Consider the following 121,896-nt stretch of genomic DNA (forward strand, 5'->3'; position numbering starts at 1 on the left):
TTGAAAATCATATAAGGGTGCCATGTAAATACTAGACTTTTAGTCCAGAAATTTGAAATCTCTAGGAACTCATTCACACAAATGTGAATTGAACATATCTGAAAGAAAAATATGCAGTTCTGTCAACTATAAAATAGCAACTTGTATTTATAGAACAGTTATTATAAAAGGATAGATTTGCCTTGGAAGTGTTATGGCGCAAAGTTTGAAAAGTAAAGTTGAGACAGATTACATAAACTTGGCTTGTATTGCCTTGCATTTAAAAAATCAAGTGATCTCAAAATTCCAATTCATTTTCATTGCAAACACTTTTAAGTAAAACTACTTCCTCTACTGAGGGAAATCAGACACACAGCCTTAATCTTAAAATTCTAGCTGGCCCACTTGTTGAAATCAGGAAGCACTTTTTCCACATAGGTAGTGAAAATATGAAGCTTTCTTCCCCCTAACCTGAAAGATTATGAATTCTGAGCCAGTTTAAAGTTTCAAAATCAGGTTAGTGATTTTTAAAAATTAGATAAGAGTGCCAAGGGAAATGGAGCAAAGACAGGTAAATGGTGTCCAAGTAAAAATCAGACAAGATCTAATTGAATGGGGAATAAAGAAAAATAGGAGCCCGAGGCACATAGGTGCTTATAGTTTATTAGCAATGGTGTAATTCAAAAAGCTTGTAGAAAAGTAGTCGTTGGGTACAATAGCAATAGTTACAGAAAGTGTCGGTTCTGAGTGTACAATTTTGAAAAGTGAATTAACTTGAAAAGTGAATTTTCTTGTTTTTAAAAAATATATATATATTAATTAAGGGGCAATTGAGAGTGGCCAGTCCACCTACCCTGCACATCTTTTGGGTTGTGAGGGTGACACCCACGCAAACACGGGGAGAATGTGCAAACTCCACACGGACAGTGACTCGGGGCAAGGAAAAAAGTGCATTTTCAAGAGGTTGCGGATAGAAATTGATGCGGCAGGCCAAGAGGAAGGCGGTGGAAGTAGGACACGAGTATTGCAATCCATCTTTTGGTAAAGAAGTTACAAGTAGACTTGGTACATAATCTGTGTTTTATGTATTTAATGTGAATAATAGACAGCAATTCCTGTTGTATTGAAGAGCGAAGTACAGAACCAATTATATTTTCATTTTTGTTTTATAGGCCAATGCACAATTGATTCGAGAGGTTGATGTGGAAAAAGTAGCATCATTCAATAGTCCATATGTAAGTGCAATAAAAACTCTGTGGAATGATCCAGGAATTCAAGAGTGCTATGATCGAAGGCGAGAATATCAGTTGTCAGACTCTGCTAAATAGTAAGTACTAGACTTGTTCGGAACATCTTGGATAAAACCAGGACGCCTATGTCAACTTAAATCATTGAATGTGATCTGTGAATGTTTTCAATACGAAACAAAGCTGTGTGTGTACTTGTGCAAACTGCTATATTTGTAAATGCCTTAATTATGTTTTGTCATCTTGAAATGGCTAGATATTTTAGCTGGAGCATCCACCGGAACCACACGCTGTGAAATACAATGGGCGGGATTCTCCGTGGCTCGACATGTTCGGCAATCGGGCGGAGAATGTCAGACCGGTTTGACGCCGGTCCGCCATGTTCCGCCCCTCCAAACTGGCGGCATCATGATGGGCGCCGTTTCAACAGGGTTGGTGCGTCTTCGGCCGGCCCACCCACAATGCTCCGCCCCCGATGGGCCGAGTTCCACGTGTGGTCCCAACCATGTGGGAACCCGACATGATGGCTACGGACAGTGTCCAGTGCCGCCATACTCGGCCGGAATCCATGCTGCTGACCCCGGTGGGGCTTCTGCAAGGGTTGGGGGGACTGGTGGGGGGTGGCCGGGGGTGGGCTGTGGGGTCGCGGTTGGCGGGTTGAGGTCGCGCACGTCCGCCATGTTGTACAGTGCGACCAGTGCAGGCAATCAGTCATACGCATGCGTGGCCAGGGACCCAGCCATTCTCTGGCTATTCACTGATACCGGAATCATTGAGGGTTTCACGCCCATTCTTCAGTCGTAAAAGACCACACATGTTCCACTGGTGGCAGCACTTAGTCTCCCAAACGGAGAATCCAGCCCAATATCTTTTCAGATACACATCATTGAGCTGGTTCGGACTTGCTCTCACTGTTTCTGTGAATGGAAATAGCAATCGGATTCCATTAGTCTCCAAATTCAACTTGGGTGGAGTGGTGGGGATAACATCTGGCATCTAGTTTAACCTATTTTTGGGACCCGAGAGTGGACCTTAGGGGAGGCAGTAGCGTAGTGGTATCGTCGCTGAATTAGTAATCCAGAGACCCAGGGTGCTCTAGGTTCGCATCCCGCCATGGCAGATGGTGAAATTCGAAATCAAGAAAAATCTGGAATGAAATGACCAATGATGACCATGAAACCATTGTTGGTTCTTGCAAAAAACCCATCTGGTTCGTTCTTGTCCTTTAGGGAAGGAAATCTATCATCATTACTTGGTCTGGCCTACATGCGATTCCAGATCAACAGCATTGTGGTTGACTCTTAAACACCCTGAGGGTTGGGCAATAAACACTGGCGAAGAATTTCCTGAACTTGCCCATTTGAATTAGTGGTGTGCTATTCCCTCATTTATTTTTTTTAAGCCCCACATCACCACCACCCCAATTTCCTTAAGATAGGGGCTGGTTTAGCACAGTGGGCTAAACAGCTGGCTTGTAATGCAGAACAAGGCAGCAGCGCGGGTTCAATTCCCGTACCGGCCTCCCCGAACAGGCGCAGGAATGTGGCGACTAGGGCTTTTCACAGTAACTTAATTGAAGCCCACTTGTGACAATAAGCAATTATTAGAAGCTGGTTTCTTGCTTTAAGTACATTTGCAGTGGTGCCAATTGGCCATGATTCACGTTTGAGCTTTGACAGCGAGTGTGGTAGTTATTTGCCTATGTTATTACAACTGAGCTGCCTCTGGTCCCATTCAAAATAATCTGACAGGAATCACTCATTAGACTATCTGGAGCAGGAACTGGTTAATTTACAATCCCCAAAATAGGGAGCCGCTCCCTTGGCTCAGTTTTTTTCCAATTTCCTTAATCTCTGGGTGTAAGTTGCTAAATGTTGTGCCTATTCATGAAAAGGAATTATTCAGACCCTGCAAGTTAAAGAACTGTATTAATCACAAAGAGCAGTGAAGTTCACTTAAAAAGTAGAATCTGCTGCCTGGCTGTTACTTGGCTTCTTATCTAATTGGCTGGATTGTGATAGTCTCGTCTAAAAATGAAATGATTAGTTTGATGTCTTGAATAAGAAGCAGCATGTCTCTAATTGTGAATTCCTTGATGTCTTACAGTTTTAGGGCTTCATCAGAACACTGCTTAAATGGCAACTCGCTCCTTGTAAATTGGTGTGCGACTTTCCATGTGCAAGATCTGGAAGCATAGGATTGTTTGGACATTTTGCTAATATAATGAATTCACTGGATTGACATGACTCTCCCTGTGGTCATATGTTTCAGATCGCAGATTATTAAATTGGTGAAATTATCCGATAAGTTATAAACTGCAAGCTATATTTATTTGAAAAAAGGGAGGTAGGACCAGAAAATTTATGTAGAATATTTCGCTTGTTTATAGACATACCTTGGGTAAATAATAATGCAATATTTGGCCAATTCTTAAATTTGGGCTGTAACTGTAATATAAATTCCGTACATAAAGTTTCCATAATATGATCTGAAGTCCAATTCTAGATGGACTGAAATGTGATGGTACAAGAAGAACTGGAAAATTGGGAGAGGATTGTCATATTTCCACCGGAACTGACAGCCCCAATCCACAGTCCCCCAAAATCTGGCACAAATCTTTCATCTATTCCCAGAACAAAGCCCAAAGGAGAGAACCTTGGTATCTGAGTCCACTTATTTGACAGACCACTGTAACTTTGTCTTTACAGTCTGAATAGGCAACACTAAGTAAATTGGTCTCATGATCTTGAGAAATAATGCTTGTTAAGTCAATTTATCGAGACAGCAGTAATAGCTACCTTTTGAAAACCAGCCTGTGGTGCTCATCTCGGGGACCGACAGAACCAGGGTGCAGAAAGACGCAGCTGGGTGATTCTCTTTCTGTGCAGTAATCAAAATTAAAGTTCCCAACCATATCTCCTCAATATATACTAAAAAGATGTTGGCTTCATCATTTAAAATTTGACATTGAGAAAGCTGATTTCTTGCAGCATCTCTAATAATCTCTTGAACTGGATATTCAGACTCCTCTGAGAATGGAAGCATTGGATTAAGGTGAACAATGATCATTATTAGTATTATGTATGGAGTTTTCAGATAAATATTCTTTGTCCATCTTTCTTATCATAAGTCTATTTATTTCATTTCATAAGTTTCTGTAAGTTTTCATTCCCTGCCTGAAAACAAAACCACATCCTAAAGGTTAAGTGATAGAAACCAAATTGGTAAAATGAAACATATTGTCCAAAAGAAAGTATTGCCTGTCCACTTCTGCTCTGCTCCTTGCAGACCTTCAGCTTCTTGAGTAGAAATTGCATCTGATCATTCCCAATATGAATGAAGTGGACTGAAGAAATTAGAAGAGTGGATATCCTTAAGAAATACAGGAATAATTCAATCTGGCCAATTATAACCACGTCAGCCTATGCCTAGCCATCAGCAAAGTGATGGAAGGTGTCTACAAATGCTCTTAAATTACACTTATTTATCAAAGAATTGCTCACCGGCACTCTATTTGGATTTCACTAGTCACTTAGTTCCTGACCTCATTACAGCCTTGCTCCAAACATTGATAAAGGAGCTGAATCCCAAAGATGAAGTAAAGAGCATGTCCTTGATATCAAGGCACAAACTTGACTGCGTGTGACATAAAGGATCTCTGCATCCGCCCCATTAAAATTTAAGTCAATGGGACTCATGGGGAAACTCTCATACCTAGCACAAAGGAAGATCGTTGTTGTTTTTGGAGGTCAATCATCACAGCTTCCGAACATTGCTGCAGGAGTCCTTTAAGGCACTGCCGTAGCCCCATCTTTAGCTGCTTAATCAGTGACCTCTCCATCGTCAAGTCCCAAGTTAGGAATGCAGAAAGACCTGGACAGTATGGAAGCTGTTGACCGGGACCCTTGCTCCAGTCAGTTGATGGACGTCACTACTTTATCTTTAAATCAAATCACATCTTTAATCAGAAAATGTAAAAAACCTCAACACTTATGACTGCTATTGACTAATTCTCTTGCACTGTATAACACACGTGAATGCTTCTATTCCCCTCCTACGTCTACCACGATACATTTACAAGCATAGATTTTAACTGCTAATACTTACACAATGGACTCGTTGGGGTGTCACTACCAACTTACACTGGCCGGATGTAGAGAGGGATCAGACTTTGTCAAGCTCAGAGCTTGATGTCTTCTACGATGTTGCTCCTCGAGGTTCCACTGGTGAAATCTCTTTGTCTCGCCTTATACAAATCTCGCTGGTGCAGATCCCATTCTTCCAGTTATGTGCTCACAGAGCAGCACTAATCAATCATTGTCCTTTCTAGTCATGGATGTTCAAAGATTCGTGACTCACTCACCAGTTGTTTCTCTCCTCAGGAGCACAACACAGGGGTCTGTGCTCAAATTACTTTATTGCAGTATGCCTGACCTTGGGGCCAGTTGAACTTGTTTACTTTTTATGTCCTTCCCTCTTCCTGTCCACTTGATCATCGCATAGGATAAGTTTATTATCAGGGACATATGTTGCATTTCATCCTGCTAATTCATCATGGTTAGCCTTTCCCTTGGAAGACATTTATTGTCCAGTATTCTGCTAATCCTATGGCCAATCATAAAATCAAAGACATTTGTAGTAACTCGCATCGGTCACTTGCAGGTTGTGTAAATCACATACCCAACAGTCTAAAGTAATTAATTCTGCTGACCATATTCCTGAAGTTAGTTAGTCAAATTTCCCATCAGGCCAAAGTAGTTTTCTTTCTTTGCTTGACCAATTTATGCCAGGCAGTAAATGGCCAGCTACAAGACTTGGGTGTTAAGTGGCAAGATTATAAACATTAGAGTGACTACCATTACTGATCATCCCCAACAGAATCTCTAACCATTTCCCCATGACACTCAATGTCTTTACTTTTGTCATATCCCCTATCAACTCCTGGGGTCATCAGTGGCCAGAAAGTTAATAGGATTAACGACATAGATATTGTGGCTGCCCATTCTATCACAAGTGGCTCACATCCTGACTCCCAAAAGCCTTTTTCCCCCATCGGCAAGTCACAAATCAGGCATATGATGGAACACTCACAGGACCAATATTCAAGAAGCTTGACGACATCCAGAAGAAAGCAGCAACTTGATCAGCACCTCACCCACCACCTTAAACATTCACTCCTTCTGCACTACACCATGGCTGTAGTATATACCATTCACAAGATGCAGTGCAGCAATACACCAAGGCTTCTTTGAGCACACCTTCCAAACTTGAAATCTCTACTGCCTAGAAAGGCAAAAGTAGCAGAAGCATGGGGATACCACCAGATGCTTTTTTCCCTCCTAGATGCACACCATCCCAACTTGTAAATATATGTTCTGGCATTATCACTGGATCAACATCCCAGAAATCCCTTACTATCGGCACTTGTCGAGAACCTTTGCCCCACAGCAGCAGTTCAAGAAGGCAACTTGCCGCAAAGCAATTAAGGATGGGCAATAAATGATTGCCTTGGTAGTGCTGCCCACATTTCGCAAGTAATTTATTTAAATTTATTTAAAGTCTTATGTTCCAGCCTGTTATCTCGGTGGTCTTGACTTCTGTTCACCCTCCCTTTATTTGTCAACCTCATCATTGTTTCAAAGGGATATTCAGCTGTATTGGCACTACTGGGTACCTATACTTCTCCTCACCTTTTAAAAGGCTTTTAAAAAACCTATCTTTTTGACTTTGCATTTGGTCATCTTTCCTAATCTTAATGTTGATTGTCCAATTCTGCTATGCAAAATGCTATGCAATACTTGCATTTTATAGCCCCTTAAATTTTATAAGTTTGTGAGAAAGTTTAGACTTAGTGGTAAGTTTCTGTAAGTTCAGTATTTTACAAAGACTGCCATTCACCTTGTGTTTGAATAGTGTAGTCTCATTTAACCCACTACATAGAGAGGTTTGCTTTTAGATTACATATTTTAAAATATATAATTCCATACTGCATGCTGATCCGCATGACCAGCTCCATTCAACAATCTATTTTCTATAGTATTGAAGGCATCCAGTTGGGTTGTCTGTTGCTCCAAGCTCACAGATAGAATTAACCTGAATGAAAATTTCCCCTTTTTGGCAAGAATATATTAATTGCTAAAGTTGAATCTCAATATTCTGTGTGATGTATCAGTAGCGAGAGATCAGATTTGTTTTTCCACTTGTGGAGCAATGCCCTAGAATGTTCTCCTTGCTGAAATTCAGTCTGCTCAACGGATATTTAGTTTTTCATATTTATAATTGATCATCACAATTCTTGCACACATTAAAGTATGGTAAATTGACACGGACCAGTATTGTCTTTCCAAATCTTTCTGTGGTTCATTTCCGAAAATATCCAGATCAAATTTGTGCCGTACCTGTTTGAATTGCTTACCATGGGCTGCATTTAATAATTGTGAATTTTTTAATATCGAGAATAGTGCTGTTAATTTACATTTTGTTATCTTTTAACCCTTCTGTTTTGCACAATTTCATGATATCAAAGCATTTTGGATTATATAATTATGCACCGTCTGTTTATTTAACCCATTGGAATGTTCAATTCATGAAAAAGGGGTTTGATTTCATGATGCAAGAACAAGTCCCTTGTTGGCAACAAACATTAATGCAGTTGTCAAATGCCTTTAATCCATTTTAAGTTTAGTCTAAAATAAACCACATAACCTTAACAAATAACTTTAGCTATATGTAGTAGGTACTATAAGATAAATACAAAAGAAAGGTAGGAGAGTAATGATGGTGACTTGAGATCTAAAGGTATATTGCATGATGTGTTAAAGCTGTAGAAAAACAATTTATATATAGGTAGTGCCTCTTAGTCACTAGAACATCCATACCCCCCTTTATTGCAAAATATTAATATGGTTTGGAGCAAGGTTAAAAGAAAAAGCCTGTAAGCTGGTATGCAGGAATAGACTTTCTACAGAAATCGAGGAGGTCATATGATGTGTGGTTCTGTACTGTCATTTTGCCTTATTTTAGCGTTGAACTTAATTCTGCATTAGTTACAACAGGCTAGAGATGCATATTTTTGAAATTTATAATGGGTACTGAAGCAGAGGCCAAATCAGAATAAAGTTATTCAAATCATTCACTGACGGTGCTCTTCAGCTACTTTCCAGACAGGAAGTCTGATCCAAAACAGTTACGGTATAGACTTGTCCACAAACTGTGAATGGGAACTAGGTGTCAACATGGAGTACATTTTCATTCCTCCAAACCTTAAACATTTGTATTTTATGTGGTTATTGCAACTTTAAAGCAGCGCTTCAACCAATTAATCAAAAGAGTAAATACAATGTGAGAGTAAGTGCTCTGTGCCATATCCTTCATATACTGCTTTTCTAAGTTTTATTATGTTTTCTGATATAAAATGTCATATTATACCTTGTGTGCAGTATAGAGTGCACCTCGCCCAAAATCTTCAGTGCATTGATGTTTTGAAAATTTTTAATTAAATTGTTTCTGCAATTTTAGTGGAGACGAGGGAATTCCATTGTAGCCAATCCTTTCGACAGTACTGAAAATGCAACACATATTTCATTAACTTGCCGTCTACAGAATGATTTGGAGCAATTTCTTTAAGGATTGTCTGGTCGATCTGCTTAAACCAATTGAACATTGGTATTGGAGAAAACCAGATATTTTATAAACTGTCCATGGATACTTGGTGATTGCCTCGTTGCTGCATTGAATACTTTGCTACATCTAATCAAATTTTATTAAGTATTCACCACTTATTAAATATTTGGAAGCCCATTTGTTTTTGTAAAATGGACATTCTGGGAGCTGTCCATATCTTGTGTACAACCCTCATGTGATGTCATCTCATTATCTTTAAAAGGGCAGCCAAAACTGAACATTCTGCACTTGACTGTAATAGATTATAAATGAGTTTGAAACAAGTTGAATCAAATTTTAGTAATCATGAAATACATGTCAGATTCCCTTGTTTGCTTTTTTGTTAGTCCAGCTGGAAACTGCAATTTTGTGTATTTAAAGATACAGACTTGACTTTGGTCGCAAGCTAGAATTTAAATAGCAGTTAACAAAATAGCCTCCTTGTGCAAGGTATGACCCCCCCCCCCCCCCCACCCCAGATCGACATATGTAAATCCGGTGCAGGAAATGTGTAAGTCTAAAAATCCTGACTATTTACTTCTGACTTGAGCTGTATTTTTTGTGCTATTCAGATCCATTATTTTGCTGTCTACCTTGTCTCCTTTTAGATAATCCTACAGTAAAGGCTTGTAAAATAACATTTCCTCAGACTTCATTACATGCTGGAGTACGCACCCAATTGATTCATGCTTGCAGTAGAATGCTTATGTATTAATAAAAGTGGCAAAGTGCCATGGAATCTTGTTTTACATACCATTTAAACAGAATTTGTAAATTTTTAATTTAGTAAGGAGCACTTTAAAGGGACAGTTCTGAATTATTTCCTGCCATAAAGACACTTTAAAACGAGGTTAAGAATAGTCATGTGCAAACTTGAAACTTAATTTTTTTTCCCCAAAAATGAGAGAAGATCGCAATACAATTTTCTGTTGTCTTCAACAGCAGCTGTTAAGACCTGCAGCATCTTTTGGCAGGAGGACTGGGAAGGTTAATTGGTGCTCTCTTTGTACCAACCTATTGTTGCACAACACTGTGTTAATGGAAGTTGACATTGAAATAGGAGAAAACTGGACTAGAAAACCTGCTTGAAATCAGGAAATTCACATGCACAGTTAATGAAGCAGGAAAAAAATCCTAAAGGAAGATATCAGTACTGACTGAAGTACATGCAGACACTTGAAGTTTAGAGAGGAAAAGCAGCAAGGTATTTTAGAGTGCTATTTGCAGGATAGCAGTACTTTTGAATGGCCTCAAATGTAACTGCATTTGCATCGATTCTATTCCGTTCAGTTCAATTCAGTGGAAATTTAAAACCTACAAGGTTGTCAAGGTACTATTTTGTTTGCTGAGAAATTTAAGTTCTCATCTCTTGTAACCAGTTAATTCCACCGCCAAATATTGGATGAGAGAAAAGTGGTTCTGTGCATTTTATAGAATTTCCTGTACCCTGGTTGGCAAAGTGCAATTTCAGCAAATAATTTTCTGCAGTGTAACTTTCTGGATTACTTTTAGCATGAATGTCTTTCTGTCCTAAAAGGGAACCTCCTCCACCTTCCAAAGGAAAAGAGCAACAGATACATGGGAACATAAGTTCTCGTGTCTCAGACATGTACTGCCATTCTTTCATTGTCACTGAGTCAAAATCCTTCACTGCACAGACTGCAGTGGTTCAAGAAGGTGGCCCCCAGTGCCACTACCTTCATTCTGGATGTGTAATAAAGATTACTCTCACCAGTGACACCCATGCATGCTTGAATGCATTGGAGGAGACACAGATGATAAATTAGTTTACCAAATGGTAGGATAATTCACTTAATGAAGCTGATCACGCTAGAAAATAAACCAATTGCATGCTTGTTTTCTCTCATACGGCCTTGGAGACAACCTGAAAACATATAGTAACTGATCTGCTATTTGGCTGCTCTAAATGTTTATCAAAATAATTGTTATCATCCCTTTTTACTGTTGATTTTCCTCCACAAAATTTTGCTCAATATTAATTGTTGGTTTTGGCTAAAAGCTAATTTTCCATTGAGCGATTTTGTGTTACTGTTTCATTTTCTAGAAATATATTTGTTTTGTGGCTAAACAAAAGAAACATTTTAAAGTTATGCAGGATGAATACTTGGAAAAGTTTTTTTTTCATTGAACACCGTATTGTCAAGGTGACTCCACTATGATGGAGTATATGGATACATGTAAAAGAAAATGTGTAGATCAGTTGTCCTGAGAGAACACTGCTTGTATCATGGGACATATCTGCACAATTCACTGAGCAATGGAGGTCACAAGGAAATAGATTCCACCCCCACATCTCACAGAAAATAGAACAGCCCCTAAGGGTTATTCCAAATGTATATCGGGAAGTATATTCACAATTTTGTCATTTTGGCTTCACCAATGCTGTCATTGTTATATTCATGTATTTTTCTATTGTTTATAGCTATCTTAGTGATTTGGAGCGTATATCGGATCCTGCCTATCTGCCCACCCAGCAGGATGTCCTTAGAGTTCGAATCCCAACAACAGGAATCATTGAATACCCCTTCGACTTGCAAAGCATCATCTTCAGGTAGAAGGTGGTTTCTGAAAAATCAATAAATAACTGATTTTATATCTGTTGCACTGCATTTTTGTGCATGTTCATTCTGGAAACATGAGTTATCCCTGAAATTTAGTCTTAATACTTCATATTTCCAATTCAATCTCTTTTAAAAAAAATAAGAATAATAAAATATTGCTATGGAAGTTATTTGTCTTCATCTGGATTGTGTGTTTTTATTCTTCCCTTCTACTACTTTGGAGTAAAGCTGATTCACATGCTGCTTTATCTTTTGTTTAAAAAAGTTCAAAGTTAATTAAATGTCTAAAGAAAGGAAATTAAGCATAACGTAACAACAAAATTCATCTTTCTACTAGTTTGGAAATGCTGCTATGAGAAATTGGTTGCAGTATGAAGAAGTAGGGCAGAACTCCATAGAAAATTAGGTTGTTCAGTTTACAGTCGTGTTATTTTGGTCTCCCTCTACAAGGCATCATTTGTCAAACTGGTAGGCTGCCATGTGCTAAACACCAGGGACTAAATGAACTGTGCCCAGAAGCTTTTTTTTTTGATTATTGAAATTCTCTTATTCTTTGACCTTAAAACTCATGAAGTGCTAGTTTTCGTTTTCTCTTCTGTATTTCCAAACATTCTTTTCATGGCAAAGTAATGAACGTTTAATTTACCATCTTGCACAGGACTATTAGTAATGAAAACATGTGGCAGTGTTGTTACTTTGTAAACGTAGAAATATAATGATGCTTCACCCAATCGTAAATAGAACTTGAAATGTGTTTAAATTGCAGGGCCTGACCTTGTGCCAGGTTTTGTCTGAGAACATATAAGTTTCTGCCACTGCCCCATGTGTTATATAAATGAAGCACCAGCTCCTAAGAAGCTTCAAATAAATAGTAATGAATTCTCCTTTAATCTGCCTTTTTAATGTAACAATTTTTTTTTTTGAAATATATTTTATTAAAGTTTTTCGATCAAAAAGAATTTTCCATTTTTACAACTTTGTAACAAAATGTACATTGACCGTTATTTAAACAATATATTAACTAACAACAAGTGCAGAAAAAGAAATAGTAACATTGAAAAAAAATAAATATAATTATAAACAACTAGCATGGAAAAGAACAAAAAAAAACCAAGGACCCACATGTACCCTCCCCCCCCCCCCCCCCCCCCCCCGCCTACCCCTGGGTTGCTGCTGCTGTCTTTCCTGTTTTCCCTTATCGCTCTGCGAGATAGACAAGTAACGGTTGCCACCGCCTGGTGAACCCCTGAGCCGAACCTCTTATTGCGTACTTTATTCGCTCCAATTTTATAAACCCTGCCATGTCGTTTATCCAGGCCTCCACGCCTGGGGGTTTAGGTTCTTTCCACATAAGTAGGATCCTTCGCCGGGCTACTAGGGACGCAAAGGCCAAAACATCGGCCTCTCTCGCCTCCTGCACTCCCGGCTCTTCTGCAACCCCAAATATAGCCAACCCCCAGCTTGGTTCGACCCGGACCCCCACCACCTTTGAGATCACTCTTGCCACACCCACCCAGAACCCATGCAATACCGGACATGACCAAAACATGTGGGTGTGGTTCGCCGGGCTTCCCGCGCACCTCCCGCACCTATCCTCCACTCCAAAAAATCTACTCAGCCTTGCTCCCGTCATATGCGCCCTGTGTAGAACCTTGAATTGGATCAGGCTGAGCCTGGCACACGAGGACGAGGAATTTACCCTACTTAGGGCATCTGCCCACAGCCCCTCCTCAATCTCTTCCCCCAGCTCCTCCTCCCATTTACCCTTTAGCTCCTCTACCATCGTCTCCCCCTCGTCTCTCATTTCCCTGTATATATCGGACACTTTACCATCACCGACCCATGCCCCCGAGATCACTCTGTCCTGGATCCCCTGCGCCGAGAGCTGCGGAAATTCCCTCACCTGTTGCCTTGCAAATGCCCTCACTTGCATATATCGGAAGGCATTCCCAGGTGGGAACTCGTATTTTTCTACCAGTGCTCCCAGACTCGCGAACGTCCCGTCCAAGAACAAGTCCGTCAATTTCACAATTCCTGCTCGTTGCCAAGATTGGAATCCCCCATCTATCCTTCCCGGGATGAACCTGTGGTTGTTCCTTATCGGGGACCACACCGAGGCACCCGTCACCCCCCTATGTCGTCTCCACTGCCCCCAAATCTTCAAAGTCGCCACCACCACTGGGCTTGTGGTGTATTTTTTCGGGGAAAACGGTAACGGCGCCGTCGCCAGTGCTTTTAAACTTGTTCCCCTACAGGACGCCATCTCCAGCCTTTTCCACGCCACTCCTTCTTCCCTCATCCACTTACATATCATAGACATGTTGGCGGCCCAATAGTAATCACTCAGGCTCGGCAGTGCCAGTCCCCCTCTGTCGCTCCTACGCTGCAGGAACCCCCTCTTTACCCTTGGGGTCTTTCCAGCCCACACAAAGCTCATAATACTCCTATCCACTTTCTTGAAGAAGGCCTTTGTAATCAGTATGGGGAGGCACTGAAACACGAAAAGAAACCTCGGGAGGACCACCATTTTGACCGCCTGTACCCTACCCGCCAATGACAGGGGCACCATGTCCCACCTTTTAAAGTCCTCCTCCATGTGCTCTACCTGTCGTGTCAAGTTAAGTTTATGCAAGGTTCCCCAGTTCCTAGCCACCTGGATCCCTAGGTATCGAACGTCCCTTGCTACTCTCCTCAGCGGCAGATCGTCTATTCCCTGCCCTGTTCCCCGGGGTGCATCACAAATAGTTCACTCTTTCCCATGTTCAATTTGTATCCCGAGAACTCTCCAAACTCCCTGAGTGTCTGCATTATCTTAGGCATCCCCTCCACTGGGTCCGCCACATATAGCAGCAGATCATCCGCATATAATGACACCCGATGTTCCTCTCCTCCTCTAAGCACCCCTCTCCACTTCTTAGAGCCCCTCAGCGCTATGGCCAATGGCTCGATTGCCAACGCGAACAGTAACGGGGACAAGGGACACCCCTGTCTTGTGCCTTTATGTAATCGGAAATAGTCGGATCGTTGCCTGTTTGTAACCACGCTTGCCACCGGGGCCCCGTACAGGAGCTGAACCCATCTGATGAACCCCTCTCCAAATCCAAATCTCTTCAGTACCTCCCACAGGTAGTCCCACTCCACTCTATCGAATGCCTTCTCTGCATCCATCGCCACCACTATCTTCGCCTCCCCCTCCGGTGGGGGCATCATCATTACCCCCAGCAACCTTCGTATGTTGGCATTCAATTGCCTCCCTTTAACAAACCCTGTCTGGTCGCCATGTACCACCCCGGGACACAGTCCTCTATCCTAGTCGCCATCACCTTGGCCAGTAACTTGGCGTCTACATTTAGGAGGGAGGTGGGCCTGTATGACCCGCACTGCAGCGGGTCTTTGTCTCGTTTCAGGATCAACGATATCGTCGCCTCCGACATCGTCGGGGGTAGTGCCCCCCTTTCCTTAGCCTCATTGAAGGTTCTCGCCAGGAGTGGGGCCAGTAGGTCCACATATTTCCTGTAAAATTCCACCGGGAACCCATCTGGTACCGGGGCCTTTCCTGCCTGCGTGTTCCCGATTCCTTTTACCACCTCCTCCACCTCAATCTGCGCTCCCAGACCCGTCACCTCCTGCTCCTCAACCCTCGGGAACTCCAACTGGTCCAAGCAGTGCATCATTCCCTCTTTCCCCTCTGGGGGTTGGGACTTATACAGCCTCTCATAGAATGACTTAAACACCCTCTCCGCCCTCTGTTCCATCCTACCCTCCCCGTCCCTAATTCCTCCGATCTCTCTCGCCGCCCCCCCCTCTTCCTAAGTTGTTGGGCCAGCAGTCGGCTCGCCTTTTCCCCATACTCGTATTGTATTCCCTGTGCCTTCCTCCACTGCGTCTCCGCCTTACCCGTGGTCAGCAGGTCAAACTCCGTCTGTAGTCTCCGTCTTTCCCTGTACAACCCTTCACCCGGGGCCTCCGCATATTGCCTATCCACCCTCAGAATCTCCCCGATCAGTCTCTCCCTTTCTTTACCCTCTTCTTTCCCCTTGTGGGCTCTTATGGAAATCAGCTCCCCCCTAACCACCACTTTCAGCGCCTCCCATACTACTCCCATCTGGACCTCTCCATCATCGTTGACCTCTAGGTACCTTTCAATACATCCCCTCGCCGTTCCACATACCCCCTCATCTGCCAACAGTCCCATGTCTAATCTCCAATGTGGACGCTGCTCCTTCTCCTCTCCTAGATCCAGATCCACCCAGTGTGGGGTGTGATCTGAAACGGCTATCGCCGAATATTCCGTTCCTGCCACTTTCGGGATCAGAGCCTTTCCCAGGACAAAAAAGTCTATCCGTGAGTATACTTTATGGACGTGGTAGAAGAAGGAAAACTCCTTACTCTTCGGTCTAGCAAGTCTCCAGGGATCTACTCCTCCCATCTGCTCCATAAACCCCTTAAGCACCTTGGCCGCTGCCGACCTCCTCCCGGTCCTAGATCTGGACCGGTCCAGCCCTGGGTCCAGCACCGTGTTGAAGTCGTCACCCCCCCCCACCCATACCAAATTTCCCATCTCTAGGTCCGGGATGCGCCCCAACATATGCTTCATAAAACCCGCGTCATCCCAGTTCGGGGCATATACGTTCACCAGCACCACCGCCTCACCTTGCAATCTGCCACTCACTATCACGTACCTGCCCCCACTGTCCGCCACTATGGTCTTAGCCTCAAACAGTACCCGTTTCCCCACCAGTATTGCCACCCCTCTATTTTTCGCATCTAATCCTGAGTAGAAAACATGTCCGACCCATCCTTTCCTTAATCTGACCTGATCTGCCACTTTCAGTTGCGTCTCTTGAAGCAAAACCACATCCGCCTTCAGCCTCTTTCGGTGCGCAAGTACCCTTGCCCTCTTAATCGGCCCGTTCAACCCTCTCACGTTCCACGTGATCAACCGGGTTGGGGGGCCCTTTACCCCCCCCCCCCCCATCGTCGACTTAGCCATCCCCTTTTTTAAACCAGCTCCTCACCCGGGTCCCACGCACCCGTTTGTCCCCCAGACGGCGCCCTCCCGTCCCGACCATCCCGTCCCATATCAGCACCCCCTTACCCTCAGCAGCAACCCAGTTAATCCCCCCCCCCCCCCCCCCCGGGCTAGATTCCCTTCTAGCTTGATTGCTCAATGTAACAATTTTTAAAAATGATACCTTCATGGGATGTGGGCCAGCATTTATTGCCCATCCGTAAGTGCTTTTTTGTACCGCTATAGACCATGTGGCAGAGGTACACCCACTGTGCTGTTCGGAAGGTATTTTGTACCAGCGACATGAAGAATGGTGATATATTTCCAAGTCAGGATGGTGTGTGGCTTGGAGGGGAACTTGGAGGTGTTCCATTCATCTGCTGCCTTTGTCTGACAGAGGCCGCAGATTTGGAAAGTGCTGTCGAGTAGTCTTGGCGAGTTGCTGCAGTGCATCTTGTAAATGGTTTGTCATCAAACCTGCTGACAAAGGGGGTGCTGTTGTCGACTGGCGTACTGACCGTTACCTCGCAGAGGCTGAGCCCCGACTCTCAGATACTTTCTCCTACCTCCCCCTGGACCATGACCAGACCACTGAATATCAAGCCATTATCTCCAACACCGTTGGTGACCTCATTTCCTCCAGATGCCTTCCCCCTACTGCTTCCAACCTCAGCCTCCCAACCCCGGACAGCCCACTTTTACCTACTTCCCAAAATCCACAAAAAGGACTGTCCCGGCAGGCCCATTGTGTCAGCGTGCTCCTGCCCCACTGAACTTATTTCCTCTTATCTTGACTGGTTCGATCTCTCAACGACTTTTCCTTCAACTCATCCCATTTTTTCCAAATCAAAGGTGTAGCAATGGGTACCCGCATGGGGCCTAGCTACGCTTGTCTTTTTATCAGGTATGTGGACATTCCTTGTTCCAGGCCTACTCGGGTCCCCTCGCACAACTCCTTTACCAGAACATTTTTTAAAAAAAAATATTTTTATTCAAATGTTTCCAACAATTTTAATAACAAACAACCTCCCCCCCCCCGCCCCCCATAACAAAAGGAAGAAAGAACACAAACCCCTCAAAAATAGCCCCCTCCCCCCCCCCCCCCCCCCCAAATCCTCCCCCCGAAAGAGGCACCTTTACCAGAACATTGATGACTATTTTGGTGCTGCGGCGTGCTCTTGTCCGGACCTGGAAAAATTCATCAACTTCGCTTCCAGTTTCCACCCCTTCATCACTTTCACTTGGTCCATCTCAGACACTTCCCTTCCCTGCCTTGATCTTTCTGGCTAATATCCACGACAAGCCCACTGACTCCCACAGCTATCTGGACTAAAATTCTTCGCACCCTACACCCTGTAAGGACTCCATCCTTTTCTCTCAGCTCCTTCGCCTCCGTCGCATTTGTTCCGATGGTGCCACTTTCCAAAATGGTGCTTCAAAAATGTGTTCCTTCTGCCTCAACCGTGATTTCCCACCTACAGTTGTTGACAGGGCCCTCAATAGTGTGCTGTCCATCTCCCGCGACACTACCCTCACCCCCTCCCCTCCCTCCCACAACAAGGATAGAGTCCCCCTCGTTCTCACATTTCACCCCACCAGCCTCTGTATGCAAAGCATAATTCTCCATTTTGTTCTCTAGATTGCATGGTAGATCAAGAATTGCATTGTTCTTTTCGCAACTAAGTTTCAGTATTTTGTAGATCTGATTTTTATTTCTATGTGCAACCAATTGTTCTGATTCATCAATTCCTTTTTCTGTTCAAAGCATTATTCAGGATACTTAGCGACTTCTAATACTCAAAGTTAATGAAGTTTTAATTTAATATCAATCTTTGTTGAATTTGCTTAGTGTTTAGACATTTCAAATCCTCATTCAGGTGTTCTGCTTCGTGTGACTGACTCTCCACCAGTTCCCGATTTTCATTAGCAAACTAATTTTACATGTGAGAGCTGATTCTCTTTCCTTAGCAGAACCTTCCTGAGCAGAACCTAATTCGTCATGCAACCCATGATATTCTTGCATTCCTGGCACTAACTTTCCTTTGTCGTGAACTAGTTGTTTTTCAATTTCATCCTGCCTAACCTTAATAGCTTGGGAACAGCTACGATGCAATTGGGGAACAGTCAGGGTGAACAAAGTAAAGCCAGGTAGAATCTCTGACAACAGAGCAACCCCCCCCGGTGAACTCCATGCATTCCATACTTGTTTTGAGGAGGGAGCCAACAAACCGTTGTCAACTGCCCTAACAGCCTCCGACACACGCATACCTACCATCACAGCCTCAAGTCAGATCGGCCTACTTGAACCCACGGAAAGCAACCGGTCCTGACTGAGTCCCTGGTGGTACATTCCGATCCTGCAAAGACCAATTGGCGGGTGTCTTCGTGGACATCTTCAACTTCTCCCTATTCCGTTCCAAGGTTTCCACCGCTTCAAGAAGGCCACTATCATAGCGGTGCCAAAGAAAATCCAGGCAACCTGTCTCAACAGCTACCGTCCAGTGGCCTTGACATCTATCATTATGAAGTACTTCGAGAGGTTGGCCATGAGACAGATCAACTCCATACTTCCAGACTGCCGTGATCCACTGCAATTTGCATGCCGCCACAACCGGACCACAGCAGACGATATGTCCCTGGCCCTACATTCATCCTTGGAGCATCTAGACAACAAGGACTCCTACGTCAGACACAAAATCATTGACTACAGCCCTGCCTTCAACACCATAATCCCAGCCAAGATCTGGGAGACAGTGACGTAGTGGTATTGTCACTGGACCAGTAATCCAGAGACCCAGGGTATTGCTCTGGGGACCTGGGTTCGAATCCCGCCAGGGCAGTTGGTGGAATTTGAATTCCATATAAATTTGGAATTAAAAGATCAATGACGACCATGAAACCATTGTCAATTGTTGTAAAAACCCATCTGGTTCACTAATGTCCTTTAGGGAAGGAAACCTGCCATCCTTACCTGGTCTGGCCGACATGTGACTCCAGACCCACAACAATGTAATTCATTCTTTAGTGCCCTCAGGAATGGGAAATAAATGCTGGCCCAGCCAGCAACACCCACCTCCCATGAACAAATAAAACAAAATCCAAACTCCAAAACCTAGGACATGGCTCCTATCTCTGCAACTGGATCCTCGACTTCCTGACCCATAGATCATAATCAGTAAGGATAAACAACGACACCTCCTCCACGATAGCCCTCAATACTGGGGCCCCGCAAGGCTGCATACTTAGCACCCTACTATACACTCGACTGTGTGGCAAAATTTGGTTCTAACTCCACTTACAAGTTTGCTGTTGACACTACTGTAGTGGGTCGGATCTCAAACAACGATGAGTCCGAATACAGGAAGGCGATAGAGAACCTAGTGGCATGGTAGAATGAAAACAGTCTCTCCCTCAATGTCAGCAAAACTAAGGAGTAGGTCGTACACCGTCTGCATCAATGGTGCCGAGGTTGACCGCTTCAAATTCCTAGGTGTTCACATTTACCAACAATCTGTCCTGGTCCACCCATATCGACACTACGACCAATAAATTCCATCAGAGCCGATACTTCCTCAGGAAACTAAGGGAATTCAGCATGTCCACATTAACACCTACCAATTGGGGTGGCACGGTAGCACAGTGGTTAGCATTGTTGCTTCACTGCTCCAGGATCCCAGATTCGATTCCCGGCTTTGGTCACTGTCTGTGCAGAGTTTGCACATTCCCCCCATGTCTGCGTGGGTTTCCTTCGGGTGCTCCAGTTTCCTCCCACAGTCCAAAGATGCGCAGGTTAGATGGATTGGCCATTCTAAATTGCCCTTAGTGTCCAAAAATGTTAGGTGGGGTAACTGGGTTATGGGGATAGGGTGGAGGCGTGGGCTTGAGGGTGCTCTTTCCAAGTGCCGGTGCAGACCCGATGGGCTGAATAGCCTCCTTCTGCACTGTAAATTATAACAACAAGAACAATAACAATCGCTTATTGTCACAAGTAGGCTTCAATGAAGTTACTGTGAAAAGCCCCTAGTCGCCACATTCCGTCGCCTGTTTGGGGAGGCCGGTACGGGAAATTCTGAAGAAACAAAATTTATAAGATGCACCATAGCATCCTATCTGGCTGCATCTCGGCTTGGTATGGCAGCTGCTCTGCCCAAGACCATAAGAAACTACAGAGCGTCGTTAACACAGCCCAGTCCATCACGCGAACTCGCCTCCCATCCATTGACTCTGTTTACACTCCCGCTGCCTTGGGAAAGCGAGCAACATAATCAAGGACCCCTCCAAACAAGGTTATTCTCTCCTCCAACCTCTTATATTGGGCAGAAGATACATAAGTCTGGGAACACGCACTAACAGATTCAAAACCAGCTACTTCCCGCTGTTACCAGACTCCTGATTGGCCCTCTTATGGACTGAACTGATCTCTATTCTCTAATGTGATGTAACAGTTTGAGCCTGGCTCATCAAATCAAGGCACATCTTGTAACAAGAGACAAAAGAATACTGTGTACTTTGAAAATAGCTAGTGTAGCTATTGGGAGGAGCCAGGTCTGACTGAACAAAGTAATTGCTTCCAAAGCTCTAATCTTAGAAGAAGGTTTTCTGCTTGGTTCTAAAAAGGTTCCTCTCTTCAAGGATTCTGCCCCACGATAAGCAAGTAAAATGTAAGTGATATTTGAAATATATGGGTTGCTTAATGGGGATTAACAGGCAGGTTTCAGAAAGCAATTTGAGATGTTGTAATTGTTAACTCTATAGCTGTTTCTTTGTTGCTGATGTGCTTAATTCTGTGTTAAAATTCAAGTTTGTTTTAGTATAAAAGCTGTCTTCCTGTCTGTGTTGTCACTCCTGGGGTGCAATAACATATTGTCACAGCTTTACCAAATGCAAATAGTTGGATTCTAATCCGGGATCTTAACAAAAATTGGGGTTCTAGTCCAGACCTATAACATTTGTATTCTTGCACATTTTCAGTTGACTGAGCAATTTGTGAGGAATTATCACAATGAGGCCAATAGCAGATGTGAACCTATTAGTTAACTTTCCTGATTTTTCCAATAGTGCAAGAGAAAGGAAGGATTGATTCCATCCCAGTTACCATAATTCATAGCAAAAATTTGGGAAGATTTAGCAGTGTTGTTTGATTACCTTACTCTTGACTGACAGTTCCCCTGCCACCACCGCCCCAATTTTGTAAGGACCATCAATTTAAGAATTACTTTATTCCCCTTTCCTATCTATTTCAGCTTCCTGCATAAAGCAAACTGACCACGAGGATGGTCTTCTCTTGAGTCAGCTCATCCCATTTTGTTTATCCCTCTTTTGGTAAAGTGCACGGTCCTCCAGTTGGTATTTCCGTCGAGGTGGAAATTCATTGATTTTGGAGGAACTAATCTGCAGCTCTCCACTGTTTTGTGATAGTCACCACTTTCCTGTCACCCCATTCTGATAGCTGTAAGTAGGCAATCACATGAAACCAATGACGACTTGCATTTTATAATTTTAAAACAGTAAAATATCCCAAGGCACTTCACAGGAGCATAAACCGACAAAAAACTTTAACTGGTGTAAGAGTATCATTTAACTCTAGATGGTGTTTGTACCACAAAACCTACATAGCTTCAACTCAGGATTTTTGGAGCATGCATTAAACTACAGGAAAGGTGGTTTCTTGAGATTTTACACCGTACCAGGACCTACAAATTCAAAATGTGGTCACATTATATGCTTTTTGCAGCTATTCTGGACTGCATGGTGCTCTGCCACCGGATAACCTTTTGCCATTTTTTTTACATTGTTTATAATTCCTCTTGTTAATCTTTCAACTGCATTTGCATTGTATTTCCCGTACAGTAATCAGAAGAATTGAGAAACATTTTGACAGCTGTGGCTCTTACTGTAATGTGTTATATTTTAATCAATGTGTAAAACGTGCTGAAAGTAAATTACTGTTCCATTGCCAATTGTAAAATTAGCTAGGCTTTGTCCTTTTTGTTGCTGAGGATTTGAGCATATTCCATTCAAAAATGTAGTTTCGATATAATTCTGGTGTCAATCTAAATATATAGAAATAACAAAGTTTTAAAATTGCAAATTTTTGTCCCAGATGTGTCTGTCTTTTCCCTCTGTCCAAGCAAAATTGTCCTGATCACCCTGTTCCCCATATTCCCACATCCCCTTTTCCGTCATCTACCTATTTTGAATGTTGACATTTCTGCCTCAATCGCAAAGCCTGGAACTGAATGTCACAATGTAAAGAATGTCCTCTATCTGCATCACTAATATTTAATCTTCTATCTATGGGCCTTGTTTTTGAGTCCTCAACCGCTGGAAATAGTTTGCTTTTATATAGTCTGTCTCATCCTTTCTTCATTTTTCACACTTGTTTCATATCATCCTATCAATATTGTTCAAATAAAAAAAACATGTTTTTCAAGCCGGTCTTCATATTTCCACCCGTCTGCCATCACCTTAGTGCACTCTCTAAAGCCTCAATATATTTTTCCTGTTATGTGGAGTTCAATCCTGCACATGCTCCCCTAACTTTCTAAGCTTTAATAGAGGTATTTAATATTTTTTGTTGACGAAAAAAATGCAAACCAGGGTTTTAAACATTTTCCCCCCCACTTTGTCAAGTGGTTGCTCTTTCTGGGTATAATCGGCCATGGGAATATTGTGCAAAGCATAGAAAACAAATACTAATCAATCCCTATACGAGTGATATACATTGTTTTTGTATTTAATGTATCATAGGATGATAGTTGGTGACAATTTATTATTTTATGTGCTCCCAAATATTACTTCATTGTACTTTATTTTTTAGAATGGTGGACGTCGGAGGCCAGCGGTCAGAAAGAAGGAAATGGATACATTGCTTTGAAAACGTGACATCCATCATGTTTTTAGTAGCACTTAGCGAATACGACCAGGTTCTTGTAGAATCTGATAATGAGGTGTGTGGATTTTTAAAGTGTCAGTCTTCAAACTAATGTTGCATTTGAGACCAAAATACTTAAATGTCAAAACATCAAATGAGAAGTACTTTAGCAGATTGAAAATATTGTATGTTGGAATGCAGTGTGAAAAATAAATTGTGTGATACTAGTAAATTTTAGGACTTTCCTGTTTGAATATTTACATCTAAGGAAACTAATTTAATGATTAGAATCATAAATGTACTTTGAAACACTCATTATTAGAAACCTTTCTGAAAATGTTGTGTGAAATTAAGTTTGCAATACATGCCACATCATGGTCAGTTGAGTTTAAGATCAAAGTGCCAGAAACACTTGGTGCAGCTTTCAGCCGTTATTCTTACAACTGTCTTTCCAGAATCGAATGGAGGAGAGCAAAGCACTATTTAGGACGATAATCACATATCCCTGGTTTCAAAACTCCTCAGTCATTCTCTTCTTAAACAAGAAGGACCTCTTGGAAGAAAAGATTATGTACTCCCATTTGGTTGACTACTTTCCAGAGTTCGATGGTAAGTAGTGAATCCCTGGATGTCAAGTTTCTTTTGAGAGTTTGGGAAAGTTGGGGCCAAAAATAGCAATCTTGAACAGAGGGTGGAGTATTCCGAATTCGAAGCCTGCTTGTGAGATCATTGCACAATGGTAAGTGGGCGAAAGAAATATGTTGGATTTTGTGGTTAAATGGATAGCAAGAAATCGAAGGTACAGGAATATCAAAAAGGTGTTGAATATATGTTGCATTTCAGAACTGTTAGTTTTGTCTTCTCTTTTGAACCACTTGTTTCTACTGCAAGTTTTGCATAAATAATCAATTTTTTCAAGTTTGATTAAGTGGTTGGTTTTACACCATTCCTGCTTTTGTTTATCGGCAGTTTTTGTTCTATACAATCATGGCATAAATTGCTTAACATATGTTTGTACTTTTAATATTGGAGGCATATTAAATTTTTATAAAGCAATTGTGAGCAGTACTTGGACTTCACCAGGTTGTTGACTTGCATCGTGAGAGATGCCAGACTTGTCCCTGCTCTCCATCTGAAACATAGCTGGTTACTTCTTGCCTTTTGCTATGACACTCATGGAAGCTGCTTGTTATTGGCTCAGCTTGCTCTCTTCTATTAAGCTACTGGAAAAACATTGAATAAACCAGAAACTCACCTCTATGTATCCAGTTACCACCTTTCTCAAGTTTGTGACTGATCTATACTGCCTTAGTGTGAAGCTAGTGGTGGTGATTGGGAAATTACAAGTTTGTCATTGGATTTTGTTGGATCACGGGATAGAAATTGCACTAATTTGTACATTAAAGGCTGTCTTAAAAATCTGCACAGTGTTTTGCTGGTTAGCAGAATTAGCTTATTTGCTCCATATGTAGAATAATAAATCCCTATAATGGAGAAATTCTATTGAAATTCTGATCCTCTAGGTTATATTATATTCCTGAGATTACTGTCCAGTACCATAATCTTGAAAACCTCAGTGTAAGGGAGTGGTTGTTGTCTTTTGCCAGCAGTGTCACTTAAAAGTCTCTACCCTTGACATATGATAATTCTAAATTTTAGTCACTGCATATCATGCAGGTGATGATCACATCTGAATTTGATGGGTTTCGTATCGACGAACAGCGAGGAAGATTGCTCTTGACACTTCTAAAGCTACACATTAGGCAAAATCTCCCACAAAGCTTGTTCGTACATGCATGGCCTAGCAGATCCCAGCAGTGTGGCTGGTTTACAGGAGGATCAACTGCACATTAGAAAAATATATGGGAAAAGAACATTTCAGCTCAGCTTCCCATAATCTGAGCTGCAATATAATGACATATCAGTAATTTAGTTGTAGTGGCGTTGTTCAATGCAGAATCATAGATTTGCAGTGCAGAAGGAGGCAATTTGGCCCATTGGGTCTGCACTGACCCTTGGAAAGAGCACCCTATGCCTGCACCCTATCCCCAGTAACCTCACCTAACCTTTTTGGAAACTACAGCGGCAATTTAGCATGGCCAGTCCACCTAACCTGCACATCTTTGGACTGTGGGAGGAAACCGGAGCACCCGGAGGAAACCCACGCAGACAAGGGGAGAAAGTGCAAACTCCACTCAGACGGTCACCCGAGGCCGGAATTGAACGTGGGACCCTGGAGCTGTGAGGCGGCAATACTAGCCACTGTGTCGCCCCACATCATTATTAAGAAATTATTAATTGCTTCCTGGGTATTACAATGTTCAATATATAGTGTTTTAAAGCAAAGCAGCCTTCATGTCTTGCTTGTGAAGAAAAAAGAAAGCCAGTTGCTATTTTGTACATGTGTTTTCTAGGTCCTCAGAGAGATGCACAAGCTGCTCGGGAATTCATTCTGAAGATGTTTGTTGACCTGAACCCAGATAGTGACAAAATCATCTACTCTCACTTCACATGTGCCACAGACACCGAGAACATACGTTTCGTTTTTGCGGCTGTCAAAGATACAATTCTACAGCTGAACCTGAAGGAGTACAATTTGGTCTGACCGGACCAAAGAAAAGGAAAAAAGAAAATTTAAACCATAATGACCGCAATTGTTATGATCTGTGAAGTTTGCAAACTGTTAATTGTCATCCTGGATTCTTGTATGTGTATCCACAGAGTTGTAGCTTCTTTTAAAACAAAGATGGTTTTATTCAATGCAGAGTCAGGGAGGGGCAGGGGGGACACATTTTTAAGATGCATCTTTTTGGGTGCCAATCTACATTTCCATTTTTTTTTTTCAAATATCGCTTAATAACTAGCTGTATAACAGATAGTTGGCTTGAGCTGCAATCTCTTTAATGCTTGTTCAAATGAAGAATAGCAGGTGTTCTTCTACTTGCCAAATCAAAATGCAATGCCATTCCCGCTCGATGCTCTTTCAGTTACGCTGGCCTTCTGCTGTCTGATCACAGATAAGCCCTGTGCTGCACAGTGATGATGTTTCAGGACTCTGTCTGACAGAAACCAAGCCATCACTTGCATAATTGATGTACTGTTTCTGGTTTATTTGGGTTTTTTTTCTGATCAATGAGAAAGTATTGATACTGTGATTTATTTTTTGATTTAAAAAAAAATAAATTATTGATGTTATACATATAGTTTGCTACTTGCTGTATTTCAGCCATGGACTACAAAGATGGGAGCTCACTAAGCAATAGCAGGTTGAGCAAATATCAGGGGGAAACGGGGGGGGGGGGGGAATTTGCTCAAGTACTTAGAAACCTGAGAAGTGGAAATAATGATTACTTGGCAAACAAATGAAGCCAAATCTAGTATAAAGAAATAAGCGTATTTATCTAATTTATGGACCAGTATACTTTGGCTTGATTTCAGATCAGAATGTTTCTGTACGAGTTGGTTTACAGATACTCAGCTGTTGCCAAACTTTAATTTTTTTTTAACTGCTGTACACTACAATGGCAAGTTATGGCGTTTTTATTTAGGATGACTTGCTAAACTAAAGTATGTTGACAGTTTATGCTAATTTTATTCAGATGAGGGGTTTTAACCTTGAAAGTTTTTAATAGGATAGTTTTATGCAGTCAGGTACTTTTACAGATTTTTTAAAATATAGGTATGATATCAGGCCTGTTTGAAAAGAAAACCTCCGTCTGTGTTTCATAGGAATGCAGGTGCCAAGAAAGTTGCACTACACAGCTCTTAATTTGTGTGATTTCTCTCTACAAAGGTGAAAGGATGGCTTTTATAACTGCTGCACAGTGCCATAAATACCTTTATGTTAAAAAGTTTTAACCTCTCCAAATGAATATTGGGGCTACTTTGTATTGTTAAAAGTTGAAGGCTCCCACACTAGTGACTTGCATATTGTGGTAGAGCAGAAATGGCATGTGTTTTGGAAAAACTGGTATCTGTGCTTTTTCTGTTTCTTTTCATGTAATTGGAGATGTATATTTTCCTGCATTCAAATCACTGCTGCTGCCCACTCAGTATCCTCAGTAACTTTCCTGGATTATGCATTTTCATTGTAGCTGCTGACTTCACCAGCAGGAGTTGGCCTGTCATTTGCTCTAGATGTTTTTCCAACAAAAAGGCTCTATATCCAGAATTGTAATTGTTAATTTAATACTAAATGGATCTTCTCACACTAAAACAACGGGATTAGGTTAAACAGACTAGAATGAGTTAGAACAACAGTTATGAGATGCAGCATTTTACCTTTTATTATTTGACTCTAATCGAATGAATGCATTTTCAAGTGTCACTGTTCAAAATTATAACTTTAGCTAATTGATTTCTGTTGTATTTTATAATGATGGCTGATTCAGAACTAAGTAAACCTTAGTTTGATTGTAACAATATTTCAAATGTGGTTGAAGTTGTAATTTGGTCAGCTGTGAATTTGATATAATCATGTGTAATGGTGAGAATTGTACTTTGGTCCTAAAATGTTGTCGTGTCTGAACAATAATTTATTCGTAATTCATTGTACAAAGAGAGGACAGTAAATGCTAAAGATTTTGATTGGAAGATCTGTGTTAAAACAGGTGGCAGCAAGAAACTTTTTTTCAACCCAAACATCAACTCATTTTTATTTAAAAATGATTTATAGACTTTACTCTCAAAAATCTAGAAAACTCTGTGTGGCATTTATATTACAGAATATTATTTTTGGTGACTAATGTGACTTCACCTTCAGTTGTAGTTACTATGAATTCAATCCCCTTTCTGAAAATTGACTTTTAAAATTAGACGTTTGCCATATTAGTAAGTGTATATAAAATGTTAAATGGGGCACCATTTGAATTAACATACCCTGTTCGATCTTGTGCTCCTATCTGTGGCAAATCCTAAGCAATTCGAAAACTCCAAAGTTACATTTTGAGTTATTTTCAAGAGTTGTTGCATATGGGAGTAATAGCTGTCATATACATTTGACTTCATTTAAAATACCTTGAATGTCAGGTTAGGCTGATAATTGAAGGAGAATTATGATTGTATTTTCTAAGTTTTAATTTATTTCTGGTCTACTTAGGCTGTTGTTAAAACAGGCCAATATTCTGTACACTACAAACCATTACTAAACACTCCACTACCCTGCAAAATGTTTTTGTTTCTGGAAAAAACGAAATGCCATTATTTTAATAAACCAATGTAGTAATATGACCTGAGGTTTCCTTAACTCTTGAGTTTACATGAAAGGTCTTGGGAGTTTTGATGACTAGAATGTGTTAATGCTTACGTTTGCTCAGTTAGAGAAAAAGAACAATATTCTTTTCAAGAAAATTGATTGGGAGAAAGTAAAGAGGAAGTCTGTGTTGAATTCTGTGGCAGTGAAGTGAAGCAGAGTGCCTTACCTAATCCTAAACTGATTTATTTGCCAGTAATGTATGTGCTTAGTTTTATTCTATAGAGCTAGAACAAAGATTGTTAGTCAGCTATTCATTCTTCCTCTGTTCCCCTTGTAATTACCACTTGTAATTTTGACAATCCAAAAAATGATGAACTGCAAGATACCTGTGTATCTGTACAATTCAGCAGTGGAACCAAAATGTCATGAAATCTTCACAAAGGTAGAGAATGTGGGAATGTTACACTTCCTAGTAGAGGTTTGGGGAAAGCTAGGTTTGCTGGATAAAACTTTTGTTATCCTGGCTGAGTAATCTAAGTATCTAAAACTTGGTCATATAGTAGAATAAAAGCTTTACTTGAATGCGGTATGCAGCTAAATCTGCCATATAATAAAATATGCATGTCTTCAATTAGGAATATTGTGTCGAACTTTGCCCACACGTGACCTATATCTACTTTCTACGACTGATGTTTTTACAGAATTTAATACAGAAGGAGCCCGTTTGCCACATTGTGCCCTTTCCGGTAGTAGCAATCCTTTTCATTCATTCAGTAGGAATGATTTAATTCACTCAAAATGAATAACTTCTGTGCATAATGTATATTATATATTTTTCCTTTGCCTGAATGATATTGTACAAATTGGAATTTACAGTAAATAATGCTGCTTCAGATTACTTGGTGTTTGCAGTAGCATATTATGTTCTAAACTTTTCAACATCTAATTTTTCAGAAAGAATGTCATTTTTGCCTAATTAGGTATGAGTTTCAGAGAAAGTTAACAAAATTCTGGAACTGAACTTCTGGTGTGCGTACATTATCAAATGTAACACCATGTTTTGTTTTAATGTCAAAGGGGAGACGACATTATTCTTGATTGATCTCATTTTTAAATTACACTAAGCAATTTTCTACTGTGGGCTGTTGGCGATCTTTTAGCTGAAAGTGTGTGTCTAACACCTCTCCAAGTCCCTTAGAAAGGAAAAACTGACTTTTTTAAGCGTAGTTTGTTTACAGTAGTTGTGGATTTGATGGATAGTTGCAGAACATGTAGCTTTTGCACATGTTACCCACCTTTAGCCAGGATTATTCAGTTCAAGACAGCGGACGTTCAAGGCGGCATACGTTCTATCACAGTGGAAATTCAAACTGAACATTTTCAAATGTAAACGAAGCATTAATTTTCAATTCTAATATTTGACAAAAAAGTATAGCTTGTTTTAACCTAAAAGCCAGCCAGCCTGTGTAAATAATATTTTGATCCACTTTATACCCTTTGCCATCCAGCATTTCCAATGGAAAATTCCTTTCACTTTGGATTTTTAAAAATAATACACAAATTTTAAACTAACTGGGTGATCCATGTTTGGCCCTGGGTTCTGTGCAGATTTCAGTATGTTATGCAAATCTTGCGTGCATGATGTTGAGAACATGGACCCATAGTCAGAAAAGGTGACACAATGCATAGTGTTGGGATACCAATTTACACTCTTTGCACAATTTCCTTTGTGAATATGGGTCCCTGTGTGAGGAGAAATAATTTACCAAATTGTGGTGGTAGGTAGTTTTAACTTTTACCCAGATTTGCAAAAAAATGTACAAAATGTATGTAGTGTACGCTTGCATGATATAGGAAACTAAAAATGGGAAATGTCTCTTTTCTATTGTATTTAAAACAGGGGACCAAGCTTCTGTCAGGAATCCTATTTTAATTTTAGTCTTATACCTTGTGGAGGACTAGAAGGCTTCTTGAATTTAAAAAAATATATTGTTGGCATATTAGCAATTGCATTATAATAGTAATCTTCCTAGCTATCTGTTCTACAGTATTGAGAGCTGCCTAGGTATTTTTCCACATTGCTTTCACCATTATAAGCTTCTGCTTTTGCCAGTATTCTGAAAATATTTTGGGCAAGCAGATGAGAAATAGGGGATTGAGCGGGCATATTAAATTGAATATACCGTGGTTGATTACTTTTTGTACATTTGATAATTTAGATTATGCTGGAGGAAACACCTATATGTATAACAATGATGATGTCACAGGATTGGGGCTAGTTCTGTAACATGTGCAAACATTTATTACTACATTAAAATCAGCCATGTAAGTGTTTGTTTCTTGATTCAGAAATGCAGTTTATTGAACTCTAGATTTCTTGGGCTTTTCACACAAGGCAAACCTAAATAAAGGTGCAACGTAAACCCTATTTTACAGTTAATTATTTTGGTTAACATTTTTTTTTAAAAATCGTAATTCCTTTTATATTGTCTGCCTTGTTGCATCGTTAATGAGTTTGCCAAAAAATCATTTTTATAACTAAAATGCCATTTTTATAATTCATTTATTTAGCATTCTTAAAGCACGTAGTTAATCTTCCTCCGCTCCTCCTCTCTTTCCTTCTCTCTCTCTCTCTCTCTCTCTCCTCCTCCTCTGTCTCTCCCCCCACTCATCCAGCTTGGCAGTTCCAGCAGGAGCGGAGCGATGAATCCAGTGAACGTTAACCAATTTCAATGTTTAATTCAAGTGTGTGAAGTTGTGCTTACAAATTTTAAATAATAGATAAATGTTTCACTATGTGAACTTGATGGTAATATTTATGATGCAACATTTGTTCTGTAAAAAGGTATTTACAAATAAAGTGCCAAAGGGTCTTTTAGAAAAGGGGATCACTTCAGCTGAGCATTAGAATTTTAACAAGTACCTGGAATTTCTCATATTCCTATTGTGTGCTGTTATGGGGAGTTCCCAAAGGTCCAGCAATTCTCCCACCAGAAAGAGTAAAGACAACAAATAGTGAATCAGGTTGATTTCTTTGTAGCTCATGGTGACTCTCAATGTAAAGTTTTAGTGTAACCTTGGAAGTAATGTGAAGCGTAGGGTCTTGTATGGAGCAGAGAGGAATATAGGAGAGGAGATTAGAGTTCCTGGTACGGATGGGAGAGAGCATTCGCCCACAGTTTGTGCTTATTTACCAATTGTCATCTTTCCATTAAGTTTTTTTTCTCTCTATCCTTTCTTCCCAAGACCCCTCACTCTTCTTCTCTACATTCCTACATTCTGCCTCTTTCCAGCTAGGTTATTGGATTTAGTCTTTGTTTCTGTTTATTATTAGCTATTATTCAGAAGCCTAGCTGTCCTAACATTCATAAGGGACATTAAGAATGCTCTATTGATGTTGATGGATCGATATTGTTCTCATAGGGGCCTTGCTGTTCAATTGTGGATACGAGGATAGCCTGTCTACTAATTGTATTTTCTTGATATGTTGGAAACGGAACAGCATTAAATGTCAACGTGACAATATTCCACCAGGTATGAAGGCTATAAATAGTGGCACAGGCAGCTTAAATGTAGATGAGCAAGACAGGACTGAAAAGTCATAGAGAATGGATCTGTTTACTGAATGCCACTGTTATAGGCACAGCTTTTGAGGGAGCAAAAGTATGGATTATCTTAACGAACAATGTTGTATCTGTCTGCACATCTTTACACTACAAAGTTGAGAAGCTAACAGTTGCATATCATTTTGGTCAGTCATTGGGAAAGGGGTGGGTGCAAGAGAATATCTAATGAAACATCTGTTTTTATTGGAGAAAGTGGCATTTATAGCTACTGCAGAGCCACGGTATGATTGATTTATGTAAATTTTGCAGATTGCATTGCTCAATGGTGACAGCAGTAGGGCGACAGGAAGATTTAAACCTTGATTGCCAGCATGCTGCCAAATCGGCAGAAAAAGCTTATGGGGAATTGTTGCCATACAGATATTTGAGTGGGGAGGGACACTGTGGAAACAATCTTTGACTTTGCCTAACAGGGCAATTCATACAGAAGCATCCTTGCTATGATTACGGTACGAAAAGCTCCATGTGGAAAAATAAGCCTGTCAGCCCTGTGGGAATAATGCATTTTGAGTGGAAAAGTCATCTTAGACTTCAGTAAGGTTGCATATCGAATGAATATTATACCTCTGTAGATGTCCTGGCTTCATGCAAAGTAACTGTTCTGTCATGGGTCTGGATTGTTAACATTTTAGTGTTCATTTGGTGGAATATTCAAACTTCATATTTTGTTGTGTATTTCTATGCTTGTAACTTGAAGAAAATTGAAGCATGGCAGCCTTCGGCAGTGGTGTATTGAACTAAAATATGTATTACTGATCTTTCACAGATTTTTTTTAAGTAAACCAAATGTAAATTATGTAGAATAATGAATTAAAGTGTGCCAAGTCCCTTCTTTGTAGTGCCAGACTCTCTACAAGTGCCAATGTGGTGGAAATTTAGGCTGGACTTGTATATTAGGTCCTATTAAAAGGAAACTTTAAACTATTTAAGAGCTATAACTGCTGTTTTTAAATTGTGTCAATTTAATGCATGTATTGTTGTTTGGGGAGGGGCATCGTTTTTGAAACATAAAAAGAAATCTTGTACAATAATTACCCAAGAAGGGTCTTACTGGTGATTAATACAGTATTTTCCGGCCCTAATTTTGTAATAGTTTAATTTGACCTCTGTTGCTTGACCCTCATGGAAACATGGACTTGATTTTCATATCCTTATCCTGAAATTCTCTGTTTGAAATTGGAATAAATTTTGTTCCTATATGGCTTGCAATTTGTCATTATTTTAGTGAAAAATATAGTGTATAATCAGGAAACATGTCAGCACTTGCTGATGAAAAAGACAAAGATTTTCATTTATAACAGAGCTCATCATTTCTCATGATCTCAAAATGCTGTGAACTGTGGTGACTGTTTCTGTGGACGCAAAGGATGTGGGTACAAGGATTGATTTTTATTGAAATGTATTTCGTACGGTAGGATCAGCTTCAGATATTTATTTCTTCGTATTGCAATTAGCTATCTCACTGACAAATCTATCTTGTTATATTTGCCTCAGTTATTCAAAGAAGGTTGTAGACATAGATTATCATCAATGTCCCCACTGGTGAACCACCTTTTCAAGCTTTTGGCCTACTTTATCATTAGAATTCTTCACCTTAATGCTCAAAAATCATTCTGCCCTCCTCCAGGAGGAACTCCATCACAGCCTTAAACCTTAATAAAGGAGTTAGCCAGGCAGGGTAAATTTTTTAAAATTTAAAACATCCCTGCGGAGTAGTAGAAGTATTCATCAGATGGTCAAAGTTAATGACAGCAGCAATTTCCCAATTAAAACAAATGCTTTGTTTTAAAAGTGTCTTGGCTATCACAAGCAGTGCAGCTCAGATGTGCAATTCAATTGTATGCCCAACTGAGATTGATTCCCTTCAAGAAAGATTTTGTGTACCAAATCATACTTGTTCATATCGGGAAGTAAACAAGAGGCAAGAAGCCATCTTTAAAACTGAATGAATGAAAATCGCTTATTGTCACAAGTAGGCTTAAAATGAAGTTACTGTGAAAAGCCCCTAGTCGCCACATTCCAGCACCTTCCCGTACCAGCCTCCCCAAACAGGTGCCGGAATGTGGCGATATGAACAAGTATGATTTGGTACACAAAATCTTTCTTGAAGGGAATCAATCTCAGTTGGGCATACAATTGAATTGCACATCTGAGCTGTACTGCTTGTGATATCCAAGACACTTTTAAAACAAAGCATTTGTTTTAATTGGGAAATTGCTGCTGTCATTAACTTTGACCATCTGATGAATACTTCTACTACCCTGCAGGGCTGCTTTAAATTTTGTAAAAAATTTACCTCGCCTGGCTAACTCCTTTAATGAGGTTTAAGGCTGTGATGGGGTTCCTCCTGGAGGTCAACTTTCAGGTTGTGCTGCATTCTCAGGCACAGCATTTTACAAAATCCTCGACTTAAAAACAAGATTTTTTTTTAATCGTGAAATGTCAGTGGTGGATGCATTTGATCAATTGTTCATAACTTGAGGGTCATACAATGCAGCTTAACATGAAATTGCAGCAAAGATTAAATTGAAAGAGAATTGGGAATATGAATGGATTTTGAACTTTTGTACCTAGTCACTGGAGCAACAATCAACAAAACAAATACAACACACAGTATGGCTGGACAAAAGCCAAAAGAAAGTACAGGTCAGAAGGTCTGTCAGTACTCCGATCAAAATGGACCTTGAATGGAGAGTTTGCAGCATAACAATGCAAGCTGTGGAGGGTTTACAGTGTAGACAATAGGAGCCAGGCAAGGGATTGGGTGGTCAGTCAGCCAAGGGGGATAGGGTCCAGAAAGATGGAGGTGGGTCTCATGGACACTGAGCTCAGGAAGACAGGTGAAGGTAGAGAAATATATAAATTGAGGGCTAGGGAAGGGGGAAGTCTGGCATGTTTGGCTCGCTGGGCTTTGGGAAGTGGCAGAGATAGCTGATTGGATGTTCTCTTGGTGTCAGAAATCCATGTTTTCCTTGCACTTGGGAGGTGAGGGTGGAGGAGATGGGAGAAGGGTTTCAGAAAACAGCTTGCAGTAGCGAAAATAAGTCTGGTTACCTTTACATTCCGGGTTGATGCTGGAATAATAAGCAGTGCAGATGAGAACAGGACCCAATAGTAATTTATATAGTCCAATCATCACAACCCTGTTAGTCTCATGTGTTCTGATGAAAGGCAGCAGACCTGAAACATTGAGCAAGATTTTCCCACTGGCGGGATCCTCCAGTCCTGCTGATGGCTGAAGCTGGTTTAACACACTGGGCTAAATAGCTGGCTTTTAAAGCAGGCCAGCAGCATGGTTCAATTCCTGTACCAGCCTCCCCGAACAGGCGCCGGAATGTGGCGACTAGGGGCTTTTCACTAACTTCATTTGAAGCCTACTTGTGACAATAAGCGATTTTCATTCATTTCATGGTGACTCAACGGCGATAGAGGGTGCTAACAACAGGAAACCCCCGTTGACAGCAGTGGGACTGGATGATCCTGCCACCAGTCAATGGCAGGCCATTTTCACCGCTGCAGCACATGGGGGAGGTTCAAGTCCTGCCCATTAACTGCTTTTCTCACATTTGCTACCTGACATGCTCGGTATTTTCCAGCATTTTCTATTTTTATTCCTAACTTTTTATAAGTTTCAGGTTTTCCTAATTCAATTCAGCCAACAGTAAGACAATTAGAGGAGTGAGCACAGACTCAGTTGGCGAGCCTGGAGGTGAAGGTATTCAGGCCTGAGAGAGGTTGGGCAGAGCAGTAGAGCAATTGGTAGGTAACATGTCCTTAAGCGTAACCCTGATTTGGAAAACCTGGAGATGTAGAAGTGCAAAGTGATGCAAGTGCAACAGAAGAAGCTGATCGGTGAGTAGATTTTTGTTTTTGGTCACGATCAGGAACAAGCATTGAGCTGATTTCTGATAAAATTAGATAATGAATAGAAACATTCTCATTCTCGTACTGAAAATAATTATTCTTGATGAGGTCTGAAGGTGCTGGTAGTCCAGGATTTGAACCTGGGACTTTCAGGTTTGTATTGGCAAAGTGATACACTGAAGAATGTCTTTACCCATTTGGAAGGTTATATATCTATTAAACAATCTTGCATCTATGTGTACATTCTGTCCATTTCTTTTACATTATAAACATGGCTAATGTGGAACTTCAGTTCAGTGGGGCGATGAGAGAAGCTGGGGTTCTCCTTAGAGCAGAAAAAGTTAAATGTAGATCTAGATGGGGCAGCACGGTAGCATTGTGGATAGCACAATTGCTTCACAGCTCCAGGGTCCCAGGTTCGATTCCGGCTTGGGTTACTGTCTGTGCGGAGTCTGCACATCCTCGCCATGTGTGCATGGGTTTCCTCCGGGTGCTCCGGTTTCCTCCCACAGTCCAAAGATGTGCAGGTTAGGTGGATTGGCCATGATAAATTGCCCTTAGTGACCAAAATTGCCCTTAGTGTTGGGTGGGGTTATTGGGTTATGGGGATAGGGTGGAGGTGTTGACCTTGGGTAGGGTGCTCTTTCCAAGAGCCGGTGCAGACTCGATGGGCCGAATGGCCTCCTTCTGCACTGTAAATTCTATGATAATCTATGATAATGGCAGTGTTCAAAATCAGGAAGGATATTGATAAGAGAAATAAGGAAAAACTATTTCTCGTGGCAGAGAGGTTGGTAACAAGAGCACACAGACTTCATGCAATTAGCAAAAGAAGTAGAGGGTCGCAGATTTGTAGAACCAGCAAACAAATTATCTACAATGCTGCTGGCGGACATGGGATTTAAATATTGAAGCATGATTGCTGCTACCTGCCCTGACTTCTGAGATATGTACGACGGAAGCTCTCCACAAGCAATCTCTGTTTAATATTTTGAGATGATCATCTCTGTTTAGTTGTTTAAGCACTTCCAAAAATCAAGATTGAGAAAGCATCATCTGTTCCTGTCAGGGGTGCAGTTAAGGTTTTGATTTTTAGAAGAAGGATGATGAATGTAACAGAAATTGATGAGTGTTTGGTTTTAGATTTGAAGAAAATTGGAAGCTGACGGCTGAACTTTACTTGCCTCTGGCAGGCGTGTTTCCCACCTATTGGGGGGGGGGGGGGGGGGGGGGGCTGTAAAATAGGTGCCCTTCCCAGCCACCTGCGAGCTCTCCCCTATAATATGGAGTGGACCATGGATCAATGTGTGGGGTTACAGAGATAGGGCAGGGGAGTGCGTGGATCGAGATAGGGTGCACTTTCGGAGGATCGGTGCAGACTCAATGGGCTGAATGGCCACCTCCTGCACTGTAGAGATTCTGAGTGAGCACCAAAATTGGCAGCCTGTCCACTGTGTTTAAGTAATCACTGGTTAATTAACCTTGTTATTAAGCCAATTGATCCTGACAGTACACTGCAGATGCCATAACGCGTGCAGAATAGCAGCCAGACAGGCCTTCCTCCTCTACCCACTCCTCTCTTAAATCCCATCTGATCCTCCCTAACCAACCGAAACCCTCCCAGCCCAGGACTCCAGCCTTGCCTGTTCCAGGGATCCATGGGCCTTGACCGCCTCCTCCTCCTCTAGTCCCGACAGAGGCCACTGGCACATTCTTCGAGATACCACTCCGATTAGCCAGCAGCTCCAAAGGGTAGGAATTCCACCCCAGTGAAGGGCAAAAGCCCTTCTCAGCCCTTGTTAGTCAGCCCTGCAGTACTTTATGGCTGTCTGTTTATTGGCATGTCTGCTCCATGCCAATGTGGTTTCCGGGAGTGCTCTCCTTCAGTGCCTCCATGTTATTCCGCCAAAAGAATGTGTTCCCTAACAGATGTGGAACAGATTGCAGTTTGGGAAAACCTCTTCGAAAATGTGCCATGAGATTTAAAAATTTCAACTCTAGGAATGAGAAGTGCAGAGGGGATGTAGACCACTGAACACCTCACAAGATGTGGTGCCTGCCTCAGAAATTCGTTTTGGTCTCTTCGTATTTTCTTGCTCTTAACTGTTTTTCCCTTGGTGGTTCGTGCATCATGATATTGTAGATCACAGTAAAGCGACATTTACTGGCAAGACAAAAGCAAATACTGCGAATACTGGAAATCAGAAATAAAAGCTGAAATACGTTCTTGGAGAGTGACATTGGACTTTGATACCATTGTAAAGAGGGTGACCAACTTGATGGTTTAGATTAAGCCAAGAAAGCATGTAAAAGAGGCTACATAAATTATTGTGTTTAATGCATCATTAAGATAGCATAATTCTCATAAGATGTCGTATATTTTAACATAAAAATTTATCTTTATTGTAATTGCTTACTTCTTGAGCGTTTATGGCCTGCCAACTTAAAATTTCTACATTTCAGCCAAAATGTTTTCCCATCCTTGCTGTGTATAAAAGTCAACTAACCACTCCTATGTATTCCCTTGTCTGTCTGTATTGTGCCTTTGTCCCTTTGGAGATGCATTCACTGATCTTGATCACTTGTGTAAGATCATTGAACTTTTTGGTACACTATAATCAGGTTCTCAGGGCTTCTGGCATTGACGCCCTTGGTTACCTGCTCCCACTATCCTCGGAGCATGTGTCTGGCGAGCCTCCTGGCCCCATGCACGTACAGAACACAGCCTCCGGTACAACATGAATACCTTGGACCACATGCTCTTCACACACTGACATTCTTCAATATTTCCCATGTTCGTGTCACTGCACAACTGCCAGCACCTGCTCCAGCTAAAATGCACCTCCCTTTAAAAAGTGCAGATTAGCTTTAAGTTGTGCTAGTTATTCACTATGTTGATTAGCCAATCAACAAAATAGCTAGCACTGATTGGAGGCTGAAATCCCAAAGTTGGCATGCTGCCTGTATCGCAATTAATGGATATGGGTTAATTACACATCGTGATCCCCAGGGGCTATCAAATTTTGTCACCACATTAACATATGCTGGCCTGCAAATATAGTGCAATCCTGTGTTGCAAATTGAATATATTAGTTAACAGCCATGAATCGGTTGTTAACTGATGAGTCTGCAAAATGTGAGTTCAAGTCTCACTCCAGAAACTTGATCACAATCTCGGCTGACACTGAAGGAGCACTGCACCATCGAAGTGCCAATGCAGATGAGACATCTGCCATCTCAGGTAGACGCAAAAGATCCCATGGCACTAATCAAGGAAGTACTGAAGTTCACTCCAGTATGTTGGTCAATATAATAATAATAATTGCTTATTGTCACAAGTAGGCTTCAATGAAGTTACTGTGAAAAGCCCCTAGTCGCCACATTCCGACACCTGTTCGTGGAGGCTGGTACGGGAATTGAACCTGCGCTGCTGGTCTTGTTCTGCATTACAAGCCAGCTGTCTTAGTCCACTGTGCTAAACCAGCCCCTCTTATATATCTCTTAATCACAAAAACTAAACATAATCTGGTCATCCTCATTTTGCTGTTTGTGGGATCCCCTTGCTGTCTGAAAATTGGCTGCCGTGTTTCCTAGACTACAACAGTGACTACAAAAGTTATTAATTAGCTGCAAATCACTTATAAATGTCCTGAGGACATGAAAGGTGTGATATAAATGCAAGTCTTTAACCTTTATATAAACGGCTATTAAATCTTGCTGTATTTGCACTGAGTTTAAAATTTGCCATTTTACCTTCAGACCCAGTGTTTATTCCTGCCCAGAGTAGTATGAGTCATCTCTTTCTTTACTGTCAGCAGGTTTCGGTTGACCTCAATCCAATTCTTGTCATGGTTTCACAATTCAAAAACTTTCCTCACTTTCGTTGTCTGACAAACCTGAATTTTCTGATTGGTGATAACACGATAAATAAGAATTGATTGGATAATCTAAGTAATGAAGACTTCAAGAATATAGAGCAGAACTCTCCCGACATTAGCGGATGATAGTTTTACTCTGCATTGCCACTCTTCACCTGACCTTGGAAAATTTGATGCCGTCAGTACCCCAAACAGGTGCTTTCTGGCACCTCAAAGTTCCCACGGAATTATTAAAAATTTAGGCTGTTGGGAAAACTGTGGGGTCAGGGCAGCACGGTAGCACAGTGGGTAGCACTGCTGCTTCACCGCCAGGGTCCTGGGTTCGATTCCCAGCTTAGGTCACTGTTTGTGCGGAGTCTGCACATTCTCCCTGTGTCCGCGTGGGTTTCCTCCGGGTGCTCCGGTTTCCTCTCAAAAGACGTGTTGGTCGGTGAATTGGACATTCTAAATTCTCTCTCTGTGTACCCGAACAGGCGCAAGAGTGTGGCGACTAGGGGATTTTCACAGTAATTTCATTGCAGTGTTAATGTAAGCCTACTAGTGACAATAATAAAGATCACTATTATTGTGTAAATGTAATTTTTTACTTTCATGAATCAGTTTAAACTTAACGAATGCTGGACGAGCTGATGCTGCCATCTCTTGGTTGAATTTTAGCTCTGTTGCAGTTAAAAATAAAAGCATGTTTATGCATCTTCCTAGTGAGCTGAAGGTGTTACATGTAAGTAGGGTTGCCAAATCCACTTGGGAGTCATTCCTGGAGACTTGTGACATTCTAACCCCATCTGACCAGGCAATATATGATTTTGTGATGCCCGATCACCTCACATCTACAATCTCCCCTACGGTGAAAACTATTTTTCATTGCTGTCCCATAGCTATGCTCCCAAGTTTCATTCTCTTGCTGGCTTCACCTCTCATGGCACCTCTCCCACTCACCATGCTACTGGTCTCAGACTCAGACCACATGCCTACTCCATTCCTCAGTCATCCTCTCTCCGCCTCAAAGCCCAGTCCCCATGCCTTCAGACTTTCCCCTTCCCTACTCTGTCGGACCCTCATCCATCCCCCATTCCTCAATTTATCTCTCTTTCCCCCAAAAATCTACTTGGTCAACCACTATCCCTATTGTCCCATCCCATAACACCCATTTCCCAGTCTTTCTCCCCCTCTGAGCTCTTGGCACATCACCTATGGTAAAGTGAAAGAGAGAGGGACAAGAGTTCTGCCATAAGTTGATAGGGTGGGGTGGGTGAAAGGGAGGAAACTCTCTGCACCCAGCCCCCAACTCTGTAACTCCTTCCAGATTCTCAGCCCCCAAAAACTCTGCCCGCCTCCCAATTCTAACCTCTTTTGTATTTCCAATTTTAATCCTTGCATTATTGGTGGCCATGTTTTCAGCTCCCTAGGCTCTACACCTCTAACTCCCCCCCCCCCCCCCCCCCCCCTTTAAGACGCTCCTAAAAACCTATCTCCTTGACCAAGCTTTTGGTCACTTTCACTGATGCATCATGTGGCTCAGTCTCAAATTCATCCTGCATCCACCAGTTCTGCTTGCCAAAAACAGCCCACTGGGCACTCAATGGCATAACCATCACTGAATCCCCTACCATCAACATCCTGGGGGTTACCATTGACCAGAAACTGAATTGGACTAGCCATACATGGCTGCAAGAGCCGGTCAGAGGTGATGAATCCTGTGACAAGCAACTCGCCTCCCAAAACCTGTCCACCACCTAGGCACAAGTCACGAGTGTGATGGAATACTCTCCACTTGCCTGGATGAGTGTAGCTCCAGCAACACTCAGGAAGATCAACACCAGCCAGGACAAAGCAGCATGTTTGATTGGCAACCCTTCCACAAACATTCACTACCGACGCACAGTAGCAGCCATGTGGACCATTTTCAGGGTACACTGCAAGAACTCACCAAGGTTCCTGAGGCAGCACCATCCAAACCCACGACTGCGGTCATCTAGAAGGTCAAGGACAGCAGACACATAGGAACGCCACCACCTGGAAGTCACTCACCATCCTGACTTGAAAATATATCGCCATTCCTTCACTGTCACTGGGTCAAAATCCTGGAACTCCCTCCCTAACAGCACAATGGGTGTACCTACACCAAATGAACTGCAGTGGTTCAAGAAGGCAGCTCACCACTATCTTCTCGAGGACAAATAGGAATGGGCAACAAATGCTGGCCTAGCCAGCGAAGCCCACATCCCGTATATATAAAAAAACAAATTTTTTTAAACGCCCTCTTGCTCACATTCCGCAGTCCCTTGCACGAGAATGGACAACAATACAATTACAACATAATCACAGGGGAGTAACGTCCCAAGATTATTAAGAATTGCAGGATAAATTTCAGGAAAAAGACACCACCCATATTGCACAAGAAGTTAGAGAATGAACCAGGATCACGAGTACTCTTCAGGTCTCTCAAGGAATCCCAACGATTTAAGCATGAGGCATCATCACTTCCACCATGCCGGCTCTCCGATGCTCAGGCAGTCCTGTGCTAGTCCCTGGCCAGAGGGAATGATTTGACCCACTTGACCACCTCCAACCCCTCGCAACAAGTATTGAGAATAGGGCAATATAGGACTAGTGATCTGTGGGCCCAACTGATCCCTGGCTTCTTAAGATCGGATCCAGCTTCCAAATCAGGATTATTAAAATAGGGCAGACGATTTTCCAACTCAATCGGAAACTCACCTCCCAACTCTTGCCAGACACAGCCTTCGAAAACACTTTGCCCGCACCTACATCCTGAACCCATCAGGATAAACAACACCATGAAGTAGGATCTCAATGACACAAAGGAAAGTGTTTCAAGTGAGTCCCCTCTCCTGCGCCTCCACCGTTCTCCTAAAGGTGCCCTGCAATTCTTCAAAGTGAGATGTAAAGACCTGCACCACATAATCTAGATCTTCAACCAAACCAACATCTTTAATGGCAGCCATATTTCGGATGGACACAGCGCCGCCAAGGTGAGAGCCCGCTCGGCAGCTACTGCGCCACCACATGCTGGGGCCCACCCAAGACCACTCCACCCGTCAGAAACAAACAAGGATTTTTACCATTTATCTTGGCTCTTCTTCGCAAAACACCAATTAGGAACCGCCAGGGACATAGCACAAGCCACGTGGCCCAAGAGAAAGCAAATATGAAATGTGCACCAGGATGAAGTAACGGATCAAAAGATGAGCAAAGCCAGAGCTTGCAAAAACACAACCGCCCCTGCGCTCACATCACATGACCCTGAAGACAAATATTTGTCCCGCTGTGGTTATTACAAACTCCTCTCCGCCTCCAGCCAAGCATTAATTGCTGATGTGTATAATTTGGCATGCAGTCTTATCCTACACACATTACTGCAACATCATGGTCTTGACTAAGGTGGGTCAATGGAGTTAAGATATAGGTCGGCCATGATCTAAGTGAATGAGCGAATGGCTTCAAAGGGTTGAATGGTTGCCTCGTGTTTCTACATTCCTGCAGGGCAAGTTAGACAAACTACTATATCGACAATGTATTACGTATCTTGCATTATCTCACGCTTCCTCCAAGTGTCGTTCTTTCCTGATAATGCTCCATTATCCTAACTCATTTTGTGGGTATAAAAAAATCCTAATCTTCCATCTGGGTTTTTTTTAAACTAATTTGTCTACATGCCAATCCTCCTGCCAATAGAAACAGTTCCTCCATTCTCACTCCCGTCAAAGCTCCTCAATTTTGAACACTTCCATTAAATCTCCTATTAATCTTCCCTGCTTTCAGGAGAACGAATCCTGTCTCCACAAGTCCCTTTCCCCGGTACCATTCGAGTGTACCTTCTCTGAACTGTCTCAAAGGCCTTGACACTCTCCTTAATTTACAGTGCTCACAGTTGTATTATTCACATGTAAGATTGTTCACGGAACACTAGATGGCCACCTATTTGGGATAATTAGTTAGTCATAACTACACTTTGCTTGCATTGTTTTCGTCATTCCTTGGGAATATTCTGAAGGATCAGAAATAAATGCAACAAAAACAGAAAATACTGGACCATCTCAGCAGGTCTGAACGCATCTGTTGAGAGAAAATGGAACGAACATTTCAAATCTGGATGACTCTTTGTCAAATAAATGCAGCTTGTTTACCACAGCGATGGGACGTAAAAGACAGGAAATTTTGTTCTGGGTCCTAAATTTGACAGTGGATCTTGAGAATGGGGCTGAGGGAACATGGCAATGCAGAGTACTGGGAGGTTGAGACTGGAACGAGGGCAGGCCACAGATCACACTCACCCGAGAGTTGCAATTTTCTAGAGACTGAGACTGGGGCTATTTTACTCTATTTATTTTGGAAAGTTAATTTTGGGGTGGGGTCTGTCAGATTGGAGGCCCGTCTCGAGCACCTAATACTCTTGCTCACTGCCCATTTTTAAACGGATCAAGTATCCGCATACTCTGCCGCTGCTGGTTTTCGGTGGCAATGATGCCAATATAGCTGCCAGCATTGCACGCCAACTCATGTTTGAGCCTACAATGTATTATTATGGATGACTATTAAACCCAAGTCAGTTGTCACATTTGAGAGAGATATGCACCCATAAAGGAAAGTTAGAATTAATGTTGAAAGGAGGAATATGCAATAAGACTAGATAGGGAAAAGACAGCAAATACTTAACAACTCTGGCAGCATCTGTGGAGGGAAACCAGGGTTAACATTTCAGGATCCTGAATTATTAACTCTGCTTGTTGAATGTCACCATATAATTGAAATTCAATTGGTTTCCGATGGCAGTGAAAATTACGAGACCTTCATCTCAACAGTTCAGCAAATTACAGCTTTCCATTTATTTCTGGGCGTTTGTCATGTTACATGGTGCATGTTGTAACGAGATAATGGGCGTTGAGGTCAAGTCCAAGGCTGTATGACATGGGGCCCCAAAATGATTGGAGAGTGGGGAGATGGGAGCTCAGTTGAACCGTGATAGACAGCTGAAAATGGCTGCAATCTACAATAAAGAAAAGTCTGAACTCTCAGCAGCATAGAATGAGCTACAGCTAAATTTAAAAAAAACATTCATCAACCCACTGTGGCCAAGTTTAGGGGGGGGGGGGGAAACACCAATTGGCCCGTATGTGGCTGGTTTGAAGAGACATTTTATCTGATCAGGAATTAATCTTTAAATGACTGGCAACTTTGCTTTGGGTCATAAATTGGACAGTCAGCAGGTCACAAAGAATACAGGGCAAAAGAGTGGAGCAAAAATACGATAACTCAGTTGTGGTCTCGAGTCCTATCTGACAGATGCAATTTCCTCTGACCTGCATATGTGCCTCTACACCTTAAATATTTCTTCTGTTCGGAACGATCAGTGATTACCTGAGCGAATTCATGCATAATTTGTCTGTTAAGATTCCAGTTGATATACTGGACGAGAAGATTCCAGAATAGAACCCTGGCTCAAAAGGCCGTAACTTTTACTTTGTTCTTCTAAAACGTGGAGGAACAGGGTCACCGGCCTGCTAATTACTTGTAACAACAAGAAAAAATTATTGATTAAGCATGAAAAAAATTGGATTATGATACAATACTCCTTTATTTTCCCCTTAGTTTAACAATTACACACCGATTTTAGGATTAACATGGATTACAAGATACATTTTTAAGATAAAATAGCCTCATTAACACAAAGTCCTTTTTAAGCACCCCAGATGATTGTGATCAAATGCACTCTCCACTCTGAACCCTAGTGAATGGCTGTGGGTGTCTCCTCCGAATCCCCCAGATGATTGTCACAGGAGAATTTCCAAACTGTCCTTCCCAAAAAACATGCTTTAAAATCTCCTTTTGCTAAAGTGCTTTCCATCAGCGGTTTAATTCTGAAGCCAGACCAGGTTATCCAAGTGACATTTTTAAACAAATCTTCTGCTCCACTTTTAACAGTGAATCCAGTCCAGGTTTTACAAACCCCTTGAGGATTTCCTTGTCCTGACTTGTACAAGCTGTTCACAATTGCCTTTACGCTCGATTCCCAGACTAATAAAATGGCATTGAACATTTTATCTACCTCTGAAGTCTGTTGTCCCAGTTTAAATCGGGTTGCTGCAATTGTCTCTTTAACTAGAACTTTGTTTACTCTTCCCTGAATTCTTCTGAACAATACCTTGGTCTCTGTTCTCTTAACTTCAGTCATCTTAGATGCTCTTTCTATCCCAATTTTGCATATTTGCAAACCCCTTGTCTTGGCCAGCTTTTCCTGGCAGAATTGAGAGATGTTCACTCCCCGATGTCCTGTCTCCAACTGCAATACATCCAACAAATGTATTGTTTCAACAAGGCCTCCAGTTGCTAAACAACGACTGCTACTACTATTTAGTCTTCACACCATAACCCTCTCTAAGCATGAAAAAAAAATCACAGTTGGAATTGAAACCAACTCCCACACGTTTGACAAGCACAAATCTAATTATTGGTTTTAGCCTTCCAGGTATTGTACCATAAAATTAAAACACACTTAAAGCTATATCTTGGGCGCAATCTAGCGGACCCATTCACTGTGGGCGCAAATCCCACTTGCTCAGTGAGGGCATGAACCTGATTTTGATAAATTTAAAAATATTTCAATGTAATTCAAGCGTTTTACACCATAGCATCTGCCCACAACATATCCAAGTCCCTCCCAGCGGTGTGATGCCATGCCAGCATGAATCACTACTGGTTTTCAAAATTAAAAATTAGCCGTTACACCCATGCCGGGGTGCGGAGGTGCCTTGAGGCGCCAGGGGTTAAGGGACAAAGCTGGGTATTGCCCTCTGCCTGGGGGGTGCCAATGGGTTTCAGGCGGGAGGTTAACCCTCCATTGGGAAGGTGGGGGAGAGAAGAGATGACTGATGATCATGAGAGAAGGGTTTCCCTGATGTTGACATTGTGAGAATGGGGGTGTCCTGATCTCCAGGGTTCCTGGGTTTGCCGCCATGTTCAGGCCCCACCCTCCAACTGGTTATGTGATCCTCGCCAACCGGTGGCACAGTGGCTAGCACCGCTGCCTCAGCGCCAGGAACCCGAGTTCAAATCCGGCCTTGGTTAACTGCCCATGTCGAGTTTGTACGTTCTCCCCGTGTCTGCGTGGGTTTCCTCCAGGTGCTCCGGTTTCCTACCACAGTCCAAAGTGCTGGTTAGATGGATTGGCCGTGCTAAAATAAAACCTACCCCTTAGTGTCCAAAGATGTGCAGGTTAGTTGACGTTACAGGGATAGGGTGGGGAGTGGCCTGAGGTAGGATGCTCTTTCAGAGGGTCGGTGCAGACTCGATCGGCCAACTGGCTGCCTCCTGCACTGTGGGGATTCTAACAAATTGCACAGAGTGCTGTTTAATCGGGCGGGAAAAGGCTCTGTGAAGCTGATGCGCTGCACACTTTTCTTCGCTTCCGTGTGCAGTTTTGGGAAAATTCCGCTCCTTCGTTCTAATGTTTACCAATGCAAATATAATCCCTTAAAATTACCTTTGTTTTCCTAACAATGTCAGGTTCTCAGCAAGAATTTGCATTTCTGTAGCATTTTCCACATGCAAGAAGATGCCTCAAAGACACGGGGAAAGGAGGAGCACGAGGATAAGGATGGTTAAAGAGAAGAGTTTTGAGGATGCTTTTGATGGCAGAGAATGGGGTGGCAAGATGGTGTTCCACGGAGCGAAATGCTCACACTGCTACAGGGACAAATTTCCACTGAAGAAACAGTTAATGATGTTGTGACAGGCGTGTTTCTTGCATGCAGTGATGTAGGAGTAGAGAAAATTGTTGAGCTAAGTTAGGGTCAGACCATGATAGGATTTCAAGGTGAAAGAAGGAATTCTTTTTTTGTTACAGGTTTGCCAGTGGATCGTGTTGTGGACGGGGCTCCTTGGTGCAGGTGACGACACAGGCTGCAATGTTTTGGATGAAAACAAAATACTGTGGATGCTGGAAATCTGAAAAATAAACAGAAAATGCAGGGAAAACTCAGCAGATCTGGCAGCATCGGTGGAGAGCGAAACAGAGTTAATGTTTTGGATCAAAACGGTCCTCCTACAGACTAAAGAAAGGGAGAAATGTACAGAACTTTATAGTTGGAAAGGGGGCGGAGGGTGTGGGGCAGAATAGAAGACCAGGGATAGGTCAGGGCAAAGAGATATTGACAAACCTGTCGACATAAGACAAAGGGGCATGCTAAAAGGGATGAAGAGTGCTAATAGTGGCGAAAGGTCATATAGCAGAATGTTTTGGATGAGTTGTAGTTGGCAGTGAGCAAAACCAGCAGAAAAAGCACCAGATAAATTAATAACAATTATTATTGTCACAAGCAGGCTTACATTAGCACTGCAATGAAGTCACTGTGAAAATCCCCTGGTTGCCACACTCCGGCGCCTGTTCGGCTACACAGAGGGAGAATTCAGCATGTCTAATTCACCTAACAAGCATGTCTTTCGGGACTTGTGGGAGGAAACCCACTCAGACACTGGGAGAACGGTTTATTTTAAGTAATAAAGTTGAAGATGAGGGTTTCATTTGCAGAGGAAGGCAGCTGTACAGAAGTGAAAGAAAGCAACTTGAACGTGGAGGGCAAGGGTGGAGCTGAACTCACAGTTACGCAATAGTGACTGGCGCAACGGTGAAGTCAAGGCTGGTGGTTGTTTGAGAGAGATGTAGAAGATGCCTTCTGTTTTGGTCAGATTTAGTTGTTGGGGGCTTTGTCTGAATGAGATTTTAATATCAACCATACTTCAAATAAAATTCTCCCTTAAATGCAATATCTGAATTATACTGAAACATGCAGCAATGTCTGGTACATCCTGTCCCATACGATGCAATGTCACCAAGACATTCTGTCCTTTATGTTTAGTCTAAAGAACAAAACAAGGAAGTGTATTTAGGTTTCCAGGGTTGTAATTAAGTCTTGCCAAGACTTGGTTCTTGTTTGAACTTGTTTTGGGATTTACATTCCAAGGAGGCTGACTGGCAATTTAAATTAAGCAACTGTAAACAACTAATAAACAAGTATAACTCTTGAGGATAAGTTGGAGAGATTGGGTTTGTTTTCCTTGGAGAAGAAAACACTAAGAGGAGACTTGATAGAGGTATTCAAGATCCTGAGGAATATGGACAGGGTGACTAGTGAGAAACTTCCCTCTATTCCTTCTGGAGACAAATGTCCCATCATCATCTTGATACTTTCCACCATGTTGTGTGGCACTGTGCTAAATAGTATAGACTTCAAACAGATCGAGCAACTCCAAACTGGACACCCATTAGGTGCCGTAGGCCATCAGCAGCAGAATTGTACTCGACCACAATGAAACACCAGGCATACCTAAAAATGAGGTGTCAACCTGGTGAAGCTGCAGCACAGGACTACTTGCATGCCAAACAGCATAAGCAGCAAGTAATAGACAGTGCTAAGTGATTCTACAACCAACGGATCAGATCTAAGCTCTATTATCTTGCCACATCCAGCCGTGAATGGTTGTGGACAATTAAACAACTCTGGAGGAGGAGGAGACTCCGCAAATATCCCCACCCTCAATGATGGAGGAGCCAAGCATATCTGTGCAAAAGATGTGCTGAAGCATTCACAACAATCTTCAGCCAGAAGTGCCGAGTGGATGGTCCATCTCGGCCTCCTCCAGAGGTCCAGCAACACAGATGTCAGTCTTCGGCCAATTGATACATTCCATGTGATATCAAGAAATGGCTGAAGGCACTGGATACTGCAAAGGTTATGGGCTATGACAATATTCCAACAATAATGCTGAAGATTTGTGTTCCAGAACTTGCTGCACCCCTAGCCAAGCTAAAACACTCTCATCTACCTGGCAACGTGGAAAATCTCCCAGGTATGTCCTGCGCACAAGAAACAGGACAATTCCATCCCGGCCAATTACTGCCCCATCAGTCTACTCTCAATCATCAGTAAAGTGATGGAAGGGGTCATCAGCGCTATCAAGCGGCAGTTACTCATTAATAAACTGCTCATGGATGCTCAGTTTGGATTCCCCGAATTTGGTTCACTCCTCATGATACAAAGAAATGGCTGAAGGCATTGTATACAAACGATGTGGGCCCTGACAATATTCCGGAAATAGTCCTGAAGACTTGTGCCCCTGAATTTGCCACGCCCCTTGCCAAGCTGTTCCAGTATAGCTACAACACTGGCATCTACCCGGCACAGTGGCATAGTGGTTAGCACTGTTGCCTCACAGCGCCAGGCTACAACACTGGCATCTACCCGGCACAGTGGCATAGTGGTTAGCACTGTTGCCTCACAGCGCCAGGGAACCGGGTTTGAATCCGGCCTTGTCTGACTGTGTGGAGTTTTCACGTACTCCCAATGTTCTTTGTTAGTTTCCTTCGGGTCCTCCGATTTCCTCCCACAGTCCAAAGATATGCAGGTTAGGTGGTTTAGCCATGCTAAATTGACCTAACTTTCCAGGGATGTGTAGGGTAGGTTATGGGATTACCAGGGACAGGATGGGTGGACAGTGGAGTGGACCTCGGTTGAGCGCTCTTTAGGAGGGTCTTGCAGACTCAATGGGCCAAATGGCCACCTCCCGCACTGTAGGGATTCTATGAATGTAAAAAATTGACCCAGGTATGTCCTACACAAGAAACAAGATGAATCCCACCTTGCCAATTACCGCCCCATAAGTTTACTCTCGATCATCACCAAAGTGGAAGGGGTCATCAACAGTGCTATCAAGCGGCACTTACTCGGCAATAACCTGCTCGCGAACGCTCAGTTTTGATTTTCCAGGGTCATTCAGCTCTGGACTTCATTACAGCCTTGGTTCAAACATAGACGAAAGAGATGAATGCCAGAGATGAAGTGAGAGTGACTGCACTTGCTATCTTGATGTCAAGGAGCCCTATGAGTCAATGGGAATTGGAGGGGTGGAGGGGGGAAACTCTCCACTGTTTGGGGTCATACCTGGCACAAAGGAAGATGATTGGTGTGATTGGAGGTCAATCATTTCAGCTCCAGGGCATCACTGCAAAGTTCCTCTGGGTAGTGTCCTAGGCCTACCTGTCTTCAGCTCCTTGTTAGGAAAACAAAGGTATTTTTAAGGGATTTATATTTGTAGGAAATTCAAAATAAGATGCAGTATTTAAGTGGGGTTAATTGGATATTTCTCTGCCTGGAAGCTAAAAACTATAGTTAGATTCATGCTGGACAAAGGTTTGTATGTATGGGGGTTGGTTAAGTTCCAACTGTTTTTCAATTGTGGTCAGAAAAGGCTACATCAAGAAGAAGTAAACCAGCAGTGATTGCTTAGCAATTCTGACCTTATCAGGTAGAGAAGCTTTTAAGATTTAGTTTAGCTAATTTGTGGGCAGTTGGAGATGGGTAGTGAGAGAGAATGCAGCTCTGATATAAGCAGTGGGGTTAGAAAGCTACAGAGGGAACATCTATCCGCTTTGCTAGAAGAAAAGTCATACATGTGATTAATAATGGTTAAGAACACAAATGCTAGAAATCTAAAGTCTAGCTAGTTAAGGAAACTAGAGAAATGAAAAGAAGTATCCAAGGTGTCTGAGATTAAGTGAACAGAAACCAAAGTATTGTTCAGACGAATTCAAGGAAGAGTAAACAAAATGTTAGACTTAAAGAGACAATTGCAGGATGCAGATTTAAAGTGGGACAGCAGCCTTCAAAGGTAAATCAAATGCCTGATGCCATTTTAATACAGTCATGGAATTGAGAATGTGGTAGCACAGCAGAGTACGAGGAGTGGCGGTTGAGCGCAGGTTAAAGAGCGCAGAGCGGTGGTTGAGTGCGTCAAAACCCTTAAAGTGGCAGTCGAGCACTGGCAAGTTGATGCTTGGGGAGTCGAGCAGTAAGGTGGCATTCGTCCCCCCCCTCATGTATAGTTAACTTCATATAATCAATTTACTTAACTTTCACCCGTCGAGTGGTTAAGCCTCCCAGTTATTGCATTTGTGACGAGATAAATCAGGATTGCAGGACTGTTGCTGGGGAGTGACTGGCACGGACATAGTCCCCAAAACGTTAGGGTTTCGTCTGTATATGTTGCCAATTTCATTAGCCACAAAGAAATAGCAACGTTTTCCAATATGCTGAATCCAGTGCAGGCGGCAACTCCTGGAATCGACAGGGGGGAAGGGAGCAAGGGGGGGGGGGGGGGGGGGGTTGGTGGGAGAGAGCATCTGCCTCCGAAGTTTTTTAAAAAATTCTCTGCAGCAACAGCAAGTTCTTTTTGTTTTTAAATGCCCCATTTTGGGAAAATCAATCCTTTGACCCAGAAGGTGAACATTGGATTCAGTATATTGGAAAACGTTGCTGTTTCTTTGCGGCTAATGAAATTGACAACATATACAGATGAAACACCTAAGTTTAGGGGACTACGTCCGCGCTAGTGACTCACCAGCAACAGTCTGCTCAACCACCGATCGGCGCCACAAAAGGCTAAGGGCCTAGCCTCATGGGACAAGATTGGTTATGTCAGAGAAAGCTAAATTGGTCGGAGATGTTCAGTACAACTGGTGGCAGTTTGCAAGATGGTTTTTTAAAAAAAATACCCCGTGCTCTTTCAAAATGAATTAGGCAGAATCCGTGGCATCAAGCCTAAAATATAGATAAATTCGAATGCTATCGCATAATTTCACAGAGCGCGCCCAGTGCCATACGCCTTATATCAAAAGGTCAGGGCAGAACATGAATGTTTGGAAACATCAGGAGTCATGAGGCCAGTATAGTTTTCTGAATGGGCTGCCCGCATTGTATCTGTACTGAAATCAGACCAAGCAGTCCGTATTGACTGCAAATTGATTATCAATCAAGTGGCCAAGCTGGACAGGTATCGGATTCCAAAGATTGAGGTTCTTTATGTGAAGCTAGCGGGAGGTCTAATGTATACAAACTAGACTTGAACCATATGTATCAACAATTGGGCGAAGATTTGTTGCGATTAACGCCCACAGGGATTTGTTTCAGTACACCCGGTTACCCTTTGACGTGTCTTCAGCGTGTGCTATTTTCAGTGCACCATGGAAATTTTATTAAAAGAGCTAGCCAAAGTAGAGGTATACCTGGGTGATTGAGTCACAGGAGGATTCAAAGAGGTGGGGGTGCGACTTAAACGATAGAAGTGTACCTTTTGTGGTGATGTGCATTAATGTAAATACATGTAGGCTAGCTAGACACTAGAGAGAGCACCAAAGACATCACACACACACACACTCAACCAATAGATCAAGTAGATAGGACACGACCAATAGACATTCACGATACATAAGGAGGTGACACGACCACAGGGGGGCATTACACCAACCCATATATAAAGGACACACACACATGATCTGCCTCTTTCCAGTGGAGACAGTCAGTGAGTAGAAACACAGGGTTGATTCAATCCACCACGTGGATTGCAGCAACTGGTTAGTCAGTCTGGGTTGCTATAGTAGGATTAGCAGTAGTGTTGAACTCGAGTAATAGAAGTGTAAATAGTTTAATAAATGTGTTGAAGTTACCTCCATGTCTGAACCTTCCTTTGTCAAGTGCACCACAAGGAAGCCACTTATGTTACACCTACAACATAACAAATCACCTTTCATGCACACAATGAAGCATCAGCCCCTCAGAACGTGTTAGAACTGAAATCTATTTTTAAACGTCCAGTAAATATCAAGTCTCTCAACATTACTGGCACCGTTACATCTGCTTTGAAAGAAGCCACAAAAAGAAGCTTTTGAGAGAGTCAAACTTGCTTTACAATCTTCAGATTTGCTCGTCCATTCCGACCCAAAGGGAAAGATGCACCCAATGTGCGGTGCTTTGCCCTTTGGCATTGGGGGCAGCATTATTTCCAAGGATGGAAGACGGCTCAGAACGGTCTGTCGCTTTTGCATCACAAATCTTAACTGATGCTGAGAGAAAATACTCCCAAATTGAGAAAGAGGGCCGAGACATCATTTACGAGATTTTAAAATTCCACCAGTATGAGTACGGGCGTCTGTTCTTGTAAATAATTGTCTGTTCATAAATAGGGTAACAATTACCTTTAAGGGGGAGGGAGATGTGGTAGCGCGACACGGCACATGGAACGGGGGGTCCAAGACGGCAGAGTAGTGGTTGAGCGCTGCTCAGTCGACGGGCAGAGAGAGGGGGAGTAAGGTTACATTCATCATCCTCCCTGGTAATAGAGTTAAAGTCAAATCAACAATTGCATTAACTCCTGCCGTAAGCCTCGTGGTTGTTACAGAGGGTTAAAGCAATTGTGAGCAGTTTGCACAGCAGTCAAGACAGAGAAACCCAAAAGGGGTTGGTGTAAACTCCTGGACTGGATTTTCTGTTAAAGGTGCAGCAGAAGCTTTGTTTAAACGTGTCATTTGGAAAACCTGGTGTTGATTTTAGAATGCAAACTGATAAGGGAAACATTATCATGAGAGATTTTAAAGCCTGTTTTTGGAAGTTATTTTGGAAACTCATGTGATCATCGTCTGTAGGGGGAGGATTCTGCCGTGAAATCCACAGACACTAACTGGGGTCAGAGTGGATTGTGTGTATTTGTGGGCCTCTGTAGGGTGCTCTTTTACAGGATCAGTGCAGACTCGATGGGCCAAATGGCTTTCTTCTATGCACTGTAAGGATTCTATGAAAGGCTAGGAGCCCAGTGGCGAGTCACTCTCGCCCGACAAATTCTGTCCATCATCTACAAAGCACAATTCAGAAATGTAGAGCGCGATCGAAAGGCCATGTTCCACCTGAAAAGCAATCTGCTGCAGTGCAGCGTGGCTGATAGATGCCAAGACCCTGCTCCTGGGGTCTAGCCGACTCACAACGCCTTGAGATCTAACGCAATCTCCCAAGACGCTCTGTGAATGCCGCACATTGTGGGCGGAATCACCTTTTGGCACATCTGCATATTAGAGTGAGACAACTAGTCTCACTTTAATATGCAGTTTCCCAAGGTGTTGGGATCTATCCCCTTCGTCTCGCAGACCTCGGGTTTGGGCCGTTCAGTACTCTCTCTACAGAAGGGGACCAAACTGAACGGCATTCATGGGGGTCTCCCAGGGGATCAGAGGCCTCGAGGTGCTTGTCCTCTGAGCAGGGTGGTACCCTGGCACTTGTGCCATCCGGGCACACTGGCAGTGCCACTTGGGCATTAAGCTGGCACTGCTTGGGTTGCGGCTATGCGGAGCTAAGTTGCACATTTGGCAGCTTCCGCTAAAAACTGACTTTTGGACTCTGTTCAGGGCCCCCAACGGATTTTTTTGGCGTTTCCCGGTGTGGGAAGGAGATTGCAATAGTTCCCCGACAGTGTATGACTTGGACCAGGAGCGGGGCGACTAAAAAAGTGGTGGTGAACCCAAAGACGGTGCGAGGGAAGAAGAGCAAAATGGCGGTGTGCAGGGACCAGGCAGCGTAGATGCAGTGGGCGCGGGAGCAGCAGGAGGTTATCCAGCGCTGCTTCAGGGAGATTAAAACACACCTGCTGGAGCCGATGAAGGCTTCTATCGACAAGCTGCTGGAGACCCAGACGGCCCAGGGGGTGGCGATCCGCGAGGTCCGACAAAAGATCTCCGACAACGAGGACGAGATCTTGGGCCTTGCGGTAAAGGTGGAGGTGCTCCACAAGAAATGGCAGGAACGGTTCGAGGAGATGGAGAATCGGTCGAGGCGGAAGGATTTACGGATTCTGGGCCTCCCGGAGGGGCTGGAGGGGTCGGACGTGGGGGCCTATGTGGTCACCATGCTAAACTCACTGATGGGGCCCCTGGAGCTGGAAGGGGCCCATAGAGTGCTGGCGAGGAGGCCCAAGGCTAACGAGCCTCCGCGGGCGGTGCTGGTGAGGTTTCATCGGTTCGCTGATCGGGAGTGCGTGCTCAGGTGGGCCAAGAAAGAGAGGAACAGCAGGTGGGAGAAAGTGGAGGTTCGAATATACCAGGACTGGAGTGCGGAGGTGCTGTAGAAGAGGGCCGGGTACAATCGGGCAAAGGCGGTGCTGCATAGAAAGGGGATGAAGTTTGGCATGCTGCAGCCGGCGTGACTGTGGGTCACCTACAAGGACCGGCACCATTATTTTGAGTCTCCGGAGGAGGCGTGGGCCTTTGTCCAGGCCGAGAAGCTGGACACAAACAGGGTCGGGATGGGTGGTCGGGGATTGCTGTTGGGGTGTTACACTTTGAGGGGGGGTTCTTTGCTCTTATTTCTGTTTGGTTCGATGAGGGTGGTTAGGGTGGGTTGGACACTGTTTTGGTTGGGTATGTCGGCTGCGCTCTTGGAGGGGGGTAAGTAAATGGAGTAGGGATGGATGGCCGGTAGGGGGGATGGGGCCCCGCAGGGGAGGGTGAGGCCCGAGTCGGGGGTGAGGGGACTGGGCCTGTAAAAGGAGCTGCGTCAGAGGTGGCGGGGCCGGGCAGGTGGAAAGCGCGGGTTTTTTCCCGCGCTGAAGGCTGGAGGGGGAGGGGCGGGGCGGGAAGCGAGGGTTGTTTCCCGCGCTTGGGATGGAAGGGGGAGGCGGAGAGCCTGTGGTGGGTAATGGAGGAGGGTATGTCCCAAAATGGGAGGAGCCGAAGGAGAGGCACTAGTAGCCGGGGTCAGCAGGAGTCATCATACCTGCGGGAGTGCAATGGGGGAGTAAAGCAGCTAGGAGGGATCCTAGCTTGGGGGGGGGGGGACTGGGTTGCTGCTGCTATGGTCAAGGGGGAGCTGCAGCGAGTAGAGGGGGTTGGGACGGGGGTCTGCCGCCGTGGGGAACGGGCCGGGTGTGGGGTGCGGGCGCGTGGCTGGCCGAGGAGGGGTTATGGCTAGTTGGTGGGGTAGGGGGGCAGGTAGCCCCCTGATCCGGATGACAACCTGGTGTGTAAGGGGACTGAACAGGCCGGTCAAGCGGACCCGGGTGTTCGCGCACCTGAAGGGGCTGAAGGCGGATGTGGTCATGCTCCAAGGAGACACACCTGAAGGTGACAGGCCAGGTAAGATTGAGGAAAGGGTGGGTAGGTCAGGTGTTTCACTCTGGGCTGGATGCCAAAAATTGGGAGGTGGCAATCTTGGTGGGAAAGAGGGTGTCGTTCGAGGCGTCGAGCATTGTGACAGACAATGGCGGCAGGTATGTAATGGTAAGTGGTAAGCTGCAAGGGGAGAGGTGGGGCTGTTGACGGACGAGGAGGTGAGTGAGCGAGTCTGAGGAAGCATAGAGAGATACCTGGAGGCCAACGATAACGGGGAGGTCCGAGTGGGGATGGTATGGTAGGCGCTGAAGGCGGTCGTTTGGGGAGAGCTGATCTCCATTAGGGCCCACAAGGAAAGGAGAGAGCAGAGGGAGAGGCTGGTGGGGGAGATGGTGAGGGTAGACAGGAGGTATGCGGAGGTGCCGGAGGAGGAACTGTTGAGGAAGAGGTGTAGCCTCCAGGCCGAATTCGACCTGTTGACCGCCAGGAAGGCGGAGGTGCAGTGGAGGAAGGCCCAGGGGGCGATTTATGAGTATGGGGAAAAGGCAAGTCGGATGCTGGCGCATCAGCTTCGGAAGCGGGACGCAGCTAGGGAGATTGGGGGAGGTAAGGATAGGGGAGGGAGTGTGGTGCGGAGTGGGGTTGGCATCAATGGGGTCTTCAGGGACTTTTATGAGGAATTGTATCGGTCCAAGCCCCCACAGGAGCAGGGAGGGATGGGCTGCTTTCTGGACCAAGTGAGGTTTCCGAAGGTGGAGGAGGGACTAGTTGCGGGATTGGGGGCCCCGATTGGGCTGGAGGAGCTGGTCAAAGGGATAGGGAGCATGCAGGCAGGGAAGGCACCGGGGCCGGACGGTTTCCCAGTCGAATTCTACAAGAAATATGTGGACCTGTTGGGCCCGTTGCTAGTTAGGACCTTCAATGTGGCAAGGGGGGGGTGGGGCTTTGCCCCCGACGATGTCCCGGGCACTGATCTCCTTGATCCTGAAGCGGGACAAGGATCCCCTGCAGTGTGGGTCTTTACAGGCCGATTTTGTTGTTAAATGTAGATGCCAAGGTGCTGGCGAAGGTCTTAGCCACGAGAATTGAGGATTGTGTGCAGCAGGTGATCCACGAAGACCAGACTGGGTTTGTGAAGGGGAGGCAGTTGAACGCGCATGTACGGAAGCTCCTGAACGTTATTATGATGCCGGCGAGGGAGGGGGAGGCGGAGATAGTGGTGGCGATGGACGCTGAGAAGGCCTACGATAGGGTAGAGTGGGGGTACTTGTGGGAGGTGCTGAAGAGGTTCGCGTTTGGGGAGGGGTTTGTCAGGTGGGTTAGGTTGTTGTACGAGGTCCCGATGGCGAATGTGGCCACGAACAAGAGGAGGTCTGAGTACTTTTGGTTGCATCGCGAGACGAGGCAGGGGTGTCCCCTGTCCCCCCTGCTCTTCGCACTGGCGATTGAACCCCTGGCTATGGCACGGGGTTGGGGCGGGGGGAACATAGGGTGTCGCTCTATGCGGACGACTTGCTGTTATATGTGGCGGACCCGGTGGGGGGAATGCCGGAGGTAATGAAGATCCTCAGAAAGTTCGGGGATTTCTCAGGGTACAAGCTCAACATGGGGAAGAGCAAGTTGTTTGTGGTTCACCCAGGGGACCAGGAGAGGGGGATTGGCGAGCTCCCACTAAAAAGGGCGGAGAGGAGCTTCAGGTATTTGGGGGTCCAGGTGGCCAGGAGCTGGGGGGCCCTGCATAGACTTAATTTCACGAGGCTGGTGGAGCAAATGGAGGAGGAGTTCAAGGGGTGGGTCGCGTTGCCGCTGTCCCTGGCGGGTAGGGTGCAGACAGTTAAGATGACGGTGCTCCCAAGGTTTTTGTTCCTGTTCCAGTGCCTCCCCGTGTTTATCCCAAAGGCCTTCTTTAGGCGGGTCAACAGGAGCATAACGGGGTTTGTGTGGGCGCGAGGGACTTCGAGGGTGAGAAGAGTGTTCCTGGAGCGGAGTAGGTATGGGGGGGCTGGCACTGCCCAACCTCTGTGGGTACTACTGGGCCGCCAATGCGGTGATGGTGCGCAAGTGGGTGATGGAGGGGGAGGGGCTGCATGGAAGAGGCTGGAGGTGGCTTCTTGTGAGGGTACAAGTCTGGAGGCAATGGCAACGGCGCTGCTGCCGCTCCCTCCAATGAGGTATACCACGAGCCCGGTAGTGGCGGCTACCCTCAAAATCTGGGGGCAGTGAAGACGGCATAGGGGGGAAGTTGGGGCCTCGGTGTGGACCCCAATACGGGGGAACCACCGGTTTGTTCCAGGGAGAATAGATGGAGGGTTTTCGGGGTGGCACAGGGCAGGGATAAGAAGGTTGGGGGACCTGTTCATGGACGGGAAGTTCGCGAGCCTGGGTGAGCTGGAGAAGTATGGGCTCCCCCTGGGTAACACCTTCAGGTACTTACAGGTAAGGGCGTTTGCCAGGCGGCAAGTGGTGGAATTCCCGCGGCTGCTGCCACGCACAGTACAGGACAGGGTGCTCTCGGGGGTGGGTTGGAGAGCGGAAGATCTCGGAAACTTACCAGGTGACGCAGGAGGAGGAGGAGGCCTCGGTGGTGGAGTTGAAAGGTAAGTGGGAGGAGGAGTTGGGAGAGGAGATCGAAGAGGGGACGTGGGCAGATGCCTTAGGGAGGGTGAACTCCTCCTCTTTGTGCGTGAGGCTCAGCTTCATACAGTTTAAGGTGCTGCACAGGGCACACATGACCGGGACAAGGATGAGCCGGTTCTTTGGGGGTGAGGACAGGTGTGTTAGGTGCTCAGGGAGCCCAGCAAATCACACCCATATGTTCTGGGCATGCCCAGCACTGGAGGAGTTTTGGAAGGGCGTAGCGAGGACGGTGTCGAGGGTGGTAGGATCCAGGGTCAAGCCGGGCTGGGGGCTCGCAATATTTGGGGTTGCAGGGGAGCCGGGAGTGCAGGAGGCGAAAGAGGCCAGTATTCTGGCCTTTGCGTCCCTGGTAGCCCGGCGGAGGATTCTTCTTCAGTGGAGGGATGCAAGGCCCCCAAGCGTGGAATCCTGGATCAATGATATGGCGGGGTTTATTAAATTGGAGAGGCTGAAATTTGCCTTAAGGGGATCGGTACAAGGATTCTTTAGACGGTGGCAACCATTCTTTGTCTACCATTCTGCCAGGAAGTCAATGGCCAGCAGCAGCAGCAACCCGTTTGGGTGGGGGGGGGTCTATTTTATTTTTGTTTATTTACCCTGGGGGATCAGAGGGGGTGTATATATTTGCTATGTTTGCTTTGTGTTAACTCGGGGTGTTAATTTATTATTTATGTAGAGGGGGAGGGGGGCATGGGAGTTGTTTTACTTTGTTCTGTATTTAATTCTACTGGGTTTCTTTTTCATTCTGTTGTTGATATTTTGTGAAAACCCAAATAAAAATTATTTTTTTAAAAAACCTGGCACTGTTTGGGTGCCAGGGTGACACTGCCAGCTGGCAGGCGCACTGCCAGGGTACCAGCTTGGCACTGGCAAGATGCCAAGCTGGCATTTGCACGGCGCGATCGGGCCGGGGGGGGGGGGGTGCGGGGGGACTTGGGGACACCTCACAATGAGTTCAAGCTTGAGGGCCTCCTCATAAGTGAGTTGGAACTTGGGGGTGGGATCGGAGGTTGTGTCATGAGCTCCATTTTTAAATGGCATCCCAATCTCTCGTTACACTGGGGAGGTCCGGTGAGCGGAGCTCCTCAGTGCAGAAAACGAGGCTGGGGTGAGATCTACCACATGTTCCACACTAAGGCCCACTGTCAAACCATAAAGCGTCTAAGTGTTAAAGAGCAGGGTATGTCTCGGCGGTGAGAGTGCCAGGAAACATGGGGTAAACGCGCTCGTTGTGGGACTTTGTTCCCATTTAGTTAAATCGCGCCAGTAATGAATAATCTCCATTTGCCTGGATGAGTGCAGCTCCAACAACACTCAAGAGGCTTGACGCCATCCAGGGCAAAGAAAACTACTTGATTGCTATTCCTTCGGCGAACACTCAATCCCTCCACCACTGACGAACAGTGTCAGCCGTGTGTACCATCTACAAGATGTACTGTAGGAACTCACCTTGGACAGCACCTACCAAAATCCACAACAGCTACCATCGAGAAGGACAAGAGATACCTGGGAACCCCACCACCTGGTGGATCCCCTCCAAGTAACTCACCATCCTGACTTGGAAATATATCAATGTTCCTTCTCCGTCGCCGGATCAAAATCCTGGAATTTCCTCCCTAACAACATTCTGGGTATACCTACATCACAGGGACTGCAGCGGTTCAAGAAGGCAGCTCACCATCACCGTTATCTGGACCACTGGGAGCTCTTCCAGGGCAGGTGTGACCTCTATAAGAATGACTGGTTGCATCTAAACTGGAGAGGCATAAATATCCTGACCGCGGGGTTTGCTAGTGACACACGGGAGGGTTTAAACTAGGTTGGTGGGTACCGGAGCAATAGGTCAGGTGGTGACAAAATTGAGGGAGAACTAGGGAATAGGGCCAGTAAGGCTCTGAGGAAGAGCAGACAGGGAGATGTTGCTGAAAACAGCAGAACTGGTGGCCTGAAGTGGATATGTTTTAATGCAAGAAGTATAACCGGTAAGGCAGATGAACTTAGAGCTTGGATTAGTACTTGGAACTGTGATGTTGTTGCCATTACAGATACCTGGTTGCAGGAAGGACAGGATTGGCAGCTAAACGTTCCAGGATTTAGATGTTTCAGGCGGGATAGAGGGGGATGTAAAAGGGGTGGAGGAGTTGCGCTACTGGTTAGGGAGAATATCACAGCTGTACTGCGGGAGGACACATTTTGGAAAGGAGTAAAAGCAACAAGTTTGTTGTGATGGGAGACTTTAACTTCCCCAATATTGACTGGGACTCACTTAGTGCTAGGGGCTTGGACGGGGCAGAGTTTGTAAGGAGCAGCCAGGAGGGCTTCTTAAAACAATATGTAGATAGTCCAACTAGGGAAGGGGTTATACTGGACCTGGTATTGGGGAATGAGCCCGGCCAGGTGGTAGAAGTTTCAGTAGGGGAGCATTTCGGGAACAGTGACCACAATTCAGTAAGTTTTAAAGTGCTGGTGGACAAGGATAAGAGAGTGAATGTGCTAAATTGGGGGAAGGCTAATTATAACAATATTAGGCAGGAACTGAAGAACCAAGATTGGGGGCGGATGTTTGAGGGAAACCAACATCTGACATGTGGGAGGCTTTCAAATGTCAGTTGAATGGAATTCAGGACCGGCATGTTCCTGTGAGGAAGAAGGATAAATACGGCAAATTTCAGGAACCTTGGATAACGAGAGATATTATCGGTCTCATTAAAAAGAAAAAGGAGGCATTCCTCAGGGTTACAAGGCAGGGAACAGACGAAGCCTGTGTGGGATATAAGGAGTAGGAAGGAACTTAAGCAAAGAGTCAGGAGGGCTAAAAGGGGTCACGAAAAGTCATTGGCAAATAGGGTTAAGGATAATCCCAAGGCTTTTTACACGTACGTAAAAGGCAAGAGGGTAGCCAGGGAAAGGGTGGGCCCACTGAAGGGCAGGCTAGGGAATCTATGTTTGGACCCAAAGGAAATGGGCGGGGTACTAAATTAATACTTTGCATCAGTATTCACCAAAGAGAAGGAATTGGTGGATGTTGAATCTGGAGAAGGGTGTGTAGATAGCCTGGGTCACATTGAGATCCAAAAAGACACGGTGTTGGGCATCTTGAAAAATATTACGGCAGATAAGCCCCCAGGGTCTGATGGGATCTACCCCAGAATACTGAAGGAGGCTAGAGAGGAAATTGCTGAGGCCTTGACAGAAATCTTTGGATCCTCACTGTCTTCAAGTGATGTCCTGGAGGACTGGAGAATAGCCAATGTTGTTCCTTTGTTTAAGAAGGGTAGCAAGGATAATCCAGAGAACTAAAGGCCGGTGAGCCTTACGTCAGTGGTAGGGAAAGTACTGGAGAGAATGCTTCGAGACAGGATCTACTCCTATTTGGAAGCAAATGGACGTATTAGTGAGAGGCAGCACGGTTTTGTGAAGGGGAGGTCGTATCTCACTAACTTGATAGTTTTTCGAGGAGGTCACAAAGATGATTGATGCAGGTAGGGCAGTGGATGTTGTCCAAATGGACTTCAGTAAGGCTTTTGACAAGGTCCCTCATCGTAGACTGGTACAAAAGGTGAAGTCACATGGGATCAGGGGTGAGCTGGCAAGGTGGATACAGAACTGGCTAGGTCATAGGCAGAGAGTAGCAATGGAAGGATGCTTTTCTAATTGGAGGGCTGTGACCAGTGGTGTTCCACAGGGATCAGTGCTGGGACCTTTGCTGTTCGTAGTATATATAAATGATTTGGAGGAAAATGTAACTGGTCTGATTAGTAAGTTTGCAGACGTCACAAAGGTTGGTGGAATTGGGGATAACGATGAGGACTGTCAGAGGATACAGCAGGATTTAGATGGTTTGGGGGCTTGGGTGGAGAGATGGCAGATGGAGTTTAATCCGGACAAATGTGAGGTAATGCATTTTGGAAGGTCTCATGCAGGTAGGGAATATACAGTGAATGATAGAACCCTCAAGAGTATTGAAAGTCAGAGAGATCTAAGTGTACAGGTCCACAGGTCACTGAAAGGGGCAACACAGGTGGAGAAGGTAGTCAAGAAGGCATACGGCATGCTTGCCTTCATTGGCCAGGGCACTGAGTATAAAAATTGGCAAGTCATGTTGCAGCTGAATAGAAACCTTAGTTATGCTACACTTGGGAGTATAGTGTTCAATTCTGATCGCCACACTACCAGAAGGATGGTAGTGGTTGGTGACCAGTAGGGGCTGGTTTAGCACACTGGGCTAAATCGCTGACTTTGAAAGCAGACCAAGGCAGGCCAGCAGCACGGTTCAATTCCCATACCAGCCTCCCCACCAGGCGCTGGAATGTGGTGACTGGGGCTTTTCACAGTAACTTAATTTGAAGCCGACTTGTGACAATAAGCGATTTTCATTTTCATTTCATTTCATGTGGAGGCTTTAGAGAGGATGCAGAATAGATTTACCAGGATGTTGCTCGGTATGGAGGGCATTAATTATGAGGAGAGGTTAAATAAACTCGGTTTGTTCTCACTGGAATGATGGAGGTTGAGGGGCGACCTGATAGAGTTCTACAAAATTATGAGGGGCATAGACAGAGTGGATAGTCAGAGGCTTTTTCCCAGGGTAGACGGGTCAATTACTCGGGGGCATAGGTTTAAGGTGCGAGGGGCAAGGTTTAGAGGAGATGTACGAGGCAAGTTTTTATACACAGAGGGTAGTGGGTGCCTGGGACTCGCTGCCGGAGGAGGTGGTGGAAGCAGGGACGATAGTGATGTTTAAGAGGCATCTTGACAAATACATGAACAGGATGGGAATAGAGGGATACGGACCCTGGAAGTGCAGAAGATTTTAGTTTAGACGGACAGCATGTTCGGCACAGGTTTGGAGGGCCGAAGGACCTGTTCCTGTGCTGTACTTTTCTTTGTTCTTTGTCAAGGACAACTAGGGATGGGCAACACATGCTGGCCTAACCAGCGAGGCCCACATCCCGTAAATGAATAAAAAAAGAACTAGAAGGCACAGATTCAAAATAATGGGCAAAAAGGGTGCGAGTGATGGGAGGAAAATCTTTTCACCCAGAGGGTTGTTGGAGTCCAGACGAATATTCCAGGAAAGTAGTGATGGCAGTCGGTTTGAGCGAGGCATTCAAAAGGGAATTGGGTTGCTATCTGAAAAGAGGGAATGTGCAAAGGGGTAAGGCGGGGTGTGGAATTGGGTAGAATGCTCTTTCAGAGTGCCTGCGCAGACTCAATGGGCCGAATGGCCTCCTTCTGCACCCTACAGATTGTGATTTTATGAACGAGGCTACATGCCTCATTGTTATTCCCCAGTTGGAATTTAACTGAGGTCAACCAGGTTTCCCAAGCCCCTTTCTGTGAAAACAAAGGTGAAAGCATCTAGTTCCAAATTGCAGAATATTATTAAGCATAAAAAGAAGAGGAAACCAGTAAATCAGGTACTGGTGATTAGGTCACTCCAGTTGAGTGTTAAAATTCTGAAAATGGAAAGAGGAAGGGAGGACTGAGGGAAATAACAATTTCTGCAGTTTTAATGGCCTGGGAAAAAAAGTGTTAAAATAATAATCGCTTATTGTCACAAGTCGGCTTCAATTAAGTTACTGTGAATAGCCGCTAGTCGCCACATTCCGGCGCCTGTTCGGGGAGGCCGGTAGGGGAATGATGTGTTAAAATATTTGTGAAGTACCAAACCATGTTTTTCTTAATGTGGGCACTCTTAAATGTATCATAGAATTATAAATTTTATTCAAATGAAGTAATCCTGGTCTTTAATTAGCATATGGTCTAAAAAAAATCAGTGCTTCACTGACAATAGAAATTTTGAAAGACGCAATTCTGGAGTTGCCCAGGAAATGCATTGTAATCCATGAAGACGGTGCGCAAAATATATACAAAAGCAAATTTCAAAATGTTGTTTAACCATATTTGTGTAATCCATAGGTTATTATTCACATTATCCTGACATTACCACATTGTACCCTCTCAAATATTTCCATGCACCAAACTTTTTCTGTTCCACTACCAAGATGGGCTGTTTAAAGTTTGATTGTGGATGGTGCAGATCCAGTTAAAGGAGCCATTCCTATGGCGAAGAGTTAGGGGACAGCCAATAACCGGCTGGTTCCCAATCCTCGCTGTCCCAATGCTGAGCCTGTGTCACAAGAAATGCACGATCTGCCAGCCTGAGATTTTCCTCAATCTGTTATGAAAGTTTTAAAAATTAATAACTTAAAAGTTTTAACTAATAACAAAGCGCAAGAACTAATTGGGTACATTTTTAGCAGGTGAATGTGGAGAAGTGACTTGCTAGGCGATACAAGATGAAGGGGGAGACAGCATCATCAATATTTTAAATTGTCGCTTTATTCAAAACCACTTTTTGGTAAGTTCCTTCACCGTATTCCTCTACTGGTTAATAGCAACAACTTGCATTTATATAGCGCCTTCAGTAAAGTTAATAAGCCAGGGTTTAAAAAAAAATAATTTTGAAAATGCTCTACGGCACACTGAGGTCAAATTGTATCATCACAAGCTGTTGGGAGACTGGGCAAATTTACAACTTGCCACCCACGCCTAAAACTAGCATTGCAGATTGGCTACTGATTTAATAACCGTGTAATTTTCAGCATCCTTGTGCTAAGGGTATCAAGATCTGAACTGTTTCCTGCTCCGAATCATTGTCCACTGAGTTCACTCCTGGAAGTACAACTGTGTGGACAATATGAGAGGCTTGTGATGCCCCTGCAGTTGAATAATCTGTGAACGTCGGTGAACAAGGTTGACAAATGAACAACCGGGATGAGGCAGACCGTGCCTATAGAAGCAGAGCTTGATAAGGGGTCGACAGTCCCAGCAGCGGGCGGCAGAGGTGGACCATCGATGATGAAGAAAAGTCTGTATTATTCTAAAACAGTCGCAAACTGGAGTGCGTGAGCTGACGGCGCTGAGCAGAAGGAGGGAAAACGAGGCTAGCTGAAGATTTTAAACTGTCAAGAGCTGGCTTCACTTTCGATCACTGGTCCAGGAACCAGTCTTGACATCTTTCGAAACACTGACACTACAACACCTCACTATTCAGTTCGTACCAATTGCAACCATGTTGGTCGTCACTTCAGCTCTTCGCAAAGGAAGATGTTCACTTCACTCGCCGTTTGAGAATTTAGCTGAAGATACAACAACAGGGGACGAGCAGAAAAAACCATAAAAAGCGCAGGCTCTCTACTTGCACACTGTGAATGACACTCCCTGCTCCTGGCGAACCATGTTCCTATCGCTCCCGTGTAGTGGATTAATGGCCTCCGCCATAATTATTTTCAGTTTACCTCCGAATCTGGGATCAGTCAGCAACTCTGCAAATGACTTCTCCTGATTATGTAAAGTAATGAAACAACCCAACTTTTAGAAAACATGTATCTATAATATAATTAATTCATCATTTGACCATCCCTCCCTGGTTGATCTTCTGTTAAGGCTTTGCTGATTCCCGGCATTTCCAGGGAACTGGTCCATATTATCAAGGGAATATTCCCAGAAACATTTGATTTTGGTGATGAGTATTTTTCAAAACTGTGACGCAACAGCAGAGAGACTGTAGAAACCCCTGTCATTGATAGATGTGTCCATGTGGTTTTTAAGGAATTTTATGTTTCTGAGGGATGTCGGGTAGGGAAGGTTAAAGTCACCACCTTTGCTAAGGGTACAAAACTCAAGTGCATTGTTTGCTGGAATTTCCTCCTGTCTTTCTACAATAAATCCAGGTTTCGAAGGATCTTCAAGAAGACTGCGTCCTTGATGTCCGCGTAGACCTTGCGGATATTATCTGTGTCCGTGGCACAGGTGGTGTGACAGTAAATATCTCTTCCGTCTTTAATTTGCCCCTTGTACATCTTTAGGATAAAGTTCATGGCATCCTCAGCATTTCTTTTAGCGCCTGAAGGCAAAGAAAGACTTGCGTTTATATAACTCTTTACATGGCCACGGGACATCTGCAAGCACTTTACAGCCAATGAAATACTTTTGAATTGTGGTCCCTAAAATGAAACACTGCAGCCAATATTCGCTCAGCAAACTGTGGCAACCAGATAATGATTCTTTTGCGTTCTTGATTGAGGGGTAAATAATGGTCAGGACAACAGGAGTAGCTCCCCTGCTCTCTTTCGATATAGGGACTTGGGCTCTTTTGCATCCACACAAGCAAGCAGACAGACCCTCGGTTTGACATCCCTGTGAAATTTTGTAGATCTCTATCCAGTCTCCCCTCGGCCTCCATCTTTCCTGTAAAAACAATCCTAGTTTATTCAACCTCTCCTCATAGCCAACACCCTCGAGACCAGGCAACATCCTGGTGGACCATCTTTGCACTCTCTCCGAAGCTTCCACGTCCTTTTGATAATGTGGTGACCAGAACTGCACGCAATACTCCAATGTGACCTAACCAAGATTTTATATAGCTGCAACATGATTTCCCAACTTCTGTACTCAATGCCCTGGCTGATGAAGGCAAGCGAGCATGCCATGTGCCTTTCTAATCTCCTTGGCCATCTGTGTTTCCATTTTTAAGTAACTGTGGACCTGCACCCCCAGATCCCTTTGTATGTTAATGGTCCTAACGGTTTTGCCATTTACAGTATAATTCATACCGAGATTTGATCCTCCAAAATGCATCACCTCGCATTTGTCCGGATTAAACTCCATCTGCCATTTCTGTGCCCAAGTTTCCAATCTATCTATATCCTGTTGTGTCCTCTGAAATCTTCGGCACTATCAGCAACTCCGCCAATCTTCGTGTCATCCACAAACTTACTAATCAGACCACCCATATTTTCCTCCAAATCATTTATGTATGCTACGAACAACAGAGGTCCCAGCACTGATCCATGTGGAACACCACTGGCTACAGATCTCCATTCTGAAAACACCCTTCTACCGCTACTCTCTGTCTTCTATAACCAAGCCAGTTCTGTATCCATCTAATCAGCCCACTCCGAATCCTGTGTGATTTACATTTTTGGACCGGTCTGACATTTGGGACCTTATTAAAGTCCATATAAACTACATCCATGTCAATTTCCCAAAACCATGCTGCCTGTCACTAACAGTCCATTTTTTTCTCCAAATGTGCATATATCCAGTGGACCCAAGGAAAGGGAATTTGTTGAATGTTTACAGGAGGGCTTTTGGAACAGCTTGTGATGGAGCCCACGAGGGAACAGACCATTCTGGACTTAGTGTTATGTAATGAGCCAGACTTGATTAAAGATCTTAAAGTAAGGGAGCACTTAGGAGGCAGTGATCATAATATGGTAGAATTCAATCTCCAATTTGAAAGAAAGAAGGTAGAATCAGATGTAAAGGTGTTACAGTTAAATAAAGGTAACTACAGGGGCATGAGGGAGGAACTGACGAAAATCGACTGGAAGCAGAGCCTAGTGGGAAAGACAGTAGAACAGCAATGGCAGGAGTTTCTGGGAGTAATTGAGGACACAGTACAGAGGTTCATCCCAAAGAAAAGAAAGGCTATCAGAGGGGGGATTAGGCAGCCATGGCTGACAAAGGAAGTTAGGGAATGCATCAAAGCAAAAGAGAAAGCCTATAATGTGGCAAAGAGTAGTTGGAAGTCAGAAGATTGGGAAGGCTACAAAAACAAACAGAGGATAACAAAGAGAGAAATAAGGAAAGAGAGGATCAAATATGAAGGTAGGCTAGCCAGTAACATTAGGAATGATAGTAAAAGTTTCTTTAAATACATTAAAAACAAACGGGAGGCAAAAGTTGACATTGGGCCGCTCCAAAATGACGCTGGTAATTTTGTGATGGGAGACAAGGAAATAGCTGAGGAACTAAATAAGTACTTTGCGTCAGTCTTCACAGTAGAAGACATGAGTAATATCCCAACAATTCCAGAGAGTCAGGGGGCAGAGTTGAATATGGTAGCCATCACAAAGGAGAAAGTGCTAGAGAAACTAAGAGGTCTAAAAATTGATAAATCTCCGGGCCCAGATGGGCTACATCCTAGAGTTCTAAAGGAGATAGCTGAAGAAATAGTGGAGGCGTTAGTTATGATCTTTCAAAAGTCACTGGAGTCAGGGAAAGTCCCAGAGGATTGGAAAATCGCTGTTGTAACCCCCCTGTTCAAGAAGGGAACAAGGAAAAAGATGGAAAATTATAGGCCAATTAGCCTAACCTCGGTTGTTGGCAAGATTCTAGAATCCATTGTTAAGGATGAGATTTCTAAATTCTTGGAAGTGCAGGGTCGGATTAGGACAAGTCAGCATGGATTTAGTAAGGGGAGGTCGTGCCTGACAAACCTGTTAGAGTTCTTTGAAGAGATAACAAATAGGTTAGACCAGGGAGAGCCAATGGATGTTATCTATCTTGACTTCCAAAAGGCCTTTGATAAGGTGCCTCACGGGAGACTGCTGAGTAAAATAAGGGCCCATGGTATTCGAGGCAAGGTACTAACATGGATTGACGATTGGCTGTCAGGCAGAAGGCAGAGAGTTGGGATAAAAGGTTCTTTTTCGGAATGGCAACCGGTGACGAGTGGTGTCCCGCAGGGTTCAGTGTTGGGGCCACAGCTGTTCTCTTTATATATTAACGATCTAGATGACGGGACTGGGGGCATTCTGGCTAAGTTTGCCGATGATACTAAGATAGGTGGAGGGGCAGGTAGTATGGAGGAGGTGGGGAGGCTGCAGAAAGATTTAGACAGTTTAGGAGAGTGGTCCAAGAAATGGCTGATGAAATTCAACGTGGGCAAGTGCGAGGTCTTGCACTTTGGAAAAAAGAATAGAGGCATGGACTATTTTCTAAACGGTGACAAAATTCATAATGCTGAAGTGCAAAGGGACTTGGGAGTCCTAGTCCAGGATTCTCTAAAGGTAAACTTGCAGGTTGAGTCCGTAATTAAGAAAGCAAATGCAATGTTGTCATTCATCTCGAGAGGCTTGGAATATAAAAGCAGGGATGTACTTCTGAAGCTTTATAAAGCATTAGTTAGGCCCCATTTAGAATACTGTGAGCAATTTTGGGCCCCACACCTCAGGAAGGACATACTGGCACTGGAGCGGGTCCAGCGGAGATTCACACAGATGATCCCAGGAATGGTAGGCCTAACATACAATGAACGTCTGAGGATCTTGGGATTATATTCATTGGAGTTTAGGAGGTTGAGGGGAGATCTAATAGAAACTTACAAGATAATGAATGGCTTAGATAGGGTGGATGTAGGGAAGTTGTTTCCATTAGCAGGGGAGACCAGGACCCGGGGGCACAGCCTTAGAATAAAAGGGAGTCACTTTAGAACAGAGATGAGGAGAAATTTCTTCAGCCAGAGAGTGGTGGGTCTGTGGAATTCATTGCCACAGAGGGCGGTGGAGGCCAGGACGTTGAGTGTCTTTAAGACAGAAGTTGATAAATTCTTGATTTCTCGAGGAATTAAGGGCATTGGAGAGAGAGCGGGTAAATGGAGTTGAAATCAGCCATGATTGAATGGTGGAGTGGACTCGATGGGCCGAATGGCCTTACTTCCGCTCCTAGGTCTTATGGTCTTACCCTGTCCTTCAGTATCTTTTCCAAAAGCTTCCCCACCACTGATGCCAGGCTCACCGGTCTATAATTTGCTGGATTATTCCTGCTTCCTTTCTTAAACAAGGGAATAACATTGGCTATTCTCCAGTCCTCTGGCACCTCGCCTGTGGTCAAAGTGGATGTGAAGATATCAGTTAAGTCCCCAGCTATTTCTCCCCTTGCCTCCTGCAATAACCCGGGGACTTGTCTCCCTTAATGCAATTTAGGATACTCAACACTTCCTCCTTTGATATATTGGCGTTCTCAAGAGCGTTCACACACACCTATCCCTGACATCCATGCCCATAAGCATGTCGCTTCTACTCAGAGATATAAGAACGGGATTAGGCTATTTGGTCCCTCAAGCCGGGAACAGCACATTTATGGATCCCAGGAAATTTGGCCGGAGTCCGGAAACCCAGTGAACAAGGGACTAAAATAAAATCAAAATACTGTGGGAAGGTTGGAAATCTGAAATAAAAACAGAAAATGCTGGGAAAACTTAGATGGTTTGGCACTGAGCTTTTAAGAGTCTGTGGGACTCTTTGTCAGAGCTCTCACAGACTTGAACCGTTAACTGTGTTTCTCTCTCCACAGAGACTGCGAGACCTGCTGAGTTTATCCTGCATTTTCTGTTTTTATTCCATGTCTTCTGGACTCTGTCTTTTGAGGGGGAAAAACCTACTTTTGTCACAAAGTACATGAACTGGCAGAGGAAAAACAAGACACATCAACTCCTATGATCCAATATATTGGTGCACATCAAGGAGATATTATAAAGCCAAGCTATTATTTTCACACCTCAGCCCAGGAAATTAATCTGCCCCAAATTTTCATTGGCTGTTCTTATTTATAACATTCAGAAAATGAGGCAATAAATTTAAGATTTAAGCCATTGAGACACATTGTTGAGGCACCGTAAGAGGAACCTGTAATGTGTATTCAACTGTGGTTTGCCTGACCTGAGACTGTTTGCTGACATTGAGTTCCTGAAACAAACTAACATCTTTCACCTTCACCTCGATAAGCACAAATATGGACTTGAGAGAAGTAATTAAGCAATGAAGACCCACGCAAGGAAAGGGAGAAAGAGCGAAGTCAAAGAGATGCGTTTTCTCCTTACCGTGAAATTCAGGAAAATAGTCCACCAAATGTGATTTGAGAATCTTCTCCTCCAAAATATCCATTTTATTCAAGAAAAGAATAATGGGTGAGGTCTCAAAATATTCGGATTTCAAAATGAAATAAAAGAGGCTCAGACTTTCCCTCATTCGATTCTACAACAAAGAACACAGAGCGTTTCATTATTGAGAATTCTTTCAAAACTTAAATTCTGAAAATCTTGAATTATCTTTCCACGTTTATTTATTCAGCTTTCATTTATCCTGTCAACATATATATATATATGTTGCATTAAATTTCAAGAAGTTTTAATGTGACGACAGTTTCCCTTTCATGTATCACTGTCTCAGACTGTCAGGAAATGCATCTATATCACCTGTTCAATATTTAAAAATCTTACATCTGAGTACTTGCAGTTTTTTCCTGTATTTTCAATTCCCATGCCCACATTCAGAATAGACACTCCACATGGACCTGCTCTACTGTAGTTATACCCTCCGGCCTCTGGAGGCATTGCTCATTCCATCCACTCCTTGTATTGTTTCGCTCCAGCCTCCAGTTCTTAATCCGAGTTAATCATCAGGCAGCAAGCTCGATTATTTGAGGGTCCCTGGACCACAGCTTATGCTGTGGTTTTGCTATGGGGCAGGGTAAGAAAGAAGTCAGGATCAAACCTGACAGGCTTTGACAAAGAGCCATCCAGACTCGAAATATTAGCTCCTTTCTCGCTCCAGAGATGCTGCCAGACCTGCTGAGATTGTCCAGCATTTTCTGTTTTTGTTCCAACAGAGACAACTACAGAATTTTGTCCAAGTTAGGCTTAGGAACATAGGAATTAGGAGCAGACGTAGGCAATTCAGCCCTTGAGCCTGCTCCACCATTCAAATCAGATCATGGTTGATCTCTCAAATCTACCTCCCTGCCTGTTCCGCATATCCCTTTAACCTGTTTTTTAAAATCAGAAATATACCTATCTCCTCCTTAAAACCATTTAATAACTCCGATTCCACTGGACTATGGGGCAGTGTGTTCCACAAATCCATCACCCTCTGCGAGAAGTAGTTCCTCCTTATCTCAGTTTTAAATTGAGCGCCTCTCAACCTATATCTGTGACCTCTCAGTCTAGATTGCCCCACAGGGGGGAACATTTGGTCTACGTTTACTTTATCAATCTCTCTTAGTATTTTGTACACCTCAATCAGATCTCCTCTCATCCTTCTAAACTCCAGCGAGTATAAGCCCGAACTGTTTAATCTCTCCTCATACATCAACCCTTTCAACCCGGAATCTATCTGGTGAACCTCCTCTGAACTGCCTCCAATGCCCCCACATCCTTCCTCAAATAAGGAGACCAAAACTGGACACAATACTCCGGACGTGGTCTCACCAACACCCTATACAATTGCAATAATACTTCTTTACTTTTATGCTCCAATCCTTTTGCAATAAATGCTAACATTCCATTTGTCTTTTTAGTTGCATGCAGTACCTGAATACTGACTTTTTGCGATTCATGAACAAAGACACCCAAATCCCTCTGCCCAGATGCATCTTGAATCTGATTTCCATTTAGATAATTTGCCTTTCTATTTTTTTTAGCCAAAATGGATAACCTCACACATTTCTACATTAAACTCCATCGGTTAAATTTTAGCCCAGTTTCATAGCCTATCTATATCCATCTGTAAAATCTTTATTTCCTTTTCTCTGCCTACTTCCCCACCTATTTTACTATCATTTATCCTGACCCTCTGCTTTCTGTCAGTCAGCCAAACCTCAATCCAATCTAATTCTACCCCCAAACCCCTGCGATCTCAACACCTGGATCAGTCTTTTATGCAGCACCTTGTCAAACACCTTCTGAAAGTCTCGATATACCACATCCACCGGTTCCCCATTATCCACCTTGCTGGTTTCATCCTCAGAGAACTCGAGCAAGTTTGAGAAGCATGACTTTCCATTCATAAAACCATGCTGACCATGGTCATTCCAAATGTTCAGTCATCTCCTCCTTGATGATTGATTCCAGCAACTTCCCCACAGAGGTCAAACTAACCGGTCATAAGACATCGGAGCAGAATTAGGCCACTCGGATCACCGCGTCTGCTCCGCCATTCAATCATGGCTGATATTTTCTCAACCCCATTCTCCTGCCGTCTCCCCATAACCCCTGATCCCCGGCCTATAGTTTCTTACTTTTTGCCTTTCCCCCTTTCTGAATAGGGACGTCACATTAACATGTTTCCAATCCACCGGAATCCAGGGCATTCTGAAATATAACCAATGCATCCACTATCTCTGATGCTATCGCCCTTACTACCCTAGGGTGCAGGCCACCAGGCCCCAGAGACCTATCTGCCTATAATCCCATTACCACCTCCCTTTTTTAAAAATTTGATCATGGGATGTGGGCATTGCAGGCTATGCCAGCATTTATTGCCCAAACCTAATTGCCCTGGTTTAAAATAAAATAAATAAATAATCTTTTATTGTCCTACATAGGCTTACACTCACACTGCAATGAAGTTACTGTGAAAAGCCCCTAGTCGCCACACTCCGGCACCTGGTTGGTTACACTGAGGTAGAATTCAGAATTCTCAGCCGGTACGGGAATTGAACCCACGCTGCTGGCCTTGTTCTGCATCACAAACCAGCTGTCTAGCCCACTGAGCTAACCCAGCCGTCGTTTACGCCCAATGACAAGTGATGGTTATTGCGCAAAGCTCCTCTTCATTTAACTGCACGTTATTGGAAAAAAAAAATTATCTTCTACTGTGAAAACAGAGGCAAAATATTGGTTCAGTGCCTCCGCCATCTCTGTATTCCCCATGATTACCTCACCAGTATCAATCTCTATTGGGCAGCATGGTAGCATAGTGGTTAGCATTGTGGCTTCACAGCGCCAGGGTCCCAGGTTCGATTCCCTGCTGGGTCACTGTCTATGCGAAGTCTGCACGTTCTCTCCGTGTCTGCATGGGTTTCCTCCGGGTGCTCCGGTTTCCTCCCACAGTCCAAAGACGCGCAGGTTAGGTGGATTGGCCACGCTAAATTGCCCTTCGCATCCAAAAAAGGTTAGGAGGGATTATTGGGTTGTGGGATTGGGTGGAAGTGAGGGTTTAAGTGGGTCGGTGCAGACTCGATGGGCCGAATGGCCTCCTTCTGCACTGTATGCTCGATGTCTAAAAGGACATTTACTTTAGCTATTCTCTTCCTCTTTATATACTTATAGAGCTTCTTATACTTCTCTGCTAGTTTCCTTTTGTTAGTTCATCTTAGCTCTTTTGATTTTATTTTCAGTAGCTTTTTGCTGAACATTGAAGTTCTCCCAATCCTCCAGCTTGCCACTAGCTTTTGCAGTATGGTATGCCCCAGATTTTTGCCTTTATGTCTTCCTTGACTTCTTTGTTTAGCCATGGAACATTCTTCTGCCTTTTACAATTCCTCTTCCTCTCAGGAGAGGGATTTAATATCTCCCTGAATATCAGGCAGTGTGTAACTTGGATGTGATGGAGTTCTCATGAAATTGCTGCCTTGTTCTTGTATGGGTTGCAGGTCGCGGGGTTGGGATGCGCCGTAAGCCTTGGGTTATAGCTGCAGCTTTATGTGGATTGCACATAAAGCGATGCACCAGTGATGGAGGAGGTATGTCCTGGATGCTGTCAAACTACCGAGAATTATTGCAGCTGTCAGACTCGTGGAAAGTTTGCCCCTATATGCTTTAAGCTGCAGGGCTATGGACTAGGTGCAGCAAGGTGGGATTAAAAAGGCCACCTGGCTGCCCTCTGGCTGGCATAGACAAGATGGGCCGAATGGCCTCCTCCTGTGCTGTAACTTTTCTAAGATTAATAATAATAATCTTTATTAGTGTCACAAGTAGGCTTACATTAACACTGCAATAAAGTTACTGTGAAAATCCCCTAGTCGCCACACTCCGGCGCCTGTTCGGGTACACGGAGGAAGAATTCAGAATGCCCAATTCACCTAACAAGCGCGTCTTTCGGGACTTGTGGGAGGAAACCGGAGCACCCGGAGGAAACCCACGCAGACACGGGGAGAACATGCAGACTCCACACAGACAGTGACCCAAGCCGGGAATCGAACCCGGGTCCCTGGAGCTGTGAAGCAACTGTGCTAACCACTGTGATTCTATATGCACTTCAATTTCATTAGCATGTGAATATAAGAATCTTATGGTAAATATAGTCATATTCCTCAGCTCATAACCAGAAACAGCATCCATTTTAGCAGGAGCATGTGCACGGAAGCCAATAAATTACAAATCAGTAGTAATTCTAAGATAAACAATTGACAATACTTTAATTTGACACACGCAAGGATAGTGTGTTTGGTATTGTTTACTGCAACTTAACATCTAGTTGGCCAGGTTACAACAAAAGTTCAGCCAATGGCAACCAGAACCACAAACTGTTAATTCCCAATACTTCAATACAGAAATGTAAGTCTAAGAACAGTTGACTTTGCAGAAGGAGCTCCCAATCTCAAAGGATTCCCATCAATCTTACCTCATTCTCACTCTCTTCCAGGACTTGATCATATTCACTGAGGGAAGCCAGGAATATAAGTGACACCACATTCTGAAAGCAGTGGATCCATTTCCTCCTCTCAGACTTCTGCCCTCCAACATCCACTAATCTATAAATTAGAGAAGGATTGGGAAACGTTAAAGACCATTCAATCAGGAATAATAATTGGCCACAGTGTATCAGGCATCACCTTTAACTTAAAAGAAGCACTTGCAAGTTAATATTCTCTTTAGAGGTTGGGTACAAACAACAGGATCAAATGTGAATCTGTAGAAAATTTGCTATCAAACACTGATAGATCTTTTCTTAAGAACAGAAACTTAAGATATATTTCTTTATATTTAATACTCCTTAAATTCCATTAAGTGGCTCCAGTCAGATTGAGTGGAACCTTATCCAACATTCAGCTAAATAAATCCAATGGTTAATTTTTTGCAGGTTTAATTGTGGGTCACAGACCCCGGTCCAGCCAGGAGGCCTGGTTCCTTGACAGGACATTGCTGGTGAATTCAGGAAGCACAGATCGGAAAATCACACACTGGCAGTTCTGACTCCCCAATCCTGCAAAACCATTGGACAAAGAATTGTGGACTTTGACCCCAGCTTCTCGGTCTCATTAACCCTTTCATTTCCAGCAATGAACCACCTTCGCTAGATGCAAAATATGGGCAGGAGTCTCCGTTTGGGAGATTACGTTCTACCGCCGGAAGTGAATCACGGTGAATTTGCGTGGTTCCTGTTAGGAACGCCATGCGGTTGAAATTCAGGTCATGCAAACGGGCCAGCACACTGGCCACGTGTGTCCCAAGCAATTCCCAATCCCGCTGACGTCTGATTCACTAGAGCCGGGAATTGGGTTTAAAAAGTCACACAAGCTGGAGCTGCTTATAAGCGGTCCACTCACCACAGACTGTCATTCTAGCCAAGAAGAGCCTGTATGAAGACCTGCCCCACCCCCTGATTCCGGGAGTCCATGATTGTCCATATGCTGGATGCCATCGAGCAGAGGAGGGACACACACTTCCCCAGGGTGGGACGGAGACTCAAGCCCAACCTTCTCAATAATACCAGGAGGACCGGCACAGAATGCAGGAAGAAGATGAACGACCTTCTTGGGGCAGCTTGGGTGAGTCACCACTTCTGTGCCCCTGGCATCACTCCTGTCCCTCACTCCATAAATCCCCGTGCATGTATTGCCCTCTTTGGCCAGGAGTCTTTCACACACATGCCACCAGCTACAGACCCCCCATAGAACTCCGCCCCCCCCCCCCAGCATCTCACTATGCCCCCGGGGATAAGTCAGCCCATAATCGTCGGGAGCGACAGAAGATGGAAGGGGCATCCCAGGTATTCAGGCCACACTCCCTCAGAGGAGAGGGCCCTGCAGCTCGTGGGGAGGCCAAGGAGAGGGCAGTGGCAGCGATGGGGTTGGCCTGCGACAAACAAGTGGGAGCCTAATGCAACGCAGATGTCCCCACAGCAAGTGAGTCAGCCGTCTCCCACAGACCAGTCCTTCTCAAGATCTCGCTCCACGTCTTTTGTCTTGCAGAATCGCCATCAGACGAGGCTGGGCTGTCCGGAGGCGCTGCCTCCCAGCCAGATCCTCAGCACGCCCAAGGGCACCAGTCCGGGGGAGTCACCGACGTTTTGCCGCTGGTACCATCCACCATCGCGGAGACTATTACCTCGGTAGCTAATGTTAGTGATCAGGCTCCTGGGTCACCCTCTGGTGAGCACCACACACATGCTGCAGCACCTTAGGTGGAGGAAGGGATTCCTGAGGGAGTGGACAGTCGGAGGGCTGCCTGATCCGAAGGAACAGCAGTTGCCCGAACAGATGTTGTGCTTCTGAAAAAGATGATCGCGTGCAGATGCAGAAGCACAGTCAGAACTTACAAGAGTCGGTGTCAGTAACTTTCCAGCAAATCCAGGTAGGTTTTCGGATTGGAATAAAGGGGTTAAAGGTATATGGGGAACAGGTAGGGAGGTGGATTTGAGACCAGTAAGAGATCAGCCAGGATCTGATTGAATGGCGGAGCGGGCTCCAAGGGCTGAACTACCTACGCCTGCTCCTAATTCTTATGTTCCTAAGTTCCAATGTTTCTTGGCATTGCAGCCAATAGTTTGAAGTCTGCTGAATCGCGCCCAGTATGTGTGAGAGAGAGGGTGACAAAGTGGGAAGCAGAGAAATGAGACAGCAAAAATGCATGAATGAGTGAGGAAGAATGGGAAGGAGAGCAAGAGGGCACACAACCTCCAGGCCAATGGAAATAATGAATGTTAAAAGTTTCATTTCTGGGCTGGATTTCCAACTTCCTTGCAAAGTATAGTTGTGGTAGTCATCACTGTTGTATATATCACATAGGAGATGTAATATGGTAAGGCTCCTGTACTACAGGTACGGGGGTAGATCCCTGCCTGCTGGCTCCGCCCAGTAGGCGGAGTATAAATGTGTGTGCTCACCGAGCTGCAGCCATTTCGGCAGCAGCTGTAGGAGGCAACACATCTCTGCGTAATAAAGCCTCGATTACTCTCTACTCTCGTCTCGTCATAATTGATAGTGCATCAATAGTTTAATTATTGTGGGAGTTACCAGTGCACACTTTGGAAAATTAGATTTAAAATATAACTTCTTTGCTGCACAATAATGTGCTTCCAGCCCTTGAAACATTGGCCAGATTGATGCTAGGGGATATATTTTCCTTTTCACTCCTGTTAACAAACAAATCAGGGTGATTAAAGAGTTTGTTTTGTGAACATCATTGAGCCAGGAATATATATCCCCAACAACTCGAGGATTTCCTTCTCAATCTCACAAAATGGTTTCCACATACCTTAAAGATACTTGATTCATTTTAAATGAATACTCATTAATGCCTGTCGTTGGTACTCGAACCCTCAGTACATCTTGTTCTGTTGGTATATAATCGCTAGCTGCAATACGATCAATGTCGGTCAGGTAACTGCAAAAGACATGGAGTAGTGTGTGTCAGAATTTAAAAGATGCAGCAGTAGCACAGTGTCCTCCATCTTGGAGAATTGATACAATACACATTAAAATGGACCCATTGTTCAAAGAAGGAAATCACAGCAAAGCCGTCCGAGCCTTTACAGCAGAGAAGGAGGTCATTTTTGGCCCATCCAATCCACGCCAGCTCACTGTAGGCCAATCCGATCTTTTCCTCCCACTTTTACCGCCATTAACCCTGCAAGTTTATTTCCCTCAGGTCAAATCCAATTTCTTTTTGCCATCATTGATTGTCTCCACTTTCATTCCTCTTGTGGACAGTGAGTTGACGAGGTTACAAAATCACAAGTTGCAGGTTGTTACCGCTTACTGTGCAAAAGCATTCACCCTCGCTTTCCGCTGTGTCTAAGGACAGGAAATAGCAGCAGGAGTTGACCATAAGGTTCCATGAGCCATGAAGAACTCGACCTTGTGTCAAGTGCTGGCAGCCACTTGCCCTTCCCAAAGTTTATACGGCAGGCATGCTCCAATTTCTTCTTCAATAATAATCTAATAATCTTTATTAATAATAATATTATTATAATAATTGCTTATTGTCACGAGTAGGCTTCAATGAAGTTGCTGTGAAAAGCCCCTAGTCGCCGCATTCCGGCACCTGTTCGGGGAGGCTGGTCCGGGAATTGAACCCGCGCTGCTGGCATTGTTCTGTATTGCAAGCCAGTGATTTAGCCCAGTGTGTTAGTGTCACAAATAGGTTTACATTACCACAGCAATGAAGTTACTGTGAAAATCCCCTGGTCGCCACATTCCGGCGCCTGTTCGGGTACACAGAGGGAGAATTCAGAATGTCCAATTCACCTAACAGCACGTCTTTCGGGACTTGTGGGAGGAAACCCGGAGCACCGGGAGGAAACCCACGCAGACACGGGGAGAACGTGCAGATTCACGCAGACAGTGACCCAAGCCGGGAATCGAACCAGGGACCCTGGAGCAGTGAAGCAACAGTGCTAACCACTGTGCTACCGTGACAACCAATGCATGCAGCTTATAGAGTAGGGGGGCATAACACCTCTAAAGAAAGCATGCCTCAAAAATTAAAATCAAGATTTCTTAAAGGGCAGTGTGAAAGTAAAATGAAGCATTGGGACCAATACAGTTGGGGACATTGGTCTAATTGGTGGAGGATGATCAGGAGGCAAACTGTGAAATCCAATACTAGTCTGTCTTGAATATGCCTTAACAGTGGCATATTGAAGGGGTGGGAGTAACTTATTCTCCAGAGGCTAGGCCATGAGGCTGCATGAATATTTTAGCAGCCAATTAGATTTAGGGTGCGATTCAGTGGCCGCATTGCACATTCGCTCAAGCGGAGTATGGGCGGTGAATGCTGGGAGAGCCCTCTCGTGGGCTTCCCAGAAGTCTTCATGCCTCACAGGATGCACCCAAGTCCCGCGAAGTGTCCGTGTCAGCAACACAAGTGGCGTGACCAAACGCCCAGTTTTAAACCAACTTCGGCGAGCTCATCCGGGATCCACTGGCCGTGCGGGAATCCACTGGCCTCGCGGGAATCCACTGGCCTCGCGGGAATCCCCTGGCCATTGGGAATCCACTGGCCTCGCGGGAATCCACTGGCCTCGCAGGAATCCCCTGGCCTCGTGGGGATCCACTGGTCGTGCGGGATCCACCGGACTCACGGGGATCCACTGGCCTCACGGGAATCCCCTGGCCTCGTGGGAATCCACTGGCCTCGCGGGAATCAACTGGCCTCGCGGGAATCCACTGGCCTCGCGGGAATCCACTGGCCTCGCGGGAATGCCCTGGCCTCGTGGGAATCCACTGGCCTCGCGGGGATCCACTGGTCGTGCGGGATCCACCGGCCTCGCGGGGATCCACTGGTCGTGCGGGATCCACCGGCCTCGCGGGGATCCACTGGCCTCACGGGAATCCCCTGGCCTCGTGGGAATCCACTGGCCTTGCGGGGATCCACTGGCCTCGCGGGAATCCACTGGCCTTGCGGGGATCCACTGGCCGTGCGGGATCCACCGGCCTCGCGGGGATTCACTGGCCTCGCGGGGATCCACTGGCCTCGCGGGGATCCACTGGCCTCCCCCAGCGAGACCGCAGCCAGGTGCCGTTCAGTCCACACAAATGAGGACGAGGCAAAAAGGCACCCGGGGGTCTCCCGGGCTATCGGAGACCCCTGGGTGGTCAGGGTCAGTGCTTGATGGCTCCCTGGCTCTCCCTCTGGAACTCTCCCGGGGCGCCCGAATACCTCATGTCCACCCTCAGGATCTCTTCCACAGCCTTGCCAGCTCTGCCCTTTCCGCCTTTTCCCTATGTGCCCGAATCGAAATGAACTCCCCGAGAACCACCGCTGTGAGTGCCTCCCACAGCGTTCAGCTCCAAGTACCTCCAAATGCATCCCTCTCCCGCTGGCGCACCTCCTCATCCGTCAACAGCCCCACATCCGGCCTCCACTGCGGGCACTGCACCCAATCCCACACCCCCCACCCCACCTCCCACACTCGCAAGTTCGCCCAGTGCGGTGTTTGGTCTGAGACCTGTCATGTGAGAGTATCTTTAAGAAATGGGTGTTTATAAATGGGTGTGTATATAAATATCTGTAGTGAGAGTACCTTTAAAAAATGGGTGTTTACTACTGCAGTGATGTCCGAGAGTGGGAGGAACTGGGCTATCTGTCAGCTTTTTACTTTCATTTTAGGCTGTTTGCTGCAGGGTGTGTTTTAGTTTCGTTTTCAGAGCTGGATAGCTGCAGTCACAGCCAGAAGGTGTATGAGTCTCTCTCTCTATAATCTAAAGACTGTAAATCAATCCTTTGGTGTTTGAAAACTAATAACTGCTCTCAGTAGTGACTTTAAATTGATGTGCTTCTGTTTAAAGTTTTTTAAGTCTTATGGATGTTAAAAGGACAGCTTAAGGATTACTTAGTGTTGTATTCTTTGGGGGTTGTATTTGAATTGATGGTTGCTAAGATGTTCACTGTATGTTTTAAAAAGGTTAACTTGAGTTCATAGAATAAACATTGTTTTGCTTTAAAAAATACTTTTCCATTTCTGCTGTACCACACCTGTAGAGTGGGCCGTGTGCTCCCCATACCACAATCTATTCAAAGTTGTGGGTCAGGTGAACTCTTTGGGGTTCTCTAAACCCTGGCCCATAACAGACCACAATCGGCGAATACTCCAAGTCGCCCACCCCCGCCAGCAACACCTTGTCCACCACAGAAAGGTCAATCCAGGAGTACACACGGGAGAAATACGGAAATTCCTTCGCCCTCGGCCTCCCAAACCTCCATGGATCCACACACACACACACACACACACACACATACACCCTCAATACACTCCATAACCCCCTTCAGCTCCCTCGCCGCTGACGACATCTTCACTGACCTCGGGCTCGACTGGTCCAAGCTTGGCTCAATGACCATGTTAAAATCCCCACCACCACCACCACCACCACCATGATCAACGGGTGCGATTCCAGGTCAGGGATCTTCTCCAGGACCCGCCTCAAAATCCACATCATCTTAGTTTGGGTCATAAACGTTTACCAGGACCTCCGTATCCCTCTATTCCCATCCTATTCATGTATTTGTCAAGATGCCCCTTAAACGTCACTATCGTCCCTGCTTCCACCACCTCCTCTGGCAGCGAGTTCCAGGCACCCACTACCCTCTGTGTAAAAAACATACCTCGTACATCTCCTCTAAACCTTGCCCCTCGCACCTTAAACCCATGCTTCCTAGTAATTGACCCCTCTACCCTGGGAAAAAGCCTCTGACTGTCCACTCTGTCTATGCCCCTCATAATTTTGTAGACCTCTATCAGGTCGCCCGTCAACCTCCGTCGTTCCAGTGAGAACAAATCAAGTTTATTCAACCTCTCCTCAAAGCTAATGCCCTCCATACCAGGCAACATCCTGGTAAATCTCTTCTGCACCCTCTCTAAAGCTTCCACATCCTTTTGGTAGTGTGGCGACCATAATTGTGGCCTAACTAAGGTTCTATACAGCTGCAACATTACTTGCCAATTTTTATACCAATGAAGGCAAGCATGCTGTATGTCTTCTTGACTACCTTCTCCACCTGTTTTGCCCCTTTCAGTGACCTGTGGACCTGTACACCCCGATCTCTGACTGTCAATACTCTTGAGGGTTCGACCATTCACTGTATATTCCCTACCTGTATTAAACCTTCCAAAATGTATTACCTCACATTTGTCCGGATTAAACTCCATCTGCCATCTCTCCGCCCAAGTCTCCAAACAATCTAAATCCTGCTGTATCCTCTGACAGTCCTCATCGTTATCCGCAATTGCACCAACCTTTGTGTCATCCGCAAACTTACTAATCAGACCAGTTACATTTTCCTCCAAATCATTTATATATACTACGCACAGCAAAGTATTCACACGTGACTGACCAGCCCATTCCGCCCCCCTCATGTTCCACATGACCAGCCTGGTTGGAGGCCATACCACCCACCTCCCCTGCCCATCAACAATATCCCTTTTTGGGCCGGCCCCAGGCCGGTGGCACGCGACCCTCCAGGCCACCCTCGGATGTCCACCATCACCACCTTTCCCAACTGTCCAACAACAGCCACACCCCTGTCAGCACCCCCTCCCCCTCCCCAATACAAGACAACAACCCCATTCCTCTGCTATAAAAAAAAATTCTATGTGTGGGCTAAACTGGCGAGAAACTCCCCAGGGCCCAAAAAAATGAAGTGCCATTGAATAGCGGCGGGGAACCCGCTGGCAGAGCTGTCAGGAAACTCCCTCAAAATCTCACCACACATGAACCTCAAAATCTTTTTGGCAGAATCACGCCATTAGGTTCCATGTGTTGGGTTTCCCTGGGGTTGGGAGTTGGCAACTAAAGGAACAAGAGGTGGGCTGGATCTAGCAGATATTTGCCTTTCCAGTACTGCTCGTCGGCCAAGAGGACTGGCAATTCTTCCCTCCATCCCCAGTGTTCGCAGCGAACACGCTTCTCTTTCATCCCTTTGAGCAGTTCAACCCCCATCTGTCCGCATCCCATGATCTCCCTGTGACCAGTCAATCCTCCAAGTGACGACCACCCACTCAGCTCATGATCTCTCATTGCATCTCTCAGTCGGGCTCTCCGTCAGCTCTTCTGGGTCTGTACTTGATGAGTTTAGAAGGGTCTCATTGAAACTTACAGAAGAATACTGAGAGGCCTGGATAGAATGAACGTGGAGAGGATGTTCCCACTTGTAGGAGAAACTAGAACCCGAGGGCACAGCCTCAGACTGAAGGGATGATCCTTTAATACAGGTGAGGAGGAATTTCTTCAGCCAGAGGATGGTGAATCTGTGGAACTCTTTGCCACAGAAGGCAGTGGAGGACAAATCACTGAGTGTCTTTAAGGCAGAGAGAGATAGGTTCTTGATTAATAAGCAGATCAGGGATTATGGGAGAAGGCAGGAGAATGGGGATGAGAAACATATCAGCCATGATTGAATGGCGGAGCAGACTCGATGGGCCGAGTGGCCTAATTCTGCTGCTATGTGTTATGATCTTATGGAGACACACAGAGTATGCAAAGCAGCAAGGAATTGAGGAAATTCTAATGCTTAAAAATCCCTGAAAGAATGTCGAAAATGTCAACGCCCCACCTGTCTCCAGCTTCGCGTGACTTCAGTTTATAATCCCTTTCAGTAGGACTGCCATTAACAGGCCACACCCATAGTTTGTCAGGACACAGCAGTAACAGCACTGATTGATTGACAGTAACATTCTATAGGGCCTGAACTGTGTCATTCGATCCCTATTTCATATATTAATGAGGCCACTGCCTGTTCCTGAGGGAGCAAAAAACGCCTGAATCAAGGGCTGGACGGAATATTGGGGCAGCCAACTCCAAATTATCCATGATTCTGTTTCTGCCTCAGGAGGGGGCAGTCGTGACCATGAAAATCTCATTCGTTACTTCAGTTAAAGGCATTATGAGGATTCAGGGAAGAAAATTTCACACACAAGTCAATAGATTTTAGTTCATTATGCAGGGACTAAGGAGACACAGATTTAAGATTTTGGACAAGAGATGCAGGGGGAATGTGAGGGAAAATTTATCTTATGCAATGTCGGGGACGTGGTACTGACTGGATTGCTTCATAATGAGCTGGCATGGACCCAATGGACAGAATGGTCTCCTTGTGCACTGCAAACGTCTACGTCCTTGTATCTGAAAATGAAAGACCTTTAAACCATGCATTATAAGTCGACTCAAAAGTAATTGCAATCTTTGAATGAATCATGGTTAGAGGGCAGGAGGTAATTGGCCAGAGTGCATGAGTTCCAACTTTAAAGTTATATATTCCATTCTTATTTTGACATTGGCACATTATATCCACATTTAAAATGGAAGGAATTATGTAAACTTGTCACGTTGTAAATGCACCCTCCCTCCAATATTGGTGCTGTAGCACCCACTCCTGATTAGCCCATACAGTGGGAGCCATTTAGGATTTGCCAAACACGCTTCATAACAAGGTGAGATCAGGGACTCTAATCTGGAGAATGAGAGGATTGAGAAGTTGAGATCAAATGAAACCATGAGGCAACTTTCCTATTTTCCTCAATTCCTGTGGGGTAGCATAGTGGTTAGCACCATGGCTTCACAGTGCCAGGGTCCCAGGTTCGATTCCCAGCTTGGGTCACTGTGCGGAGTCTGCACATTCTCCCATGTCTGCGTGGCTTTCCTCCGGGTGCTCCAGTTTCCTCCCAAAAGTCCTGAAAGATGTGCTGTTAGGTGAATTGGACATTTAAGGGCAGCACGGTAGCACAGTGGTTAGCACAGTGGCTTCCCAGCGCCAGGGTCCCAGGTTCGATTCCCGGCTTGGATCACTGTCTGTGCGGAGTCTGCACGTTCTCACGAGTCTGCGTGGGTTTCCTCCGGGTGCTCCGGTTTCCTCCCACAGTCCAAAGACGTGCAGGTTAGGTGGATTGGCCATGATAAATTGCCCATAGTGTCCAAAAATGTCAGGTGGGGTTACGGGGATAGCGTGGAGGTGTGGGGATAGGGTGGAGGTATGGGTTTAGGTGGGGTGTCCTTTCCAAGGGCTGATGCAGACTCGATGGGCCGAATGGCCTCCCTCTGCACTGTATATTCTATGATTCTGAATTCTCCCTCAGTGTACCTGACCAGGCGGCGGAATGAGGTGACAAGGGGCTTATCACAGTAACTTCATTGCAATGTTAATGTAAGCCTACTTGTGACAATAAAGATTATTATTATTATATTGTTCTTCTAATTGATCAGCACACGAGGGAACATCTGAAAGGATAATGAAGACTTACTAATTTGTAGAGTCAAGCAACTGGTACTCCCGACGCCGTTCATAGCATGTCCTTACTCCTGAATCATTCCATAAGCTTTTAATCGCATCCGCATGCTGTCGTTCAAGTGTAGCGATTTTATAGGCTTCTAATTCCTTTATTACCTGAGAATTTTCCTGTTGAATTAAATAAGAATGTAAATAGTAGAAGAGGGATGGATTTGATTTCCGGATTCTTGTTCCTCAGCTTCTTATGAAGTCTGTTCGACAAATTCTGCAGCTGGAGCTAAACAGAAAGAGGCGGTAGAGCGCCATTGCTGGAGGGAGGGTGTAATTACGGCGTGACAAAGTTTACATTAACATTTCCATTTTAAATCTGGACATAATTGTGTGCCAATATAAAAGTAAGAATGGAATGTATAACTTTAGAACTGGGGCTGAATTATGTCCATGCATCCTAGCCAATTATCTCCAGCCCTCTAACCACAATCCGTTCAAAGACTACAATTTCTCTTGACCCCTGCTTACAATGTTGCAGGACGTCAACGGGTAACAAATCGATAATCTCAGATTTGGAGCATTTCTTGGCATCTTTTCTCTTTTATATTCCTATTTCCACATTCATAATGGAAACTTTCCATGTCCATTTATAGCTGACAGTGGATTGACTTTACAAAATGACAATTTTGCAATAAATATTTTAAAAGCCAATGGATGACTCTAAATGTCAAGATGTGGAGATGCCGGCGTTGGACTGGGGTGAGCACAGTAGAAGTCTTACAACACCAGGTTAAAGTCCAACATGTCTAAATGTCTAAATGTCAAGATTACAAAGTACCTGAACATCACCCTTAAATACTAATCTTGAATGATTCTGCTCCCCCCGCCCCCCTCCCCTCTGCTGCTGATACCCTTGCACATGGCTTTGTCAGCGGCTTAACATTTGTAGGGGGATCTTTCAACATTAACTTCCTCAGAAAGTAAAATCAAGTTGGGTGTACAGCCGGTGGCCAATCCACTGCCACTGCTCTCAGCCCCGCTCAAGCTGAAATTGACCGTGGATACTTTAAGGTGCAGCCTAGCGATCGGCCATTCTTTGCCCGTCAACTTGTCCAAAATTACTCCTCGTTCACCCATCAATCTCATCTTCATTCATCTACTTTCCTCATCTGTATTGATCGTGTGAGGTTGTGAGTGCAAGGATAGTCAGATTGGAAATTGGCTGTTGGACGCGCACAGTACAGAGCGCTTGCAGCAATATACTGTCATGTAGTCAGGCTCCAAGGGGCACCTTACCTGTGCAAGTTTCCTTTCCAGAAGTTGAGTCGCCGAGCAGAGGGCCACTCACTGGATTGCTTGGGCACCAGTTAATCGCCGCCCACTCACCCAAAGGCCATGCACTATGGGAGCCTTTGAATCCAGACGATATCACTATTGAACCCAACCTTGTTGTCAAATTACATCAACATGTGCAGTTCCATTGAAGTTTGCTGTAGATTGCCATTTTCCACTTAATAACATAGAACATACAGTGCAGAAGGAGGCCATTCGGTCCATCGAGTCTGCACCAACCCACTTAAGGCCTCACTTCCACCCTATCCCCATAACCCAATAACCCCATCTAACCTTTTTTTTTGGACACTAAGGGCAATTTATCATGGCCAATCCACCTAACCTGCACGTCTTTGGACTGTGGGAGGAAACCGGAGCACCCGGAGGAAACTCACGCAGACACGGGGAGAACGTGCAGACACCGCACAGACAGTGACCCAGCGGAGAATCAAACCTGGGACCCTGGCGCTGTGAAGCCATGCCCTGGCTAATTGTGGCACCCATATCATTGCCCCAGCTAATTTTAGTTAATTCTGCCTTAGCTGGGGATCAAACCTGCCTCAGCGATGGTGATGCTATCACCCAGACATCAATGGAGTGTGTAAGAAAATCATTTTTAACTCAAAATAGATTGTAAAACCTAATTGAGCATCAACTACTTGATGATAAGACATGGGTTAATTATCTTTAGGAAGTTCAGTACAAGGATTAATATTGTATGAGTTTTCCCAATAATTAGTGAACTGAATTCTAATTCTAAGCCTAACGTTCTTTGTGTATTTTTGGTGTGCTAAGTATTCATGCATATTTTTACACAATGTTAAATAAATTAGCAGTGGATTTGCATGATTATTGTTCATTGAAATCAGGCTTACGGTATGCAAACGTTTCCAAAATTCCATTCAATATCTGACGAGTTGACAAATCCCCTGAACCTGATGGCTTTAATCCGAGGGATTTAAACGAGGTAGATACAGGGATAGTGGATAGTGGATGCCTTGGTTTGATTCCTGCAGAATACCCTAGATTTTGGAACCGTTCCCATGGATTGGGAGGTAGCAAATGTAACCCCACTATTCAAAAAAGCAGAGGTGGAGAAAACACGGAACAATAGACCAATTAACCTGACATTCTTAATAGGGAGGAATGTGTTATTAGGCAGGTGATTACAGAGTACTGTGAAAATTAGAATATGATTAAGCAGAGTCTACATGGATTTAGCAACAGGAAATCATATTTAGTAAATCTGTACTTTTTTGAGGTTGTAATTAGCAGGATAGGTAAGAGAGGGAGAAGGTTAGCACTATGAATGGCAAAGCAGCCTTGAAGACCCAGAAGACCCAGCCTCATCATATTTCTTATGACCTTACATCCTTACAGTACTCCTAGCTGGGTTTTGACGTATTGTTTACTCCCTATAGCTGGGCTAGGAGGTAATCATAGAAGAGGGACCTGATTCTGCTGTCCACCCCCCCCCCCCCCCCCCCCAGTCCATAAGAAAATTAACGTCTATACAGTTGAAGCAAGGAGCAGCATTCACATCAGAAGCTATGACTGTTCTGTAATCACTTAGTTGCAGCTGAACTGAGTGTTGGGAATCTGAGATTAAGAAACGGTGACAATGGACAGAATTTGAAAGAAATAATATTGGAGCTCACGTTAAACTATCAATATTTTCCAAACATTGGCTAACCCAACACACAAGCAATTCGTTCTTGCCTTGTTGCCAGCTTGCAGACCAGCAATGATTCGTTAAAGAACAAATGCATCTCCATTTTAACAAAAGGGCTCTTTATTTCCTTAATCAATGTCTCCTGTTAATAGTTTACGATTTTCACAAATAGCTATTTTCTTTACTGAGCCACCAAAAACTATCTGTGGTTAAATAATTATACTCTTCAACAATTAACCAAAATGTTTACCAAAATAGAGAGAGTTGTTTCCTGGTCCAATGTGTCTTATGCAACACGGGACAAAATTATTATCGTTGTCAGTAATAATTCCATGTGAAGGTTGGCACGTTTACTAAACTGAAAATTACATGAGCTGGTTTAATATTTCATTCCACTGAGAGCCTGTCATCAGAACCACATTCCTCTGCCTTCAATGCAATGCTGACTTGTACCCTGAGTGTCCACCACAACTGCTGAATCCTAAACCTCAAGTACTGACTTAGCAAGCTCTTTGCTTACTGCCGTCCCTGTCTCTACTCTTTGCAAAGCCCTGCTCTCTGTTCTCTTTCTTGCAACCCATCACCCTAGCCACTAGAATAACGCGACAAGTTAACTTCGCGGCTTGCTGGCACAGTGGTTAGCATTGCTGCCTCAGAGACCCGGGTTTGTTTCTGACCTCGGGTGACATCCTGTGTGGAGTTTGCATCTTCTCCCCGTGTCTGCGTGGGTTTCCTTCGGATGCTCCGGTTTCCGCCCACAGTCCAGAGATGTGCAGGTTAGGTGGACGATCCATGCTAACTTGCCCCTTAGCATCCAGTGGTTACAGGGACAGGGATGGGGGATTGGGCCAAGGTTAGGGTCAGTGCAGAATCAATGGGCTGAATGGCCTCCTTCTGCCCTGTAGGGATTAAATGTTCTATGAAGATTCTCAGTTTCAAAGTCCGCAACAGCTTCATTCTGTCCACTCTGAATTTCTCCAGCCAAGCAAAGCTCACGCTATTGGTCAATGCTCCGAATTCAAGTTATCTCTCGATCCCTGCTCTGTCTAATCCAACAGAGGCTGACCCTCGACCCCTGCAGGTCTCTTCCAAAATCACTTTTCCTTCCTACCTCTCCCTGCTGCCAAAAGCCTCCTGGAGATGAGTTCAAATCCAGTCCAAACTGATGGGATAGTTAGCTCTACTGACATTCAGCCACGTGACAATGACTTTAGGCCATCTCAATCCAGTTTTTGGTGGATTATGGGAACACAGCACTAAACTAACTCTAATTTGCATTAGGTGACAGCTTCACTCAGGCCTAAAATTAGTTAGTGTTTTGAACTGGGGAAAAAAAATCACACTGCTGCAGTCAGCAGAGCTTTTGTCCGGATGGTTCAGAGACCTGCTCCTGTATTTTTTTGTGTGGCAGGTTCTGGTGATGGTTGCAGAACCTCGACACATTTTTTGCTTCTTCATTTGTCCCATGACAACTCTTGTCACCTTGCACCATCTTCTTTTGATTCTTCAATTGCTCCCAACTCCGTTCCTATTAACTGGTCTTCCCTTGTCTTCTTTTCCCCCGTTCCCCCCTTCCTGTCTCTGTATTTGCTTCCAATCTGTTACTGTTTCCACATCAAGATGAAAACTCATTGATTGGAAATGTTGGGCGGGATTTTCCCGTCTCCCAGCCACATGTTTCCCGGCAACACGTCATTCGATGGCAGCGGGATTCTACCCGCCGCTTGTCAATGGGATTTCCCATTGTAACCACCCCACACCGCCAGGAATGCACGGGCCGGGGTGCACTGTCGGCAGGAAAAGGGAAGCGCAACGGCCGGAGAATTCATAAAATCCCCAGAATTTACAGTGCAGAAGGAGGCCTTTCGTCCCATCGAGCCTGCACCGGTTCTTGGAAAGATCACCCTACTTAAACCCACGACTCCAACCCATCCCCATAACCCAGTAACTCCACCTAACCATTTTGGACACAAAGGGCAATTTCTCATGGCCAATCCACCTAACCTGCACATCTTTGGACCGTGGGAGGAAACCGGAGCACCCGGAGGAAACCCACGCACACACGGGGAGAACGTGCAGACTCCACACGGACAGCCACCCGAGGCCGGAATTGAACCCGGGTCCCTGGAGCTGTGAGACAGCAGTGCTAACCACTGTGCCACCGTGCCACCCTTAACCATTAACACTGTTTCTCACTCCACCGATGCTGCTTAACCTGCTGAGCATTTTCAGCACCTTCTGTTTTTATTTGAAAGGCTTATTGTTGGGTTGTGCAGAGTGAGCTTTACTTTTACATCTAACTGTACTGTACCCCCCTATTCTTGGGACTGCCTGATGCTAACTTTGATAATTGTTCCATTCCCAGCACTAGCATTCCACAAGCATAAACTTTACAGTAAATCCTTGCTCTTTGAATGGCGATGTCAGGTGCTTGGCATTAGTGCACGTGAAACATATACTTCAACACTGTCTAGTCTCACTGTAAGGACAACAAAAGAGCTCTGATAACCTTTCAAGATGTTAAGTACTTTATCCGTCACAATCCTTCTTACAGAATGGATTATTTCAGAGGCGAAGCAAGAATAGCCTTCGCTCTTCTTGCACAATGTAATATTTGAACAGAGCCTTACTGTGGCTGCATAGAATTTGTGAGAGAAACGCATTATTAATAAGGTCCAAATGAAATATTTCCCTTGTATCTCCCTTTCCACGTTGCTTGTTGTCACAGCTGATAAATGCTGGCTACCTGAACTTATCCACTTTACTGGCAAAAGCAGGCAGAGGATTAATGGTGTGAGATTACCCACTTGAAGATTGTCTGGTAAGAAAATAATTTAGTCTGAGTAAATGCTTCATTCAGCCAAACTGGTAATATTTCTGTCAGTCTCCTGTTCCTTTTTGTACATGCAAATTAATACTCAAACCAAAATGCCTGTTGATATGAAAGTCCCTGACCTCATCTTCCTCCTTGTTCCAAATACCTCTTGTTTATAGATACATTCTGTAGTGAAAGGTTAATCTTCCACTCTACATCATTCTTTCCAAATCTCAGCAAAATGTTCCAATATTTTAACACGTAACCTCTCCCACATGTATCAAAATGCAGCACTTTCAAGATAAATTGTTGGATTGTGGGCCTCATTTATTGCCCATTCCAGTTGCCCTGGCAACGTACAGCTGGCCCTCCTCCATAAATTGTTGTAGTCCTCGTGATGATGGAGTTCCCACAACGGTGCCAGGCAAAGAATTCCAGGACAGTGGTCAGCACTGCTGCCTCCCAGCCCCAGGGACCCGGGTTCGATTCCAGCCTTGGGTGTCTGTGAGGAGTTTGCACTTTTGCCCAGTGTGTGAGTTTGCTCCGGGTCCCCCAGTTTCCTGCCACAGTCCACAGATGTGCAGGTTAGGTGGATTGGCCATGATCAATGGGCCAGGGGGATAGGGCAGGGGGGTGGGCCTAGGTAGAGTGTTCTTTCGGAGGGTTGGTGCAGACTCGATGGGCCAAATGGCCTCTTTCTGCACTGTAGGGATTTTATGGATTCTATGGCCAGCGACCTAACAACAATGAAGGAACTGTACGGATAACCAGTGAGGGGAAACCTGGCGATGATGGTGTTCCCAGGTTCACCTTCTTGGTGGAGTGTTTAAGGGGGGTGAGGGACTGTTCAAGCACCCTTGGCTGGTGCTGCTGTGCATCCTGCAGATCGTTGATATGGTCGGCATGGCAGACTGGTGGTGGTTTGAGCGAGCGGATGGAGTCCATTGGCAGGAGCTTCAGTAAATCAAACTGCTGAGTACTAGATACTGTAAACGCATGAGTCCCACCCTCTGGTAACACACTGAGCTGTGCTCCTGTCTGCCTCTTTCAGGTGAATGTTAAAAATGTCCAGTGACTATTTAATAAACACCAACGAGTTCTCCTGGTGTTATAACCTGCCCGGATCCTATTGGCTGGGGACAATTGGCTACCCCATGTTCCTTGAGGAATATGAGCTCCTCCAATGAGAGGGGGTGCAGCACGGTTGTATAAATGGAGCTGGCCAGTGTGGTACCGGCTGGAGACGGAACCAGTAGTGAACGACTGGCCCTCTGTACACATTCTTGTTACTTTCTGCTGGACTCTACAATCACGTGCTGGATTCCTCCCCGCCCTCACGAAACCTGGTGTTCAGTCAACATCTCTCCTTCAAACAGCAGCAGCAAAAATCCATTAACCACTTATTACTCATTTGTTGTTTGCGGAATGGTGACGGCAAGACAAGGCTGCCATGTTTATCTTTTGACAATGATGTTAATTAATTGTGGCACTGTGCCAATGTTCAATCACTGCAGTTCCTCGTTGGGTGTAGCTGACAGACAAAGGCTCGCGGTCAATAGATTGAACTTCGAACTTCATCCCCGGCCATTCTCACTTCTTAGGTACTCATAACATGCAGATGAAATGGAAAGTGCTTAAATATCGCCAGAATCATCCTCACAGAAAACAGACAGTACAATATGAAGAAGAAATTTAAACCTCAGATTTGTATCAGCCTTTAAAAAAAAATCATTCCTTTCGATCTTACCTTGTTTCCGTGATGCTGATATTGGATGTTCAAGGTGTCCATTGCTCTTGCAATGGACTGCATTGCGGTGATTATATTCTGGTAGACCAACTTTGCAAAGGCTTTCCGTTCATCCTCTGAATATCCAGAGCCATGGATGATCCTCATCTGTTTGATGAATGTGCTTTTGCCACTTTCCCCGGTGCCTGGTTTAAAAGAAACATCAAGGTTCAAGTTCGGCTGCTCAATTATTACAGAATAAGGGAAGCTGCCAAAGCAACGATGAGGGGCATTCCCGTTCCATATTGTCTTGCCGCCCAACTTGCTACACGGTGAGCCGCTGATCTCAAAGCCATCCCGCCACTGGAAAAACATGGCCGGGAAGGGAGATGTTTCTCCCTGGAATGGGAATGGGATGGAAATCTTGGTGCTTGTCCCCAGCATTTTGTCCTGACTGGAAAGAGAGCATGAATTGATTATGATCAGTGAGGAGAGGGGGAGATATGGCGCTCTCACAGTGGAAAAGGGAAGACACAATGGCTGGCGTGGAAATTGTGGCGTTTTAAAACTGGTGTAAAACGGCCACCGATTCCCTGTTCCGAGGGTTGGGGGTGGGGGGGTAGCAGCCAGGCAGCACAGAGCTCCCAGCTCTAGCTGCCGATACGGCCTGGAGAATTGCTGGGTCCATGGCCGCGCATGTGCACGACGGCGGCCTGCAGCGGCCACACCGTGCTCCATGGCGGATGCCGCTCGAGGACCCAGCCCACAAAATAGTCCCCCCCCTTCGGCCGGCTCACGCACGCCAGACCGCTCCACAACAGTGCCCCCAGCCCCAAATATGTCCACCCCTACCCGCGGATCGGCCCTCCCTCGACTGCGGCGGCCCCGGACTGAGTCCGCAGCCGCCACGCTGAGTTCCCGACGGGTGAGACCACGGAGCATCGCGGGGCGGGCGGGCCTCAGCCAACGTTCGGAGGCCGTGGATCAGCGAGCGGAGCATCGCCAAAACGACGGCACCCCCGATTCCGGCGCCATCGGGGATTCTCCGCCCCATCGCCGAATGCGGTTTCGGGGTCGGAGAATCCAGTCCTGTGTGTGTGGATGGGGATTGAGGCAAAATGACTCTAATTCTGGGATGACAGGCTGACCAAACTAGAATCAAAATCCTAAACACATCAGCTTGTGTCTGTTAGTGAAGATCTTATGATGCCAGACGAACAATTCTAAAGTCAGCTGTGTTCAAATTATATCATGACAAGTTATGAAACATAATTTGTGAGTTGACTCCAGAAAAAATAACAGTAAAAGTTTCTAGATTCTATAGAACACGTGTTGCAAAGTAACTAACCAATGCGACTCAAGTTCAAAGTGATCATGCTTCAAAAGAAAGCACCTTGCCGTCATCTGAGGGCAATTAATTACAAATGGTCAATAAATGTTGCCCGAACCAACTGTGCCTCAATTGGTAACACTTTTGTCTCCGAGTCCGCTGACCCTGGGTTCAACCTCACTACTGGGACTTGAGCACAAAATCTAGTTTGTATTCCATTGCTATATTGAGGTAGCACCATCAGGACATTAAACCAATTACATCTTCCCTCCTGGGTGAATGCAAAAGATTCTACGGGATTGTTCAAAAAAGAGCCGAAGTGTATTTCCTCGTGTTCTAGCTAATATTTCTATCTTGAACTGTAACTAGGCACAAGTTATCTGGTCATTATCAGATCACAATTTGTGGGTGCGTAAATTGGTCATTGCATTTTCCTACAGTACACTGGTGGCACAGTGGTTAGCACAGCTGCCTTGTAGCGCCAGGGACCTGGGTTCAATTCCAGCCTTGGCCCACTCAGTTGAAACGTAAGGAATCTGGCTGCAGTATCAGGAAAAGTTCAACAACCTCACATGAGTGGTTAAAATCAGTGAATGCATTTCCAAATGCCATTTTCGACCAACCACACGACCAACTTCACACACTACGCAATGCGCCACACCTTCATTACACATGCAATAACAATCTCTAACTTTCATCCCTAACATTCACATGCTCTGATACACCCTCCCCTCCTTATCACTGCTGCAAGCCCACATCTCACAGCTTCCACATCATTCCAACTATCCCAGGCACATAATCAAATCATATTGTAACACACTCACTGCATTCTTTTCTCTCTCTCTGAGGACAATCTGGCACACCATTCGTGCATAGCAGTGGAGAACAAATGGGGTGGGGGTGGGATTAGTGGGGTGGGGGGGGGGGGGGGGCAGGGGGATCTCTTGTTTCAGAGGGAATGTTAACCAGAACTGTAAGGTCCAAAATGAGGGGTTGGGCACCATTTCAGTGTTCAGCATAGTACCATGGCCTGCCCATTTGGCACACTTCTGATGCACACAATGTACTCACGTGCTATTGCCCTTCCAAACATGGCATCTTTTGGAATCTCATAGTACTGAAAGCAGCAGTGCTCTCGAGCCCAATGTTGCAGCCTATCTAACGACAATGGTGGTGAAGTGTAGCCCTGATACTGACACTCCAAGGTGAAATCAGAAATCGCAGCACAAAGAAATACAGCAAAATTGAAGAATGTGACAATTGCAGGTAGTTTAAAGAAAACTTTGTTTCAAATATATAAACATATACTATATTAGAGAGAAAATTTTATATGTATTATCCCTTTTTAAAGATACTTTGCTTTCCCTTTATAAAGAATTCCATGCTACCGTCTGACACACTTCACACACTACGCAATGGTTATTGTCTGTAGTGACTGATCTGCATAAACATTGTCAATCATTGTTCAGATGGTAGTTTCTTAGCTTTTGATGCGACCATCAATTCACACGAGACAGGGTTGAAGTGAACAGTGGCTTTAATCAACTAGAACAGTGCCTGCCTGCGACTGCTCTGCACTGAGAGCCGCATACAAGGCAGCTGCTCTATATACCTCCCCTCAAGGGGGCGGAGCCAGGGGCGGAGCCCACAAAGGCACCAACATGATACAAGCGGTGTAATACAATAAAATGGTCCACAGGTGGAGCCCACAAGGGCTACAACATAGTACAATGCAATACTGTGGTGAATGGCTGCCATAATATGTTCACCACAGCCTTCTACTCCCTGGTGGAGAATTTTGAATGACCTGTCTCATTTGGACTTTTCCTGTAAAAACAAGGGAATCCAAGCAGAACAATCACATTCACACAGTTTGAGACAGCGAGCAGGAGATGAGCAGCATGGTAGCACAAGTGGCTAGCACTGTGGCTTCACAGCACCAGGGTCCCAGGTTCGATTCCCTACTGGGTCACTGTCTGTGCGGAGTTTGCACGTTCTCCTGCGTGGGTTTCCTCCGGGTGCTCCGGTTTCCTGCCACAGTCCAAAGATGTGCAGGTTAGGTGGATTGGCCATGATAAACTGCCCTTAGTGACCAAAAAGGTTAGATGGGGTTATTGGGTTACAGGGATAGGGTGGGAGTGAGGGCTTAAATGGGTCGGTGCAGACTCGATGGGCTGAATGGCCTCCTTCGGCACTAAATGTTCTATATGAACTTGAAGAATGTAATTTGTGAAGAATTTTCACAACCCCTGATGGATACGGACAAGCACATTGTGTAACTGCTTCAGTAAGAAGCTGATTGGGAATGGGTTTCTGAAGTTGTAGGGATGATCAGAATTTTTAAAAAATAAGAAAATTTAGAGTACCCAATTCATTTTTTCCAATTAAGGGGCAATTTAGCGTGGCCAATCCACCTACCCTGCACATCTTTGGGTTGTGGGGGCGAAACCCACGCAAACATGGGGAGAATGTTCAAACTCCACACGGACAGTGATCCAGAGCCAGGATCGAACCTGGGACCTCGGAGCCGTGAGGCAGCAGGGCTAACCACTACGCCACCGTGCTGCCCGGGAATGATCAGAATTTCAGGTAAAATATAGGTGAAAGATTATTAAAGATTTCCCTGGTCATTCTCTGCTATGTGTGGGAAGAACATTGGCTATGAAGGGTAGGAGGGCTCAGCGGAGTGCTGGAATCTTGAATATCCTCAAAACGTACGGGGTTTTTCATTCAAAGCTTTCCAGCAGGTGATATAATGGTGGGAAGGAATATGTGAAAAAGTAGATTGTGCATGAGCTGGTGGGCGCAGGCTGGAGGACTGATTAGACTTTTCTTATTCCAGATGTACTGTGGCTTTGTCTGCTATATGCCGATTTCTTTTTATAAAGTGTCATTTCCAGTTTTCATTGATTAATGAAGACATAAGTTTTCAAACCAAGACTTTAAGGTGAACATTGTAATGTGGATTTACAATTTAAACCCTCACAAATGTTGAATTTAGAGCATTTGACTTCAGCTGCCAGGAAGTTGCACCAGCACTCCAGGCAAATGGAAGACCTCCAGCACATTTTGGTGTTTTCAAATGAGGCAATGAGAGAACCCGTTCAACTGCATTGTGTTCCCTCAAGTCACTGAAAGGGAGCGGCATGTTGAAGTGTAAATTTTATGGAGTTGAAGGCATTTATGTGAAAGCAATTACTTTCGCATGTTTCCCCCCCCCCCCCCCCCCCCCCCCCTCTTGTTATCTCTGGCCTTTCCCACCTCACTGCAGGGGAACACGCATGAGCAGTTGAGGGCTGGTTTATGTTTCGCCATGTGTCTATAGTCAGATTGCTGCCAGATTTCACTGGCCATGCTCAGCTCAGGCATGAAAGGTAAAGCATCAGGGAGCTCTTGTGGAACTGCACATCAGAATGGGTCAAAACCCCTTGGCAGACAGTAAAGAGAAACCAATTACATGTATTTTGCAAATTAAACGTGCTTATTTGAATATTGGGAACAAAAAGATAGCTTTCAGGGATGTATATTTTTATTGAAAAATATTAGAAATAAGGTATAGCTTTGAGTGGGTTTCAATTTAATGTTTCTGTGCCTGGAAGGGTAAAGCCTAGTTAGATTCATGCTGGACAAAGGTGTTTGTATGTGTGCGGATTGGTTAAGTTCCAACTGTGTTTCGGTTGTGCTGAGAGAGGGCTACGGCATGAAGAATAAATAAAAGGCATAAGCATGTGGGTGTTGCTGAGCAACCGGAGCCTTGTAAGGTAGAGAAGCTTTTAAGTTTTAGTTCGCTACTTTGTTTGCAGTTGGGGATATGTCGTGAGAGAGCTGGCAGCTCTCAGAGCTCTGCTACAAGCAGTGGGTTTACAAGGCGAGAGAGGGAACGGTTCTTTCAGCTTTGCTAGTTGAAAAGCCATACCATGGAGTAATGGTTAAGAAATCAAGTGCAGAGATCTGACTAGCAGCTTGTTAAGTAAACTAGAGAAATGAAGAGAAGTTTCCAAGAATTCTGAGGTTAAAGGTACATGAACAGAAAACTGTTCAGTAAAGTCAGAGTTGCAAAGGCATTGGATCAGGAGAGGTCAGAAAGATATCTGAAGTGATTTTCAAGTTTGTGAGATTTTACTACAGCCTGTGGAACACGAGTTGAAATAGCTATGGAAATTGGTGGCTCGATCTCAGAGTTTTTGCAAAAGTTGTTAAGACAAAGGAAACCTAAAATGGGGTTATGTAAAGTCCTGGACTGGATTGTCTGTTAAAAATGGACTGGAAGCCTTGGTTAAAAGAGTCATTTATAAAACCTGGATTGGATTGCAGAATGCAAATTGTTAAGGGAAAGCATTATTATTAGAGAAGATTTTAAAGCATGTTTTTGGGTGTGGAGTTTGGAAACTCTCGTGTGATCATCATCTGGGGGATTCTGATGAGAAATCCAGGCACTAATTTCGGATCAGAGCTGAGTGTCTATTTGACCACACTCAGTTTGTGTGTTTATGTTAATGAGACCATTGTAGATTAAGATGTACTTTGTAATTCATGTTAATTGTAAAACCTGTGTGTAATTGTTCAGCTAAGGGGGGAGCGAAGGAGTATTCTACAGTAACCAACTTTTCATATTTAATTTTTAAAATTCTTGGTCAAAAATTCTGGCCAATGTCTTCCTGTAATTTGTTGCAATCCTGCTCAGTGATTCCCCCCAGTTTGTTCATGTAAATTGTGAACGGCAGTGGTCCCAACATTGATCATTGTGGAACACCACTTACCACATTTTGTCACTGAGTAACCAACCTTTACTCCACTTTCTGCTTTCTGCCTTGAAGCCAGCAATCAATTCACATGCCACTCATCCCCTAACTTCACCTTCTCTGACATTGCTCATTGGTCTACTATAGGACGCCTTATAAAAGGCCTTTATACATTACATCTACTACACTCCCATTTTCCAATCTCTCTATTGACTTCTCAAAAAAAATCAATAAGGTTGGTCATATGTACAAACATAAGAACAAACAAACAGATGAATTCAGAGCAAGAGTGGGCCATTCGACCCCTCAAACCTGCTCAATCATTCAGTAAGATCATGGTTGATCTTATTGTAACCTCAGCCTCACATTCCCTCTCAATATCTCTCAGGATCCTGTATGTTTCAATTACCCTTTTAAACTCTAGTGGATACAAACCTAACATTCCAACCTTTCCTCACAAGAAAACTGCCCATTCCTGCTATTAGTCTAGTAAACCTTTACTGAACTGCATCTAATGCATTACATTTCCTGAAATAAGGAGACCAATACAGCACACAATACTCGAGATGTGGTCACACCAATGCCCTCTTGATAAATGATAACATTCTATTGGCTTTCCTAATTACTTGCTGCACCCATATACTCACCTTTTGTGATCTATGCATGTGGACGGCCAGATCCCTCTGTACCTCAGAGCTCTTCAATCTCTCACCATTTAGCTTCTTTTTTATTCTTCCTGGCAAAGTAGACATTTTCCCCACACTATACTCCATTTGCCAGAGTTTTGCCCAATCACTTAACCTATTTCTGTCTCTTTGTGGCCTCCAGAGGTCGTCTTCACAATTTCCTTTCCTACCTATCTTCGTGTCATTAGCAAATTTAACAACCACATTTTCAGTCCCTTCATCCAAATCAAACAAAAGTTTCTATTTTAAAATCCATGCTAACTATTCTTGATGCATTTCGCAATTCAAGTTGATTGTCTATTCCCTCCTTTAGTGTAAAAATTCCATTCATTTTCCATGGATGTCAAGCTGACCATTATTCCCTGGGTATGCTCTGCACTCCCCTTCTTAAATATAGGAATGACATTAGCTACTCACTGGTCCTCTGGTACCTTTTGTTAAATATGAGCCTCTGCTTTCATTTCCCTAGATTGTTTTTTAAAATGTTGAAGCAAAGCCATCTAGGTTAAGAGCTCTAAGCATTTAGTTTAGTTTATTCAATACATCCCTTTTTTATTTTAAATGTACTTACTTCATTGTTCATCTCGTCATTCAGTGTCACATCCACCTGATCTATCTCTAAATACCGAAGTAAAATAGTTATTTATTTTTCTATCATCTCTCTAGCCTCACTTGTGGTGTTATTCTTCTGTCCCTTAATGATCCTATTCCTATCACGCCCAAGCTTCCTTTTAATTAATGCGCTTGTGAGCTATCTTGTTCTATGTTTCTTGAGAATTTAATTTTATATTTTCTCTTTGCCTGCCTAATCTTTTTTGACTTATCTCCTTATCTCTTTATAGTCTCATCACACACTCCGCTGCTGTTAATGGGCCATAACCTCCTGACTCCCCAGCTTTGCATAGATTAACATAGAACATACAGCGCAGAAGGAGGCCATTCGGCCCATCGAGTCTGCACCGACCCACTTAAGCCCTCACTTCCACCCTATCCCCATAACCCAATAACCCCTCCGAACCTTTTTTGGACACTAAGGGCAATTTAGCATGGCCAATCCACCTAACCTGCATGTCTTTGGACCGTGGGAGGAAACCGGAGCACCCGAAGGAAACCCACGCAGACACGGGGAGGATGTGCAGACTCCTCACAGACAGTGACCCAGCGGGGAATCGAACCTGGGACCCTGGCGCTGTGAAGCCACAGGGCTATCCACTTGTGCTACCGTGCTGCCCATTCGGGGGGGGGGGGGACCCCAATGATGTGCTGGAGAATGCTTCTCGGAAGTTCCCGTGTAAAGGTTTACTCGCAAATTGCCGAGAAATGTTAAACAAACCCTGGACAATTGCACTGGGCTGACAACCATGCGCCAGGAACGATTTGAATCGATAATTTTGGATGGTTCTGCCAGTTTTGCATTCAATTACTTTGAAAGAGTGAGAAGAGGGAAAAAAGCCCTTCTAACTTCAGAGTAAGTATTGTAAAGACCCAGACCGAGCCCCGCCTGTGACACCAGCCCCCACCCCAAGAGAACCCCCCCCCCCCACCCCCCCGGAACAGGGTTGGCTGTCCGAAGGTGAGCTCCCATTTCCAGACCAGCCTCCGTTGCTACAGCTGTGGCCACTGGCAGCCCTGAAGAGTGGCACCCTCTCACTACGGTGTTCTGGCTGCTGTAACCATTTCTTATTTCAAATCGTTCAGATGTGATGAGAGGACGTCCCCTGACTGTCACCGCGATATTAAAGTCCAGTACCTGTCTGGATTGGACAGTGGTGCCCTCTGGCCACTAATTGGCCAATCCAGACACAATCCATTTCAGGTCGCTGTCCCTGAAATGGTGCAGGACCTGGACCTGCAAACCCCCTGTTACATTGAGGACTCCAGTCCTCTGCTGGGCCCAAAAAATAAATGCGAGTTGAAAACTTCTACCTGGCTGCTCACTCTACCACAGCCTTTAGCTGTGCCCAGCTGCATGGCACATCATTCTGTTACAGGCTGTGGCCGTGCCCCCAACAGCTGATGGCACAGCCGTAGCTTCCGTCGTACTGGGACTGCAAAGCTCCAACCTGGCTCCTTCCAGAGACCAGGAACTGAGGCTGTAAATATGCTGCAGCATGTGATCCGAGAACGGTACCTGACTGCCTTCTATTGAAGGAATGGACGTAACACCGAGCAGTACTGAGGAATGTCTGGCCTGATATGTGATCAGGAGCTTTATTTTCTCAGTGTCTTAACCTTTAGTCATTAGATAAGAATGGTAGGTGTGTCCCACTCGACCCAAAGATTTTAAAATATCCCCAAATTTCAGCAGTGCACTAATTAAACAATGATCTTTATCGTATACACCAAGTTAGGGTAATAATATAGACAGTTGAAGATTACTGCAGACCATCCCTTGCCTGGGATCTCATCCTGATTCATTCCTGTAGGTTTGGACTGAGACCTGGCTCTGGGTCACTGTCCGTGTGGAGTTTGCACATTCTCCCCGTCTCACCCCCACAACCCAAAGATGTGCAGGCTAGGTGGATTGGCCACGCTAAATTGCCCCCTTAATTGGAAAAAAAAAATTGGGTACTGTAATTTTTTTTTAAAGTTAGGTTTTTACATGGATCTGTCTGCTGATGTAGGATGCAAACAGTGATATCGCCCCCAACGAGGGATGAGGCATGGGGTCGGATTTGGCACGGGGCGCAAACCTCGATTTTCATTTTTTTGATTGCCCGCGTTTCTCTGCCTGATCATGATCGCGTTTCCAGTGTTGCCAAGCAGAGAATCCAGGCTAATTTTACAATTTTCCCCTTGCCTGTTGGGATTGTCTACTGGGAATGGGGGATATGGGGAATGGGGAGGGGGGGAGGGGTGAACGGATCATCTACTGGCAGCACAGGAAAGCATATCCTGTGAGGCTCACTGCGCCCAAATCCCCCACTGCGCAGAATCCTTGCAACAGGAGCGCAAACTCTTAACCGCAAGGCTTAAATCCGAATGTAACTTCCTTCCGTTCGACTTGTCGTGAAAAGTTGGCCAAACTCCTCCCCCTGCTAGGAAAGCAAAGTTTCGGGGGGAGGGGGGGGCACTTCAAACCTTTTTTTGAAACACCAAGCAGCATTATTGATGATTAATTGGACAGATGGAAAGGCTTTAAGTCCCCGGGGTGAATTGGTTGAACCAGCGAGATGGCATGAAGTCAGGCGCCAGCTCTGTGTGTGTGTGTGTGTGTGAATGGGGCACTTACCTAGGAGCAGTAGCTTGAGTTCCCTCTTCTGCTTCTGTTTCTGTTGCTGTAACCACTTGTTGAGGTCTTTGTTGGTGTCTCTTGCTGCCTTCTCGGCCTCAGAGAGACTGCAGCGACAGAAAGACAAACACTGCAGGCAAACTCCGAGACTCATTCTCCTTTTGTGCGGCTGAACGTGGCCAAACAGATCTGGGTTCAAGCACCTGTCCTGTCGGTGAGAATTAGAACAGAGTTCACCTGGATTGCTTGTCCTTCTCTATTCTAACTTTGTCATGACAAGATTGTTCCTTTCAAATAAATCCCAGCCAACAACAAAAGATAAGGGAGTGAATCGGCCTATCTCCTTTGAATCTTACTGATCGGAAGAAAATTGCGACAGTTTCACATGATTTGTGCAAGAATCTGCGACACGCCCACTGTGAAATCATATTTAATTTGTGGTTGTGTGAATAATTGCCATGAGCTTTTTCAGGCCAACAATTTATTGTCAGTACATTGTTTGGAAACTTAGAAAAACAGAAGCAGATGCCAGTGTTAAAATCCAGCTCTGTGACAAATGGACAATACAAAATTAGTGCACTCGCTTATTCACAAATGTGGAAAACTTCAATTTGGGTTTATTGCGCTCGCTGCTCCCAATGCTGTTTCCTCTACATCGTGGAGACTAAACACAGACTGGGTGACCACTTTGCGGAGCACAGTCGCTCAGTCCGCAAGCATGATGCCAGCCCTCCTGTTGCTTGCCGTTGTAACTCCGCACCTTGCTCTCATGCCCTCCTTCCTGTCCTTGGCCTGCTGCAATTCTCCAGTGAACCCAGCACAAGCTGGAGGAGCAGTAACTCATTTTCCGATTAGGCACGCTACAGCCCTCAGGAATGAACATTGAGTTCAAACTGTGACCGTTCTCCTCCATCTTGAACGCATTTATAAATACCCCATGCATGTATTGTCTCAATGCAAACCCCCACACCGGGCCATCTGTCTGTTGTTCTTAACTTTGCTCCATATTGTGGCAACCTCTCAGCTACAGTTCAATATTCAACATATGTTCCGTCTCTTTAGTTCTGCTGAAGAGCCAATCAGACTCAAAACGTTAACTCTGTTTCCTCTCCCTACAGATGCTGCCGGACCTGCTGACCTGCATGTGGGCAGCATGGTAGCACAGTGGGTAACACTGTTGCTTCACAGCTCCAGGGTCCCAGGTTCGATTCCCGGCTTGGGTCATTGTCTGTCAGGAGTCTGCTCCGGTTTCCTCCCACAAATCCCGAAAGACGTGCTGTTAGGTAATTTGGACATTCTGAATTCTCCCTCCGTGTCCCCGAACAGGCGCCGGAATGTGGCGACGAGGGGCTTTTCACAGTAACTTCATTGCAGTGTTAATGTAAGCTGACTTGTGACAATAAAGATTATTTAAATAAATTATTAAGAGTGTTTCCAACATTCTCTGTTCCTGATTCTGACTCCAGTATCCGCAGTCCCTCTGAGTGATTTGGGCACTGCTGAGGCAGGTCTGGGACCGCAAGGGCACCTAAACATGGGCGGCACGGTAGCTCAGCGGCTAGCACGGTGGCTTCACAGTGCCAGGGTCCCAGGTTCGATTTGCGACTTGGGTCACAGCCACAGCGGAGTCTGCACGTTCTCCCCGTGTCGGCGTGGGTTTCCTCTGGGTGCTCCGTTTCCTCCCACAAGTCCCGAAAGACCTGCTGTTGGGTGAATTGGACATTCTGAATTCTCCCTCTGTGTACCCGAACAGGCGCCGGAATGTGGCGACGAGGGGATTTTCACAGTAACTTCATTGCAGTGTTAATATAAGCCTACTTGTGAGAATAATAAAGATTCCTGATTGCCACTTAACTTGACAGGTATTCCTGAGAAGAAGTGATGAGGGCATCTCACCAGCTCCCCAGCTGACCAGCGAAAGCCCCTTCATTAAATTCCACCCTCGGATACAGTTGCATGTTCACTTAAAATGCAAAACAAAATAGCCTGACCAATCAGCAGTAAGATCCTGCCCATATTCCCATCCTCCATAATGATCCCTTCTATCTATTCCAGCCATTCCTCCAGCTAGCAGGCAGATCACACTGCCAAAGCTTCGAGCCCTCGCAATTCTTCTAAGTAACTCTCTGTAGATAAGAATTGCTTTTCAGAGCAAATTTTACCTGTTTAATCATTTTGCTCAATGTTGCATGTTTATTTATTGAATGCCCTCGATTAAGGCCCATTGTGCATGATATAAATTTGAAGAACAGTAGAAATAATGAGATAAATGGGTAATCGCACTTCACTGGATGAATGTAATCTGAATGCTGCAGAACAAAGAGAAGACAGAGAGCTAAAGAGCTCAATTGACTTAAAGTCCTGGGAACAAATGAGTTAAAACATGGTGCCAGGAGCCTTGGTTTGAAATCGTTGAGGATGCAGGGAGGAATAGTCTGCAGGGTGGTCCATTTCAGCTTGAGAAGTAACAAGCTTGGCTAAATGTCGGGGTTGACTTTATCTGAATTTCCTTTAATGGAAGTATTTCTGGCAGCACTCCGAATCAGATGCATTGATATGAAATGAAATGAAAATCGCTTATTGTCACAAGTAGGCTTCAAATGAAGTTTCTGTGGAAAGCCCCTAGTCGCCACATTCCGGCGCCTGTTCGGAGAGGCTGGTACGGGAATTGAACCGTGCTGCTGGCCTGCTTTCGTCTGCTTTCAAAGCCAGCGATTTAGCCCTGTGCTAAACCAGCCCCTGGTTCCATTGAGCAACTTGGAAAGAGATTTGGACCTGGGATTGTCATTGGCAAAAGGGAGATGGGTCCCCAGGTGGGCATGAAGCGAGCACCGGCCAGGATATCATGTTGACTGCAAATGAGATGTCACATTTCCTACATTGCCCCAGTGACGACAAAAATACTTCATTGGCTGTAAGATGCTGGGTGACCCATGAGGCCATGAAAGATTTTATTTTTATTTGATCTGAAGATGTGCTTCAGAAGCCTGGACAGCTCAGGTGGGTCTCTGCAATACACGTCAGATAGTGTTTCCAGTGTGATCACAGTGTGCTGTGCCCTTCACAATCTGGCTATGCAAACAGGCAGGCCCATGCCAGAGTATGAACTGGAGGAGGATCAGGGCTCATTGGATGAAGAAGATGAGGCCCAGGAAGCTCAAGAAGCTACGGAGGGTCGGCGTGAGTTACACGATGCCATGGAAGAAGGAGGTTGTAGAAGACATACCTGTTTAATGTGAATAGCTGACAGGTTCCTAGAAGAGTGAGGTCACTAGCCCTCCAAGCCATTCCCCGTCACCTGAGGGGATAGCAGAGCTATCAGTGAAAGAACGAGTCCTGCTTGCGTGATCTGAACTCATGACGAGCTGGGATATGATCTTAGCTTTGGTCAGCGGTGACTCTGTGAACTTCAAGTCCACCAAGGAAATGACAGTGGTGTGAGCCAAGGCTTGATGCTTTCAAGCCGTCTAATGATGCAAAGACTGCTGCAGATGAGATGTGGACCAGCTGGGCTCTCATGCTAAAGTGCATGTCTTGGGTTCAGACACTCACACCGTGGATACCCAGATGCCACGAGAGTATCATTGCTGATGAGCTGCCCTCAGCCATTGCCGTCCATTGAGGAATAAAGGCCAAATAAACCTGGGAGCAGAGGGACAGTAAGAAAAAGATATGGCAGATGAAGCTACATGCTGGTTTTGCCATTAACCCAAGAGTTGTCTGATTTTTTTACAAATATACAACATCCATTTAAAGTGCCACCTACATAGTGATCCATTTAAAGGAACAAGAACAAAGGATGGGTAAGTGGGACTTGTTGCAAGTTAGGATAAGAGGGGTTTTCTATCGGTTGGCTTGGAATCAACTGGATCTAACGGGGTTCAGGCTGCTTCAGACCACCTTGACCCACAAACAATAGAATGTTGAATTCCCACTTGATGAAGACGTCACAAAGCCATTTGCTCCACCATTGCTGTTTTAACAAAGAACAATACAGCACAGGAACAGGCCCTTCGGCCCTCCGAGCCTGTACCGGTCATGATACCAACCTTTTCCAAAACCCTCAGCACTTCCTTGTGCCGTATCCCATAACATGAATTTCAGAAACCCTCAGACATCTTGGGCGAAATTCTCCCCCAACGGCGCGATGTTCGCCGACTGGCGCCAAAAACGGCGCCAATCAGACGAGCATCGCGCCGGCCCAAAGGTGCGGAATGCTCCGCATCTTTGGGGGCCGAGCCCCAACATTGAGGGGCTAGGCCGACGCCGGAGGAATTTCCGCCCCGCCAGCTGGCGGAAATAGCGTTTGTTGCCCCGCCAGCTGGCGGAAATGGCGTTTGGTGCCCCGCCAGCTGGCGCGGAAATGCGGCGCATGCGCGGGAGCGTCAGCGGCTGCCGACAGTTTCCCGCGCATGTGCAGTGGGGAGAGTCTCTTCCGCCTCCACCATGGTGGAGGCCGTGGCGGAGGCGGAAGGGAAAGAGTGCCCCCACGGCACAGGCCCGCCCGCGGATCGGTGGGCCCCGATCGCGGGCCAGGCCACTGTGGGGGCACCCCCCGGGGTCAGATCGCCCCGCGCCCCCCCCCCCCCACGACCCCGGAGCCCGCCCACGCCGCCTGGCCCCGCCGGTAAATACCAGGTTTGATTTACGCCGGCGGGACAGGCAATTTCTGGGCGGGACTTCGGCCCATCCGGGCCGGAGAACCCAGCAGGGGGTCCCGCCAACCGGCGCGGCCAGATTCCCGCCCCCGCCCAATCTCCGGGAGCGGAGACTTCGGCGGGGGCGGGGCGGGATTCACGGCGGCCAACGGCCATTCTCCGACCCGGCGGGGGGGTCGGAGAATGACGCCCATTGTGTGGTTCAGTCCTGACAGTGACTATCAATAAGAGGACAGTATTTCCCCTGCTTCAAGGAATGCCTCTTCTGTCATTGTGAAAAAATAATTACTACAATTGTTGAATGTAAGTTAATGGTATGGCCTTCCCAGGATAAGAGGTTAACATCAGCTCAGTTACAGCTCCTCAACAGCAGAATCTATCGCTGGAAATGGGTAAACCAGCTGCAGGATATTTTTGCCATGGTATAACTGCAAGGGACACTGGAGAATTTTGTGAATGTAAACCTCCTGTATATATTGGCAAACGGCCGCTAGAATGTGGCCCATAATGTTCCCTGGTGGGCACTGTATAACTGCAAATTCCCAATCTGCACACATGCCAGGCGATCCTAACCCTTCCCTTTTGTGTATTTTATAATGGGTACAATAATGAGGTGTGCACCAATGATTTGTTGATGTACACAGTGAGGGGACCCCCAACAGGTTTAACAAGCCACTACAGAATTCTCAAAGATCATGTTTCACATTCCTAACCAAAGGCAAGGGAAATATAAATCAACAAATGTAAGAAGGTGTTTTTCATGCTTCTTTTGACTTTGCTCCATAAACTGGTTGAGCAGGATGTGAGGACTTGCACCTGATCTTAATACTCGAACATCATGTGCAATCTGTCGGTGCTTCCCACATTCCTTCATAATGACCTCTGTCAGGTTTACTATTCACCAGGTGTGTCATTGCATTTAATGTGCTAAATGTTACGTGTTTGGTTGTGCTGATGTTTGCTTTTTACTCAGTAAGTTTTTCAAATGTCTCAATATTTTTATACTGGCAAAATTCCCAAGGCCCCAGCTAAGGAGGATTCTGGTTGAAAGACATAGGGAAGAAGATGAGGTAAACTCAGTTGTGCTGTTTGGCAAAACCTAGTTTGGGGTTTTGGAGAGGTCTTGTGTTAGTGCAGTGGGCATTGCTCTGGTCGCTGACCCAGATGTTCCCGGTTCAATTTCCACAGCAGGGCCTGATGGCGGCACTAAGGTGTGTTCAGGATAAAGCTGTACGTTGATTATCAACCTGCAAGTCCTTCCAATATGCCTACGGTAGGCAGTAAGATCCTGAGAGTCTCCTGGTCAGCCAGAACTGTGGTAGCTGCAGCCTAACAGCCGACCGCATTATAAGATTCCAAGGGCTGTATTCTGTGTCCTCCTCACTTTGAGGGACTACCAGAAGAGGTTTGGGGGTTTAACAGAAAGAGCAATGAAAGAACTTACATTTGTATAGGACCCTGCATGTCTTCGCCATGTCACAAAACGCTTGACAACCAATGAAATACTTTTCAAATGTAATGTGGGGAAACACAGCTGCCAACCTGTGCACAGCAAGGTTCATCAAACAGCAATGAGATAAATATCCATTGTGTAAAGGTGATGTTGGTTATTGGCCAGAACCTTGGAGATCTTCCCTGCTTGTCTTTGAATTGTGCCCGGGGGTCTTGCCTTTATTACAGGGGATCTTGGGACAGTTTATGGGCCTTCGTTTAATATTTCGTCGGAGGATATCACTTCCTTCCGTGCAACGTTCCCTCACTACTTCACCTTGACTGAGTGATTGCACCTGGAAAGCCCTGTAGAGCGTACACGCACAATAAACCAGACAAAAATGCATTTCTGAGACCTCGAAAGGAAAATACGTCAGGACACAAAAGAAATAGGAGCAGAAATAGGCCATTCGGATCTTCAAGCCCACTCTGCCATTCAGTGAGTTCATTTTCCTGCACTGTCCCTGTGTCCCTCATTGTTTTTAATATGTAGAAACCTATCCATCTCGGTCTTGAACATACGCAATGACTGTGCCTTTGCTGAGGTGATATGCAGCACTGTAGGTACACAAGGTTAATGTAGATACACTAGGACTAGGTAAACACTAGAGGGAGCACCAGAGACATCATGACACACTTTCTTTGTCAGAGTATACATCAAGGAAGCAGCTTACGCTACATGAAGAAGCAGAACACAACATTTGCAGCCCTCCAGGGCTGAGAATTCCAAACATTCACCAACCTCTGAAATAAGAAATTCCTCCTCATCTCAGTCCTCACTTCCCATTATTCTGAGACTGTGTCCCTGCTCCCCCCCCCCCCTCCTCCAGCCAGAATATGTTGCAGTAGGCATCAATGCAATGTTATTCTTGTGTGGCTTCCAATTGAAAATATCCTTCAAATCAGGTGAAGATATTCAACCCAGTCTCAGTTTTGCTCTGTTGTACGAGTCCGTGTTCTTCGAGGAAAATATACCAGCTCTTACCTGAGAATGTTACCTTACAACATCAGGTTAAAGTCCAACAGGTTTGTTTCGAATCACTAGCTTTCGGAGCACTGCTCCTTCCTCAGGTGGATGAAGAAGTGGGTTCCAGAACATATATATATATATATATATGTAGACAAAGTCAAAGATGCAATACGATACTTGAATGAGAGTCTTTGCAGTTAATTACGTCTACAGGTCCAGACGGAGCAACTGAAGAGAGGGACAATCCCAGGTTAAACAGGTGTGAATTGTCTCAAACCAGGACAGTTGGTAGGATTTTGCGAGCTCAGGCCAGATGGTGGGGGGGTGAATGTAATGAGACATGAATCCAAGGTCCCGGTTGAGGCCGTACTCGTGTGCGGAACTTGGCTATAAGTTTCTGCTTGGCGATTCTGTGTTGCCGCGTGTCCTGAAGGCCACCTTGGACAACGCTTACCCGAAGATCAGAGGCTGAATGTCCTTGACTGCTGAAGTGTTCCCCAACTGGAAGGGAACATTCCTGCCTGGTGATTGTCGCGCGATGTCCGTTCATTCGTTGTCGCAGCGTCTGCATGGTCTCGCCAATGTACCACGCTTTGGGACATCCTTTCCTGCAGCGTATGAGGTAGACAACGTTGGCCGAGTCGCACGAGTATGTACCACGTAGCTGGTGGATGGTGTTCTCACGTGTAATGGTGGTACCCATGTCGATGATCTGGCATGTCTTGCAGAGATTGCCATGGCAGGGGCGTGTGGTGTCGTGGTCACTGTTCTGAAGGCTGGGTAGTTTGCTGCAAGCAATGGTTTGTTTGAGGTTGCGCGGTTGTTTGAAGGCAAGTAGTGGGGGTGTGGGGATGACCTTGGCAAGGTGTTCATCTTCATCGATGACGTGTTAAAGGCTGTGAAGAAGATGTCGTAGTATCTCCACTCCGGGGAAGTACTGGACGACGAAGGGTACTCTGTCGGTTGTGTCCCATGTTTGTCTTCTGAGGAGGTTGGTGCGGTTTTCTGCTTTCGCGGACTGGAACTGTCGATCGATGAGTCGAGCGCCATATCCCGTTCGTACGAGGGCATCTTTCAGCGTCTGTAGATGCCTGTTACGCTCCTCCTCGTCTGAGCAGATCCTGTGTATATGGACGGCTTGTCCATAGGGGATGGCTTCTTTAATGTGTTTAGGGTGGAAGCTGGAGAAGTGGAGCATCATGAGGTTATCCGTGGGTTTGCGGTAAAGCGAAGTGCTGAGGTGACCGTCCTTGATGGAGATGAGTGTGTCCAAGAATGTAACCGATTTTGGAGCGTAGTCCATGGTGAGTCTGATGGTGGGATGGAACTTATTGATGTCATCGTACAGACTTTGTCTATATATATGTTTCTGGAACCCACCTCTTCATTCACCTGAGGAAGGAGCAGTGCTCCGAAAGCTAGTGATTCGAAACAAACCTGTTGGACTTTAACCTGGTGTTGTAAGACTTCTTACTGTGCTCACCCCAGTCCAACGCCGGCATCTCCACATCTGAGAAAGTTGAGTCATATTTCATTAATTTTTTTTTCAACTAGATTTGTCCCAGGTTATCAATGACCATATTCTCGCTCTGAACACAGACAACATTCTGTGCAGTTTGTAAAAGATTTCTTACCCTTGAACTACAGGAATGTACCTTTATGAATGCCGCAGTAGTAAATCGGCTGAATGCTCCAACTTTATTTTTGAAACTTGACTGCTGCCACATCTCAGCGCCAGAGAGCGATATGTTGAAAAGGATTCTCTGCTGAACCCTGTCACCTCGGTGCTGTGGTCACACCACGCGTACCTCCTATGTACATAATTCATCTCGTGAAGATATTCACGTTTTGAAGGAAATTACTTGCACATGATTACCATGTATTTCGATTGCTACTGCAGATTTTAATGGTACTTTTATTAGTAAACTTTAATCAGGGTGAATGATATTAATGCTGTGGAGCAGTGTTACGACACCTTGGGAGAGTGGTGGTCAATTCCAGACCCACAAACCCCAAAGTCCCAACATAAGTGAATTAACCAATAATTCATGTCTTCCTGAGACCTTTAACCCTTGACTGCTCCAATGAGTTACCGACATCAGATTTATCAGTGAAACATTAACAAACTTTATTCATAACAAGAATAAAAGATGAACATATAAAGGAAATAATTGTACCACAGTCTACTGCTGGTCTACCTATTCCCAAACCCCCATCCCATCCTCCACCCAGACACACACAAGACAGACACACGGTAAGGGGAAAGGAAGGTTTAAAACAATGGGGATTAAAGGAAAAAGTTTGAGATGAATCTTTGCTGCTGCGGTTGAGGCCTCTGTAGGTGCCAGTCTTCTCCGAATTGAACCCCCTGGAGATTGGGGGTTACATAAGAGATTCAGGTTGGTGCAATTCTGACCTCCACCACCAGGTGAAATTCTGGCCTTGACCACCAAGTGGAACTCGGACAGGAGATTCATGTCCGTGCAATTCTGACCTCCGATCACTGGATGGAGCTCACACAGGAGATTCAGATCAGTGCAATTCTGACCTCTGACCACCGGATGGAGCCCCCACATTCCATATTACTGGAAGTTTAAACAGAGAATTTTACAGTGTCTTCTGTTTGCATGCTCTCTAACAGAATAAAGAGCATTTGCAGATTGGGTTCTTCTCAGTTATTCAGACACAGGATTTAAAAACTCTCAGACTGGTTGAGAAATTGCTTACAATGTTCCACTCCAGAAACTTCTGACTGTTGTCTGTCCTTTAAAGAGGAGTGCCTTTACAGATCTGAGTGGGAGGTTTTAAAATTGCCTGGCAGAGAACGAGCAGAGACGGGGGACGGGATTCTCTGATCCTGAGGCTAAGGTTTGACGCCGTCGTAAACGCTGTTGCGTTTCTCGATGGAATCAACATGGCCTCAGGAGCAGCAATTCTGACCCCTACAGGGGGCCAGCACGGCACTGGAGCGACCCACGCCGCTCCAGCTGCTGATACCTGCCGTCAAACAGGTGCCGCGGGTCTGCGCATGCGCAGTGGCTCCTTTCTCCGCGCCGGCCCCGACGCAACACGGCGTAGGGCTACAGGGGCCGGCGCGGAACAAAGGAGGCCCTCTTTGAGGGGGGGGAGGGGGGGGGGGGGGGGGGCGGGGGGGAGCTAATCTTGTAATTCTAATGAACATTCTAACTCATTCCCATTGTCTGAACCATCACAGTACCACCTCCTGGCTATCGCACACTTTAATACAGTAATGTCTCTGTATAACACATTGACATAAAGCACATTGTAAATGGTTGTTTCATTCATAGTGAAATCCTCTCGAAAACATTACACTATTCCGGGGGGATTTTAATCAAACACTGCCGGAAAGGGTTCCAGTCAGATGCCCTGTTTATACTGTGTCGGACCTCACTCAGTTCAGGCTGGGCATACATCAGGCCTTCAATCTGAATTTACCCCGTACCTCTTGTGTGTGTGACGTTATCTGAGATAGATCTTTGGAGATAATCTTTCACAATCTGCCCTGGCGAGCTGGAGAATTGCAACACAACAGTGGACCTCCCATGAATATCGTCAGTGGGTGAGGTTACCTCTCATCTTTATACAGAAGGGTTTCATTCCCATCATGATGCTGTTTGTTTTAAATTCTTTGTGACTGTTCTTAAGTTTACCCAATTTAATGTGGAGAGGTGCCAGCGAGGGAGTATCTATGACATAAGCAAGCGCAGGGCACTCGTGGAACAACTTAGGCGTTGAAGTAAGATATCAGTATTGACTGATTTGCATATCTCTATTTAATTATCCAATTAAACAACAATTTGCAGTGAACTAAATGATAATCAAATGAACTGGGGCACTGCGTATTTCAAACATTTCTAATTCTGGCAAACAATCACAGAAAAAATAATTGTATTGGATTTTATAAGGAAAGTAGTCTCTTATCTGGATGGACTATGCCTGAAATATATGGTATAAATCTCGATTGTAGCCTTTCCTACTATTAACATGCCTTTGGAATGTTGGTCTTGAATTAATACTGAGTTATTCTTTTAATAGCTTTAGTGATTGTGTATACAGTCCTCCAGTACTTTTTGAAAATCTTTCTGATATGAACTGTGCGCTCAGTGCAAAAGCGTCAACCTTGGGCCAGGACCCTCCTTGATCAGGATTGCAAACCAGGATCCACAAACTCCTGTCCCAGGAAAGCAAGGGTGAATATCTTGCATCCAAAAGATACCAAAGGAGGAAATGGCAACACAAGGCGTAATGCATCAACAAAACAGAACTCAATCCTGACTCTACCCCGCTCTCAGTGATCTATGGAGAATCCACGTGGACATCGCCCACTTATCCGTATAGTTAATGCCGTACCGACATGGTGGCACAATGGTTAGCACGGCTGCCTCACAGCGCTAGGGAACCGGGTTCAATTTTGATCTTGGGTGACTGTCTGTGTGGAGTTTTCACTTTCTCCCCGTGTCTGCCCACAATCCAAAGCCCAAAGATGTGCAGGTTAGGTGAATTGGCCATGCTAAATTGTCCCTTAGTGTCTGACACCTCGTACCCTCTCCACATCCGATCTTCGGTGCTTGTTCCTCAGCACCCACCAGCACAACCTTTTCATATCCAAGCTCGGCACCCATCTGCTATAGATCCCCCCCCATCCCCCCCCCCCCGACCCATCAATTGTGCGGCTCACAATGCCCTCTCTTTGTCCCCGCAGGAGAGGAAAGGCAATCATAAGAGGGAATGGGGGGGGCTGTTGTGGGATGCCAGAGATCCGAGTCCTCACCCCCCCCCCCCATCTCCCCATGAGGAATGGGCCCAGGAAATCGCTGGGTTATTCAAGGAGAGGGGGGGGGGCGAGGGGGCGAGGGGATGCGGGCTGAAAATGGGAAAAAACTTGCACAAACAATAAAATTATGAGACATGGAGCAAGTTCCCCGGATCATTCATGTTTTGTAATTTTTTGAATAAGTTTGGAATAAAATACGTTTTTTTAAAAAAAGGAGTTTAAATCAACTGCTTATCGTCTAAAATCATAGGAAGCATTATAAAGGTGGCATCAAACTTCTGTGTTGAGGGCCCATAGTCAGAATTATCCAGAGGATTGTTTTTTTTAAAGTTTAGAGTACCTAATTCATTTTTTCCAATTAAGGGGCAATTTAGCTTGTTCAATCCACCTACCCTGCACATCTTTAGGTTGTGGGGGTGAAACCCACGCAAACACGGGGAGAAAGTGCAAACTCCACACTGACAGTGACCCAGAGGCGGAATAAAACCTAGGATCTTGGCGCCGTGAGGCAGCAGGGCTAACTCACTGTGCCACCGTGCTGCCCAGGAATTCCATTTGTATTATTTACAATTAGGGGTGCACCTATTGAATCAACTAATTTTGCCTACGAGGTAAGAGGACCACTTAAATTGATGAAGGCGTAATTGGTAAATCAGCATTCTGAGACTATCTTGTTGGGCAATGTGTCGAATTTTAGGGAGAGATTAAGTAGGGCTGATGAGTTGGCTTGGAAGCATTTAAAATTGTCACAGCATGTGACGAAAAAAAGAGGCGGATAAAAAAAAAATCAAAAACTTGTAGCTTTGTTAGAGGGCAGAAAGTATTAATAGGGGGTGAACCATTAAAAAACACATTTACTGGCCCTATGAAATCAAAAGGAAATTGAGTGAGGTGAATTATTTGATAGGAACGCCAGATAGAAGGAAAGCTCGTATAGTGCGTCATGTTAATATGCTCAAAAGGTATTTAATAGGGAAGGAAAGAAGGAGTGTAGGAATGACAAGGGGAGTCTGGCGAGTTCACAGGGAGATGTTTATTCAGCTTTACAGCGGCACACACACATTACGGGTCCCCACTCCTTTCCGGCTACTACAGAGGCTGACCTATTATGCAAATGCTGGTTAATTCCTGGTCAAACCTGGACAAAGAAACAATTATCCCCAGCTGGATGAACCTCATGCATGTCACATGCAGGTTATTACAAGGAGTTTGTGTTCGGAGTTATAATTCAGAGAGAAGAGATAAATCCAAGTGATTCTGAATTTGATATTACTCAAATTGGATTGGACAATAAGGAAGTAATAAGAAATTTGGATAAATTACTCAGTTATCAACTGTCGGAAAATCAGGGTGACCTGAAAGAGTTATTCCAGTCATATGGAGCTATATGTGGGAACAATCTAGGAAGTACAATGATACATGATGTATACGTAGGAAACTCTATTCCAATTAAGCAACATCCATTTAGACTCAATCCGCTAAAGTTAACACAGGTTAATAAAAGGAGATTGAAAGCATGCTTAAGAAGAGTATCATTGAAGTCAGTAGCAGGGATTGAAGCTCACCTATTGTGATGGTACCAAAACCAGATGGAAAGCAATGATTGTGTGTGTTCTATAGAAAAGTCAATGCAGTTGCAAAGTTAGATTCGTATCCTATTCATTGTTTGGAAGACTGTATTGAAAAGGTGGGACAAGCAACGTTTGTTATCAAAATTGAATAAAAGGATACTGGCAGGTACCTTTAAAAAGTGAAGGCAGTTTTGGCTTCTGTAACGTCAAATAGTCTGTATCAGTTTAAAGTTATGCCTTTTGGAATGAATAACGTACAAACAATATTCAAAAGACTAAGATCATTTCTGGACTAAAGAATTGTGCAGTATACATAAACAATCTGGTGGTGTTTAGTCAAATGTGGAAGAAGCATTTGGAACATTTAACAGGATTGTTTGATTGACTACAAGAGGCTGGCAAGGTGGTAAACTTGATTAAAAGTGAATTTGCGAAAGCCCAAGTCACATTCTTAGGCCAAGAGATACTGTTGGACATGGTCAACAGAACGGGAAAACGAAAACTATTGTGGAGTTCCCAATACCATCAACAAGAAGAGAAGTTCTGAGATTTCTGGGTGTATGAGTGGTTTCTACAGAAAATTCATGCCAAATTTCAGCAGTGTGGTTGCTTCGCTGACTGAACTTTTAAAAAAAGTTCAGAGATTTCATTGGACGTCAGAATATCAGGAGGTATTTGACAATCTGAAGCATTGCGCAGGTCAAAGAGACGCAGCCTGAGTGAGTGAGACACATCCAGAGTGGGGAATTTGGAACTTGGTAATTTGGTGCCGTGAGGTAACCAGGAAAGGTAAGTGGTAAATCTAATTCTGCTGTTTTTCAGTTAAAAGTGCAGTGTGTAGATTAGTGTCTGATTGGCTGAAGCTGCCCCCACCCTAATTGCTGAGAGGCAGTTATCTGGCAGTCACCTGAGGCCTGTTTAGGGGCACAAAGGTACACATTGTATTCTTCTCTTTGAAGTTTAAGTAGTGTGAGTCATCCTGAAGTCTGTATAAAAGACAGACAGAAAGCGCACACCGTAAGCATTGCGCAGGTCAAAGAGACACAGCCTGAGTGAGTGAGACACATCCAGAGTGGGGAGTTTGGAACTTGGTAATTTGGTGCAGTGAGGTAATTCGGTGCAGAATGGGAGAAGGTGCTTTTCCCCTACTGTTTGTACTCTCATTCTTCTGGCCTGTAACTTTTAATCAGCAGGGAGAGAACCTGAGAGCACCTGAGACCCTCAGAAGGTAAGTAAGTGATTTTTACTCATTTTTACTTTTATTACCTTTTCAAATTGTGTGTTGGGGAGGGGGGAGGGGGGGGGGGAGGGGACTGAAGTGACATCACAGAAAAGCTGTGACCTGGTTGGCTGGTTGGGAATCTACACTAAATTAAAAAAATTAAGCATTGGTAAACTAATTAAACAATTACTTAATTATAATTTAGAGGGGTATCTAAGCCAGAGATCGGAGAGTACTGTATTTAGCTTTCACATTTATAGTAGAAATCTAGTGCTAGGAAACATATAGTTGACAGTAACATTTAAAAAAAAAAACTTTGAAATTTAATTGACTAATTAATTGACGCAATGTCAGTTAGAGGGGTGCAGTGCTCTGACTGTGAGATGTGGCAGGTCCGGGAGGCTTCCAGCATCCCGGATGGCTTCATCTGCAGAACGTGCACCCAACTGGAGCTCCTCACAGGCCGCATGGTTCGGTTGGAGCGGCAGTTGGATGCACTTAGGAGCATGCAGGTGGCGGAAAGCGTCATAGATAGCAGTTATATAAATGTGGTCACACCCAAGACGCAGGCAGAGAAATGGGTGACCACCAGAAAGGGCAGGCAGTCAGTGCAGGAATCCCCTGTGGTTGTCCCCCTCTCGAACAGGTATACCCCTTTGGATACTGTTGGGGGGAATAGCCCATCAGGGGAAAACAGCAGCAGCCAGAGCAGTGGCACCACAGCTGGCTCTGATGTTCAGAAGGGAGGGTCAAAGCGCAGAAGAGCAATAGTCATAGGGGACTCCATAGTCAGAGGCACAGATAGGCGCTTCTGTGGACGTGAAAGAGACTCCAGGATGGTATGTTGCCTCCCTGGTGCCAAGGTCCAGGATGTCTCCGAACAGGTAGAGGGCATCCTGAAGGGGGAGGGCAAACAGGCAGAGGTCGTTGTACATATTGGTACTAATGACATAGGCAGGAAGGGGCATGAGGTCCTGCAGCAGGAGTTCAGGGAGCTCGGCAGAAAGTTAAAAGACAGGACCTCTGGGGTTGTAATCTTGGGATTACTCCCTGTGCCACATGCCAGTGAGGCTAGAAATAGGAAGATAGAGCAGCTAAACACGTGGTTAAACAGCTGGTGTAGGAGAGAGGGTTTCCATTATCTGGACCACTGGGAGTTCTTCTGGGGCAGGTGTGATCCATATAAGAAGGACGGGTTGCATCTAAACTGGAGAGGCATAAATATCCTGGCCGCGAGTTTTGCTCGTGTCACACGGGATGGTTTAAACTAGTATGGCAGGGGGGTGGGCACGGGAGCAATAGGTCAGAAGGTGAGAGCATTGAGGGCGAACTAGGGAATAGGGACAGTATGGCTCTGAGGCAGAGCAGACAGGGTGAAGTTGCTGAACACAGCGTGTCTGGTGGCCTGAAGTGCATATGTTTTAATGCAAGGAGTATTACGGGTAAGGCAGATGAACTTAGAGCTTGGATTAGTAATTGGAACTATGATGCTATTGCCATTACAGAGACCTGGTTGAGGGAAGGGCAGGATTGGCAGCTAAACGTTCCAGGATTTAGATATTTCAGGCGGGATAGAGGGGGATGTAAAAGGGGTGGCGGAGTTGCACTACTGGTTAGGGAGAATATCAAAGCTGTACTACGGGAGGACACCTCAGAGGGCAGTGAGGCTATAGGGGTAGAGATCAGGAATAAGAAGGGTGCAGTCACAATGTTGGGGGTTTACTACAGGCCTCCCAACAGCCAGCGGGATATAGAGGAGCAGATAGGTAGACAGATTTTGGAAAAGAGTAAAAACAACAGGGTTGTAGTGATGGGGGACTTCTACTTCCCCAATATTGACTGGGACTCACTTAGTGCCAGGGGCTTAGACGGGGCAGAGTTTGTAAGGAGCATCCAGGAGGGCTTCTTAAAACAATATGTAGACAGTCCAACTAGGGAAGGGGCGGTACTGGACCTGGTATTGGGGAATGAGCCCGGCCAGGTGGTAGAAGTTTCAGTAGGGGAGCATTTCGGGAACAGTGACCACAATTCAGTAAGTTTTAAGGTGCTGGTGGACAAGGATAAGAGTGGTCCTAGGGTGAATGTGCTAAATTGGGGGAAGGCTAATTATAACAATATTAGGCGGGAACTGAGAACCTAGACTGGGGGCGGATGTTTGAGGGTAAATCAACATCTGACATGTGGGAGGCTTTCAAGTGTCAGTTGAAAGGAATTCAGGACCGGCATGTTCCTGTGAGGAAGAAAGATAAATACGGCAATTTCCGGGAACCTTGGATAACGAGAGATATTGTAGGCCTCGTCAAAAAGAAAAAGGAGGCATTTGTCAGGGCTAAAAGGCTGGGAACAGACAAAGCCTGTGTGGAATATAAGGAAAGTAGGAAGGAACTTAAGCAAGGAGTCAGGAGGGCTAGAAGGGGTCACGAAAAGTCATTGGCAAATAGGGTTAAGGAAAATCCCAAGGCTTTTTACACGTACATAAAAAGCAAGAGGGTAGCCAGGGAAAGGGTTGGCCCACTGAAGGATAGGCAAGGGAATCTCTGTGTGGAGCCAGGGGAAATGGGCGAGGAACTAAATGAATACTTTGCGTCAGTATTCACCAAAGAGAAGGAATTGGTAGATGTTGAGTCTGGAGAAGGGTGTGTAG

At 44.9% G+C, this 121,896-nt stretch overlaps 2 protein-coding genes across 2 annotated transcripts in view; one reads left to right on the forward strand and one right to left on the reverse strand.

The window, feature by feature from the left end:
• LOC140394925 (guanine nucleotide-binding protein G(q) subunit alpha) overlaps positions 1 to 33,374 on the forward strand; it is a 156,977-nt gene extending 123,603 nt beyond the window's left edge. The window contains exons 3-7 of the mRNA XM_072482118.1: positions 1,152 to 1,306; positions 11,332 to 11,460; positions 23,302 to 23,431; positions 23,811 to 23,964; positions 25,770 to 33,374. Coding sequence (XP_072338219.1) covers positions 1,152 to 1,306; positions 11,332 to 11,460; positions 23,302 to 23,431; positions 23,811 to 23,964; positions 25,770 to 25,960 — 759 coding nt within the window. The 3' untranslated portion in view covers positions 25,961 to 33,374. The remainder of the gene's footprint in view (positions 1 to 1,151; positions 1,307 to 11,331; positions 11,461 to 23,301; positions 23,432 to 23,810; positions 23,965 to 25,769) is intronic.
• A 32,453-nt stretch (positions 33,375 to 65,827) lies between these two features.
• LOC140394926 (guanine nucleotide-binding protein subunit alpha-14-like) lies at positions 65,828 to 104,894 on the reverse strand. The gene is made up of 7 exons (XM_072482119.1): positions 104,546 to 104,894; positions 94,577 to 94,761; positions 87,033 to 87,187; positions 79,553 to 79,681; positions 76,698 to 76,827; positions 72,176 to 72,329; positions 65,828 to 67,414 (listed from the first exon to the last, which is right to left on the reverse strand). Exons 1-7 carry the CDS (start codon positions 104,697 to 104,699, stop codon positions 67,227 to 67,229), a joined length of 1,095 nt encoding a protein of 364 aa, XP_072338220.1. The 5' UTR covers positions 104,700 to 104,894; the 3' UTR covers positions 65,828 to 67,226.
• Between the last annotated feature and the right edge of the window lie 17,002 nt (positions 104,895 to 121,896).

The sequence above is a fragment of the Scyliorhinus torazame genome, chromosome 18 (assembly GCF_047496885.1).
Source record: "Scyliorhinus torazame isolate Kashiwa2021f chromosome 18, sScyTor2.1, whole genome shotgun sequence".
Classification (NCBI taxonomy): domain Eukaryota; kingdom Metazoa; phylum Chordata; class Chondrichthyes; order Carcharhiniformes; family Scyliorhinidae; genus Scyliorhinus; species Scyliorhinus torazame.

Bases quoted from the DNA above. Each gene is read 5' to 3' on its own strand.
- LOC140394926 (XM_072482119.1), bottom strand. From the start codon at position 104,699: ATGAGTCTCGGAGTTTGCCTGCAGTGTTTGTCTTTCTGTCGCTGCAGT. The intron at 94,762-104,545 runs GTAAGTGCCCCA...CTTTTAAACCAG, and splicing joins ACTCAAGCTACTGCTCCTAG to GCACCGGGGAAAGTGGCAAA. The intron at 87,188-94,576 runs GTAAGATCGAAA...TTAATTCAACAG, and splicing joins ATCAGCATCACGGAAACAAG to GAAAATTCTCAGGTAATAAA.